At 41.1% G+C, this 144,179-nt stretch overlaps 1 protein-coding gene across 1 annotated transcript; it reads left to right on the forward strand.

Annotated features, from left to right (window-relative positions):
- Positions 1-15,942: 15,942 nt before the first annotated feature.
- On the forward strand, positions 15,943-84,573 carry LOC145394492 ((3R)-3-hydroxyacyl-CoA dehydrogenase-like). Its single transcript, XM_080268340.1, has 6 exons — positions 15,943-16,021; positions 28,054-28,170; positions 66,150-66,343; positions 66,488-66,672; positions 66,905-67,029; positions 84,482-84,573. Exons 1-6 carry the CDS (start codon positions 15,943-15,945, stop codon positions 84,571-84,573), a joined length of 792 nt encoding a protein of 263 aa, XP_080124466.1.
- The last annotated feature ends 59,606 nt before the right edge of the window (positions 84,574-144,179 follow it).

The following is a 144,179-nucleotide window of genomic DNA, read 5'->3' on the forward strand; positions in this document are numbered from 1 at the left end:
CCAACTTACGGCAGCCCACCACAGATCACCCTCAATTAAAAAATTAACTCTGAAAATTCCAGTAATAGACTAGGATAAAGAGAAAGACTAGAAACATTAAGGCTAAGCAAGACGAACGGACCCGCTTCTGGGAACCGGTTATGAGTTGCTTAGTCTGAATAATTATCACGAAGGGAAAAGCCTGGATAATTTCCTCGACCAGGTTGGAAACAAGGGAGGTCGGGGTAATGGGTAATGGAAGGAATAGGGAGTGGGTTGGAGTGGAACATGTATAAGGATAGACTCTGTAAAAAGATATCAGTCTTATGTAGGTGAGTACCAGTGTAAGTCCAACTATGGTCAATTCACAGTGCCTCCTAACCCAGTACTGAACCAGCCATTATCCAGTCATCCATCTTAATACAATGTATCGCAAATATTATTAACAACAAAATGAGATAAAACATCACCGAATTTCCAACCTGCGTCTAAGTGTGAAACAAAATAAGATTCAAAATAATTATTATAATGGCAATATGGGCAGAGTTGGCATCATCAAATCCGAACGATATTAATAAAGTAATTCAAATTCTTTATAATCAAAGAAACAGGCATGACTGATTCTTTTTGTTACAAAAAGAAAAACTAATTTTACATTACAATACCTCTCAGTATTTATCACGCAAACTACTAGTAACGTACGGGCAGAGAGACAGCCCACTGGTGGCGTTGTTTTTCTGCCTCTTGAGACATGACATACAGTTGTCTCGGAGCCTGACAGTCAGTGAGGAATATCAACTTTATACAAGTGTATTTACCAAGCATTCTCTCTCTCTCTCTCTCTCTTTCTCTCTCTCTCTCTCTCTCTCTCTCTCTCTCTCTCTCTCTCTCTCTCTCTCTCTCTCTCTCCTCAAGTACAGTATGATTCTCTCTTCCTAGCTCATGTACAGTATGACTGATTCTCTCTCTTCCTTGTTCATGTACAGTATAACTGATTCTCTTCTTTGCTCATGTACAGTACAGTATGACTGACTCTCTCTTTTCCTTGCTCATGTACAGTATGACTGATTCTCTCTTTTCCTTGCTCATGTACAGTATGACTGATTCTCTCTTTTCCTTGCTCATGTACAGTATGACTCTCTCTTCCTTGCTCATGTACAATATGACTGATTCTCTTTTTTCCTTCCTCATGCATTGTATGAGCGATTCTCTCTTTTCCTTGCTCATGTAAGGCATGACTGATTCTTTCTCTTTTCTGTGTTTATAAACACTATGATGAAGCCATAGTTTTACTTATTTACTTATTTATTTATTTATTTATTTTTGCCTGGCTCGTGGTGGAGGGGGACTCCTTCATGATGTGGCATCGACATAATCAGATGGCTTTGCTGCCGAGTTATAAACTCATTCCTAAACTCCCCCTCTCTTCACCATGAAAGGAGGGTGGTAGCATGCTGATGGGCAAAAACAATGATATTCTAATGACAAAGTCGATCAAAGGTCAGGGTTAAAGGGCAAGGCCAAGTTTCAGTCTATGTGCGTCTGTGAGTATGGAGAATCATTATGCAGTTCTGATTTAAACGTGGTGGATGGACTGAAGGTTAGTCAAGGGGTTGAGCTCCTGTAGTTTCGGAACAATAGGTCATAGTTCAAGGTCACATGGCAAGGTCAACTTAAACACCTTTGATCCAGTTTCGACCAAATATGATGGATGAGTTCGTACGGAAAACATGAAGCGATTATGAGGACAGCCATTCAAAGGTTAAGGTCACTAGGTTAGGTCAAAGTTCAAAGTCACCTATGAAGGCAACTTGAACAGTTTTGGTCAGACGTGGACAAAACTTGTTGGATGGGTAGAGGGACAAGCAAGATTTAAGTGGCTCCTTTTTAAGAATAATTAGCCTAAGGCCAAGATAACAAGCAAAGTCTTATATTTGCCATGAGACTGATCGTGTTGCACTCTGGGAGTAGTCCTTCTTGCCTTATCCTCTAACTCCAGAAATCCTTATTCGATGCAGTATACCAGTACATGTATGCTCATGTTGTGTGTGTGTGTGTGTGTGTGTGTGTGTGTGTGTGTGTGTGTGTGTGTGCAAAAAGGAAACTGAATGGAAAATACAAACAGAAGAATAGATACTAAATGAGCGTTGCAGAAATACGAATAATTAAAAAGTACTTGATTTATCTCTGCTTTGTAGATAATTAAGAGGTACTCGACTGTTCTCTACTTTGTGCACTGCGAGGGCCTGAGTGGGACGCGTGGCACACGTCAGAGTTCGTTTTTACTCCTCTCTCATCCCCTGGCTCCGGTAAGATCATCTATCACAGTTGTATAACATATCAAACTACAATATGTATTCTCTTTGTTGGAACACAAGTGGTGCTGAAGTGTGTATGTACGTCAGTAGCTCGATGAACAGCACTCACCTACAGCAGGTTTCGTTTACCGAGTCTTGTCTTGAGTGGGTTAGTGTCAGTCTGAACGGTAATAATGGTAAAATATATGTTGATTGTTTTTATCGCCCTTCCATTGGCAATATACAGGAGTTTTTGTCAAATATACATGATGTTTTCATTTATATTAAAGAAAATTATTTAAAAGATATATTTCATGGGTGATTGGAATTTAGAACTCTTAAAGAATAACATTCAAATGCCTACGACAGACTTCATGACACTAATGTACTCCCATTCATGTTTTCCCACAATAACCAAACCAACACGCGTTTATCAGAATTCTGCAACAATTTTAGATTATATTTGGACTAACCAGATTATGTATAATAAATCTAACTATATAATGCACTCTACTATCAGTGACCACTTTCCTGTTTTCTCGCAATTCAAGGTTTCAACTGGACGTACTCAACAAATGCATACAGGTACGGTCCACAAAATGATGATTTCTATGCGATATAAAGATAAATTTTTAAATTTAATTCCACAAAATGGGATGATGTTTCATCCCAGACCTGTCCTAATATTGCATACGATTGTTTCTATTAGAATTTAAAGACATATTTGATCTAACATTTCCAGAAACAACGTTTGCCCTAAAAATGAATCAGTTAGATAAGCTTTTCATTACGTCAGGAGTTACAGTCTCGATCCTCGAGAAGAATAGGTTGGCAAAGCTTGCTGGTAAATGACCTGTTACATTTGATGCTCATTTTAAAACATACAGCAATAAGTTAACTACAATTATCCGACAAGCAAGGAAGAAATTTTTTTTTATATAATAAACTTAACAACGAGCAAGGAAGTCCTAAGAGCACGTGGAAGGTTTTGAATTAAATTTTGTATAGGAAAAACAAATGCAATCACAATAGTTCTGACATGTATGTTGATAACATCTCGAACATTAGTAATGCATTCAATCAACACTGGGAGGTTAATATCACAAGATGTTCGTCAGGGAGGGAGAAGTTTCACCAAGTATCTACTTCCGCCACCAGACTTATCACTCTGGTTACCCCTGTAAATCTACAAGAAATGCAAGGTATTATTAGTAATTTGAAATACACTGCCTTGGGTTATGATGAAATTCCTGTTTCTTTAGTTAAATCTTGCTCATATAATTAGCCCTGTTATAGTGCATATCATTAATTTATCTTTTAAAACTGGTGTTTTCCCTGACTCTTTGAAAATTGCTCGTGTTACTCCAGTCTACAAAGTTGGTAAAAAGGAAGACTATAACAATTATAGACCTATATCAGTTCTGTCTGTAATAAGTAAGCTATTTGAGAGCTATATGTTCGTGACTTGTCTCTTTCCTTCTTGGTAATAATCGTATTAATTCTCAGCAGCATGGTTTTCCTCAGAACAAATCAACAGAAACGGCTTTAGTAATTTTTATGAATACAATTAATGAAACATTGGAAAGAAAAGAACATGTTGGGTTTTTTATAGATTTTGCCAAAGCTTTTGATTCGTTAGATCATGATATACTGCGTGATAAAATGAAATATAATGGTGTAATAGGTAGTCCCCTTAAATTGTTTTCTTCCTACGTAAGTAACAGGAAACAATATGCCGTTTATAATCAAGAATGTTCCAGTTGCTTAAATATCTCAACAGGATTTCCTCAAGGGTCAATCTTAGGCCCATTTGCTATTTTTAGTTTATATTAATGATCTTGTCAATGCTAATGACAAATTAAAATATATTATGTACGCTGATGATACGAATATTATAATGGCTCATGAAAATGTATACAGCTTGTTTAGTATATTAAATAATAAACTTGAAAAATTAAATAATTGGATTATTGGAAATAAATTAGTACTGAACATATCCAAGACTCACTCTATGCACTTTTATATTACGACTAAAGTTGAAACTTTACAACAGTTACTAACTGGAGGTCATAATTTAAGCAAACAGTTAACGACTAAATTCTTAAGTGTCACCATTGAATACAAATTAAAGAAGAAGGAACATATACTGAGAGTAAACAGTCAGATTGCCAAAAAATGTGGTATATTGTATAAAACACGTGAAATGCATACCTCCTCTGCACTTCGAAGTGCGTACCACTCCTTAGTATATCCCTATCTTATATGGTATTGTTTTATAGGGTGGTGAGAGTCAAGCCTGTATAAATCCATTGGCTGAAATGCAGAAACGGATAGTAAGAACTATTTCTTATTTTTAAAAATATGATTCAACTAGTAATGCATTTAATGAGCTGAATATTTTAAACATTGATCAAATATACAAATATTTTAGCATGCTTTTTACATTTAAGACTCTAAATGGGTTGAACTGCTGTAGCAATATGTTCCAATACGTAAGTCACAATCATGATATAGGAGGCCGTGAAATAAATTTCATTATCCCAGCAGTTACAACACTTACCAGCAAACGTCATATACTGTAGAGGATCAGTTATGTGGAACTGCCTATTTATTTTATCACCTTAAACCTAGTTATAATCTTAGCTTCTTGAAACAGACAATTAAACAAAATCATGAGTGGGTTCTTAAACATTAAGAAATACGTTGTACATATGTTTGTTTCATCAATTAATGAATTTGTATTGTCAGAGACAGATGAACCAAGTTGTTCTTAAAAACTTATTAGGTATGTAAAAGAGCCATCGGCTCAACAAGCAGGGCCAGTATAGTTTCTTCTATGTACAGTACAATATATGTCTGTATGTTACTCTAGCTAATAAAAGATTTACTTCACTTCACTTGACTTGAAGCTTAACAAAGGGCAGTAATGGTAATAATAGTGGAATAATTCCATAATGACTGCAGAAGCTGGAGGAGGGATGCAGAACCAAAAAAAGTACAAGAGAGATGCACTGAACATGGAGTGCATTACGATACCCTGGAGAAACCGTAATCATTGAGACAAAATATAGGCTATCTCCGCCTATAATGAATCTTAGTTTTTCATATTGCAATAGTTGGGGGGGACCTTGCGCTAGGGATACAAGTACATTAACAAGCATTAATTCGGAACCATGCTTGTTCATATTCATTTCCAACATTGCCTTAATTCTCATTGCCCATCGTAAATCAGGAGTACATGTCATTTTGGTGTCAAAACTGATTGACGGAACAACCATGTCTATCGCACTGCTACTTATATTTTTGTTGCATTGCTTTACCCCTCTCTAAAGTTACACCAACAACACTTTGTTGCTTTGTTTACGTTACTTATACGGCTCTTAAGTCGGATTGTTTACCTTATTTGCCACACAAGCTACTGACGGTAATGCTGATGATTATGAATTTTATAAAAACTGTTTTCCTGGAGTGTTTACAACAACGCTGAGGATATATATTTCCTCATATTGTAATGCATACAGTGGAAGGAAACTTACAAATAAAGATTAGCATTGTGCATTGTTAGCTTGACCAACTAGCAAAGATACTATAGTAGGATCTGGCCACTTTTTTTTTTGCTATAATAAAATAAATGACAGTACGGATCATCATTTGTTTAAGGTGACAATTGTAATACTGTAACACTCCTATTACTCATTCTCAGATAACTATAATCGTCAGCGTTTTACTGAAATGAAATACTGGTTATGTCCTGACCATGAGGTCAATATACTGTCATTTCACTATATTTTGGGCCATGTCATCCTTATTAGAATGTCTAGCTATTTATATTAATACAAAGGTTTCTCCAGTTATATGAAAACTTATAATTATGGTAAGCGCCATGAAACATAGGCAACGCGACACTGCTGCAACCCTCCATCTGACCAAGCACATACCTCCACCTCCCTGCACACCTAACCAAGCGCATAACAGCCCTTCCCCCTCTCCCCCCCGTATAACACAGAAACATTAAAATTAACAAAAATAGTGATATGGATTAGGGAAGTGTGACACGAAGTAAAAAACATCACCATCATCACTGCCACCACAATCATTTTCATCATCATCACAACAAGTGTGTCCAGGTATCTCGAAACGAACGGATCTTGAATTTGGTTCTCTTTTGTATGTTTTTTTCTTGGAAGGAACGGTTTGCGGGCTCCTGGCCTTTGGTTCCTTCTTCCTTGCATAAAAAAAAACACCATCTTCATCGCTACCACGACCATCATCACCACCACCATCAACACTATCACTACCATCATTAGCATCACCACCATCATCTTCATCATCACCATCACCACCATCATCATTAACACCACCACAAACATCATCAACGCTCCGCTGTTGCAACCCTCCATCTGACCGAGCACATACCCCCGTCACACCTAACCAAGCGCAAAATGGCCCTTGGTCCCCCTTCCCTCCCCTGTATAACAGAAAGACAGCAGGGCCACACTGAATTCTCTGAGATTTGTTTTTCTTTTTTACCTTTTCATTATCATCATCATTATCTTCACCTCCTTTACCACCCTAGGGCAGGGTGAGGAGTAACAATGTCCACAGACCCCAGATTTGCCCAATCCATTGGGCCAAGCTTCCATTCACTCATCATTCAAGCCCCCGGAAACCTGGTTGTCTCGGATACGCCAAAACATTCACACATACTGTACCTTCAAATAAACGTATCCGATAGAATCAATCCGGGCGCTGCCCCATTAAAAAGGGGTGCCAGATCCCTGATGATGTACTTCTCAGATTTATCAAGCCAGGTCAATCTCTTGTTAGTTCCCTAGCCTCACCGACTTCCATACCTCTCTTCCTCACACACTCATCCACCACATCTTTTCACCTTCTCCTTGGCCTACCTTGCCTTCTTCCTCTTTCAATTTCGCTCAGATATACCTTTTTCACCACTCTACTGTTATCCATTGTCTCTACATGACCATACCATCTCAGTACACTCGCTTCATTTCTGGTGTCCACAGACTTCCTCACTTCACATCTTTCACGAATCACATTATTTCGTATCCTATCCACTCTCTGTACTCCACATACATCCCTCAGCAGTCCCATCACCACTGCTCTTACTCTTGACTTTTCATTTTCATGGCTCACCATATTATCACACAGATATGTTAAAATTGGCACTAACACTGCTTCATGTAAGCCTCTTGCAGCTGCAACACTGTAGCCTCTGTTTCTTATCAAGGCCTTCATAACACCGGCCACTTTCCTTCCTTGTGTCACTCCACTTTCCTCTTCTTTTGTGCATTTTCCTCTCTTTTCTATCACTGTACCCAGGTATTTGAACTGTCTTACCAATTCCGTCTCTCCATTCACGGTAACATCACACTGGGATTCACCTTCTCTCTCAATAACCATCACTTTACTCTTTTCTACATTTACTGTCAAGGCACGACGCTCACAGACACTAGCAAAACTCTGCACTAGTCTACCAAGTTCTTATGCGGTATTTGCAAATAGTACTGCATCATCAGCATACAACAAATTTGAAATACTCCATCCATCACTGTTCATTACGAACGCCATCCCTCTCTCCATTACTAGGGTTTTTACTTCTCTCATCACTCCATCCATATATGTATTGAACAACCATGGGGGCATCACACATCCTTGTCGCACGCCCACACCAATCGTGAACCATTCACTTAGATGCCTATTTACCCTTTCACATGCTTTACTACTGTCATAAAAACTCTTGAGGCCACCTAGCAGCTTACCATCTACACAGCAAATGTGCAAAACTGTCCGCAATCCTTCTTTGTCTACTATGTCGTATGTTTTTTCCAGATCCATGAATGCCATAAACACCGTATGGTCCTTCTCACAAGCCTTGTCTATCGGTCCTACCGCAAATATTTGATCCACACATCCTCTTCTACACCTAAATCCACCCTGTTCATCACTCTCTAGGACTTCTGGTATCTCTCTTACGTCCTCTAAAATAATTCTTCCATATACCTTCCCTACTATACTCAATAAACTTATGTCACGATAATTCCTTACACTCACTTCGCTCACCTTCATTTCTCTACAGAGGTACAATCACAACCTTCTTCCACTCTGCTGGCACAGTTTCACTCATCCATGCCTTTTTCAATATAATCAACAAGCACTTCTTTCCGATCTCTCCACTAGCCTTAATCATCTCTGGATACACTTCATCAACCCCAGCTGCTTTCCCATTTTTCAGCCGCTTCACAGCATTCTTCACCTGTCCGAGTGTCACATTTCCTATCACTGCATTCCTTTTCTTCACACCCCCAAAACCAATCACGTTTACAGCCGCACTGCTCTCTCTATTCCCATTCTTCAGGCTCTCAGAATACACTTTCCATCTGGTCCTTACTTCATCCCCTCGGGTTAATAATCAACCACTTACATCCTTCACATTTCCACAGTTATACACGTGACATATTGTTGTCCTGCCGTGATAAGTCCAGAGATAATTTTGAAAAAAATGAAGGATACTGAATGATGAATGACATGGTTGTGTCTCGTTGAAAAGTCTGAAATCCTACAGAAAATTTTAAAGGGTTTAGAGATAACTGAATTGGGTTTCTGATGCAATAAAAACAATAATCCTTCTTTTATCCTAGCTAGTAATAATACACACGTTAGAAAGCAGGTGCACCTTAGCAACATCCCATGGCTGTTGAAGTGACTGCTGTGATGGACGCTGGAGACATGAGAAAGCTGGGCTCGGATTTGGAAACTTTTGATAATTTTCCTTTCGTAATCTCGATTATTTTTGAAGGATGATCAGGGAATCGAGACTGCATAATCATATGTGTCTTATTCTTTCTGCAAAAATATAAAACAGTTACGAGAAGAAATTAATTATAAGCCTGTCTGCTGATCTCACACAGAGTCATTGTAAGGCTTGGTCACTAAGAGCGACAAATTCCTGTTGGATGGCCTATGTAAAGCTGCAATACCTGGAACCTAGTTCAAACGCTTAGATGCACCACCAGGGAGCTGTGCTGTGGGGCAGGAAAGAGCCACTGCACTCCGTGGAATTGGTAATGATTGTTTTCTGGCGCGACCATAGCCTTGCCACAGAAATACATTCGATGTTTTGCTTCCGTGTGCGTGTTGTCAGCCATACTGTGCACTCGCGGCAGCAAGCGACTAACACGACCAAAAATGTTGTCACCTCGTCTTTAACCTTACCTGTAAGAAAAGAGTAACATAAGTGAAACTGTCTTTTCATCCTGAACGCTGAGATGTAACATGAGATTAGCACTAAGTAACAGCTATCCCGCTATCCGGAACTATAACTGTAGCGAGAGAGCAGAACGACTAAAATTGTTATCTCCCCATCGTGAACCTTTATTGTAGGAACAGATTAACATCATTAAAAATGTGATCCCTCCATCCTGGACTCTCAGGTGTGGCAAGAGAGTAGCGCGACTAATATTGTCATTTCCCCATCCTGAACTCAAGTTGTAGCAAGAGATTAGCACTGCTGAAACTGCTTCTCTTCATCCTGAACTTTAGCTGCAGGAAGAGATTAACAGGACTATAACTGCAATATCTCCATCCTGAACGCTCAGCTATAGAAAGGAGACTAGCGTGAGAATATGGGGACAGTCACAAAGTGTAATGGAATGCATCGGGAGGCGAAGTATTGCCTCATTGTGTCAACTGGGTACGGAATATAAGCCGAAATAAAATAAAAAAATCTTCGTAAAGTTGCACAAACATTATCATTCGTGATAGTTTGGCAAACATTCGTACCGCCAAGCATTTGGTGATAAAATTTTGTAGCACACTTCCCATTAAAAACACACAGCTAATGCATGATGCTCGAAAATCACCAACAATGAATGTGAGTTTCACCACAAACATATCAGAATCAGAGCTTGTAGTATAAAGAATAGAAATTACGAATATTTCATGGAGAATGGAATAAAGTATGGGCCGAGAAAGAGCATGACGATATAATCATTGAGATACCAATGAAAGACTGCCATAAACCGTGGATATACTAGATGTAAAATGACGTGTTAATAATACTGAAACACACAGTATTAATGTCAATGAGGAATTAAATTTTCAGACACTACTGTTATAGGTAAACACAAGCGCTCGTGGGCCCTTCGGGCCTCTCCCACTTGCTCCTGCAGAGGGCCCTCGCGTTGTTATAATATATTTCAGTTATAGCTCTGGGGAAAAAAATATACAGAGATCCTATGCCAGGTGTCGGGAGCGGCGTTTTTTTGTCAAAATATGATCGCTCATTAAATATAGTAAACGTTTTTCAACCGTGATGGGACCAAGTTTTTTCACATCAGCAAATTTTATGCGATGTTTGTGCCAATTCCGGTGGGATTTGAATGTGTAGTTTCGGCTGCCCAAAACACACACACACACACACACACACACACACACACACACACACACACACACACGGCTACTGCTATAGTATATTAGACAAGTGCTCATGGGCCCTTTGGGCCCCTCGCACTTGCTCCTGCGGCTCTCGCGTTTATGTGCTGTTCTAGTGTAACGTTGTCACTTGGATTTTTTGCAGCTAACCAATTCATCGTTTTATTTGCAGCTTCGGGAATAGAACCCAACTTGTCTGAACACAAGTCCGAAGTGCACACACAGACACACTGCTACTACTACAGTTTATTTTAGTTCTACCTCTGGGCAAAAACTTCTACGGAGATCCTATGCCGGGCTCCGGGAGCATCGTTTTTTGGGCCAAATGTGATCACTTAATAAGTATAGTAAAAGTTTTTCATTCGTGATGGGACCAAGTTTTTTTTTACATCAGCGATTTTTTTGCGATGGTGTGCCAATTCTGGTTCGATTTGAGTGTGTAGTTTCGGCTGGCCAAAACACACACACACACACACACACACACACACACACACACACACACACACACACACGCACACACACACACACACACACGCACACACGGCTACTGCTATAGTATATTAGATATGTTCATTTTGTAACCTGATTATGGGAAGCTATTCAGCAAGAGAAAACATGGTCTCTCCCTCTCAGGAAAGAATCTGAATTAATACAGGGAGTTCAGTGTGACAGTCGTATTACAAGAGAAAGCGGGCGATAGTACCGAGGTGGATGATAAGCTGGTGGCAGGGAGAACTGGAGCTTCCGTTTCACCAGCCTTCAAGACCTCTTCCTGACGATCTCCCTTTGCTGAACATTTTCAGTGTTTTCATTAACACAGAGAGTAGGCCAGCATACTCTCCTAAACCTCTACCTCCAGCTCACTACACCACACTACATGCACTTTAGATATCACACCTTTTTCCACCCTCCATTATTTTCATGAATGGAGGACACCTTCATTCTGGTGTATAAATATTTTTTTTTAATTTGTTTTTTCTTTCCTCTGTTCATCTTGTTGGAAAAATAAAGTGGACCACGGCCTACGGAAAGTCTTTATCCCATTTTGTTATCCACTGAACACTAAGAATTGGTATCCGAATGTCCACAAGCGTTTATTCGTCGTATTGTGGGAGTATGTTTGGTTGATTTCCCTGTCGGTAACTTTTATGTGTACATATATTATTCTATGTGTAAAATACTGTCCGACCATGGTGGGTTATGTGCCAACACTTATTCGTTCTAAAATTCGCATCCTCGTCTCCTTCTCTCCTCCGCACCCTCACTACCTGCACGCTTTATTTTTAAGGTCCTTTCCTTGTCAGTTAAACTGAGTGCAGGAAGATGCCGGGGGTGAGATCTGTTTAGTTGTTGACTTGGACAGGAAGCGGAGTTACTTTACACTAAACAAAATATTTTTAAGATGCATTATAAAATCTACACTATGGAAGAAAAGGTACTATTGGTTGGAGAGTATACTTTTTCTTCGTCTCTTTTATAGTTTATAAGCTTTATACAAAATTATCTGAACTGAGAGAGGTATATGTGAGCAGGAGAAGGGAGGTTAAGAGACTGGTGAAGGAGGGTAAGAAGAAAGTGGATGAAGAGTTTGGAAGGAATCTGAGTGTGAAATGGAGGGAGAGTAAGAAATTGTTTTGGAAGGAGGTAAAGAAAGTAAGGCAGTGTGAAAGGGGAAATAGTAGGGGAGTGAAAGATAGGAATAATAGATTGTTGGTGGAGAAGAGAGAGAAATTGAGGAGATGGAAGGAGCACTTTGAGGATTTGTTGAATGTAGAGAGTGAGAGCAGTGTGAGTATAAGTGGTTGGGGAATGGCTGGGAGAAGAAGAGATGAGAGGAGGGAGGAAGAGATCAGTAGGTCGGAAGTAGTGGAAGCGATGAAGAAGATAAAGCTGGGAAAGGCCCCAGGAATTGATGGAGTGTGTGGTGAAATGCTTAGGTATGGGGGTGAGATTGTTGTGGAGTGGATATGGAAGTTGTGTAGATCTGCTTGGGAAGAGGGAAGGGTTCTAGAGGACTGGAAATCAGGTATAATTGTTCCTCTGTACAAAGGAAAAGGGGAGAGAGAAGTATGTGGTAACCATAGGGGTATTTGCCTTCTTAGTGTGACTGGTAAAATATATGGTAGAATACTCATTGATAGGGTTAGGCATATGACAGAGGAGCTAGTTGGAGATGAACAAGGGGGATTTAGGAAGGGAAAAGGGTGTGTAGATCAGATATTTGTTCTAAGATGTTTAGTGGAGAAGTATCTAGAGAACGGAAGGAAAGTGTACGCTGCCTTCATGGACTTGGAGAAAGCTTATGACAGAATAGATAGGAAAGGTATGTGGAAGGTATTAAGAATATATGGAGTGGAGGGGAAATTGTTGAGTGCTGTGAAGAGTATGTACGAGGGAGCTAGGGCTAAGGTGCGAGTGGATGGTGAGCTGAGTGAGTTCTTTGATCTCAAGGTGGGACTGAAACAGGGGTGTGTAATGTCTCCATGGCTGTTTAATATATATATGGATGGGGTCGTAAAGGAGGTACAAGGTAGGGCAGTGGATGTAGGGGTGGCCCTAATGAATGAGGGTGAGATTTGGAAGCTTCCGGTGTTGCTGTTTGCTGATGATACAGTATTGTTGAGTGAAGATGAATGGGAGTTGCAAGGTTTGGTGAATGAATTTGGGACAGTGTGTAGGAGGAGGAAGCTGAAAGTTAATGTAAACAAAAGTAAAGTTATGGTGTTTGAGAGGAATGAAGTCACAGAGTGTGCAGTGAGGTTGGATGGTGAGGATATGGAGAATGTGAGTGCATTCAAGTACTTGGGTAGTGTGATGAGTAAGGATGGAACTTTGGGGGATGAAGTACGTGAAAGGGTACAGCAGGGAAGGAAGGTTGTTGGCACACTGAAAGCAGTGATGAGAAATAGGGAGGTGAGTATGGAAGTTAAGAAGTCTCTGCATGATGGTATTGTGATCCCTACCCTGACGTATGGAAGCGAGGCGTGGACCTTGCAAGAGGGGAACAAGTCAAGAGTGAGAGCAGTGGAAATGAGTTACTTGAGAGGAGCATGTGGAGTGACATGGAGGGACAGGTTGACGAATGAAGAAGTGAAGGAACGTTGTGGGGTAGATGTGGATGTGGTTGAAAAGATTAGGAGAAATACACTGAGGTGGTTTGGACATGTGGAGAGGATGGAGAGTGAAAGACTGACTAAGAGGGTGTATGTGGGTGAGGTGGAGGGAGGGAGAGGGAGGGGTAGACCGAGGATGAGGTGGAGGGATGGAGTTGAGAGGTATATGAGGGAGGGGGGGGTGAGTTGGGGGGAGGGGAGTCAAATGGTGGGTGACAGAGTGACTTGGAGGCGTTTTGTCTGCGGCCACCCTTTGCGGGATTAGGGCGTCGGGCTATAGATAGATAGATAGATAGATCTGAACTGCTAGAAACACACCCAAAATAAAAAAATAGGGCACAGCTGGGTTTGACGGCTGTATATCAACACACGACATTAAAGGCGTTACGATAGTAGCTGCAATAAAGCAGATGCTTTATAGGGAACATTTTTTCGGACTCTGATCATAACATTCGTGATAGTAACTATAGGCTGGATGTGAAGAAGACCAGGGGCTGATCCAGCATGGAGTAAAATGAGAGCAGGGATAAACAAAGAAAAGCAGCAAATGCAAACTTGAGTTTTTTAGATAGCTTTTCCGTGTTGTTTGTCTTAGCTCTCCGTTTTTTTTTTCCCTGGCATCCTGAATAGAGCATTACCAGAGCTCCAAATGAGGAAGTAAAAAACTGTCGACTCATCTGCCTGCGACACAGAAGACTTACGTATCGAGTCTGGTTGGGATTCTTTATAAAGGCACTGCAAGTGGAGCTATGACCAAAGACCAGTAGGCTAGGAAAAACCTCACTTCCGTCAATACAAATATCCATGTCACATCGGAACCTCTGACAACGTTAACACCTTCACTACCATAACGCCTTTTTCTTTATTCTGTCCTTGCTACCAAGAGACGGTTTTATCCCTCTAACGACTTTCGAATGTTTGTGGATTTATGTTGACAGGTAAATCGGTATATACATATACATATAGAGGGATATATATTGCGCATTGTTCCAGTCATTACCACGGAACTCCATAAGCTGAAGAAATCGTCTGGAAGCAGTAGCAATGAACTGAAAACAACGTCCTCGATATGAAGTGGTTGATGTTTTAGTCATCCTGGCAGAGTTCTCAGTGTAACTCGGCTGAGTAAGATGCCATGGCCAGGGGGAAAACAGCGGGGTTCGGCCATCGTTGTACTTTACTGTCCATTACTTAACATTGCACAGTGTTAACGTCATATTTTATGTAAAGTATTGGCAACCATATTACTAAAGGGGCCAACGTTTTAGTCCTTTATTTGTGTGTGTGTGTGTGTGTGTGTGTGTGTGTGTGTGTGTGTGTGTGTGTGTGTGTGTGTGTGTGTGTGTGTGTTAGTGTGTGTGTGTGTGTGTGTGTGTGTGTGTGTGTGTGTGTGTGTGTGTGTGTGTGTGTGTGTGTGTGTGTGTGTGTGTGTGTTTCTATCAATATGACACCAGTCCTCCACATCTGACGTCCTCTCCATTAGTTGACATCATTCAAAAACATCTTGAATTGGAACAACATTTTCTCTCCACGCCTAACACAATCCTCCTTCCAGTCCTGACAACTTTCCTTCAAACTCAGTCTCTCTTCCTCCATATCCTGACATCTATCAAAACTCTGATGTAGATCCTCGTTTTCTGACTTCATCTAAGAATCTTACCTCATTCCGCTGCATCCTAACATCATACCCGACATCACTTTCCCTCCGCTCCTGATCTCACCTACAAACCACATCTTCACCTCTATAACAATTGCAGGTGTTCTGAAAATGACTGTCAGAAATGATAGGGTTGCTTACACCTTTGCATACAGTTTTAATGATACGGGTCTTATAACTATCGCTGTTACACACACACACACACACACACACACACACACACACACACACACACACACACACACACACACACACACACACACACACACACACACCACTTAACATTATCGCCTAAAAGTTTCATGACGATAAGCATCGTTCCCTCAATGTCACGCACAAATACTTCTCTTTAACACACACACACACACACACACACACACACAGATTGGCCTTATGCCAGTGCAAGGCTGTCAGTGCAGTAGCGTGAGTGGGACCAGTCGTAATGGCAGCGTCAGCAGACACCACCACCATCACCACCACACCGTCATGTACACTCACAGGCAGAATCGCTCTCGTCACAGGTAACACTGAATGCACTCTATCATATACAGGAGCTTGACTTCTTCTGCTGAATGAAGGATTTGTTAATATATTTTTGCATTTTGTTCAATGTACTGGACAGGGATGCCTCCATGTAGTGGCACCGATATAACCTGTCTGCTAAACTGCTTGGTTACACAAACGTCCCTCAGGTATTTCCCTATCCCCCGAGAGTAGGATGATAGACTGTGTGAGAACGACAACTTCAGCCTTCAGTCCACCAGGTTCACGTTATAGATGAACCTGGGGCTACAAGAACTACTACTGTTACTGCTGCAACCTCAAGATGATTATTGTTAATATGGGAGAGCGTCCCTGTAGTGATGGAAAGTGGGGGTGATATCTAACTCCACCATCTTGAAAAGTCTCCTAAACTACATAGGAAGGTCTGTAAGCAGTGAGAATATATGGGAAAAATAGGTTATCGGTGTGGACAGAGTAATTCCTCTGGCTCAGACTAAGATTTAAGTAAGATTTTTTTTTTTTTTTTTTTTTTTTGCGAAATCTTACGGTAAGCTCTTCAGTGCGAGAAATCTTCCCCTGAGTGAATAAAATCATCCGTCAGCTGCGAGAAGTGTACAGAAAACGTCATATAACGGAACGGTTTTAATAACAGTGTATAAAAATTTGTTCATTTACAGTTATTTCTGCAAGCTATGTCAGACTACGACATATATAATATTAATCTCTTCACTGTGATGACGTATCAGTACATTTATTCATGCTAACTCTGGATAATTTCTATAACGCATTTAGGAAAGACCTTTTGAGATGAAGGGTTTAATGAAGGTTTATTTCATCCATGTTGTTCGAAAGACATCGCCTAAGAAATTCGTTTGGAAAGTACAATAATATACTGAAAAATTAGTAAAAAGTATGTTAAGGTGAAACACGTAAAATAAATTTGTAAGGCAGATGGCGCAGAGAATGGTGATGTCATATCCAAACCTACAAATGCCGTTAAACTTGCTCTTACATACAGCTGGAATGACACTAAATATTAAACAAGAAGCGGTGCCAAGGCACAGCAAACCCGTCCCCGGCAGTCATTTTAGAGCTGACGTATAAACACAACAGGATATCAAATCAAAGATGTCACCTATCAGATTTGGAGTGAATCGGGTGAAAATTGACGATTTTATGCCCATTTGAAATTTTAGGCACGACCCACCTGACAGTGACTCCTCTACTGCTAACTGACCCCCGTGACGTAATGAAGAATATTATAGGATGCAAATTTGAAAGATGCACCTTTATGTTTTGGTTTCCTGCCGATATGACGAATTTGAAAGGAGTTGTGGCATTTTTTTTTTTTATACTTTTTTTCGTTTTACATTTTTTGGGTCTGGAGCCTGAGCCTTGGCCCAATTTGGTCCAAAATTTAATGAGGACATCGGGGAATCGTAGTCCATCATTCCCGTAATTTTAATCAGTATCGCACCAGTTGTTTTCGCGAAAAGTTGTTGACCGACAAACAAACAAAAAATAAACAAGCAAACCGAGTGAAAACAACACCGTCCCTGAGCCCCTCCGGGGCGGGGACGAGTAATAAATCTAGATAATCGTTTGACAAGAGCTTAAAATCACTGGAATACCGCTAACATTTTGTGGAAGTGTTTTTTGATATGGCTGGATTTCGTTAACATCTCTAGATCTAGAATGAAAACACTAAACTGGCATCAGTATTAGGTATTCTTCGCAGCTGACGATAATCAAGCACTTATATACCTCTAACCAACTTGCCAGTCACCGTGATGTCATATTACCGCCGCTTGGCAATTGAGTCGACTGAGTGGCGTACCCTACGACAGACTACTCAAGGGCCCGTATTCTTGTCGATTAAGGAAGCTCCCGAGCACCTCGTCCTTTGTTTCTTTCATTTTACCTTCCTTTTCTATGTTATATACATCCTTCATCCTTCCAGGATCGCGTTACTCTCCTTGAATAACGTACAAACGGATATCAACCTTCCATATTCAAAAATTAATCGGAAAAGGAGGAGGTGTTTGGAAGCTTCTTTAGCTGACGAGAATACGAGCCAAGGTCAGTTGGTGTACAGATGATAACGCACAAGTCTCTTACTCTCCACTGCATGACAACAAGTTGTTTGTAGTCTATCCTTGCTGTTGTCATATGATTTCATTCCACCTAGGAGAGCGCCCTGACCCTGATAATGAAGGATATAGCAGACCCTCAGAATCGAAAACTCTCTCTGAAGCCAAGTACAATTTTGAGATAGTCACAGTATAACAAATTCTTTACTTGGATTGAAGGGACTGATGATGTCCGTTTGATATTTTATTCAAGCTATAGCCAGACGATTTAACACAGCTTAGGGTGATTGAAGGTGATGAATATTCAAACAATGTGTTGCAAGTCCTCTTAGTTTTCTTGTAGTTGTCATCATTTATTGTAAAAACTATTTAAGATAATTTCATGATGAAAATACCAGCACAAGAAATAAATAAACCCTGTGAGAAAGAACTTACCATTACTGTCTTCAGTTATTAGACCTCTGGCCGGTTTAAAGCGCTATAAGTCCTTAGAATGACTCGTAAATCCTTGAGTGTCTCTAAACACAGGTGAAATCCCAAGAGTCATTTATAAAAACACGCAAGCGCTGTGACTTCCCACATCTCGGGGCCCAGTTAAGAATGGTGGGCAGCTGTCACAAGGACTTAAGAGTTTCTCACAAGCAATGGAGGATGCGAGATGGTCGACCAACAACAATTCCGAATTCGTCGCCCACGACATTTTTGCCCTCGCAGAGACATTGTGATGTGTGAAATGATGGTACACACACACACACACACACACACACACACACACACACACACACACACACACACACACACACACACACACACACACACACACACACACACACACACACACACACACACTTGCTTTCCAGATGGTGTACTATCTTGAGGCAATGGTGTAAAATTCTTTGTGAAAATCTTGTATTTAGTTTCCATTACACCTCATCCAAAGGCAGCAGCTGGTTGGCGTCCACACAGCCAATGAAGTCAGCAGAGCTAATGGTGGGTGTACCTTATCTACTCTTTTGATCTCGGGTAAACCTCAATGTTGTCTGAACAACATAATTATAACTGAACAACTCAGGTTTTTCCGTCATAACTGACTAGCTACTGTATGGCACCTACAGATGGTATGTATTTCTTCAGAATCTGGTAACCATTTGTATTACTGGTTAGATTTTCTTATGAAAATTGTGATGATGCCAGTGTAATGCACTGATGGTTACTGGGCAGTAAATTAATATATGAGATAAAAAGGTTACGGCCGTAGTCTTAAACTGTGGGAAGGCGTTCACCTTGCCTTATCCGTATCTTTTGGCACTCTGAAGGCACGAAAGGGAGAGCGTTCCCCGGTGAACGGGAGAGGATTACCACAGGGTAGTACTTGAATCCGAGGGGAGTCTCATAGCACCCCTTCGCATGCCCCTTCGTCGTATTATAGGAGCCTGATGCAAAGAAAACTATGTAGAATTTGAAGGACCCTATGGTGTGTGTGATGGGAATTTTAATCTAATGATAAAAACATCGTGTAAAGAAAAAAATAAGCGTTTAATATGTTTATCGTTTTAAAAGACTTCACTTCTTCTCTGGAGCTGGTTAATTTACGACGAGACGAAAACCAAGTTGAGATACTGTATCCACTTCCATTTTGTTTCTCGATATTTCTACCAAGCTGTTTATCCGATATGGTGCATGATACTTTTATATTTCGTTTGATTAGTACGTGAAAAAATTCCTACGGTAAAGAATGGCCAAATACTACCTAAACAGACGACTGGTGCACAGTCAGTTTGTGTGAATTACGAAGTCTCATGTTTGCGTTCGGTGAATTATTGCAAGTCTGCACTATTTTGTTTTGGCCTGGCAATATATTTTTCTGGTGTATTTTGGTGTGATTTGAAGGAATTTGGCTTTTATTTTCGGTGTTCGTGGTTGGTTTTCAATTACCCCCCCCCCGTGTCTTGGGGGTTGAGATTTCGGGGTTCTGGATGGGAAGAATGGCAAAAACAAGCATTTGGGGCAGCAATATAGTCAAAATCGGTATGACCAGCCAAGGCGTATTCGTAGGGTTATTACTGACCGCATGAACCCCTTTGAAGCTATGTCTGACACCGAATTTTTCCTGCGGTACAGGTTCTCCAAATCCTGTATGCATACTCTTATACAGAATATTTGAGAACAAATGCCTGTCTTTAATAAGAGAAGAGGTAAGAATTGCAAACATTAATAGCTTATATTGTGTGTGAATCTTAGAAACTGTCATATGTATTGTTTTTATTTTAAGATTTTGAATTTTAAAATTAATCAGTGTCACCAGCTCTGTGCCGCGCCTACCCAAACGAAGGGGTGCGCTCTCTCGCTTTCAAGATTACCACATACGTTGAAGGTGTGAGCTTTCACCTCGAGCGGGGTGCGGGAAAGGTAACTTCTGCCCTCAGTTTCAAGACTACGGGCGTTAGTCATTGTGATGACGGCAAAAAAACATTTAGTCCAATGTAGTACAGTACTTATCGCATGGTGAAAACACTTTAGAGATAGCGATGATTACCTGGCTTCGACACAGCAGTCATGGATGCATGTTTTGTTCCAGGTGCTGAAGTAATAACACGAAGACCTAATTGTTAGACTAATTTTGAGGAATAATAATATATATGCACGAGTCCATCTTCAGCTGTTATGGAGATACTATTACCGAGTGCCATGGTATGTGAAAAGTTTGTATCATTATTTATCCACAGGATTTTAACTAACTCTAACTCCGTTACGGTTTAGAATTAGACACATGTTGACATAACATTTTCCTTTCCTCAAAATCATCCCAAGAATTTTCTGAAGTCGTTACCTAAGTCCTGAGACAATATGTATAAATGCATACATTCATACATACGTAAACATACAATCATTGATACTGTCTGCCTATGAATTCTCTCTCTCTCTCTGTATATCTCCCAGGGAATTTGTGTAACCAATGATTTCATAAAATACCTAGGGATTTCGTTAAATGAGTTTAAAGTAGCATGGCTTATTTAAGGTTGGGTTAATTTAGGCTGCAGTTTGGTTAGGCTGGGATAATTGAGGTTATATATATATATATATATATATATATATATATATATATATATATATATATATATATATATATATATATATATATATATATATATATATATATAAAGATAGATAGATAGATAGATAGATAGATATAGATATAGATATAGATATAGATAGATATATATAAATATATATACTCTCTCTCTCTCTCTCTCTCTCTCTCTCTCCCTATATATATATACAGTATGTATATCTATATATATCTATCTATATCTATATATATTATATGGACACACCAAAACATTCTCTGTCATATACATATTGATTATTTGAATGATCAATTAGCCTTAATAATGCTTTCGGAGCCAAACCCTCAAATTTTTATGTGACGACTCGTCACTTCGTTTCGTTAGACTTTCACCAACTGACAATGATTTTCTACTGGAGATATATTTGTAGCTTTCAAAATCATATTACTGGACTGAAGCCTTCTGTGTACCACTGCTCCAGCATGGTGACTATTATTTCTTGGCCGCCATCTCCATGTGGGTACTGTACAGTGCTGCCATCTGACAGACTTGCTAACTGTGAATAGCAATATTCTTTTAATCAAGTCCGATCAGTCTAGTCTCAGTTTTAGGTACGTTTTGTGCCTTGAATACCTACTTTTGGATTGCACTGCATACATACATAAATACATACATAATGGTGATTTCCTGTTTCTCTTCCCTTCAACATCACTGATATTCTAAACTACCTGCTTAATGTATGTATTCTCGTGAGACAGAGGCTTTGTAGCACCTCTCTTATCAGTATTTGTGGACAAAACGAATTTTTTTTCCGGTAAAGAATGTCTTTTATGGAGCAACTGTTTCCATCTAAAGAGTGATCAGGAATTCTTCCTCACATAATGGCACTCAGGGATCCGTGAGTGAAGTCACTATCTATCTATCTATTGCCAGACGCCTTAATCTTATAAGGGGTGGCCACAAAGAAATCGGCTCCATGTCGCCCTGTCCCCAGCCATTTCAATGCCCTGCTCGCAGCTCACACCTCCCTCTCTTATATACCTCTCCACTCCATCCCTCCATTTCATCCTTGGCCTCCCTATCCCTCTTCCCCTCTCCACCTCACTCACATACATTCTCCTCGACAGTCTCTCGCTCTCCATCTTCTCCACATGGCCAAACCACATCAGTGTGTTTCTCCTAACGCTTCCTATCACATCCACATCCACACCACAACGCTCCTTCACTGCCTCATTTGTCAGTCTGTCTCTTTATGTGACTCCACATGCCCTTCTCAAGTCACTCATTTCCATTGCTCTCACTCTTGACTTGTACCTCTCCAACACGGTCCATGCTTCACTTCCATATGTTAGAGTTGGTATCGCAATACTGTCATGCAGTGACTTTCACTTCCATGCTTACTTCCTAGTTTCTTATCATTTCTTTCATGGAACCAACAACCTTTCTTCCTTGTTTTACCCTTTCAAACACTTCACCTTCTAAACTTCCATCCTTACTCATCACACTACCCAAGTACTTAAACTCACTCACATTTCCCATTTCCTCCCCATCCAACCTCACTGTACATTCAGTGACTCCATTCCTTTCGAAGATCATACTTTACTCTTCCCATATTTAGATTCCGTTTTTTACACACTCTTCCATACTCATCCACCAAGCCTTGTAGCTCCCCTTCGTCTTTACTTAACAACACAGTATCATCTGCAAACGACAGTACAGGGAGTTTCAAAACATTGCCCTTTCTCATTAGGGCCGCTCCAACGTCCGCTGCCCTACCTTATATCTCTTAGCCTAGTCACACTTGCAGTTAATATCCGGACTCGGTAGTCTAGCTCCCAGTTGCCATTTAAATGGATTGAATTGGTCAATGGCTGGATAGAAAAAATAAATGTGCTGCGAATATGACTAGTATAGATAAAATACAAGTGAACATACACCTGGCATGTCGAAAAAACAAGCAAGGGGAAGCTTTAAAACAAAAGTTGGAGACTTCACCCGGAAGACTGTTGACTTTTTATCTGACGGCTGAGTAACCTCTAGAAATCTCTCAATGATGTGACCTTTCAGTGTAATAGGAAATAGAGTAATAAATGTTTCGGCAAGAGAGATGACGGATCTGATAACATCAGACTACCTGTTATAACGACGTAGCGAATAGTGTCCGAAGAGAACTCTCAGTTCGAAGTAAAATGGAATATATAAGCACATTCATGTTGCACCACAACCGCAGCGTTAGAACCTCATCTGCACCCCAACCGGGCAATTTTAGATGTCTTGGACCAGCACTTGCACCGCACCAACAAGACATTGTCTGCACCTGCACCACAGCCAGTACACATGGAACCACACCCGTACCACATCGGCAGAATAGAATCCCACAATTTGCTTTTCAGTCCTATATCCACATACTTGACTGCTGGACTTCATGTAATCAAGATCATTCATATGCAGTATACTTAAAACTGTATTACATGATTCTCAATTAGAGTATGATACAGAAAGGGAAAACTTAAATAGAAAGCGACAGCAAGGAGTTTATTGCAATATGGTTATATGGTATATTTTAGGCTTTCATTTAGCAATTTTGACTAGATTGTGGAAGTTCGTGACCCATGCTGATGTAGCTTTTCTTGCATACATTCTTACTTTTTTTTAATCTTTAGCATTTAAGTCTGAATTCATGAATAAACTAGAGGGCCCCCCCAGGGGGGAATCACAACAACCGTGAGCCGATACATATGTAGCGCGGTTCGGAATATGACCTTGACATTGGCATATTTTCACCAATTTCGAACTCATAGATTTTCATCCCTACTACACACTTGTAAAATTTTTTGATGATGTCTTGAGCGATAGTGAAGTTGTCATGGTAACAGACATACAGACCTTGACCAACTTTCACCAATTTCGAACTCTTAGATTTTCAACCCTACTACACACCTGTAAAATTTTGTGATGATATCTTAAGCGGTTGAGAAGGTATCGTGCTAACAGCCACATAAATACAAAGACAAACTGAAAACAATACTTGTAAAAGATTTCATCCTTACTACACACCTGTAAAATTTGGTGATGATATCTTACGCGGTTCCGAAGTCATTGTGGTAACAGACAGACAGACCTTGACCTAATTTCACCAGTTTCAAACTCGTGATCACTTTTTTTCCCCTATTACACACCTGTATTTTTGTTTATGATATCTTGAGCGGTTGTGAAGTTATCATGCTAAACCACACACACACACACACACACACACACACACACACACACACACACACACACACACATTGAAAACAATACCAGCTTCACTATCGTGGCAGGTAATTATCATCGACACAGGATAGATTGAGGCTTGTCATCCTAACTGACGCTACGAGTCCAGGTAGACTTAAATTTCTTTCACTAGGGGCACTGGTGGCCATGATACGTGCAGTCCCAGAAAGCGCCGAGGGTTAGAGCTCTTGTTCTCGAAAATGGGAATGGAACACGTCTGAGTATAAATTTTCTGATTTACTTCTGAATTGCTGACGTGTCCTCAGCGTCATCAGAGAAGTCACTGTATTCATCAACATCCATACAGATGTATTTAGAATGGGGTGAGAATTTTGGTGCATAATGTTGCTCAATATTCAGGGGGACTCAGACTGTTGGGAAAGGTGATGGGTTTGACAACTCACACAGTCAAGGACAACCTGCCTGTCTGTTGATAAGAGGACTCTCATATCTTTCTGTCTGGGGGAAAATTGCAGAACAACAGACCTTATGCAATATTTACCTTGTCATGCTGCAGTTCCCTAAATTCTCATACAATTAGAATGTTAAGGTACAATGATTTAAATCTATTCCATCATGTTTAAATGCGAAAATTATCTAGACCATCACTCACCTTGGCGTACCACAAACGAAGCTCTGCTGATTCTAACATTCAGGACAACATAAACACCCAGTACCGGAACTGTATTCTCGGAATTAGTGAAAAGTTACAAGCAATATGGTACGAAGGTAGGCATTGCTAAGAGAGGGGCGAGTACCAATGAACTTGTGTGTGACTGACTGTGATGTGAGCTGACCTAATGAAGGCCTCTGTGCTTATATTGGGCTTAATTGTCCAAAGGTATGTCCAGTCACCAGAATTAGGTGATGAGTTTAATCTGACTTAATCATTTTCTTACTTAGGATCTAATGTAAGGCTAACCCTTCCTAGCTGGCGAGTTAACCCGGCTTAACCTTTCATAATAAGAATCTAATGAACAGTTAACCCTGCCTGCTTCTGGGGAAGAAATCCCAGGAACACTGACAGGTGTGGCAAGGCTGCATGATGACTGCGACTGAATAGATGAATAGGTAAGGATTGAATGAATGCGTGCAGTGATTTACAACACCAGCACACAGTTGTTTACCGTTTTCTGTGGTGCGTGACTAAACACTCTTTTTCATTCATACTAACTACAAATTCGGCACATGTATCGCAGTAGAGAAAATACAACCGCACCCACACCGTACTCGCAGATGATGGAACTGCGTTCACATTGCATCTGCAAGGATTTCTCTGCGGTATCCCACCACCGCACACGGTGCGGGATACTGGAACATTGCACGGTGCCATTGTTGCTGCACAGAGCTCTGCTGCCTTTAGCAGCTGTTCAGCAAGGAAATATGAGCATTTACACTTAAAGTGTAACATTTGTCAAACAAGTAACTATGCATTAGCTAATAGATCTTCCACTATGTATTACTATCTATCTATCTATATACCTGGGCTGCTTCCCCCAAGGAAAGGGAGGTAGCCGAGACAGGACGACACACTCCCCATTTACTCATCCATTCAAACACATTCATTCGCATCTTAGCCCCAAAGGGGAGAACGGACAGATCCTCACCGCACCACACTGCACCAGTTCTATAAAAGGTGTCATCTCATTTGTGTGTGTGTGTGTGTGTGTGTGTGTGTGTGTGTGTGTGTGTGTGTGTGTGTGTGTGTGTGTGTGTGTGTGTGCTGGTGAACCTGGAATGAGTGAATGGGTTGGTTGCTGGATAGATGGGTTGAGTGGGTTTGTGGATGGATAGGTGAGTGAGTGTTGTGGGCAAGGTGGGAGGGACGGTTGAACTGTTGGGGGTGGATTGGTGGGTGGGTGGGCAATAGGCAGGGTGGATGGTAGATTCTACGGGTGGATGGTAGGATGGGTGGCAGGGTCCGGGTTTTGTTGTTGGTCATTATAATAATACATGGGACTCAAACACAATCACTGCACCTCCACCCTGGTCTTGTTACCAACCTTTTCCAGCATTACCTCCGCCACCTCTCGCTCCCACACTCTCCCAGCCCAGTTACTGTTGTTATAGTGTAACCCTAATCTCTCTCCACGGAGAGATCCACGAACCACAGGAAGGCAACTGCCCCGCCACGGAAAGGCGCGGGGAAGAATATAAAGTATTGGTTCTTGGATGGACTGCGCATATGCGTCTCTCCACCCAGTTAACAGGGGCATCATAATAGGATCTTCATCACTGTGTATGGTTTCCTGTGTTACAAGAAAACATTAAGCTTGTCATTCAGCGCAGAGCCAGCTGAAATGAAATGAAGAATAATAAAATGTGAGAGGAAGGTTGGGAACAATAAGAAAAGAGGAAGGCTAATACAGAAAAGGAATGATAAAGGTCATGGAAAAAGTAGACAGCATTGCAGCAAATAAATGAATGACGGTCGCCACCACCTACTTGACCGGTATATAAAGGTCACATTCGAAGTGGCTGGGGAGAATTCATAAGACGTCTTCCTTAGCAATTCATTCTGCACATTATATCTCGGTATCCTGTTGCTTGTTACTGATATATGTTGATATTACAACGTTATAATGAACACACAAGAGAAAGTAAATGGTCATTATGAAAAATAAATTGCTATGGCAGATATGCTACAAAACCTGCAACGTCATTTAGAATATGACGTTAAATCTGAGGGTACATGAACAGTTTTCGAAGACGACACCGCCTTTGTTGACTGTACGGCAGCCTAAGTCTATGGTAGCCAAGCAGTGTGTTGTAGTGTAAAGTTATGGTGATCAGTAAAATTTCTCAAACCCACATCGTCATACTGTTAGTCTCCCTGTTGTCATCAGATTGCAGGAGTGCTCATCGGTTTTATGTTATCACTAATCCCTTCAGTCCAATGGAGTATTGATAATTTTATATTTCCTACCTCCAGGCGATATCATTCAGCAGAGATGAATTGGTGAGGTTATATACCACACTGATTAATCCATTGATATAAAAGGTCTCCGCTAATTTGACTAAATTTGTATGAAGGTAGCAAGAGAAACAATGCATCATTAGACTGAATGGATGAAATTGTGTTCTTCTTGTGTCTGGTCCTGCAGTATCAGGTGGTCTCATGGAGCTTGTATACAGAGCAGTGATATATCGATGCTTGTACAACTGCAGGAATAAATATCGATAGAATTCATTATGATTAATACTGGGACTGTCAGCAATGACTTTCAAAACTCAGTGATGCGATCACTGGAACTCAACAGCCTTTTTACAATACTGTGTGAGTTTAATAATTGCTCATTTTAAAAAGCAGAGTTGTATGACTGTCCGCCATTGTACATAAAAACTATAGTATGAAAGGGAACACTATACTACTCAAGAAGGAGCACTGTGCAGCAAGCAGAGGGCACTGAGCACTGACTGACTGAGAGAGAGAGAGAGAGAGAGAGAGAGAGAGAGAGAGAGAGAGAGAGAGAGAGAGAGAGAGAGAGAGAGAGAGAGAAAGCACCGGGTGCTGACTGAGAAAATTGTTCAGTAAGATAGCAGTTCACACACTACAGGTAATGCTTTATATTTAAAGGCTAAAGTTTACTGTGAACTTATTACTGCCTGTCGCTTCAGGCGGCGGGAGCGGCATTGGGCGTGCATGCTGTCAGGTGCTGGCCAGGGAGGGCGCCCGACTGATGGTCACTGATATCAACCTTCAGGCGGCCAAACACACCCTCACCCTCCTTCCTGGTGAGTCACTCTCCTGCCTAGCAAGCCACTCTTCTGCCTGGTGAGTCACTATCCAGCCTAGTAAGTCACTCTTCTGCCTGGTGAGTCACTATCCAGCCTAGTAAGTCACTCTTCTGCCTGGTGAGTCACCCTTAACCTGGTGAGTCACTCTCCTGGCCTTTGCGTCACAGACCAGCCGGAGGCAAAGTTATGTTTGCATGGTGTGCCTTTGTGTTCAGTGCGGTGCGATGGAAAAAATGGTCAACGTAAGCAAAAGTCTGCTGACATTTTCTCTCTCTCTCTCTCTCTCTCTCTCTCTCTCCATCATAATGACAACATGAGGCCGGTCATTCTCTTTGTGCAAAGACTTCTATACAATATGAACACTTTTCATCGAATGTCGTGTTTTCATGGTTAATTGTCATTAATATTAGGGTTTATTAAAGTGACATTGACAAGAAGAAGTTAATTATTTGTCCAACCAAGGGGGATGAAACTAAAAACTTAGTTTCACATCAATAATGGGTCAAATGCAGTATGGTGACGGGCCTTACCTGGAGGAGTTCCCAGTCCAGTACCTTCAGGTATGCAGCAATATATATATATATATATATATATATATATATATATATATATATATATATATATATATATATATATATATATATATATATTTGGGGGGCTGGAGTTGCAAGGGATTCTAGAGCATTGTAGGAATGCAATTTTTAGTATGTATAAATAAGTGCAAAGGAAAATGTCTGAAAGGGGAACTGCTTGGGATAGCGGTGTGATGGGAGAAAAGCTGTCATTCCTGAGTAGTGAGAATATTTCATTCACTCATTCATTGCCAGACGCCATGAATCGAGATAATTTTGTTGAGGTCACCGTTTACAGGGTGTGGCATCAGGAAATAGGTGCAGGTTTGTTTAGCCCATTTCTGGTTGACACACAACTTTACCTCCTCCCCAGCTTGTCGGCTGTTGGTCAAGATGCAAATTTACATTCTCCCCTGGTTGACAAGTTTGTGTTCCCCCCAGTTTGTCCCAGGTTGGTTAAGATGTAAATTTACGTCCTCCCTGGTGCGTCCAGTGTTCGATAATATGTCAATTTACCGCAGTAAATATTTACAAATTCGTTTATAACATGCAGATGAAAGTACCATGTTTGAAATTCTTAGACATCAGGTCACCTTTTTGTGGCATTAATGCACCCAACCACACGTCTCTCTACTTCCCTGCCCAGTTCCCCACCTACGACTCTCTCTCTCTCTCTCCTCATCAAAACCTTAGCCTTATTTAACCCGTCACGTCCGGAGGTTTTCTGCACCTCCGAAATCCCCCAGTCCCGAGGTATTTTCGATTTTTTTTTTTTGGCTAAAACCTTTGCTTTTGGTGAGAAACATCGAAAATTCTTAGAGAAATCGCTCACCTGAGGTTTAAAGTGCCCAATCCAGGTAGGAGTTCCTCCTTATCTGAGTGGGTTTTCTAACATGCTGGCACCAAAGAAAACGAGTTCTATGGGAGGGTAACTATTTTATCCACTCATAAACGGTATTTATTTATTTACTTGGTGCGAATGTATATGTAGTATGTGAGTATATTGGTTTTCAAGCAGTAATAAAGGCATTATAAGCATTGTTTCACTCACTAACTAATCACCATACCTGACCTTTTTTTGCCACATTACCTGATCATTATTTCTGGCTGTTTCTTCTTCTAATGCTATGTAAACATTGTCCTCCATATTGTCATCGATTGGGGAATCACTCTGGCCCTGAATGTCTTTACTAGGCAGGTCACTGGTAACAGGTCCTTTGCCAAGACAATGGCATGAGGGGGGGGAGGGGGGAGGTTATGCAGTGTAAGGCATTGTCCCTGCTTGGCATCTTGTAGAGGAATAGAGGAAGGTGTCCCGTGTATACATACGAAAAATCACGTGCGAAAGTTGAAAATTGTGCAAATTAGGGACCTTGCAATTGCACGACGTACTGGTACGTCGCCGGGACTGGCAAATGCAAATCATTGCAACGTACCCATACGTCGACGGGATGGGGCGGGTTAAGCTAACCTAACAAACCTTCATAAAAACAAGGTTCTCCCCTCACAACGCCACTTCACTTTCTTTAACTAAGGGCACTCTGACAATAACATGGTTATAAATATCAGTTTACTTACCTTACTGCCTGTTGAAGTGGCATTGGACGGCAGATCAGCACCAGTAAAGTAGTCTGTTATTTTCATTGGCCATCTTTACATGTCCTCTATAGCTCCTTTACCTTAGCTCTTCCCAGATTTTCGACACTCTACAACATATTTTGTATAGGCCAGTGGCAGAAAAAGGCAGTGTTACGTCTCCATGTCCTTTCCATAGCAATACTTCGTGACTAGCAACATATTCCGGTGCTAATGATTCTACAGTATTTCTACAGCTTACAGTAGCATTCAAGAGGGACAGTGATTATATTAGGGCAATTTTGAGTAAAATGAGTATAGTTTCCCCTGCAATATATCTCTACCTAACTCATGGCTAGATATGTCAGCTACTAATTAAAACAGAAGCAATCTCAGATTACGAACCTCCACCAAGAGCGAAGTGCATTATGGGCTCTATTTAATGAGTTAGATGCAATTATGCAGAAAAAGCTGAACTGGTAAAGATCCTTAAAAAATAAATCCTGGATCCAGATGATCCCAGTCACCATTAAAATCTAATGGATTGTTCCTTGGGGCATACTCTACCTATCCAAAACTTTTCAGCAAAATTTTTTCATAGTTTTTCAGTACGCCTGCTAACAAACACAAAAATAAACAAATCAACGCCGTCAAAAACGTAACCTCGTTGGTGGAGGAAATGAAAGTTCATTAAATACTCACATTCACAGACATATGTGTTATTGTTCTTATTTTCTGATAATAAAGCTGTTACATACTATCTTAACACGCCGTGTGCCGGCTATTTTTAGCCCTTTGAGTCACCCCAGTGCCGGCCATTTTTCGACCTTTTTTTTTTTTTTGGCTAAAATTATAGGTTTCGAAGTGGAAACATGGAATTTCGCCATTAAAATGCTCACCGAGGGTCAGAAATGAGTTTTATTGAGTCCTGCATACTTGTGTACAGGTATAGTTGCTCTCTCACGCTCACCACTTACATGAGAGAAAGCCGTTTTCTATGTAAGGTATACTCAGGTATTTATGCTGGGAAGGTATAGCAATGTTCAGTACACTTTTCTGATTACTTATTACTTCAGCATCTATCACAATTTGCATGTCTTTCTCACTGTGAATGCATTAGCTTCCACTTACTTGAAGACAGGTACAACCTGACTTCTTTATGTACAGTCCTGGCACTTACAAGAAGGTATTTACAACTTGACTTCACTATATAGTCCTTACAGTTACAAGAAAATATTTACAACTTACGCTTACATGAAAATATAAAATGCCTTCACTATGTACAGCACTGGGTGAGGCACACAGGCAGAGTAAGGCAGAGTGAGTGTGAAGGGGGGGAACGAGTTAGTGTATGGCCTTGACGGCCTGGAGGATGGTAGAGGAAGTTACCATACATGTCTGCCAAATTTTTACCCGCGAATCTTGAAAAATGCGGTCACAGTGAATTTTTTTATTTTAAACTGTTTTAAAACGGCACTGGCACTGGCCGCGGAATTATGTCAGACCATTTTAAAACAGCACTGGCATGCGGCGGGTTAAACAATGTTAGCCTCACATCCTATATCAAGAACTGCTTCATGAATACTCATTGGTGCGGGTTGCCAAGTCATCAAGTTCATAAAATTAATGCCCTCTAACACCACAGACTAAAAATATATAAACTATAAATTAATCCTTCATCATCATCATCATCATCAGGACCTCCTTTCTCACCCTAGGGCAGGGTGAGGAGTAGTGATGTCCAGACAGCCCATATTTGTCCAATCCAATGGGCCACGCTTCCATTCACTCACCGTTCAAGCCCCCCAAATCCTGGCTCTATCAGATACCCCAAAAACATACACTACGTTTTGTAGCTTCACATAAATGTATCCGATAGAGTCAATCAGGACGCTGCCACGTTAAAAAGGGGTGCCAAATCCCTGATCATGCACTTCTTCTCACAACATTCATCCAGCAAGCTCGATCTCTTGTCAGCCCCCTAGCCTCACCGGCTTCCATACCTCTCTTCCTCACACACTCATCCAGCATAGCTCTCCTCACTTCTCCTTGGCTTACCTCGCCTCCACCCTCCTTCAAATTCGCTCAAGTATACCTTTTTCACCACTCTATTGTTATCCATTCTTTCCGCATGACCATATCATCTCAGAACATTCTTCGTTCTGTTGTCCACAGACTTCCTCAATAAACATCTTTCACGAATCACATTATTTCGTATCCTCTCCACCATCTGTACTCCACATACATTCCTCAGCAGTCCCATCTCCACTGCTCTTACTCTTGACTTTTCATTTTCATGTCACACCATAGTCTCACATCCATATGTTAAAGTTGGCACTAACATTCCCTCATATAAGCCTCGTGCAGTTGCAACACTCAAGCCTCTGTTTATTATCAAGGCTTTCATTGCACCGGCCACTTTTCTTCCTTGTGTCAGTCTACTTTCAACTTCTTTTGCACATTTTCCTCTCTTTTCTATCACTGTACGCAGGTATTTGAACTCTCTCACCAAATCCAGTCTCTCTCCACTCACTGCAACATCACACTGGGAGTCACTTTCTCTCTCAATAACCATCCCTTTACTCGTTTCTGCATTTACTCTCAAGGCACGACTCTCACAGACATCAGCAAAATTCTGCACTAGCCTACCAAGTTCTTGTCCGCTATTTGTAAGTAGTACTGCATCATCAGTATACAACAAATTTGAGATATTCCATCCATCACCATTCATTACCAACGCCATCCCTCTATCCATTGTTCGTGTTTTTACTTCTCTCATCATCCCATCCATATATATATTGAACAACCATGGGGGCATGCACAACTTTGTCGCACGCCCACACCGATCGTGAATCATTCACTTAGATGCCCATTAACCCTTACACATGCTTCACTACCATCATAAAAATTCTTGACGGCACCTAGCAGCTTACCATCTACACCGTACATGCGCAAAACTTTGCACAATCCTTCTCTGTCCACTTTGTCGTAGGCTTTTTCCAGATCCATGAATGCCATAAACACCTTATGTTCCTTCTCACAGGCCTTCTCCATCTGTCTCACTGCAAATATTGATTCACACATCCTCTGCCACTCCTAAAGCCACCCTGTTAATCACTCACTAGGACTTCTCATAGCTCTCTAACTTTATACTAATTCTTCCATATACCTTCCTTACCACACTGAATAAATTTATGCCACGATAATTCTTGCACTCACTTCTCTCACCTTTATTTTTGTACAGGGGTACAATCACAGTCTTTTTCCACTCTGCAGGCACAGTTTCACTCATCCTTGCCATTTTACATATCTCCAACAACCACTTCATTCCACTCTTTCCACTACACTTAGTCATCTCTGCATACACTTCATCAACCCCAGCTGCTTTCCCACACAGCACTCTTCACCTGTGAGAGACTCACGTTTCCTGGCATTGTATTCCTTTTCTACACCCCCCTCCCCAACCAGTCATGTTTACAGCCACTCTGCTCTCTGGAAAAGGGTGTATAGATCAGATATTTGTTCTAAGATGTTTAGTGGAGAAGTATATAGAGAAGGGAGAGAAAGTGTATGCTGCCTTCATGGACTTGGAGAAAGCTTATGACAGAATAGATAGGCAAGGTATGTGGAAGGTATTAAGAATATATGGAGTGGAGGGGAAATTGTTGAGTGCTGTGAAGAGTATCTACGAAGGAGCTAGGGCTACGGTGCGAGTGGATGGTGAGCTGAGTGAGTTATTTGATCTGTGGTACTGAAACAGGGATGTGTGATGTCTCCATGGCTGTTTAATATATACATGAATGGGGCTGTAAAGGAGGTGCAAGGTAGGGCAGTGGATGTAGGGGTGGCTCTAATGAATGAGGGTGAGATGTGGAAGATTCCGGTGTTGCTGTTTGCTGATGATACAGTATTGTTGAGTGAAGATGAATGGAAGTTGCAAGGTTTGGTGAATAAATTTGGGACAGTGTGTAGGAAGAAGAATTTGAGAGTTAATGTAAACAAGAGTAAACTTATAATGTTTGAGAGGAATGAAGGCACACACTGCACAGTGAGGTTGGGTGGTGAGGCAATGGAGAATGTGAGGGCATTCAAGTACTTGGGTAGTGTGATGAATAAGGATGGAACATTTGGGGATGAAGTGTTTGAAAGGGTACAGCAGGGAAGGAAGGTTGTTGGCTCATTGAAAGCAGTGATGAGAAACAGGGAGGTGAGTATGGAAGTTAAGAAGTCACTGCATGATAGTACTGTGATCCCTACCCTGACTTATGGAAGCGAGGCATGGACCTTGCTAGAGGGGAACAAATCAAGAGTGAAAGCAGTGGAAATGAGTTACTTGAGAGGGGCATGTGGAGTGACATGGAGGGACAGGTTGACGAATGAAGAAGTGAAGGAACATTGTGGGGTGGATGTGGATGTGGTTGAGAAAATTAGGAGAAATACACTGAGGTGCATTGGACACGTGGAGAAAATAGAGAATCAAAGACAGACTAAGAGGGTGTATGTAGGTGAGGTGGAGGGAGGGAGCGGGAGGAGAAGACCGAGGATGAGATGGAGGGATGGAGTTGAGAGGTATATGAGAAAGGGGGGAGTGAGTTGGGGGGAGAGCAGTCAAATGGTGGGTGACAGAGCGACTTGGAGGCTTTTTATCTGCGGCCACAATTTGCGGGATTAGGGCGTCGGGCTAGAGATAGATAGATGGATAGTGAACCGTGGTAATGAGGGAGGAGACTTGATGATGATTAGGCAGTTGGCGATACTAATGATGAATCTGATGCTTTACAAATATAAAGGTGAGTAATGTCAAAGGATATGATAATTTTGTTCACCAATAGCTAAATATCTCGTGAACCGCATGCATGGGAATCATACCCTGAGTTTATTAGAGTTAGACAAGTTTTAGGGTAAAGGGTTGCTAGTTTATGACACAATCACTTAAGTTTTGTCATTACACACCTTTCATCCGACACATGTTAGTAAAATTCATAACTTAGTGTTTATATTGTATCGTTTGGAGAATTATTGCTTTTACTTTCCACCAGGTACTCCTTGCTTATATCAGACTATTATTGTATTATTGCATGGGGATGTATCATTTTTATAGAAGACTCAAGCATGATTTCATCTGCTAGCTTTACACCTCACAATAACATTCTCTGTATTGTGGGAGACACAATGAGGTCTCCAACTATACCCTATTTGATTGACCTGTGCACCTGAGATGTTGGGGCGAGTAGGGTGTATTTGATTCGCGGCTGCTGATTGGCCGCCGATGATGTCATCGCAACAGACGGCAAATTATCGATAAGTGCTTGAAAGGGTACAACAGAGAAGAAAGGTTGCTACTTCCTTGAAAGCAGTGATAAGAAACAGGAAAGTGAGCATGGAATTGAAAAAGTTACTACATGACAATATTGTGATACGAACTCTAACGTATGGAAGTGAAGCTTGGACGTTGTTGGAAAGACACAAGTCAAGAGTGAGAGCAATTGTAATGAGTTATTTAAGAGGAGCCTGTGGAGTTATGTGGAGAGACAGGCTGGCAAATGAGGATATAAAGGAGCGTTGTGGTGTGGATATGCATATGATAGGAAGCGTTAGGAGGAACACTGAGGTGGTTTGGCCATGTGGAGAGGATGGAGGGTGAAAGACTGACGAGGAGGGTGTATGTGAGTGAGGTGGAGGGGCGGAGAGGGAGCAGGAGGCCGAGGATGAGATGGAGGGATGGAGTGGAGAGGTATATGAGAGAGGGGGGTGTGAGTTGGGAGCAGGGCAGTGAAATGGCGGGGGACAGGGCGACGTGGAGGCGATTTGTTTGTGGCCATCCCTTAGGGGATTAAGGCGTCTGGCAATAGATAGATACATAGATTTATTTTTAAATACTTCCCTCCTGTATTCCTGGTAATAAAACACTCAGCTGTTCATTAAAAACACGAAGAATATATTCTATCTGCTCGTTGATTAAACAAGATAACGGTCGGTATGCTTTAATAACTATAAATAAGCAAAGAGTATTTGCCGTGATGAATAAATGCTCACATCCATGTCGATGGCAACACTCTCGCCGAGGAGCCTTCAAAACATGTCTTTTTATATCTATCATTATATCACGAAGTTTTTCTTAGTTTGCTTTATTCGTGTATTAATGAAAGTATAAACTGCACGGACTGAGGTAACACCACACTGACATGTGGAGGGGGAAGAACGAAGGAGGACTGCTGGGCCATGGTAACGGACGGTGAAGCCTGTGGCCACAGTTGGACACATAAAATTAATAAATAAATAATCAGACCTAAGCGAAATGACTGGCTACTCCTTGTTCAAAAATGTATGTGCAACAGCGGAAATAGCTCAGTATGTTAGCTTGAAAAAAACAAAGGTAGTGTGCAGGATTTTGTTTTTCATACAGACAAACATAAACTATCTCTTCAGTTTATTGTATGAAAGGCAATAAAATTGTAGTGGATATTAGAGATTATAAGTACTGAATTCCAAGGAGACGAAACGGACAGCGTTGGCTACAGAGAAAAAGGTTATGGCAAGGGAACACCTTTTTGACGAGTTAATTGTGAAAATAAACAGTAGCGATGAAATAATGGAATTATAAGAGCTACAGCAGTGGAAAGACTGATAATACCCTCATGTATAAAGCCTGCTCCTAACTTCGTGATGATTTCAGCCAAGTATAAAAAAATAAAGTTTCTCTGTTATTTGACCTGATCTCCTTTATACGTACGTGACTTTCCCTTGTTATAGTGATAATCTCATTCCATTTGTTTGACACACCCTGGGGATGTTTCTTATTTTTTTTATTTCCTTAATCTTCTTGCAGTACCAACAAACGCTTCTTAGAGAGAGAGAGAGAAAGAGAGAGAGAGAGAGAGAGAGAGAGAGAGAGAGAGAGAGAGAGAGAGAGAGAGAGAGAGAGAGATTTTATTGTAATGGTATACAGCCCACGTTCAACAGAGAATGTGGTGGATCTTGCCATTTGCCCTCTTTAGCAAATACAGTTATACACAGTCAATGGTTATACTTCATGGGTGTAGCTAGACGCCCTTCAGCAAATATTATCGAGAGAGAGAGAGAGAGAGAGAGAGAGAGAGAGAGAGAGAGAGAGAGAGAGAGAGAGAGGACGTAAACATCTAGCGCGAGAGAACGAGTAGCCTGTGAACGTGCCATAAAAAGACAAAAAGAAAAGAATATTAAAAATAGCATAAATTAGGAGAGAGAGAGAGAGAGAGAGAGAGAGAGAGAGAGAGAGAGAGAGAGAGAGGAGAGTTGCCATTGAGATAAAGATGTGTTTTATTCGTCAATGCAAGCACTCTTTGCCTATTTATTGTAATAAAAGCGTGCAGACCGTTGTTTTATTTAACAGAAAAGCAGATTAAATATATTCTTCGTGTTTTTGATGAACAGCTGAGTGTTTTATTCCCAGGACACGAGAGGAAAGTATTCTATCTGTCTATTGCCAGACGCCATAATCTCCTAAGAGGTGGCCACAAACAAATCGCCTCCATGTCACCCTGTCCCCGCCATTTCACTGCCCTGCTCCCAACTCACACTCCCCTCTCTCATATACCTCTCCACCTCATCCCTCCATCTCAACCTTGGCCTCCTCCTCCTCCTGCCCCGTCCTCCACCTCACTTACATCCACTCTCCTCGTCAGTCTCGCTCTCCATCTTCTCCAGATGGCCAAACTACCTCAGTGTATTTCTCCAAACGCTTTCTGTCACATTCACATCCACACGACAACGCTCTTTCACTTCCTCATTTGTCAGTCTGTCTCTCCATGTGACTCCACATTTTGTTCTCAAAAAACTAATTTCCACTGCTCCAACTCTTGACTTGTGTCCCTCCAACAGGGTCCATGCTTCACGTCTATACTTTGGAGTTGTTATCACAATACTGTCATGCAGTGGCTTTTTACTTCCATGCTCACCTCCCTGTTTCTTATCACTGCTTTCAAAGAACCAGCAACCTTTCTTCCCTGTTGCACTCTTTCAAGCACTTCACCCTCTAAACTTCCATCCTTATTCATTACACTACCCAAGCATTTAACACACTCATATTTTCCATTTCCTCCTCATCCAGTCTCGCTGACCATTCAGTGACTTTATTTCTCCCGAAGACCATAACTTTACTCTTCCCTACATTCACCTTTCAATTCCGTTTCTTACACACTCTCCCAGACTTATTCACCAAGCCTTGCAGTTCATCTTCGTCTTAATAACACAGCATCAACAGTACAACAGTACAGGGAGTTCCCAAACACTGCCCTCTCTCATTAGGGCCGCGCCAACATCCACTACCCTACCTAGTATCTCTTTTATAACCCCATCATTTTTTTTTTTATGTGTCCGACTCTGGGCATAGGCTTTACAGGCTGCTCCCAAGGCCCAGTAGTCATCCTACATACCATACACCTCTACACGTCACCATTTCGGCGCTAACACCCAGCATCCATATTGAATACATGCTAGGGCTGTCTCAAACAGGACTGGTGTATTGGTGTTAGCGGGGGTATTTTTACGAGAAGGCGGGACTTCTGGTAGATCAGTAAAGTCTGCTTTAATGATATTTGTATCCTTAAACTGTTCCCTGCCCCAGCGGGGATTTGAACCTGGATCTTGTAGGATTGCAGACCTCCTCTCTACCGACTGAGCCACCGCCTGCCCCACCCCTCCAAAAAAAAAAAAAAAAATAGTCTGGACCGGCAAGCGTGGCGAAACCCAAGTCAGGCGTTTCAATGCCGCGAGAATAATGATTGGGCGAGAACACTCACCTTGACTGGTCACCGTGCCTCGACTGGCCACCGGCCTGCCGTGGGTGAAGGGGGTAATTCAGGACAGTAAACTGTTGTCACGTTTAATTTCAGTTACCTTCATTATATTGTGGCAACAGTTGCTTTAACAATAACAATTTATTAATATACATATTGTGAAGGTTATTTTCAGTAAGACCTCCAGAATTCCATCATCATCATCATCATCATCATCATCCGGACCTCCTTTCCCACCCAAGGGCAGGGTGGGGAGTACTAACGTCCAGACAGCACAAACTTGCCCAAATCAAATATGCCACACTTCCATTCACTCATCATTCAAGCCCCCGGAATCCTGGCTCTAACGGATAAGCCAAAAACATACACCACATTCTTCAGCTTCACACGAACGTATCCGATTGAGTCAATCCGGACGCCACCATGCTCGCAAGGGGTGCCAAAATCCCTGATCATGCACTTCTCCTCACAACATTCATCCAACCAGCTCGATCTCTTTTCAGTTCCCTTTTCTCACCGACTTCCAAACCTCTCTTCCTCAAACACTCTACCATATCTCTCCACCTTCTCCTTGGCCAACCTTGCCTCATCCCTCCTTCAAATTCGCTCAAGTATACCTTTTTCACCATTCTATTGTTATCCATTCTTTCCACATGACCATACAATCTCAGGACACTCTCTTCGATTCTGGTGTCCATCGACTTACTCACTCCACACCTTTCATGAATCACATTATTTCGTTTCCTATCCACCCTCTTTACTCCACATACATTCCACAGCAGTCCCATCTCCACTGCTCTTACTCTTGACTTTTTCATTTTCATGCCACACTATAGTCTCACACCCATATGTTAAAGTTGGCACCAACACTCCCTCATATAAGCCTCGTGCAGCTGCAACACTGAAGCCTCTGTTTCTTATCAAGGCCTTCATTGCACCAGCTAATTTTCTTCCTTGTGTCACTCTACTTTCAACTTCTTTTGCACATTTTCCTCACTTTTCGATCATGTACCTAAGCATTTGAACTCTCTCACCAATTCCAGTCTCTCTCCATTCACTGTGACATCACACTGGGATTCACCTTCTCTCTCAATAACCATCACTTTACTCTTCTCTACATTTACTCTCAAGGCACAACGCTCACAAACATCAGCAAAACTCTGCATCATCACCATACAATAAATTTGAGATATTCCATCTATCACCATTCATTACCAACGCCATCCCTCTCTCCATTACTCGTGCTTTTACTTCTTTCATCACCCCATCCATATATATATTGAACAACCATGGGGACATCACACAACCTTCTCGCACGCCCACACCAATCGTGAACCATTCAGTTAGATGCCCATTAACCCTTACACATGCTTCGCTACCATCATAAAAACTCATGAGGGCACCTAGCAACTTACCATCTACACCATACATGCGCAAAAGTTTCCACAGTCCCTCTCTGTCTACTTTGTTGTATGATCATTGCAGATCCATGATTGCCATAAACACCTTATGGTCCTTCTCACAAGCCTCCTTTGCTATCTGTTGCACTGCAAATACTTGATCGACAAATCCTCTGCCACTCCTAAAGCCACCCTGTTCATCACTCACTAGGACTTCTGATATCTCTTACTTTCTCTGTAATAATTCTTCCATATACCTTTCCTGCCACACTCAATAAACTTATGCCACAATAATTCTTGAACTCACTTCGCTCACCTATACTTTTGTACAGGGGTACAATCACAGCTTTTTTCCAGTCTGCAGGCATAGTTTCACTCATCCATGCCTTCTTACATATCTCCAACAAGCACTTCATTCCAGCCTCTCCACTACACTTAAGCATCTCTGCACACACTTCATCAACCACAGCTGCATTCCCATTTTTCAGCCGTTTCACAGCGTTCCTTACCTGTGCTAGTGTCACGTCTCCTGGCACTGCATTCCTTCTCTGCACACCCCCAAAACCAATCATGTTTACAGCCGCTCTGCTCTCTCGATTCCCATTGATCAGGCTTTCAAAATATTCTTTCCATCTGGTCCTTACTTCATCTCCATGGGTTAGTAACCTACCACCTGCATCCTTCACACCATCACATTTCTTCCCGCTTTTACTGCTACATTTCCGCACCTCTTTCCAGAATAACTTCCTATCTTACGAGTAGCTCGCATTAATTTTTCTTCCTAGATCATCATTTACCTCCTTCTTTTTCCTCTTCACTAGTCTCTTTACGTGCTTCTTGCTCTCGATATACTCAGTTCTTATTTCAACTGAACCCCTATCCTGTAACCACTTTAGCGACTTCATCCTCTTTTCCTCCACTGCTCTCTTAACTTCCTCATCCCACCATGCCGTACCCTTCTTTTTTGTTGATGCTCTTGCCACACCATACACCAGTTTAGCATTCCTAACTATGCAATCCCTATATGCATTCCACAGGCTGTCCAGCTCCAATTCATTCCAGTTCACTGATTCTAACTCGTCCTCTACTTTGGTCCTGTAATAATCTGCCATTTCTTTGATCCTCAGCTTCTCAACTTTCAGTCTTTCTCCCTGACTGCTCCTCTCTCTATTGATCCACCTCACTCCCCTCAGCTTGATCTTCCAAACCACAATCTTATGATCTGACAGACCTCCACATCGTCCTCTCACAGCCCTTGTATCAGCAACCATTCCCATCATCGACCTCTCTACGAGCATGTAAGCAATCAGGCTTCTTTCAACACGATCTCCGTTTCCTCTATGCCATGTATATTTATGTGCATCTTTGTGTTTGAAATAAGAATTTCAAATGCACAACCTCCTCTCCTAACACATATCCTTTAGTCGATTCCCATTACCATTGTTTCCTGGTTCCCCATAACAACCCATTATGTCATCCTCAGGACCAGTGCCTATTCTTCCGTTCATATCCCCCATTACAATCACTTTATAGCTTCTGGGCATTTCTCCCACTACTTCACCCAGCTCATCCCAAAACCTGTCTTTCTCTCTCTCACTCCTGTCCTCACACGGTGCATACGCAACAATTACTGCAACTTATACCTTTTCAAACTTGAACTTGACATACATTCACCTCGAGCTGACACATTTGTAGTCTCTCATTCCACTCTGCCACACCTCTTTCATCAACAAAGCAACTCCTTCCTTACATCTTCCTCTCCCATTCATCCCCGATCTTACACATTTCAAACCCTCCCACTCCTCTACTTCGCACCCTTTCATCTTCCAGAATTCCAATGTCCAAATATTATATTCATGCTGGCCTTACCGTATCGTGTAGTAAGCCTGGGAGTAAGGTATTGCCAGATCTGGTGTTTTCTTTCTAATAAAATTCTATCACACCTTTAATTAAAAAAAAAAAAGTTTGTGAGGAACACTAGTACAAATAATTATTTAACATTAATGTGCATACATTTTTATCAGCGATTATTCTTTTTCTCCATAATAACTACGCCATTCATAGAAATCTACAATTTACTACGGCAGGTTGCCAGGGATCGCCAACCAGCTTCGTGACTTGTAGCAGATTCACATGTCCGCAGGTGTACATACTCTTTCTGGAGTAGAAAGAGAGATTGAACTAGAACAAATAGGATTAGAGTGTTCGCCTTTTTGGCCAGGCAACGCCGGTTTTATATATATATATATATATATATATATATATATATATATATATATATATATATATATATATATATATATATATATATATGTAACCGGCTCCAGAGAGAGAGACAGAGAGAGAGAGAATCTCTGGCAGCAGGCGAAATCGCTACAGTAGTTGTACTGAAGAGTGGATGGGAAAACCAGATACAAAAAAAAAAAAAAAGTTAAACCAAAGTGCATTTGTTTCAATCTCCTTTTATAAATTATATACTGCACGTGTTGCTTGGCGCAGTGAACTGGCTGACAGTGTTTACTATCTGACTCGACGATTTGATTTTATCAGTGAGCGAATTTAAAACCCGGTAGGGTTGTTTCTATATGGGCTCAGGAGTGCTCAGATTAAGTGGATGATTCTCTCTCTCTCTCTCTCTCTCTCTCTCTCTCTCTCTCTCTCTCTCTCTCTCTCTCTCTCTCTCAGGACTGTGTCTCAGGCTGCTTTCTCGATACCTGAATCAGAATAATAAAATAGCATGTCAGGAGAGCCAGTCTCACAAGTGATGGAGCACGCTCATTTCTGCCTTCATTGATGTTGACATGCTCATGTTGCAGTTAAAACCCGAAATTAGTCAGAACTATTTTAGACTAGTCAAAACCAATGTGCTAGTGTACAAAGTATTACCTAGGCATAACTAGTTGCACCTAAGGATATTGGGGAAAACCCGAAATGTCAAAAAACCCTTAAAGGCATACGTTGTTGGACCTGTCTTGTATGACATACGTTGAGTGTAACCAACTCCTTTTTCGAAAAATCAAAACACATGGTTGTAATCAATTTTTATGGGGTTTCTGGCCATGAAAAGAAAGAACAACTCTTCTACTTTCCTGTGATATACTTACTTTAGTAATTATTGAAAAATAAAAATGTTTTATGGGTGACTAAAGGAACCTCACCAAAATTGCCTTTTTTTTGACGTTACTGAATAAAAAATTAATTACTCGGCCCGTATGAGGATTTAAGATCTGAGATTATATATGCTGCTTCTCAGGTCCCGTGGCCGTATCCTGTAAGTGGCTCACACTTCTGGCTCATGAGGGTCACTGTGGGAAGTCACCCTGAAAAGAGCTAAAAAAAAAAAAAAAAAAAAAGGAAATTTTCACTATATAAATTTTTTATGACGTTATGGTTCCCTGTATATACACCCTAATGACTTTGTAAATTTCGTTTGACACTAAACTATGATTTTAAGACCCAAATGATGAGGACTGATACTTTATATGACGATAATATGACGATAATATAAGACACAATGTTTAGTTTTCTTTTACTGACCTACATCCCCTCACAATCGGTACACAGGGTTTAGCTGTGGCTGAGACACACTGAGAGGTCACACTTGATGCACTGGTGTTCACAAGAGTCTCTAGTTCTATGTCTGACAGCAGTGTCTTTCCTTGACCTTTTCCTTTGTCCTTTGCCTTTGATATATTCTTTATATTCACTTTAGTCTTCACTTTAGTCTTTTGTTCCACTTTTATCTTAGTCTTTATATAATATTACTTATAATCAGCAAAAAAAATAAAAAAAATAGGAAAAACCCAATAAAATAATATAGTACATAAAGTATAATATAAAGTGTAATATATGTAGTATATATATAGTATTTCTATAATATATAATGTAAATAATATATATAATACATAATAACATAAGATACATAACAATAAAACAGTCATACACATATATTTCCAAAAAAATAATGGCACACTCCTATAGTAGTTATACTTGTAGAGCATACGTTAAGTCCTAAAATCGTGAGTCCTGCACAGCATACGATAGGTCTGATGGACTAAAAACGCAAATAAATCCCACAATGGGAAAACAAGAGGGAGCACACTTACTTCACACAATAGGCCTAGGCAAACACTTCACATACCTGGACGGCCTGGCCAGCATCTTCAAAGGAAGACAAGGTACCACATGTTTTACAAAAACAATATCCCAATATGGTGAAGATATGCCTTTAAGGGTTAAAAAGGTTAAACATGTTTTTAGCTGAACATTTTAGTCTAAAGTAATTTCATCAACAGCTTTGTATGACGAAACTAGACGTAGGCTAACAAATCACCACAGTGAATAGAGGTAAAAATAGACATTTATATTTTGCAAACCTTTAATAACATACGTAAAAATAATATACACTGCCAGGATTCTTTACTTTATTACAACCGATAAATACACCTTCACTATACTAATACCTTAAGTTCTACTCCGACTCATGCTAAGTAAAAATATTATGTAGTTAAAAATATTGAGAAAAAATAAAGAAACTGCATTATTTAATTTTGCATGGCATACTGTTGTGACATTTTGAATTACTTAACAATTTACGTTTCTTGCATTGGCATATGTTGGTTGCACAATGTTTTGTACAATGACGTCTAAAGAAACCTTGACCTGTTCCCACACTTGACAAAGCAGCAGTACTTCTTAATGATGTTTCTTTGTCTTCAGGGACGTCAGTCAAGGTCAAGAATGACTGCTTACAGGTATCAAATTCAGACCGACTTACAATTTCATGAGAACACCGTCTTTAGTTCCTATTTTATAAACTCCATCCTCACTTCTGCTCATAACAACTGCAATAATATTTCGAAGATTTCCTTTTCCCCTGTCAACTTCTGGAACTGGTACTGTTACATTTTGCCCAAAACTTTATGGAGGGTGAGAGGCGTCAGATACTTTTTTCATTCTTTTTGCCTGCTTCTCCAAACTACTGCCTGCTACTTGCCGAACATGAGATATTCGTGCTTCAGTATTACAGGTAGGACGCATAACTTCTGAACCGAAGCTCTCCTCGCCATTCTCGATTTCTATCCCACATATTACTTGAATATTAGACCCACATTTTGCACAAGAATGAGCTCCCCTTGTCTCTTTTTCACACACACAATACGAGATTACTTCAGATTTACTGTCAGATATTATGTTTATGTTAAATTCACCTGTACTCTGCAAGTCATCAATAGTTCCACTTGCGATTTCCTTATGCACGTTTGTAATGATCTTCTCTAGATCCTCCTCACTGTGTAAGTGTTTACTTAATACTAATGGAAGACATGTTGTCAGGCCAACCCTTGCTTCAACACCAAACATTGCTTTGTATGGGTTTTGATTTATACCAGAATGATTGGCTATGTTTTTCATAATTTTAACAAAACATAGACCTTCGGACCACCTTATTGTCTTTCATCCATCCACTCGACATTTTTTTTTCAATATCTTGATTTGCCCTTTCCACAGACGCTTGGCTCTGACTATGTCATGGTTTACCATGCAAAATTTTCTACTCTGGCCACAAAGAAGCTAAGGACGTTATGACAGTGTTCACAAATGTTCTCTCGTTATCACTGTGCAAAATACATGGTGCTCCAAACATTTTAAAAAAATCAACAAGGTGGTATGCAACTTCTTCGGCCCGCTTACACTGCAATGCACGAAGTACTAAAAATTTTGTTAAATGATCTTGGTATGCCATTATGAACTTATATTTTCCATCCGGTACCGTCTGCATGTCTATTAGGTCCACTTGACACCGACCATTTAGCTCGGAATATAAGATAGATTTGGAAACCAATCATTTTTTCTTTTTTGTTTTCTTGCTTTGGCACACTTTACACACAAGAAGAGCATATTCATATCAAATCAGCTGTAACATTTGCATATTTTCTAGCAATTTCACATTTCAGTCTGTCTCGACCACCATGACCGATAGCTAAATGAGATGTTTTAATTACCTCAAATATCTCAGGAGTAGGCAAGTAGTAACGAACTTCATCTTTGTTGCTTTTAGCAGTCAGTTTCTGAACACCACCAATTTCAATAACATCAAACCGCTTTAGTCTCCTGTACTGAACAGTAGTTTTCTTCTCAGCAGTTTTAGCGTCTTTCACCTCCCGGAGAAGTGAAGCATACTTGTCTTGAGTATATTGTAGTGTGATGCTTTGCGTTTGTCCCACTTCAGTATGGTTTATAAAAACTTCTCCTTCCATCCAGTTTCTGTTCCTGGTTCAGCAGGGGGGTCAGGTGAGCTGGAGGTTGTCATTTTGCTGAGTATCTCGGCACTGGAGTCAGAAGCAGAATGTTATCCTCCTGACAACTCACGATCAACTAACTGACGGCGAATAAGCCATCCCACACAACAACCACGGTGACTGAGTGACTGAGTCGGCCAACCATATGACCAAACCATATGAACCAAACATGACCCGACTGTTACTACTGTTAATGACAGCTACGCTGATCGTCAAGTACATTAATAGGCAAGACACTTCCTTCACACTGCACCGAAGTGGATTAAATATAAGATCAATATACCGCTACCCTCATCAAGTGGATAAGATAAACATAATTTATAGCACTGAGGTGTCTGGCAGGTAAATACCAGAACACCTAGTTCTCTCAGACAGAGCAGTTGTTGAAACTAGTTTTGACTGAAGTTGTCAGGACTCCATATTATAATTACAAATCAAAGTGTTTAGATAAAACTAAGTATAGAATCACTCCAGTCCTTCATCTCGTGTTTTACCCAGCCTCCTTTGGTGCAACTACTTCTACCTAGATAATATTAGTTCTTAAGTACAACAAATGTGACTTCCGGTTCTTACTAGCTTAAACCAGTTCTGACTAATTTGGGATTTTAATTGCGACATCCACATCTCACTTGTAAGGCAGGATGGTACAGGGTACAGTTACTGCTCGAAGGAGAAGGTTGACTTTTTCCCTCATGTATTTGACAGTAGGCAATCTATTAAAATTCCTATTGTGCCCCATTCTTGCAGTCCTGAGGCAAAACTTTCGAATTTTGCATTTAGGTCCGTTCAGGTGATATCCATTTAACTCTCAATTGGAGTCAAAGGTCTGTATTATGTTTCTCATAGCACAAATATATTTTCTAGCTAGACGTTCACAAACATTTCTTTTAATTGCTATTTGCCAGGGTTGGGTCCAAGTACAGGCTACTGTACTTAGGTCCAAGTACCCGGAATTTTTTCAAGTACAAGTACTAGCACAAGTAGAGCCTTTTTCCAATTTACATAAGTCCAACTCCAAGTACATGTCATTATACTTAAGTAAAAGTACTTTATGCCGTACAAAACTACTCCTGTTTCGAATAAGGTAATTAAATGATCGTCACATTAGGTTAAGTTATTAAGGTAGAAAGTAGCGTATTAGAATATAAGTATACTTTATTAATCAAACCATTTCTTCTACGACTGAATAGTAAGTCTGCCTAATAATACCTTTATAATGTCCAATAGAATATATAATTTTTTGTTAAATATAATGGACTTGAGTGTACTTGAAAGTACTTGATATTTTTTCAAGTACTTATGTAATGCTAACAGGTTAGGTTAAGAACTATTATAAGTGAAATATAAGTATGAGTCTAATTTGGTAAATAAGAACAATTTAGTATGTGTAAATAATTGTAATTTAGTATAAGTGTAATATAAGTATACTATATGTGTGATCTTTGTATTGTAGAGTTAAGGTAAGAGGCAAACATCTATGTATTATGCAATTCGCGTTAAGTATTGCATCAGCCGGTTACACCCCCTCCCCCCCTCCATGAGACACGTTGATAACAAAGATTTGGCGAACATTTATATTAGCCGAGACTTCATAGTCTTCCGATTGAGTAAATTCAGGGATCCTTCAGCCCTAATCCATTGCAATGATAAATCATTAATTGACGAGTATCAGAAAGGGAGAAGCGATCCACCATACCCAATCAGATGATAACCTTGAATTTGTGATCGTTGCGTACATACGCAAGCCGCGTTAACCGACATAATAACGTCCGAACCTCATAATGAAAACTTAGCATTAAGTGATGAGATCATTATGAATAGTTCACAAATTTTAATCATCGTCGCACAATATTTGTGAAATACTATAAACTCAAACAGGTCAATTACAGAGCAAACAACTCATGACATGGTTGCTAAGGAATAACTGAGTAATCGGGGAGTTGACACCCCCAGATGTAATCATACTTGTCCCCCTAGTCTATATAAGCCAGAATATGCATTGTGTGTGTGATTGTGTGACCATCTCTCGTCTTATTCACAGGTCGGTGCTTAAAGTCCTTGTATCCCCCCCCCATTTATTTCCACATTAAGTTTGTTATTTATATTGAACTTGATCATTCCCTTCATATTGTGTGTTGTGGAGAATAGAATGAGTAACAGTTGTAATCGTTAGCATAATTCTTGATTTGTGATTCCGTGACCATCTCTCGTCTCATTCACATGCCACAGCACCAACCAAAACCATAGTCTTGCCAGCCACAACGTCACACTTACACTAATTTACACCCACCCCCCTCTGTCTGGGCCAAATCTAGATTTAGTTTGGGATGCGTTTGGACAAAATATCGATTTTCTTTCCTTATTTCATTGAGGTATCGGAATGTAATTGTTAATATTGGGCTGAGAAGTTTATTATTATTCAAGGATGGGAAAAAGTAATCAGATCAATATATGTTAAAATATTTTCTTACTCCTTAGATTCGGGAATTTGTTAACACTAAGCCTGTTGTAATTTTTGAGTCTTCTTATCATCTGGACTGGCTGATTTATAGACATGTCTCATTCTTAGTAAGATAGTGGAGAATCACAGTGCTACCTATCGATCCTCCCCGAGTCCACCAATGACCAAGGAGGACGGCACTTGATATTAATCAGATCATTCAAGTAGACCACTGTGAGAGGAATCAGTAATCAGAATATTTCGAAATAGAATTTATTAATATTAGAGGTATCATTAAAAGAAATGTAACATCATAGCTCGGGTTTTCCAACTGTCTTCTCTAATCAGCATGGAGTGGGCGGCCTTAAGGTGTACTAGGGAGTAAATGGGCCCGTAAAGCCGAGCCGACCTAAAACTTACGCTGTCCCCCTTAAGTGGAAATTCGAGTCTAACCCCTTTTTTTTTTTTTTGTGTGACATGTCTCGACTAACTAGTTTGGACCTATCAGAGAATAGGAAAATATATCACTCCAGTTAGGCTTGGATTCCACACTCAAAGTTAAGCTCAGTACCCCTACTGGCAGCCACATTGGTAACTTAAAAACGTTATATCAAGGTCATTACACTGGTGACTAAATCCTCACCACTACACTGGTGGCTAAAGCGGTGGGATAAGATATTGTCGTGGGATCAGATATTGTCGTGGGATAATAAATATTCTTCGTAAACAAAGTACACTAGAGGCCCGCCTAACACTGTATGGGATACAGTCACAGGTATCATGCTTAAAGTATCCCTAGTAGGCCACAGCCAGATTCCCCAATCGTTGGAGATCTCAGATGTAGAACTGATAATATATCGAGCCCCTGAAGCAAGAGCAAAAACTTTTTTTTTTTTTTTTCAGATCACCGAATGAGCAGGGTGCTAGAATTGGAAGCATGATCTGTATATGCTCTGTTTAGGAAGCAACGATATCGACGAAAAATCGACTGCAGGTCAAGTAGTAAACGATATCAAGCAAGTTGTAAAAGCTATAGAGAGTAACTGTGAGGCCGTGGTATATAGTTGTCAGATAGGACCTAGATCTTACTCGTGAAATGTTCCAATTTCTACCACCAGTTACAGAACAGTCCAGAATGCTATCAATAATAAGATAAAGCGTACAATGAGGAACCAGGTAGTCCAGTTCAATACGGCATATTATGTGGGAGCTTTGGTAGACAGGGTACACTCATGGATGAGGGGAGAAGCAAGGTAGAGGATAAATTGTTGACAGTGATCAGGGGACACACGGCAAGGAAGGATGCAGAGACTGTAGGTGAGTGTGCATAAGCAGTAAGTGACAAAAATTCTTTCATACAACAAGGCGGGAGAAAGCACTGATTTTTCCCATTGATGAACTTAGTTCCCCCCTTCCTCATTCCATTCTGAGTAGACACGGTACTACCAGTTATAAACTTAAGTCTGAGGAAAGGAAGGATGTGCTATTGGTAAGGGATAGATTAGCGAGAGAACTATAAGAGATGGAGAGACCACTACCCCCTGCAAACCTTTTCAGATGTCACATTCAATCCCTCTCTTGTTCGCAAGGTTGAAAGAGAGCGGTCTCACCAAGCCCCAGGATATCCCAGTTCTGGAACTCCACCAGTTGCAAGGACTCGATGCAATGCCCAGGTTAGAAATGTTTTTCGAACTCTTGGAGCAATGTGACCCTAACAATTTCATCCGAATGCAAATAGCTAATAGTAGGGTCGGTCCGGAGTTAGCCATATTCATTCACAATCATCAAAGGAACCACCGAGCAGACTCCTGGCTAACACTCAAGCATCTCCTTAAGACAGAGTTTGCAGTAGAGGTTAGTGTCAATCGTGCGCAACAGGAGTTGGAGTCAATGAGCTATGATTGGGGAGAATCACCTCAGGCTTTCACCCAAAGATTCATTTGCCAACATGCAGTAATAGAGCCAAAACTCCCTAATGAGAAATTTCCCAATCAAGATAAACAAATAAAGAGAAAGCTGTGGTATGGCTTACCTTCCGCTTCACGAGAGAAATTGAAGGGATTTTTTAGATGATGAATACCCATTGCTCAAATTCCTTAATCATGTCGAACATGAACGACAATTGCTGGAAGAAAGGCAAACCCCTCAGATCCCCAGTGAAGGATAGTAATGACAGGGTAAAAGCCAGCAAACACTCTCTTCCTTCATTCCCCTAGACCCGGCCAGTAACATGAATATGGTGGAAACTAAGAATGATATGGAAGAACTGAGAGCCCAAGTGCAGGAAGTGAAAACAAGTCTAGAACGCATGAGTAAGGGACAAGTGAGTGATCAAGGGACCCCCCGCTGAAAATATTGTAGTCATTGCCAAGCATCATCCCACACTCTGCAAGAATGCTGGCAGCAACCGCCACCCAGTCACTGCTTTGATTGCTGCAAACCTGGATGCCATCGGGGAAACCGCGGGTGTCCCAGGCGTGAACGAGGGACCCCAACCTAGAATAATTCCAACACGGACGATTCCCAGAACCCTAATCTGAGAACATGACTAGCTGGTGGTCATACTTCTCTCACCACTAACAATGTTGTCAATGGGAGGGTTGAAGAGGCACTGGTTGATACAGGCAGTAGCTAGACACTAATAAAGGAATCGACTGCCAAGCGGGTAGGAGGAGAAATAAACTTGCAGCGGAACTCTCCTTGGCAACGAGTCACAGGTGCACCTTTGAGGATTTTGGGACTGCTGTGGACTGAAATTGGGGTCAACAAAGTCGAGAGAGTAAAGGTGAACCTAGTAGTGGTCACGAATCTGTCACAACTTTTCACTCAAATCAGTCTCCCTACGGTGGTAAGGCTTGGTCCCTATCAATCCAAATTCGTGTCCATCCATGTAAGAGAAGACCCAGGTACTAACTTGATTGTTCACCAGCAAGCCTTATTCATTCATAACAGTCACCTCTGTCTAGTCCAAGTAATTTCAGAAAACTCTGTCTACCTGCTGCTCACTAATGCCACTAAGCAGGAAAAGACATCTAAGAAGGGCACAATTGTTGGGTCTTACGAGAAAATCAACACCATCACCCAAGTCCATAACGACTTGTTGCCGCAAAATGATCAAGTGAGAGAGAGTGGGACACGTGTTCAAAGGCTGAAAGAACTTATCGGGAGACAAAAGTGGCAACATCTCACCAAGGCTCAACGAGAAGACCTGGCGACGATTAATACTCAGTCACGACCCCCTTTTCATCATTGACAAGAGTGAGTTACGATCTATCAGTGGCCCTCCTGCTCACATTAAGGTGGCCGATCCCCAGTCCAGTTGTGGACCAATGTATCGTTATCCTGAACAGGCCAAACAGATTATCTCTGATATGCTCAAAGATATGGAAGACCAGGAGCTTACAGAAAGATCAACAGCGGCCTGGTTGTTGCCTAAAGTGCTTGTGAATAAACCTGATGGTAGTAAGTGGATGTGCTTAGACTACCGGCATGTCAACAAACATCTCGCACCGATATTTATCCCCTACCTCGTTTGGAAGAATTAGTTGAAGAAGCGGCCAGCCATCAATACTATGCCACTCTTGATATGCAAGAAGCTTACTTCCAAATCATGCTAGATGAGAGTCGCGACCTCACCACTTTCAGCAATGGGGTTACCCCTTATAGGTTCAGACAACTCCCATTCGGACTTAACTGTTCCCTTGCGATCTTTTCCAGGCAGATGGCTTCAGTACTGGTGCCTCTCCTACAGAAAGGATAGGTCAGGAATTACTCAGATGACTTGATTCTTTGGGCTCCAGACTTCCCTACTTTACTAAACCGCCTGAGGCAGCTTTTACAGTTACTGAAAATGGGTTAAAACTGAATCTTAGTAAATGTTCATTTGGTGTTAAAGAGGTTACTTTCCTAGGTCACAAAATCTCAGCGGATGGAGGTAGGCGGTGGCTGAATCGGTAGAGAGGCGGCTTGCAGTCCTAATGGACCCAGGATCGAATCTCGACTGGGGCAGGGAACAGTTTAAGGATTTGAATTTCCTAAAAGCAGACTTTCCTGATCTACCAGATGACCCGCCGACATGTAAAAGTACCCCCGCTAACACCAATACACCAGTCCTGTATGAGACAGCCCTAGCATGTATTCAATATGGATGGTGGGTGTTAGCGCCGAAGTGGTGACATGTGGAGGTGTAGGAGGACTACTGGGCCTTGGGATAGGCAACTGCCCCCAAGAAATAGGCCCTGAGCCTTTGCCCAGTGTCGGACACATAATAAAAAAAAAAAAATAAAAAAAACCTAACCTGAAGAATGTAGAGGAAATCGCAGAGATGAAGACACCCACGACGGTGAAGGAAGTACATTGTTTCCTAGGCATGTGTGGGTTTTATAGGAAACATGTCCCCTCATTTGCTAAAATTGCTGTACCTCTCACCAACTTAACTAAATCTCGAGTTACCTTTGCATGGACGGATGAATGTCAGAAAGCTTTCAGACATCTGAAAACTTGCCTTAAGAATGCCCCCATCTTGGCTAGAGCTCAGGTAAATCAACCTTTCATCCTCACTATGGACACGAGCAATACTCACATCGATGGTGTCCTAAGTCAAATCCAGCCCGATGGTACGAACAGACCGATTGGTTACTTCTCTAAGAAATTTAACCTCTGTGAGGCCCGATACTTCACAACGGATAAGGAGGTGTTAGTATGGTCCTAACCTGTTGTAATTTTCATCACTGTCTCTGGGGCACCCATTTCACTGTGGTCACAGATCAGCCACCTCTTGCTAGTATTTTCAAACGAAAGACTAAGTCCCCCTGGACGAATCGATGGATCTTGGAAATGCGAGAATACAGTTATGAAGTACAACATCTGAAGGGCAAGCATAATTTTGTAGCTGATCATTTGTCATGTCCAGCTAGAGTAGCAGTGCATCCGCCTGAAACCACCTGGTTGGGTTAACTCAACAACAGATAAAAGCCAGGCAAAGAGAAGAACCTGCATGGGGAGAACTAGCGAGCTATCTCGAAGGTGCATTAGTTCCGACCAAAAGTCTGGCCAAAGCCACTTTAGACCACTTTGCTCTCATAAATGAGGTGTTATATTTTGTGAGAGAGAAGGCAGATGAAAACCTACATTACAGTCTCATAGTCCCTCGTGCTTTAGTTAAACACGCACTCCAGCACGCACGTGAATTGTCAGGTCATCTCAGGCAAAAGAAAATTATCAAGAAAGCAGAAGAGTCATACTATTGGCAGAATCTCAAAGTTGATGTATGTGAATATGTTAAGAAATGTGTGACTTGCCAAAGGTTTAAAGGGGACACTGGATTGCAGCAACAGTGGAAGGAATTGCCTCCAGTGAATAAGTCATTGGAGAGGATTGGGATAGATCTTACTGATATGGTTGCTGGAACCCATGAGTACCAATATGTCCTTCCAGTAGTAGACCACTACAGCCGTTTTGTTAGGTTCTTCCCCCTTAAGACCAAACACTCCACGCACATAACAGACAAACTGTGGCAATACGTGGCAGATTACGGGTCACCTCGCAGTATTGTCCTGGATAACGGAGGCGAGTTCACCAGTAGAGACTTCCAGAAGTTCTGCCAGCAACTTCAGATCACCCGTTACTACACGACCCCCTACCATCCACAAGACAACGGTGTCATCATACACTTAAATCCTTTCTCTCTGCCTTAGGCCAAGGACATCCCCGTCGATGGCCCCAACTGCTCCAACCATGTCAGATTGTGATGCATCAGGCTATCCACACCTCAACGGAACAGCAGCCATACTTTGCTTTCTTCTCCTGCCATCCTCCCAGCCTTGTGAATGCCCAACTTCCCTCAGTCAGCTGTGAAGAGAACGAGTTAGCCACTGCACACACTCTCATCGGGGAAACCCATCAGAAGATGACATGCTGTTATAGAGACGTAACAAATCGGAGAAGGAAGAACAAGACTGTCGGTGTGAGGAGTTTAGTGTGGGTCAAAAAGAAAACAGTGGTCAGGTATATGTCGAAAGTTAAATGTGAAATGGGGATGGTCCTTATTGTGTAGTGGAAATTGTGCTGGACGGAAGTGTATATTCAGTGGAAAATGTTTTTACTGGAAAACGATTACAGAGAGCTGCCAGGCAGGTGAACCTTAATATGGAAGTGAAGAGTGGCTGTTGGAACCCCTAGAAAGTGCTTCTGCACCTGACCTGGTGGATGAACAATTGTCACCCCATGAATGACGTCCTCCCCGCTGACTCATCGAGGAATGTTGACAAGTCTGTGAAGGCTAAAGAGTGTAACAGTTTATGGGATGGATTGGGAAGTGTTTGCAAGTCGGACTGATTGACAATTGACTGCAAAGAGTTAGAGTATCAAGAAATAATTCGTGCTTCTAAGATCTGAGCTATAGTTTCAAGGAGGGAGAGAGAGTTTGAGAATAGGTTCGTCTTATTGGGCTCAGCCCAGTTCAGTGGGAATATTACGAGAACTCTACTTCTGGGGAAGGCGGTGGCTGAATCGGTAGAGAGGCGGCCTGCAGTCCTGATGGACCCAGGTTCGAATCCCGGCTGGGGCAGGGAACAGTTTAAGGATTTGAATTTCATTAAAAGCAGACTTTCCTGATCTACCAGATGACCCGCCGACATGTCGTAAAAATACCCCCGCTAATACCAATACACCAGTCCTGTATGAGACAGCCCTAGCATGTATTCAATATGGACGGTGGGTGTTAGCGCCGAAGTGGTGACATGTGGAGGTGTTGGAGGACTACTGGGCCTTGGGATAGGCTACTGCTCCCAAGATATAGGCCCTGAAGCCTTTGCCCAGAGTCGGACACATAAAAAAAAAAAAAAAAAAAAAAAAAATTACAGTTGACACGGGCTAGGGTGTGGTCGCGACTTCAGGACCTGTCAAGCGCTCGTCAGTCACTAGGTGGAGGGCTGGGACCAAAAGTACTGAATGGGAGAAGCGTGAGTGAGACTGAGTGACAGTTAGTGTGTATAGGAAGCGCCCCTGGGACGATCTTGGCAACAAGAGTACGAGTCCACCCAGTTGGGTGACTATGCCATTACTCAGGCAGGAGGTTAACTAGGGTATCTCTTCTCCACTGAATTTTTTTTTTTAATAGAAAATTCATTAGCGACGTGAAGCAACCCCCTAGGGTGCGCGAGGTATTATGTGGGAAAACAGGTGCCACTTATTGTGGGGAGAGTGTCAAAGGAAGGTGTGTTCTAAAGGGGACTCACAGTCAAGTCGATAAGTCTGTCTTGTCTGCACACACATCCTTGGAACGTTTATTGGTGCGTGTGATAAGAGGACTCCGATGGTTAAAATTTGTTTCCCGGAGGAAGGACCCGTGTAGTGCCAGCAGGTTAGGTTAAGTTTTAGTGTAAGTGAAATATATGTATAATATGAGTGTAATTTGGTAATTAAACATAATTTAGTATAAGTGTAAGTAATTGTAATTTAGTATAGATGTAATATAAGTATACTACAAGTGTGATTTTCGTATTGCAGAGTTAAGGTAGGAGGTAAACATCTATGTATTATGCAGTTCGCTTTAAGTATTGCATACGGTTACACCCCCTCCCCCCCTCCATGAGACACGCTGGTAACAAAGATTTGGCAAACATTTAAATTAGCTGAGACTTCATAGTCTTCCGATTGAGTAAATTCAGGGATCCTTCAGCCCTAATCCATTTAAATGATAAATCATTAATTGACGAGTATCAGAAAGGGAGAAGCGATCCACCATACCCAATCAGATGATAACCTTGAATTTATGATCGTTGCGTACATACGCAAGCCGCGTTAACCGACATAATAACGTCCGAACCCCATAATGAAAACTTAGCATTATGTTGAGATCATTATGAATAGTTCTCAAATTTAAATCATCGTCGCACAATATTTGTGAAATACTATAAACTCAAACAGGTCAATTACAGAGCAAACAACTCATGACATGGTTGCTAAGGAATAACTGAGTAATCGGGGAGTTGACACCCCCAGATGTAATCAGACTTGTCCCCCTAGTCTATATAAGCCAGAGCATGCATTGTGTGTGTGATTGTGTGACCATCTCTCGTCTTATTCACAGGTCGGTGCTTAAAGTTCTTGTATCCCCCCCCCCCCATTTATTTCCACATTAAGTTTGTTATTTATATTGAACTTGATCATTCCCTTCATATTATGTTTTGTGGAGAATAGAATGAGTAACAGTTGTAATCGTTAGCATAATTCTTGATTTGTGATTCCGTGACCATCTCTCGTCTCATTCACATGCCACAACACCAACCGAAATCATAGTCTTGCCAGCCACATCGTCACACTTACACTAATTCACATCCCCTCCTCTCTGTTTGGGCCAAATCTAGATTTAGTTTGGGCTGTGATTGGACAAAATATCGATTTTCTTTCCTTATTTCATTGAGGTATCGGAGTGTGATTGTCTGTTGATACAGGGCTGAGAAGTTTCTTTATTATTATTCAAGGGTGGGAAAAAGTAATCAGATCAATTTACGGTATATGTTATAATTATTTCTTGTTCCTTAGATTCGGGAATTTGTAAACACTAAGCCTGTTGTAATTTTTGAGTCTTCTTGTCATCTAGACTGGCAGATTTATAGACATGTCTCATTTTTAGTAAGATAGTGTAGATTCAAAGTGCTAAGTATCGATCCTCCCCGAGTCCACCAATGACCAAGGAGGACGGCACTTGATATTATTAATCAGATCTTCCAAGTAGGCCACTGTTAGAGGAATCAGTAAGCAGAATATTTCGAAATAGAATTTATTAATATTAGAGGTATCATTAAAAGAAATGTAACATCATAGCTCGGGTTTTCCAACTGCCTTCTCTAATCAGCATGGAGTGGGCGGCCTTAAGGTGTACTAGGGAGTAAATGGGCCCGTAAAACCGAGCCAACCTAAAACTCACGCTACCCCTCTTAAGTGCAAATTCGAGTCTAACTTTTTTTTTTTTTTTTTTTGACACGTCTCGACTAACTAGTTTGGACCTATCAGAGAATAGAGAAATATATCACTCCAATTAGGTTTGGATTCCACACTCAAAGGTAAGCTCAGTACCCCTAGTGGCAGCCACGTTGGTAACTTATAAGCGGTATATCAAGGTCATTACACTGGTGACTAAATCCTCACCACTACACTTAGGGTCTAAGTAGAAGTACAAATACAACCAAAATTTAAAACTCCAAGTACAAGTACATGAAAAACTATACTAAAGTCCAAGTACCAAGTACAAGTACTGTATTGTACTTGAACCCAACCCTGTTATTTGTACCTGAGAATTTTCTGGTAAGCAGGATTTTGGTGTTATTTACAAAACATTTTGCAATATATAATACGTATTATTTATGAGTCTCACGAATCAGTTGTTTTGCTTTAGCACTGCCTGTTAGGGAGTTAAACAGGTGGGGGCGGGGTCATGTTTTTTGGAAGCAGAACGGCCGGTGGCGGTAGTAGAAGCAGACAGAGGTTAGCTGGAGTGAGGGTGGTGAGAGAGTGAGTCAGTGGAGAGCAGGCCATCGTGCTAGTTAGACTGCAGGGACTCTGAGCCTACACTGTATTCTGTGTTACTCCAGTTTGTTTTCTCTGCCGTCAATTAAAGGGAATAGAGCAACGCTTCATTGTATTACTGCCACAAGCTATCTAGGCAGTTATGGAAGGAAAGGTTCCTGAGGGTTACTTCGACCTGAAGTTGATTCTGGAGTATGACGGCAGCGGTACACAGTCTGTGGTGGAGTGGCTGGAAAAACTGGAACTCGTGTGTAAACTACGAGATGTCATGGATGTGGCAAGCGTGATCCCTCTCCGCCTTACTGGGGGTGCCTTTGCCGTGTACCTGCAGCTGTCAGAGACAGACAAGAAGACAACCAAGAAGGTGAAGAAGGTGTTAGTGTCTGCATTTGCCATGGATCAATACGAGGCTTATGAACAGTTCATCAGCAGGATGTTACAGAATGGTGAGTCGCCAGATGTGTTCTTGGCAGAACTGCTGCGCCTGGCATCCCTGTTTGGCGGTTTGACTGATGAGGCCCTCACCTGTGCTTTCGTGGCTGGGCTGCCAGAGAACATTCGTCAGTTGCTGAGGGTGGGGTCGCGTATGGAAGATCTCAACCTGGACCAGATTCTTGCGAGGGCAAGGGCGGTCATCAGGGATGACAGCCCACTTGAAACGTCAGAAATGTGCCCCGGCGCATCAGCGAGGACTGCTGATGAGTCTTGTGCGGCTACTACCAGTAGAAGATGTTGTATGTGCAACAGTACAAATCATCTCACTAAGGACTGTTTAGCTCGCCATCAAGGTAACACAGGGAGTGGAGCGGCAATGATGGGTGTTGGAGATCGCTCTTGGCAGCGTGTGCGATGCTACCAGTGTGATGGTTTCGGCCACATCGCTTCCAAGTGTCCGGGAAACGACCGTGGAGAGGGGGCGTCAGCGCCAGCCTCCTCTCAAAAAGGCCAGTGAGTGAGGTGCTGCCAAGTGCTGTATTAAGAGTGGATGGAGTTCAGCATTGTGTGCTGGTGGACACTGGTTGTTCATGGAGCATTGCCCACGTCTCGTGTTGCAAGGCATGGAGGAAGGGAGCTGTCAATTTGGTCACTGTGAGTGGGGAGGAGTGGCAGTGTAAAGGAACAGGCATCATTCATCTCCAGCTTAGCAGTGGAACTTCAACCGACATCAGTGTGAATGTGACTACTTTACTGTCCCTTGGTTTCATGTTTATTCTTAGAATGGACGGTATCAGAGAGCTTGGAGGGGTTACAGTTGATGCAAAAGGTGGTGTGAGCATTGGGTTGGAAGAGTCATCAGTCTGCACAGCTGCCAACATTGTGGTGGGAGTCAATGAGCATGATTTCAGCGCAACTTAATACCCTGAGACTAACTCTTGGACAGCAGCTTGGAAGTGGACGGGGGGCAAGGAGCCAGGCGCTCTACAGAATCAGGTGGAGGCATACTCAGTGCCACGTGAAGTGAGAGGTTTGTATGAAGACGAGTTAACACAATAGTTCAGAGATGGCTGGCTGCTTCCATATGATGAAGAAAAATATGGACCTCCCAAGGGACTGATTCCATTGATGGCAGTGATGCAGCAGAATAAAAGGAAAGTACGGCCTGTAATGGACTTTAGAGAACTAAACTCACACATCGATGCATTCACAACAAACTCAGACGTATGTGCGGACAGACTGCGGGAGTGGCGCAGACAAGGGATAAATGTGTCAGTGCTAGACTTGACAAAGGCATACTTGCAAGTCTGGATCCACGAATCTCTATGGCCATACCAGACAGTGATTACTGAGGGTTGGAGGTATTGCTTGACTCGTTTAGGTTTTGGCTTAAACATTGCACCACTGGTAATGAAAGCATTTTTTAACTGTGTACTTTCGCGAGATCCAAATGTGAAAAGGGGGAAGTCAGCTTACATTGACGATATCTTTGTGAATGAGGATGTTGTCAAGGCCAGTCATGTGGAAGAACATCTAAAGAACTCCGGGCTGTTGAGTAAGCCACACGAACGAGTTGCTGATGGAGCAAGGGTGTTGGGCCTGAAAGTCTGGGGGGAACGGGGACATCTTGTTTGGACAAGGGATAACGAGGTGGGCGGTGTGCCGAGTGTGCTGACACGGCGGTCAGTATTCTCTTATTGTGGGAAGCTGGTGGGCTACTACCCTGTGTGCCGATGGCTGCGAGTAGCAATGTCCTTCATTAAGAGGAGAACGAATCACGCTACAGAGAGCTGGGATGAAGATATCACTGGTGGAGAGATAAAAGTTTTATTGGAAGAAATTGTGAAGGAAGTCAGAAGGAATGACCCTGTGCGAGGACGATGAGACGTCAAAGGTGATGAGGCCAGGGTTTGGATAGACGCAAGCTCTTTGGCTCTCGGTGTTGCAAATGAGATTGATGGATGCATTATTGAGGACGCCAGCTGGCTGTGCAAGGATGTTGGGTGTCACATCAACATGGCTGAACTGGATGCCATCGTAAAAGGTCTGAACCTTGCTTTGGCTCGGAAGATCAGGAAAATGGAGCTGTTGACTGATTCCTCAACAGTTCATCGCTGGATTTCAGATAGTCTATCGGGAAGAAGCAGGCTCAAGACTAAGGCAGTCTGTGAGATGTTAATCCGGAGGAGAGTAGGGATAGTGCTATCGTTGATAGAGGAGTGCAGTCTCCAGCTGACAGTCACTCTTGTTCCTTCCACTAGCAATAAAGCTGATATCCTGACACATGTGTCGCAGCAGTGGCTGAAGGTTTCTGCTGCCTGTCCTGCAGCTGTACGACCTGTGTGTCCAGCTGGCATTGGCGTAATGGTGATGAGATTGCAAAGATACATCATTCTGCAGGTCACCCAGGAGTGAGATGAACACTTATTTTGTAGAGCGAGCCAACCCAGCAGTCACCAGGTGGCAGGTACAAACTGTTGTCACCAACTGTGAAGTATGCCAGTCCATTGACCCAGCACCTGTGAAGTGGAAAAAGGGAAGCCTGGGCATTGAGAGAATTTGGCAGAGAGTTGGCATGGATATTACTCACTACGGTGGCCGGTCGTACCTGACTCTTATTGACTGTGGACCATCATGGTTTGCTATTTGGCGTCGGCTAAGGCTTCAGACCAGTGCAAGCATAATTGAGCAGTTGGAGGAAGTGTTCTGTGAGCATGGGGCACCAGAAGAACTGTTAACAGACAATGATACAGCCTTTTGAAGCCTCGGAGTCCCCAGGGGGGGGGACCATAAATGCCCCCGCCATCTGCCCCTCTCCCGGTGACGACTCGAGGTGCCTGGAACCACTGTCTGACTCTCTTCTTCTTCATTTCTGCAACATTCGCGGCCTTTCATCTAACTTTCGCTCTGTTGAGCATCACCTCTCCTCCTCTAAACCTCACCTTCTTTTTCTGACGGAGACTCAGCTGTCTGAGGCAACCGACAGCAAACCCTTTTCTGTATCCTCCTACTTTCTCTATACTCATTTCAAAGCCAAAGGTGGCTGTTGTGTATACATACGCAATGACTTATCTTGCTCTCGTGTTCCTGAACTTGATTCTTCTGAATTCTCCACACTCTGGCTTCGGCTTTCCTGTCATTCTCTGACTAAATATATCTGTGCTGTTTACTTATCCCCTAATTCTACTGACTATCAAAAATTCTTCGACTATCTTACTTCTACGATGGAACACATTCTGTCCATTTCTCCTTTCTCTGAAATCTCCATTCTTGGAGATTTCAATGTTCACCACCACCTTTGGCTCTCCTCTCCTTTCACGGATCCACCTGGTGAACAAGCCTACATCTTTTCTATCCTTAATGACCTAGAGCAGCTTGTACAGCACCCTACCCGAATCCCTGACCGCCTTGGAGAGAGCTCCAACATACTTGACCTCTTCCTCACAACTAATCCTTCTGCTTACTCTGTTAATCTTTTCTCTCCGTTGGGCTCCTCCGATCACAACCTCATTACCTTAACCTGTCCTATCACTCCAGTACGGCCTGTGGACCCTCCAGGGAAACGTCGTCTGTGGCATTTTGGAGCCACGAACTGGGAGGCCCTCAGGCAGTACTTCTTTGATTTTCCCTGGAATGATTATTGCTTCCATGGCCGGGAGCCATCTGAGTGTGCCTCGCGCATTACGGAGGTTATTCTCTCGGGCATGGAAGCATACATTCCTTTCTCATATCCTTTGACTAACGCAAGAAAGCCTTGGTTTAATCACGCTTGTTCTAATGCTGTCCGCAACAAGGAGAGGGCCTACAAAAGGTACCGGAGCCAACCCACCCCTGAATCACATCATCTTTACGTTTCTGCCCGGAATCGTGCTAAGTCTGTTCTTCGCTCTACTAAAAATAATTTCATCCATACTAAATGCTCTCAACACTCCAACTCGAATTCTTCCAGCTCCTTCTGGCACCTTGCCAAAAATCTTTCTAACAACTTTACCTCATCATCCTTCCCTCCTCTTTTCTACTCTGATGGTTCTGTAGCTATTTCTTCTACTGATAAAGCAGATCTCTTCGCACAGACTTTCTCCTCCAATTCCACCTTAGACGATTCCGGTGCTGTTCCTCCATCACTTCTCCCCTCTGACTTCCTCATGGCTGACATTAAAATTTCTTCAGTTGATGTATTTTCTGCCATCACTGGCCTCAGTACTAACAAGGCATATGGGCCTGATGGGGTCCCTCCTGTTGTTCTCAAGAACTGTGCTTCTGTGCTTACACCCTGCCTAGGCAAACTCTTTCGCCTTTGTCTGTCAACTTGTACCTTTCCTTCTTGCTGGAAGTTTGCTCTCATTCAGCCAGTCCCAAAGAAGGGTGACCACTCCCAACCCTCCAACTATCGTCCAATTGCTTTAACGTCCTGTATTTCAAAAGATTTCGAGTCAATTCTTAATAGAAAAATTTTAAGGCATCTATACTAAAACAACATACTTTCATAACGTCAGTATGTGTACCGACAGGGACGCTCCACTGGCGATCTTCTCACCCTACCTTTCAGACTCCTGGTCATCCTCCTTTCGGGACTTTGGCGAAAGCTTTGCCATTGCACTTGACATCTCAAAGGCTTTCGATCGAGTCTGGCATAAATCTTTAATTTCCAAACTGCCCTCCCACGGTTTCTATCCTTCTATCTGTGCCTTCATCGCTACCTTCCTTTCTGGTCGTTCTATAGCCGCTGTTGTAGACGGCCATCGTTCTTCTCCTAGATCTATCAACAGTGGTGTTCCTCAGGGCTCTGTCCTATCACCAACTCTCTTCCTTTTATTCATCAATGATCTTCTAAGCTGTACATCTAACCCTATCCACTCATACGCTGATGACTCCACCCTTCACCTTTCCATTCGGTTTCCGCAACGCCCATCTCAACAGTTACTTCAAGAAACAAGGGATGAGGCTATGGCACACCTAATGTCTGACTTGGCTCGTATCGCTGACTGGGGTAAAAATAATATGGTTGTCTTTAATGCATCTAAGACTCAGTTCTTACACCTATCAACCCGACAAAATCTTCCACAGGTATACCCATTAATGTTTAATAATATTCAGCTGAATCCTGCATCATCCTTGAACATGCTTGGGGTTTCATTTACTCAGGACTTATCTTGGAAAGATCATATTACATCTCTTGTAAAATCTGCTTCCAAGAGATTGGGTGTGCTAAGCCGACTCCGCTCTTTCTTTACCCCTGCACAATTGTTGACTCTATACAGAGGTTTTATCCGCCCCTGTGTGGAGTACAACTCTCATGTGTGGGGAGGCTCCCCACATACAGCTCTTCTCAATAGGGTGGAGTCAAAGTCTTTTCGTCTCATTAACTCTCCTCCTCTTACTGACTCCCTTCAACCTCTGTCTCTTCGCCGCACTGTTGCATCTTTATCTCTTTTCTATCGCTACTTTAATGGTTACTGCTCCTCTGAACTGTCTGCTTGTATTCCTCCACCTCTACGATGGGCGCGTAGCACCCGTCTGGCAGCAAACTCTCATCCCTTTTCTGTCCAACTCTCTAATGCAAGAGTTAACCGTTACTCCCAGTCTTTCATTTATGCAACAGGTCAGCTCTGGAACTGTCTCCCTCTGTCTGTATTTCCTGCTGCCTATGATCTCCAGTCTTTCAAACGCAGTGTGTCCAGGCATCTCAAAATGATCGGATCTTGAATTTGGCTCTCTATTGTATTTTGTTTTTCTCTTGGAAGGAACTGTTACTGCGGGCCATGGCCTTTGGTTCCTTCTTCCTCGCATAAAAAAAAAAAAAAAAAAAAAAAAAGGTTGTTTGTGGACTTCGCAGTGTGGTGGTGTGTGCGCCTGCGCTTTAGATGTGCATATGTTCCTTCTGGAAATGGTATAGTCGAAAGGTGCCATCGTACTATAAAGGTCATTGTTGCAAGGAAGAGCTGTTCCATAGCAGAAGCAGTGTACTTGTACAATGTGATGCTTCAGGATGACTGCAAATCGTCGACTGCTCCGGCCAACATGCTATACAGGTACTCAGAGTTCGCGAAGTGGACCTCCACGGGGAGGATGAACCAGAAGTGGACGGCCTCTACCAGTTTGGTGAAGAAGTCTGGGTAAAGCCGCCTAATGCTCGGTGTGAGGAAAGACACAAAAGGGGTACAGTTATGAGAGTAGTGTCTGACCAAGCTGTCGAAGTAGATGGGGTACCTCGCCACTTCAGAGATCTCCATCGCTGCAGCTCACAGGGGACTCGAGCCGACTCTTCTGCAGAGGACACTGACGACAAGGCACTTCTCATTCAGCTTCCTGCCAGATTTGATGAAGTGGTGGAAGCTGATCGTGGTGAAACTGTTAATGAGCCTGAACGTGAGCTGCTGAGGCGTTCTTCGAGGATTAGAAGACCACGATTATATGACCTGTGTGGTTAGGAGGCTTTAGGGAAATGTAATGTATAATGTGTAATGTATGTGATTAGTTTATCAGGTAATGTATATACCATAATGTATTATGTATAATATTCAATGTGTGATTTGAAAATCAGGGGGGAATATAATGTGTACTGAACAATATATAATTTATGATTTATGAGTAACATATAATACGTATTATTTGAGTCTCACGAGTCAGTAGTTTGGCCTTAGCACTGCCTGTTAGGGAGTTAAACAGGTGGGGGCGGGGTCATGGTTTTTGGAAGCAGAACGGCAGGTGGCGGTAGTAGAGGCAGACAAAGGTTAGCTGGCGTGAGGGTGGTGAGAGAGTGAGTCAGTGGAGAGAAGGCCACCGAGCTAGTTAGACTGCAGGGACTCTGAGCCTACACTATATTCTGTGATACTCCAGTTTGTTTTCTTTGCCGTCAATTAAAGGAAAAAGAGCAACGCTTCATTTAATTACTGCCACAGTATCCTAATAAAGAACATAATGCATTATTCCTCTGCCTCCGGCAGGTGGGCAGCAGCACGTGGCTCTGGCCATGGACGTGAGAGACAGGAGGAGTGTGGATGACGTCATGAAGTCAGCCCATGACCAGTGTGGTGCCCCGCCCTCACTGCTAGTCAACTGTGCCGGTGTGTTCATCACCAGTCCCATCTTAAAGATTGATGATGACAGCTGGCAGAAAAATATTGATGTCAACCTGATGGTCAGTTCCAAGTGTATTAACCATTTTCTTGGATAATAGTATATGATGTAAAAAATAACAGAATATGGTAAAGCTATAATGAAATTAATACTAATACACATGGAACGATGAATCTAATATATTTTACTATCTTGAACTCTGCAGGGACTTTTCTTGGTAACCCAGGCATTCGCAAGATCACTGCTGGAAAGTGGGATAGATTCCAAGGGTGCAATAGTGAATATTGCAAGTATTATGGGGAAAACTGGCCTTACCGAATTCAGTGGCTATTCTGCAAGCAAAGGTGGAGTTATTTCACTCACCAAGACTTGTGCTGCGGAACTGGCGAGGTAGCTCAACCATATAGGAATGCATACAATGGACTGATCATAGCTTCCATGTACAATATTTAATGTTTGTAGTTATTTCACTCATATATATATATATATATATATATATATATATATATATATATATATATATATATATATATATATATATATATATATATATATATATATATATTGTAATATAATTTATCGATACTGAAGTATAAGTTTCAAAAACTCCTTACCATTTCAGCAAAGCCATACGTGTAAACTGCGTGCTACCTGGAGTGATTGACACACCAATGTCAGCAAACGCAAGTGAGATGCGTGAGAACTTCAAGCGGCTAATACCATTGGATAGATTTGGCCGCCCTGAAGGTTAGTGGAGGCAATGAGTTGGTTGGTACGTATGGCGACGTCGTGAAATGACTGGTGGCTGGATTTATGGGGTGATAATACTTAATTTGCCGGGTGCAGATGTCTTGTCCCAGGAGGAAGGGTGGTTGGCAGGGCGAGATGTCATTTTAGCTCCAGGCTTCACCAGGATATATGGACATATTCTTTTCTCCGTAGCTCTGTTGTTACACTGACTATATGATTTCATGTCATACAAATGGACACAAAAATAGCTGGAGAACAGAAATGAATTTTCAAATATTTTGTCTAACCAAAACTAATTGATATAATGCGAAGAAAGTCGAATGACTCTGAAATTCTTGTGCAACTGTTTCTTTTACATTTGATATGAACGATGAATCAGATTATAAAGGCAGGAAGTCCATGTAGAGAATTCACGTGAATGCAAGAGTATTACTAGATTTACAGTAAAATTTAATATAAATGAAATGTGGTAGACTACCTCTTATTTTTTCTACCAAGATCAAGGAGCCTGATGCCACCAAGTCGGTTGTGAGGAATCCAATAAGTGTTTCCTGTACGTGACCGATATTTCCTCTGTAAACCTTCTGCGTTTTATAGTAATAAATGCAGTGATTGCCATGCATGATAACACTGTCAATAAAGAAAAAAAAGTAGTACTTATAAACAAGAAAGTACTGCTACGAGAGTAATTAACAATATAAATTTTCATTGTGTGTGTTCTGCTGTACATTTACATTTATCGCAATCGGTATGGCATCTCGTCTCTCTCTGCTCTACAATCTGGTTATTAGACCTGTGATGTCCTATGCCTCCCCGACATGGGCCCCCATCCTATTTAACACCCACTACAGCACCTTGCAGACCATACAGAACAAGGTCCCAGGCATCAATACTGGTTGCACTAAAATCATTGCCCCAGGACACTTACTCTAAAAGTAAATTTTTTCACGTTAGAAAATATTTTGATATGAGATGCACACAGCAGCCTACGCTAACACATAGTATCCATATCATTATATAACAAGGCCACACAACGCAGCCAGGCATATGAAACCATTATCCAGACATTACCAGCCCCTCATCAACAACATGCTACCGTCAGACATTACATTACCATCAATGAAGACACACCTGCGTGATTAATTCCCGAGCAGGACGATACAACACCTCAGTAAGAACACTGTGTTACAAGCCCCTCCTCTCAGAATTCACCAAAAAGAGAGGTATTCTAAATTAGACCTGATCAAGTACAACTAGTTAGATTTAGGACATCACCTAATCATCTTCAATTACCAGCTTCGATTCAGGTTGGGTGGAAATAATGACTATACATGCTCCGCTTCTGGAATGGACCCACACAATATAATACACATATTGGAACACTGTACATCACATGCCATACTAAGACGCAGACACAGCATTAACAGGGTAGAAAATCTGTGTGACGAACCCAGTGGGGTAGTTGCTTAACTGTGGTCGACGAGTCTGCTTGGCCAGACAGCCTTTTATTTTTATGCAAGGAAGAAAGAACCAAAGGCCAAGAGCCCGCAAACCGTTCCCTCCAAGAAAAAAAAATACAAAAGAGAGCCAAATTCAAGACTGGGGATATGCAGCAACAATAAAAACAACAAAGCATGAAATCTTATGTGCTTAGTCTTCCTGCAAAAGATTATGTTATGAGATTTAGTGTAATGTACTGTACATATCTGAATGTTTTGTATGTATTTCGGCCTTCTTAATTAGGTTCGACAGTTGACATGTCTGGAACAGTTCCTAACTCATCTGGCTCTGTTTCGTATATTGATGTCCCCTATACTGATACGTGTGCCTTGCCTGACAGTCAGTAAGTTGTAAGTGCATGTATGTAATGTAAACAGGCATTACACATTTGCAGTCGATGGTGTTCTGTTAGTCTAGATATTTTAACTATGAATGTAAACAGTGAATATGTAGTTTGGTTTACATATTTGTGTCTTTAGGCGTCAGTGTAGAGCAGGGCTATTCAACTACTGTAGAAGTAGGGCTGAATGAATAAACTCTGATTAACAAAAGGGCGAAGCAGTATTTTACCTTTATTTTTCCCCCCTCTAATTACTTGTACACAGAAAGAAGTGAGAAATTCATATATTATTTGCGTTTACATTTTCCGCTACATACATACATAAAAGAAAAATGCAAAACTTTCTGTTTTATGCTCGTTTACGTGTTTATTTTCATTCTTCTGAGTGGGGCAAAGGTCCATACAAAATCGACTCGGGGATCAGATTTTGCCTATGGGCCCATAGCTGTACAAGCCCTGGTGTAGAATAGAGATTTTCTTTTTCTTAAGTTTAGCAGTTAGGATGCTTTTTTTCTGGTTTTGAAGTTAGTATTAAAATATTCAAGAAAATCTTAATTATAAAAATTCAGAAATTAAAAGTAAAAAAAAAAAAATGAAATGAATAATAAAATCGCTTAAAAAGTAGGGTATTTGGCATGATGGTCGATAGGAAAAAATGATGTTCAAACTATCTGAAGATGGGTTCTGTGTAACTCAAAACATTAGAGAAAATAAGGGATCCAAGCTGTAACCTGTGTTTCTCTTCCACTGAACATAATCCGAAATATCAAATACGGGCCAGTGAGGAAAGTTGAGCCAAGAGTATTATTTAGGAGCTCGTGCACCCCAGGCTTCCTGTAGGTAGTCATTGATCCATTTCACAATAGCTAAGTCTGAGATTTCTTTTTTGATGGCAATATCAATTGCACCAGTGTTTCACTCTGAGAAATCTGAAGTAAGACTCATTAAGCTTCACCCAGTTGTAGGTAAATACGCTGTATTTCTACTGTGGTACCCTCTCACCTGTGTCATTTCAGAGCCAGATGATTGCCCTGACGCTGGTAGACTCAGCGCATTAACCCCTTAACATCGGGGCATCACTTTCATGATGCTTGGGAGCAAGGGATCATACCGCGGGGCATCACTTTTGTGATTCTGTGTTATTTTGAATTTGCCCGGGCTTTCAAGTGGTGGCTTGTATCATTTATCAGTACTGCCAATGTCCAACACTAGTCAGCACTCCTAATCTCATCTATACTCCCATCCATTGTTGACAATGTAGCCATTTCTCCCCATTCTTGACTCTCCTCCCTACCTCCCCTCCATTACCCTCTCCTCTCGCCTGCCCTGCCGTGCTGCACTGAGTAAATCTTCCCCGGAATTTTCCATTGATTACATGCATTGAAATAAGCCCTATGCCCTATTCTTATACAAAATAATATATACAAAAAAGAAATAAGGTAAGTGATAGTGCCATACACATGGAATTGGCTAATTATCACCTGACACACCTCATGTGCACTCGTTCGCTAATTTTCCCTGTTTATTTCCCCTTGATATATGCCATATAATCTATTCTCGTAATAAAAATATGTACAAGAAAGGAAGGGAGAAGCCTAAGTGATATTTACATTCACCTGGAACTACTTATTTTTTTTTATGTATTGTCGAGATTTCCTAGCAATCATTTTTAGCATGTACTGCTAATGTCCAACAATAGTCAGCACTCCTTATCTCATCTGTACTCCCATCCATTGTTGACAATTTAGCCATTTCTCCTCGTTCTTGACTCCCCTCCCTACCTCCCCCCCATTACCCTCTCTCCCCTCCCTACCTCACCTCCATTACCATCTCCTCTTGCCTGCCCGGCCACACTGCGCTACGTAAATCTTCCCCAGAATTTTCCACTGATTTCATCCATTGAAATAAGCCCTATGCCATATTCTTATACAAAATAATATATATAAAAAAGAAAAAAGTAAGTGATAGTGCCATACACCTGGAATTGGCTAATTATCACCTGACAACACCTTACGTGCACTCGTTCGCTAATTTCCCACGGTAATTTCCCCTTTGAAATATGCTGTATAATCTATTCTCGTAATAAAAATATATATAAGAAAGGAAGGGAGAAGCCTAAGTGATATTTACATTCACCTGGAACTACCTAATTTATTATGTATTGTCTAGATTTCTTGCCAATCATTTCATAGTGTATATATTAGCAGCTGTCACCATGCTGACATTGGCAGCCTTTCACTGCCCCTAGGCCATCACGCATTCAGTTTACTGTCGTCTTTCAAGTTGAAACTACGTCGGATTCGCGCCTGTCTAATTCTGCCGCTTTTTAGCCCCATGCAAAGGGCCCTGTGACCTCAACCTTTACTAAACCTCGTGTGGAAAGGGGTAAAGGGCTAAGTGACTGCTGTGGAACGTGAACTGGCTAATTTTTCAATGAAAATGATTGACAGTGACTACGATCTTTCTGGTGACTAAAACAGTGCAAGTGGGAATGTAAATAATGTGTAAACAGCAAGTGAAAGCAATGAATGTCAATATAAGTGAAGAGTGGAAAACAGTTTTATAAGTTACTGCAAGTGACAGAGCATAACACAGTGTAAATAAAATAGAAATGTAAATAATGTATATAAAATAGAGAATGTAAAAAGAAATGTATATGAGTATTAATATAACAATACGAGTATATATACTAGGAGTAATGAAAGTGAAAGTTTCACTCTAGCATGTATGAATACTATGAGTCATGAAAGTGAAAGTGACAGATTCGCTCTCAGCGTTAGTACTCGTATACAGGATGAGAAAGTGAATGCTACGTATTTTACTGAATTGAAATTGAATGCCTAAGGTGACAATAAGTTATTACTGAAGGAAACTTATGGATAAAGACTGCAGATATATACAAGTGTTATATAGTAATAGAAATATAAAGTGTGAGTGTTTTTATGAATAATAAATGACAGAATACCGGCGGCGAACGAGCACAAGCGGGAAGCTGGTACTTGCTAGTAATTTTCATTGCTTTCAGTGTTTTTTTTTTCTTTAGTATGGATTCCAAACTATTTGATAATCATAGAATAGTCTATCTAGTGATAATATCAGGCTGTGGTAATTCATATTACGGGGTGTCGGGAAGTGTAAAGTGGAGACTTCGTTACCCAACTTCAGAAGTCTCCACGAGTCCTACGGTACTCGACGAAGGCTCAACAAACATCCCAGGAGAAAGCTAAAGGTATGTGCCATAAGCGTATTTAATTATAATATCCTAGGACTAATAACTGATTTTTGGCAAATATATTTACAAAGTCTGTCGGAGCACGAATAACCCCCGGGCGCCAAAACAACCCTGCGGTTTAGGGGTTAATTACTTCTGCACAACCGGACCCTGGATTACATAAAACTGTTTGTCTTGTCACTTTCGTTATTCATGTGCAAGTTGCATTACACTCAGTAAGTAAATGGCGGGCATCCCACCTTGTTCTAAGAATTCTTTTTGAATAATCTCTGAATGAATATTACTGAACTGAAAATCCAAATATAAGTATACAGCAAAAATATCACCTACCGGCATCTACAAATACTGGACATGTGGTTCATCAGGGATAGCTCAATCATTATTGTAAATATAGTCAGGAAAATCAGATTGTTGTGCTAATCCTGCAGAGTCCTCCTTGGTATTTTGTCTCTTGCTCTGCCATTCCACACCATACAGTACAGCATGTTCACTATGAGAAGGTAAATGCCAGGTCATATACCACCCTCGTCATGCAATATTTGATTTAAAAAAACATGACTGTGACCATATATTATTTTATTCAAGTGTATACAAAGGCATGCTATGATTAGGTCTTTCCTGGAATATTTTGCCCCCAACTCACTCAGCTACTGTCTTTTATCACCCATTACTGAATCAGTAGGTGCTGTAGTCCTTTTACCTTAACTTGGCCTAGATTTTCGTCCTTTTGCTACTTACTTCACGTAGGTCAGTGTAAGAATTATACGATACTATGGCTCTGCATCCTGTATATGGCACTTGTTCGTGACTAGCATCATGTCCTATTGTTAATCCATTGTTACTCACCATTCAAGATGGACAGATGGAAGTGTTGGGACAAGTCAGAGTAAAAAGGGTGTGGGTGTAGTGACTTTAGGTTTAGGTGGAAGTGAGTTTAAATGTGTGTGTGTGTGTGTGTGTGTGTGTGTGTGTGTGTGTGTGTGTGTGTGTGCTGGTGGTGTTTGTGACTGGATGTGTGTGTGTGTGTGAGAGAGAGAGAGAGAGAGAGAGAGAGAGAGAGAGAGAGAGAGAGAGAGAGAGAGATTGTGGATGTGGATGTGGGTGTGGGTGCAAGTGTCGTGAGTGTGGGTGTAGGTAAGTGTGGGTTTAGATGGAAGTGAATTTAAATTGGTGTGAGTGTGATGCTTTGGTGGTTGTGATTGTTTATGTGGATGTGGGTGTGGGTGGAGGCAGGTGTGGGTGAAGGTAGGTATAAAGGTAACTGTCAGTGAGGAGGAGAAAGTAGGAATGGGTTAGAGGTGTCAGTAAGTGTGAGTGGTTTGAGTATGTGAAATGATGGATAACAGTGTAAGTAATGTGACTGAAGGGGTGTAAGTGACAGGTATGAGTGCAAGGGGAAAAAGGAGTTGGCTTGAATGGCTAAATAGAGAAGAGTTATTGGAAAATTACTTGTGGTCAGCTGAGAGATTTGAGTAGTTCATCCTCTGTCTTTGGTTAGGATAAAGAATTTAGGATGCTGTTGCTAATGAATCGATGATGATTTTTTTCTTTCTTCTCTTGAATTGTTTTGTGATTAACCCTTTAACCGCGGGTATTGTTTTGGTCTGACTGTCCTCTCCCGCGGGGGTTTCAGCCAAATGTGAACAAACCTTTAAACCTTAATAACTCTGCACAGAATAAAGCTAGAGAAAAAAATAAGGTACCATTAGAAAGTACTAACCTTCAGCTTTCCATTGATGTAGGTTTCAAGACTTTGTTGACTTTCACAGGACGGGGAGAGCCGTTAGAAGTGAGGGGTGTGAAATAACTATTTTGCGCCCCACACACCAGTACCAAATGCCAACCACTCTCTCATAATAGTAATATAAACATATATGAACACTGTACATACGATAAACACCCACTCTGTGTTCACTGAGGTAGGTAAAAGGCACTTCCCTGCGGCTGCACCCGCTCTTCACTGTGGCTGCGCCTCACTTCACTGTGGCGGCACCCGCTCACTGACGTTTCATGCGATCTTTTCATTCTTTCTAACTTCTAATATTATTTTACTTATAATATGGGCAATATATATTATATTTACAATGCACTTATTATTATACTGGCCAATATTTAAATTTTTTTTCTAGGCAAAATATCCCTTATTACTACATTATCCATTATACAATTATTGGCAAAGCACGTCACTGTCGCATCACTATATATCACTGTCACTTTCAGTATTTACTCAGAGAGTGGTACTCGGCAAAGCACGGAGTTACACATAGAGCGACTTGGCATTCAAGGCACTGGTGTGTGCTCATTTTTCTCGTCCTAGGCCTCCGTGTGGTGGTAGAACATACTCTGCAGCGGCCCTGTGACAACCTGCCGCCTGCTGTAGGAGGCAATTTCACAAGCTGGTGCTGGCTCATGTAATTGCGGCACTCAAGACGGTCAGGTTGTGTGTCAGAGTGTCGCCTCGGGATCAATGCCGTCACCTGACCAAATCGTGCAAGTAGCTGCTGCACGACAGTCTTGGAAAACTGTCTCAGTGATGGTTGCCTTATGCCCCCAACTTGTGTCTTGTAGAGAATGAAGGCGTTGAGCATGCACATATCGAGCATGTGCAGGCAAGCCTTCCTGTACCATCGGGTGTTTCTCCTGAGATAGTCGATTTCGCCAATCATCATATCAGACTTATCAACAAGTCTCATATTTACATTATAATCAATGACGGCATCAGGCTTCATGATTGGCTCTCCCGTCCTGTACCTGACCTTCCCAGTTCTCTTCAATTCCCCCTTGTGGATGGTGCTGATCATATTCACGACCTTCTTGTCATGCCACCTGATCGCAAGAAGCTTGTCTGACTTCTTCAGGTGAACATCTCCCCTGGATGATGATGATGCTTCGGGGAAACTAGGCCACTCTTTCCTATAGCTCCGTACAGTGCCAACAGTGCCAATGCCGTGTTCAGCAAGGTATTTCGAGAGTTTCGGTGCTGTGTAATAATTGTCTGTGTACAGCACATGATTACCACCAAAATACCTCTCCAGCAGCAGTTTTACAACGGAGCCAGAGAAGCTAAGGGGGTCTTTCCTGTTCACATCCATTGTGCTAGCCGAGTAAATGACAAAATCCAGGATATACCCCGTCTCACAGTCACACAGCACAAAGAACTTTATCCCAAAGCGGTGGCGTTTGCTGGGGATGTACTGCATGAATTTGAGACGTCCTCTGAACAATACCAGGGATTCGTCTATGACGACTTTCTGCATAGGCCTGAAAAATCGCATAAATCGATCCCTAATCCTGTTGAGAAAATCCCTCACTTTCCACAAAGGGTCAGTTTGGGACGGGTTGTCATTGTCAGCGAAGTGCAGGTATCCAAGCAGCTGTCGGAACCGATCCCGTGACATATACTTCCCGAATATTGGGATAGTAGTTATGTCATCCACGAGCCAGTACTCCTCCAACTCATGTCTCTTTATATGGGGCATCAAAAACATTAGTGCAAAAAACACATACAGCTCTCTGATCCCGACAGGCAACCACGACACTTCCTTTGGTGAGCCAATAGGTCCCAGCCCTTCTGCTGCACACTGAGCTGCATACCTATTGGTCTCATCGCTGACATGCTGCACAATTTCATCATCCATGAATGCCAGGAAGTAATCAACAAAGTCATCACCTGCGTTGCATGGGAAGGCAGGCTGTATTCCAGCATTTGTCATATCAAACTGTGGATTGTGTGGCTGGAAATCTCCACCGTCAGACCAAACAAATGCATCCACTTGCCCTGTGCGTGGTTCAGTGACAGGGGCAGGTTGCATTCCACTCGTTTCCCCGTGAGAAGGAGCTGAGGTGGAGGCAATGGGTGAGGCAGGAGGTGAGGCAGGAGGCAAGCGGGAGGTGGGTGAGGCAGGAGGCAACGGGGAGGGGGGTGAGTGCGGGGGCGGTGAGTGGGGGGGTGGCGCGGGTGAGGGAACTGAGCGGGGGGCAGGCGGGGGGGTTTCTGACCTGGTGCGTGGTGAAACTTGACCCTTTCTACCCCACTTATCACCTCGCTTATCGCCTCGCTTATCGCCCAGCTTTGCCCTACAACTGTCACGCATCCCCTTTGTTCTAGGCCTGTCTGCACGGCCTGCACGGCCTGCCTTCCCTCGCTTTGCAGGCTTTGGTAATTCGTACTCCTCAGATGATGTAGACTGAGGAGAGGGCACGACAAATGATGATGATGATGATGTGAGGGCAATAGGGCTAGGGGAACGGGAAATTGATGGGAAATGTGTACTAGGGCCTGGTGTGGGAGACGTGAGCCTGCGCTTCACTCCCTTCCCACGTGCAATACCAGATTTGCCCATAGGAGCCTTTCCTTTCCCAGAGTAAGTTGGGGGTGGTGGGGGGGAATCAACACGATCACTTTCATCACTGTCACTATCAATGGAAAATGGTTCACCACCAATCACTGCCAAATCATCACTGCTTGCTGTGAGTGTGTCACTTTCACTGCCACAATCAAGAGTAGTACTTACAGTTTTGTCCAGCTCAGTTCTAATTTTAGGAGTGCTCAACCCCTTCTGCCTCGCCATCGGCAGTTCCTTTACGGGTGTAGAGGTAGAGGGAACACTAGCACTAATCATTGTAGAGGAGGAAGCGAGCTACGATGAGTCGGGACGGAGCGCCATTATCACGCACAGAGCTGGACAGATACTGACTGACGCGGGTCAGGGCAGGGGTGGGGGGGACCCCCTCGGGGTTGGAGGAGGGAGGTGTGGGATGGCTGGCGTGAAAGAACTCGACAGCTACTCTTGCGTGAGACTATTTGCGCGCCGGGAAAATGCGCGGTGTTCAAAATATTCACGATCATTCCAGAATGACACCCACGGTTTGGTCCAGTTTTGTCACTGTCATTCTGGAATGACACCCGCGGTTAAAGGGTTAATGAAGGTGTAGATGAGGGGTGTGCAGGTATGGGTGTCGACTTCAGTGTGAAGTGTTTTGTAAGTTTTTGTACTTGAGTAATTATGGTGGTAAATGTGGGACAGAGCTTGGATGGTGTGTGTGTGTGTGTGTGTGTGTGTGTGTGTGTGTGTGTGTGTGTGAGAGAGAGAGAGAGAGAGAGAGAGAGAGAGAGAGAAAGAGAAAGAGAGAAAGAGAGAGAGAGAGAGCGCAATATGAGTACTGTAAACCCTGTCATGGACGGATCCTCTGTAATATTTATTCCAGATAGAAGGAGTAGACTGTAGCACCAGCCGAACAGGGCAGTACTCCCGAGGTTGATGGCAAGCTGGTGATAGGGAGAGCTGGAGCTCCCGTTACACCAGCCCTCAGGACTTGATCCTGATCATCTCCCTTTGCTGAACATTTTGAGTGCATTCATTTACACAGAGAATAGGCCAGCATGCTCTCCTAAGACCTCTACCTTCAACTGTCTACACCACACTACATGCGCATAACATATCACACCTTCTATTCACGTCTTTAGTATTGGCCGCTCCAATCTTACTATCAAATGAGGTGGTACATCGGATTGCCACCACCGGCAGGGTAGGGCTGGCGGCACAGGGTCCTCCTGGTCGCCATCAAGCGACTGTGCCGGCAGCGACTGTTGCTATTTCCGGGAATGCTCGTCAGCGAAGAAGTGACAGTGTGGCCTTATTCTTTACCAACATCCGCGGCCTTACCACAAATTTAAACTCGGTTCATTTTTTCCTTCAGTCCATATCCCCTTTGGCCCTTTTCCTCACAGAACCACAAATCTCACCCTCTACCGATATATCTCCATTTTGTTTTCCCAGTTACCATCTTCTTACAAACTTTCGTAACAAGGGCGGCACCTGTTGTTATATCAAATCCCAATATGCAGTTGACACTATTTTAAACGTCACTTCATCAGTTTTGATTACTCATTATATAAACTAAATTGTCAAAACATTACCAAATATATTTGGGTAGTTTATTGTTCCCCCAATGCTTCTTCGGAACCCAGTGTATTTGATTCCATATCCACTCAGTTGAGTAACCTTAACCTTGCTCTTGGCACCGAAATTATCATTTTGGGTGATTTTAACATACATAATGTTGAATGGTTATTGCATTCTGCCCAGACTGACGACGTTGGTCTAGAGTGCGAGCTGTTTGCGGAATCTTTTTATCTCACCCAGTTGGTAAAGCAACCAACCTGAATACCTGATAATCCCCACCAGATCAAAACAGGATAGAGGTACTGTCACCACTTGGATCCTCTGACCACAATCTCATCAAAGCCTCATTAGTTAACCCTCCAACACCTCCCGGTTCTGAACCTGTCAGGGTGACCCGATGACACTTTGATAGGGCAGACTGGGTTGGATTTATAAATTATCTTGCAGACATTCCATGGCAGTCTTTCTTCTCTAGTGATCCCAATTCTACCCAGTCCCACATTTGCAACTTAATATTATCTGGTATGGATTTATTCATAACAAGTCAACAGTTCACTAAAAGATCGAACTCTCCAAAATGGTTTGATGGCAACTGTGCCAGAGCAACAGCCCAAAAGTCATTAGCATATAACTCTTACTTAAAATAAAAAAACATCTGAATCACTCTCCTAATTTAAAATTTCTAGAAATCATGCAAAAGCTGTATTAAATCTATCTATATCAAACATTCTTCAAAACCAAGCATTAAAACAACTAAACAACCCTAATGACAATAGAATATTCTGGTCAACTCTTAATTCTTTCTATAATAACTTTAACAAGTCATCTTCCATTCCTCCACTAAAATCTTCAGATGGCAACATTACAAATGACCCGCGTGGGAAAGCAGATATCTTTGCCAGTACCTTTGCCAGAAACTCTACCATAGACGATACCAGCCAGAATGTCCCAGTACTGGAACTTGATTCTCCCGAAATTGCCCCACTTAAAATACAGACAAGATACGTAAAATCCATCCTAGACAATTTACCAACCAACAAAGCTCCAGGTCCAGATGGAATTCCGCCAATTGTTTTGAAAAAGTGTTCCCCTGAAATTGCCTCTGTCCTAGCTAAATTATTCGGACTATGCATACGTACTTCTTTATTCCGAAATTCATGGAAAGAAGCCAATAACCACCCAACTCCGAGGAAAGGAAGTTCGTCTGACCCCTCTGATTACAGACCAATAGCTGTCACATCTTTTCTTGGTAAGGTATTTGAAAACTTTAATTAATAAGCACATTGTTAAACATCTTGAATCCAACAACTTAATTAGTGACAGACAATATGGTTTTTGCCACGAAAGATCCACCATTGACATACTCAATCTCTTAACTCATACCATCCATCAATCAACTGATCTTTTTGGAGAAACTTATGCAGTAGCTCTTGATATCTATAAAGCTTTCGACAGAGTATGGCACCGTTCCCTGTTATCCAAACTCCCTTGCTATGGACTAACGTCGTTTGTTCCTTTGATTTCTTCATATCTTAGTGACAGAAAAATAAAAGTAAAAGTAGATGATGTATATTCCAATTTTCACTCAATTAACGCTGGCGTGCCGCAGCGATCAGTTCTGGCGCCAACCCTATTTCTGGTTCATATTAATGATCTCTTATCTGTCACCCATAATCCCATTCACTCGTATGCAGATGACTCAACACTACATAGTTCATTCACACTCAGACACCCATTTACAAAGTCTAATATCTCTACCTCTCAACTTAATATAGCCATCTCCATAAATCAAGATCTATGTACGATCAGTGAATGGGGAAAAAACAACCTTGTCTCTTTTAATCCTAGTAAAACTAAATATATACAGTTTACTAATAGACAGATATTGCCGGATTCGTACATTACCTTCAGTGCTACTAATATTCCCATCTCCAAAAGTATTGAAATTCTTGACGTCTCACTTAACAGTGCCCTCAGCTGGACCTCTCATGTCAGATCACTTGCTAAAACCGCCTCAAAGAAACTTGGATTATTGTACAGAGTCCGTAACTTCTTCGCCGATAAGCAGTTAGCTATAATTTATAAGAGTCGTGTGCGCTCTCAGCTTTAATATTGCTCACCCCATGTGGAATGGTTGTGAAGAGGTTGCATTAAGACAACTAGACAAAATTCAGAACAAAGGTGTTAGAATCATTAACAACCCTGCCATTACATATAAACTACCTCCCCTGCAAGTAAGAAAGAATGTTGCCTCCCTTGCGTTATTTTACAGATATTTTTTTTGGCAAATGCTCAGACGAAGTTTCGTCCATGGTGCCACCTCTCCATGCCTTCCCTTGTGCTACACTGGCATCTGGTAGCGCTGATGACTGGAATGTTATTCAGCCATATTGCAGAACTTCTGCCTACCAGAATTCTTTCATTCTCCAAACTGCATCTCTCTGGAACTCACTTCCCCAGAGTTGTTTCCCTCCAGATTTCAACCCACGGCTGTTCAAGTCTAACTGTTACAGATATTTTATGAACAGAGGACACCAGTAATCTGGTGTATGGATTATTTTTTTTTTACTCATTTGTTTTTCCTTCCTCCGTTGTTATTTAAAAAAAAAAAAAAAAGGTAACAACATAAGCCACATTTTCGTTCTGCCATTTTGATCAGGGAAATTTCTACACAAATCACGTTATGGGAAGCCTCATGTTGCGAACGGTTATGACCTCTCAAATGGCCATACATAAATACCACTATAGTATGAATAGTTACTGTTTACCCTATCATGGAAAAGGACATCTCTTATTTTCGCGCCAGCTTCAAGGGTTCAGTGGAAATGAAGCATGATAATTAACCCGGTCAGGGATGGTTCGAATAATCGGCATCAGCTTCTGCAAAACTATCCTTCTACTCCCGTTGTCATCAAGAACTGTGCTTCTGGGCTTACACCCTGCCTAGGTAAACTCTTTCACCTTTGTCTATCAACTTGTACCTTTCCTTCTTGCTGGAAGTTTGCTCTCATTCAGCCAGTCCCAAAGAAGGGTGACCATTCCCAACCCTCTAACCATCGTCCAATTGCTTTAACATCCTGTATTTCAAAAGTTTTTGAGTCAATTCTTAATAGCAAAATTTTAAAGCATCATTCCTATCACAACCTTCTTTCTGATCATCAGTATAGGTTCCGTCACGCTCCACTGGCAATTCTCTCACCTAATTTTCAGACTCTTGGTCATCCTCCTTTCGGGACTTTGGCGAAAGGTTTGCCATTGCACTTGACATCTCAAAGGCCTTGGATCGAGTCTGGCATAAATCTTTTATTTCCAAACTTCCCTCTTACAATTTCTATCCTTCTATCTGTGCCTTCATCTATAGCTTCCTTTCTGGTGGTTCTATAGTCTCCATTGTAGACAGCTATTGTTCTTCTCCTAGATCTATCAACAGTGGTGTTCCTCATGGCTCTGTCCTATCACCAACTCTCTTCCTTTTATTCATCACTGCCCTTCTAAGTTGTACATCTAATCCTATCCACTCATACGCTGATGACTCCACACTTCACCTTTCCATTCGGTTCCCGCAACGTCCATCTCAGCAGTCATATCAACAAGCAAGGGATCAGGCTATGGCACACCTAATCTCTGACTTGGGTCGTATCTCTGACTGGGGTAAAAATAATCTTGTTGTTTTTAATGCATCAAAGCCTCTGTTCTTACACCTATCAGCCCAACAAAATCTTCCACAGGTGTACCCACTAATGTTTAATAATATTCAGCTTAATTATACATCATCCTTGAACATGCTTTGGGGTTTCATTCACTCGGGACTTATCTTGGATAGATCATATTACATCTCTTGTAAAATCTGCTTCCAAGAGATTAGGTGTGCTAAGCTGACTCCATTCCTTCTTTACCCTTGCACAATTGTTGACTCTATACACGGGTTTTATCCGCCCCTGTGTGGAGTACAACTCTCATGTGTGGGCAGGCTTCCCACATACAGCTATTCTCAATGGGGTGGAGTCAAAGGTTTTTCATCTGATTAACTCTCCTCCTCTTACTGGCTCCCTTCAAAGTCTGTCTCTTCGCCACACTGTTGCATCTTTACCTCTTTTCTATCGATACTTCAATGGTTACTGCTCCTCTGAACTGTCTGCTTGCATCCCTCCACCTGTAGTAGCTAACTCTCATCCCTTTTCTGTCCAGCTCTCTAATGCAAGAGTTAACCTTTACTCCCAGTCCTTCATTTATGCAATAGGTCAACTCTGGAACTGTCTCTCTCTGTCTGTATTTCCTGCTAGCTATGATCTCCAGTCTTTCAGACGCAGTGTTTCCAGGCATCTTGAAATGATCGGATCTTGAATTTGGCTCTCTTTTGTATTTTGTTTTTCTCTTGGAAGGAACAGTTATTGCGGGCTTCTGGCCTTTGGTTCCTTCTTCCTAGCAAAAAAAAAATTACATTTTATGCATATTAATAAAAATATTTCAATGGAAGGGGTTAGATGCAGTCATCATTAATTTCTTTCATAGTGAGAGACATTTACTTAGCTGCAGAGAATCATCTGACAATGATTAAAGACGGAGCAGCAGGCTTCAGGGGTTCACAGCATTCGAAGCAGAATGTTGAACTCAACAAAGGAGGGTTCGGACAACTGTACCATGTTTTTACTCTCTCCATGGGACGTACTGAACTGTGAGAGGTAGATAATCGTATAGGCTTCACCAACCCCTAAATAAGAGAGGACTCTCCTAAGTTAGAATTCAACAATGAAAGGGTAGAACTGTCGAAATTTGTTTCTTCACAGCCATTACGTTTTCTTTTAGTATATTCTTGCATTACCCAGATATTTTATAAATAGATCATGAGAGACGTTTCGAACTGGAGGGGTTAGACTATATAACCTTCCTTAACACATCCAACAGATGTGGTTTTTCTTGAGCTATATTCAGTCGTATGGAAGTCGACTGGATAGAGAAGTCGTCTGCAGATCGACATTTGCCTGGCGAATGTGACTTAGTGGCAAAAAGTGCAAGTAGGCAGCCATGTATGAATAAGTCTAATCCCTCATTAAATTGTACAGTATTCCACACGAAGGCTGTGTGAATGTCAGGCTTATAGTAATGAGGACAATTAGACAAAACACATCAGAGAATGAAAGCTTCGCTTATATTGTAAGTTTATTTTTCTGTGTATTAATTTAATGGTTCTGTCATACGTGGCACCTTTTCATGGCTATGCTGGTCCACAACAAATTATGATTACGGAAGAAAGTGTAGTCATCAATGGACGTCGAAAGCAATGACTGAATTTGTAATCAATATCTTGGTGCCAACAGGCGCCTTCATCTTAGGAGACCTTTCAAAACTTCACTCACCCAGACCGTACCCAGCACCCCGACAGACCCCAACACATATTTAGTCTTTGGACAAACCCCTCAGATACACTCCAGACACACCCAAAACGCAAAACACCCGAACCACAGATACACGCCAGACACCATTAATACTCCCACCTTTCAACACTACCCATTTGTGAAACTCAGAGAAGTCTGTGCTTGTAACTTTCCAGAGTTCTCCTTAAAAAAGGTTCAGTGACTCAGTACATGAGTGACATAGTTAGGGACACTCAGTGAATTCGGGTTCCCGTGTGTGTGTGTGTGTGTGTGTGTGTGTGTGTGTGTGTGTGTGTACGCGCGGGGAGGAGAAAGGTCGCGTCGACCTTATTTTAACTTGTAATAAGTCTAATATATAATACGTACGGTTCTAAGCTGGCCTTTGACTTGTTACGAATGTCTCTCATAAGGTAATAGATTGAATTCTGAATAATGCAATTCCGTACTACAACCTTTCTATTGTTTATTTCTGCAAACTGCAGTTAAGTTTTCTGTACAATAGCAGGGCAACATAAAGCAAGAGTGAGGTTAGAAATGGTATTACCGGTAGGTAAAAGATGGAAGGTTTAGGATGAGGGCTGAATGTATAAAGAGAAGCATTTGGAGTGCTGGTCTAAGAAAAAAAAGTAAGCAAAAGGATTCAGACTACAGGACTTATAAATCATAGGATCAGTCACAAAGCTCCATTGTTATCATTCATTTCTCTTTGTCTAAATTTTCAGGGCAGCCCTCTAACGATATAGCCTGTGTGATGGAAAGGAAAGAACCAGATGTTGGTGGATACCCACCAAGTCTGTAGAAAGGAGGGGGACAGGGGAAGAATTAGTTGGTAAGGAAGTGAATTTCAGTGGAAGGAACAAGTGCCGGGACTCAACAGAAAATGTGCCGGCAGTATTTAGTGGCAAATGACAATCACAATTACATACCAGCGTGACTGAGAAGGAAAGCATCCAAACATTCCCCAGTAATACCACAAGCAACCGTCGAATTACTTTCAGCTGTAGATAACGGACAAACTTAACGAACTTACTAAACTTGATTGGTTTTGAAAATATTTATATTATTTTGTTTTATACGTTTTTCTCGCCAAATACAGAAGTGGCTGAAGTGGTGGCTTTTCTGCTAAGCGAGCGGAGCAGCTACATGGTGGGAGCCTGTGTTGAGGTGACGGGAGGATACGCCATGTGATCACCATACACATCTTTCTATTCCTTGAGGAAAGATTAGAGATGACCTGATCTATATGAACTGAATGAATGATGTCAATTTGTTGTTGTTATGCCAGGATTTTACTCTACCTTCTGTTCGCTTAAACTATGATGAGTTCTATTTGCCTTTTGAGAGAGCATGTTCAGGTTCTATCTGTCTATCTATTGCTAGACGCCTCAATCCCGTTCGGGGTGGCCACAAACAAATCGCCTCCACGTCGCCCTGTCCCCCACCATTGCACTGCCCTGCTCCCAACTCAAACCCCCCTCCCTCATATACCTCTCCACCCCATCCCTCCATCTCATCCTCGGCCTCCTCCTCCATTTCCCCCCCTCCACCTCACTCACATACACTCTCTTCGTCAGTCTTTCACTCTCCATCCTCTCCACCTCAGTGTATTCCTCCTAACGCTTCCTATCACATCCATATCCACACCACAACGCTCCTTTATATCCTTATTTGTCAACCTGTCTCTCCATGTGACTCCACAGGTTCCTCTTAAATAACTCATTTCCACTGCTCTCACTCTTGACTTGTCCTTCCAACAACGTCCAAGCTTCACTTCCATACGTTAGTGTTGGTATCACAATACTGTCATGTAGTAACTTTTTCACTTCCATGCTCACTTCCGTTTCTTATCACTGCTTTCAAGGAAGCAGCAACCTTTCTTCCCTGCTGTACCCTTTCAAGCACTTCACCCTCCAAACCTCCATCCTTACTCATCACACTACCCAAGTACTTAAACGTACTCACATTTTCCAATTCCTCACCATCCAACCTCGTTGTACATTCACTGACTTCACCTCCCTCAAAGACCATCACTTTACTCTTCCCTACATTCATCTTCGATTCCGTTTCTTACACACTCTCCCAAACTCATCCACCAAGCCTTGCAGCTCCCTTTCATCTTCACTCAACAACACAGTATCATCTGCAAACATCAGTACAGGGAGTTTCCAAACACTACCCTTTCTCACCAGGGCCACTCCAACATCCACTACCCTACCTTGTACCTCCTTTTATTACCCCATCCATGTACAGATTGACCAACCATGGAGACATGACACATCCCTGTTTCAACCCAACCGTCAAAGAGAAAAATTCACGCAGTTCACCATCCACACGCACTGCAGCCCTAGCACCATCATACATACGCTTCACAGCATTCAACAACTTCCCATCTACTCCATATATTCTTAATACTTTCCACAATCCTTGTCTATCCACCATGTCATATGCTTTCTCCATATCCATGAAAGCCGCATACAACTTCTTTCCCTTCTCTAGAAACTTTTCCACTAAAGATCTAAGAATGAATATCTGATCTACACAACCTCTTCCCTTCCTAAATCCTCTCTGTTCTTCTTCAACTAATTCCTCTGTTCTTTCTCTAACTCTGTCAATAAGTATCCTACCATACACTTTTCCTATTATACTAAGATGACAAATGCCCCTATGATTACCACACACTTCTTTTTCCCTTTCTCTTTTATACAAGGGAATAATTATTCCTGACTTCCAATCCTCCGGGACTCTACCTTCCTCCCAGGCCAACCTGCACATCTTCCACATCCATTCTACTACTATCTCTCCCCCATGCTTCAGCATTTCACTACACTCTCCATCAATTCCTGGGGCTTTCCCCAGTTTAACTTTCTTAATTGCTTCGACAACTTCTATCCTACTGATATCTTCCTGTCTTCTCACCTCCCTCCTTCTCCCAGCCATTCCCCAGCCACTTATACTCGCATTACTTCCATCCTCTATGTTCAACAATTCCTTAAAGTGTTCTCTCCATCTGCTCACTTTTTTCCCTTCTCCGCAAGTAATCTACCATTTTTATCTTTCACTCTCCTGCTAACCTCACTTCCACCCTGTCTTACTCGCTTCACCTCTTTCTAGAAAATTTTCTTACAGTCCCTCCAATTTACACTCAAATTCCTTCCAAATAACTCATCCACTCTCTTCTTACTCTCTCTTACTAATCTTTTCGCCTCTCTCTTTCATTCTACATATAACTCTCTCTTCCGCCTCTCAACTTCTTCCATGCCCCTATTTCTTGTCCATTCATTGTATGCTTTCATCTTTTGTGTCACAACCTGTCTCACCTCTTCATTCCACCACGCTGTTCCTTGCACCCCCCTCCGTCTTCTCTTCATCCCACACACCACATCACATGCTGCACATATTTCTTCTGTGAATATCCTGCACACATCTTCCACGTCCCCCATCTGCTCCAATTCATATTTGCTCAATCGTTCCTCCACTTCTCTCTTATATTCTGCCTTTTTCTCATCCTCTTGTAACCTTTCCACTCTCCTTGCAAATACTCCTTCTTCCCGTCCTTCCCTTCTTCTATTTCTCCATCTTATTTAGATCTTGATTCTGGCCACCACTAAGTAGTGGTCAGAAAGTCCACTCCCCCAACCTCTATAAGCTCTTGCATCCATTACACATTTTCGCATCCTTTCATCCACACACACATAATCAATCATTGCCTTCCTTTCATTCAGTTCACCACCCACCCTTCTCATCACTCGCCATGTATACCTGTGGATCATTTTATGCCTGAAGAGGGTATTGGCTGTCACCAACCCCCTCCCAGCACAAATGTCCACTAACACACTGCCGTTCTCATCTATCTCAGCAGGCACGCCCCACTCACCAACTATTCCATGCACCTTCACATTCCCTACTTTACCATTCATATCACCGATCTAAAACACTCTTCTCATTCCTTCATAACTTTTCCATGCACGCTTCCACATTTGTGCAGAACTCTTCTCTCACTCTGCTTGCATGATCTTGCATTGGCGCATACACGCACACAATCGCCCACATTTGTATTCCAACTTTCAATCTTAACCACACAATCCTTGACCCAACTGATCTATACTCTCTTATGTTCTTTTTCCATGTTCAGGTTGAAAGAAGTATATCATCTACATGGAAGACTGGACTTTGTGGCATAATGTATCTGCTTTAGATAAAATCCTATTAAACGGTATTATAATTATGTGAAAGAATAGGACGATTGCGGATATCGTAAGATTTTGATATCACTCAAAAATTATGGCATAAATATTACTTGTCCCAATACAGGAAGAGGGTTAATTATCTTGAACAAGGATGATTATGAATTTAATCTTAATCATATTCTCAGTTACACTTCTAAATTTAAGGTAATTAATTCTGATATTCTTCTACCATCCTTAACCTTGAAGATAAACAGTTTACTACAAAGTATTAGAAGATGAAGTTGGTAACAGTACGACTATTATTCGGAGTAACTATAATGTGTGGTCTACAGAGACATATACACTATGGCGTGATGTCTACTGAGACATTGTAGAATAGGATACAATAGATTAGGTAAGGTTAGATTAATTTAGATTAGATTAGTTTAGGTTAGATTAGATTAGGTTATGTTAGATTAGGATAGGTTAGGATTGGATAGGATAGGTTAGATTAGTTTAGGTTAGGGCAGGACAGGATAGAATAGTTCAGGTTAGGTTAGGATACGAGAGGTTAGGTTAGGTTAAAATGATTTAGGTTAGGCCAGGACAAGATAGAATAGTTTAGGTTAGATTAGACCGCGACAAGATAGGATAGTTTAGGTTACGTTAGAACAGGACAAAGCCTAAGCTAACTTAGCACAACCTATTCTATTCTATCCTGTCCTGTCCTATCCTAGCCTAACCTAACTAACCTAACCTATCCTAACCTGAACGCATGCTATGGTGTAAATGTCTCGGTAGCCCGAACACAATAGTAGCACCTATTAATCTGTATGTTTCTGGTTCTATTTCTGGTTATCTTTAAGGTTTACCCAATGTTCATAAGCCTAACATAACTTTAAGATCCATCATTTCATCTGTAGGTAATTTCAGTTATTACAGGGCAAAATTTCTGGTTCCCCTGATCAGTTTCCTAAGCAGAAATAAATATACAGTTCAGAATTTCTGCATCATTTGTCAAGGAGGTAATTTCTCTGAAACATGAGCACCCAGTGATCCTGACTACCTCTGATGAAGAATCCATATTCACGAATGCTCCCCTGCAAGAAAGGACTCGGCTCAGCACAGATAACACCAGTACCTCTACTTTCATGTCAATTGGCTTGAACAGAAAATCATTGCACAGCTTGTTGGAGATAATTACCAAACCAACCACTGTTTACATTAATGAAAAACATTTTACTCAAACAGGTGGATTGGCGATGGGGTTACCACTAGGTCCTTAATATGCGAATGTTTTTCTTTGCCACATTGAACAAACCTGACTTGATAACTCTCCCCAGTAATTTTGTAACCCATTTTTATAAATTTATTTACCGAAGGTATATGGACAACATTTTTCTCAAATTTAACAACCTTGTTCACATTAAAAAATTTTTGAAATATGTTAACTTCCAACATCCCAACATATTATTTCATCTATGAACTTGAAAAGATGAAAGCCTTACATTCCCCTACATTGTGGTTACCAAATATTCCACTTACTTATCCATATGTGTTTTCCGCAAACCTACTCACTGGCCTAAGCACAAACTTCCTCAGGTACATCTTGCAGAGTTTTAATATTAACAGAATAACTAACTTGTTCAAAATGACGTACAATATGTGCTCCATATGGCTCACTTTCCACTCCAAAACTGGTTTCTTAGAGCCTATTCTGGAAATAATTAGTAATCTGTCCATTTTTTTGAGAAACTACTGAGCAGGTTTCAGAATTCAAAGCATTCCCCACACAAGCCAGTTCACACTGTCGATAAGGAGCGTATATAAACACAGTTCCCATACTTGGATTCTTGAACCTACGAAATTATGAAAACACAAAAAATTCTCCGTGATTGCTATCCTCATATTACTTTTAAGCTGATCTTCACCAACAAGATCACCAATGCCTGCTTTCTCAAACGTCCCTTTTGCCTTCTCACTAACTTTCTGCCCAATGTGGTTTACTATCATGATCTAGATGTCCTATCAAAAACTTGGGAGTCGACCTTACGTTGGCTACTCCACCGAATTCTTGAGTACCAAGTTAGATCCACTCGGACTGGAAGACTCCTTTTTAAACCCTCTTATTCTTCTGTCAGTGAACATTAACACCTATATGATCATCACTTTTGCCCCGCCGATATACAGATACGGTGCTAACCTCATGTCAGTCCTAATCTGACCTCACAACTGCCGATTCTATCTTCATTCATAGATTTCGACCCAGTATTAATAGTTCGACTACCGCCACCCCACTATTCACGCAATAACTACTTTAACAGGTCATCTACTTTGTCTTAGTATTTCTAATTTCTACCCTAATTAGCTTTTGTAAATTATTCTGATTTTGTGAAGAGAAAGCATGCTGCTTTTATACTCTACCTGTTCTATATAACTTCACTCTGTGGCTTCATATATTACCTTATGTAATTTATCATAGAATAAAGGATTTAATAATTTTCCTGACAATGATTCTTACCTTTTCAACTTTCAAATCTGCTGGTAATGAAGACTGTGTTTCCGAAACGCATGGTGTAATAAAAATGCTGTTCATCACAACTTTGGTATTACTTTTCCTAGCAAGACTAAGGCTCCCAAGAGGAGGATTCATTGTGAATATATATATATATATATATATATATATATATATATATATATATATATATATATATATATATATATATATATATATTTATGTATATGTATATATATTTATGTATATATATATATATATGTATATATATGTATATATATATATGTATATATATATATATATATATATATATATATATATATATATATATATATATATATATGTACATATAAATATATATATATATATATATATATATATATATATATATATATATATATAATATGTGTGTGTGTGTGTGTGTGTGTGTGTGTGTGTGTGTGTGTGTGTGTGTAATTATGGACTGCTGGTATGTCCAGCATGTACTGCCAAATTCGATGAATAATTAGTGTAAGTGCATGTACTGTACGTGTATATTCTGGTTACCAGAATACGTTAACGCCAACTCTAGATATATCGGGAGAGTGCATCCTTGTTCGTCTGGGGTTTAATACTGTCTTCTTATGAACACTTCATTACACTCTTTAATTTGTAATTTTTTTTTTAAATAATTTGCGTTTACAGCATTCCAATTATGAAATAGGTTCCCATAAACAGCTCTGTTCTCTCCCTCCTCTGCATTTCATCATTTCAGTGCCTATCTCGTTAACTCTGCGACTTTCACATTCTTCAAGCTTTTCAAGAAAGAGTTCGTTGCACTCATATAACTTTTGAATTTACACTCACTTTTCTCTCTCTGCTGGTTGGAGTGGATTCATAGACTGAAATTCAATTTTTTCTCGGATTTCTTTTTCAATTTTGAATCCCATGACGCATTTTTCAATACCAGCCGCAATATCGAAGCTTGTATTGTTTTCAAACTCTGTGTGTGTGTGTGTGTGTGTGTGTGTGTGTGTGTGTGTGTGTGTGTGTTAGCACGATAATTTCGCACCCGCTCAAGATATCATCACCAAATTTTACAGTGTGTAATGGGGATGAAAATCTTCTTCGAATTTAAATTTGGTGGAGATAGGTCAAGGTCTGTGTGTCAGTTACCACGATAACTTCGCACCCGCTCAAGATATAATCGCAGTATATTACAGGTGTGTAGTAGGGATGAAAATGTTCTCCGAGTATTCTTTTCACTTTGTCTGTCTGTCGTGTCTGTGTGTCTATTAGCACGATAGCTTTGCAACCGCTCAAGATATAAAATTTTAGAGGTGTGTAGTCGGGATGGAAGAGTCCTTCGAGTATCGTTTTTAGTTTGTCTGTGATGTCTGGTGGCACGATAACTTCTCAACCGCTCAAGGTATCATCACAAAGTTTTACAGGTGTGTGATAGGGATGAAAATCTACGAGTTCGAAATTGGTGACAGTAGATCAAGGTCTGTGTTTGTTACCAAGATAACTTGGCAACCGCTCAAGATATCATCACAAAATTTTACGGGTGTGTTGTAGGGATGAAAGTCTACTAAGACTTCGAAATTTTAGAAAGTAGGTCAAGGTCAAGGTCATTTTCGGCGCTGCACTAGATATGTATCGGTCTGCAGCTCGTGTGATTCCCCCTTGGGAGGCCTCTGGTTAATTCTTGTTTCAACTTTAACAATTTTCAGTGAACTTTGGGAGGACCTCTTGCTTTGATGGGGTTCATGGAGGCTATATCTAACCCATTATGTTAGAAAAGCCTCTTTTACTAAGTTGAATTAAATCACCTGAATCTGGTAACATTAAAATTACAAATATGTCATGGGGAGTAAAGTGGCTTCAAGTTGAAGTTTGATGCCTTATGTCGTCTTCCAAATGTCTTAGAGGTTTCATATCGCCTTTTTGATGGCTCATTCTGCAAGTTAAACCTTGACTTTTGATTGTAAGTTATTTATATCTTATAAATAGCGATAATGTTTGTGTGAGTAAAATACAAAAGGATAGTGGTAAGTAATGACAGGGAGAGCTGGAGCTCCCGTTTCATCAGCCCTCGGAACTAGTTCCTGACCATCCCCCTTTGCTGAACTTTTTCATTGTTTCAGTAACAGAGAGTAGGCCAGCATGCCCTCTAATACAAGTTTCTATAACTGTCAGCACCAAACTACATGCACATTACACACTATAATTCCTTTTCAAAAAAAAAAAAAAAAGGAAAAATGGCTTCTACTGTAATCACCAAGCCTCGGAGCGGGAGGGGGGACCATAATTGCCCCCACGATCCACCTTTCTCCCGGAGACGACTCAACGAGCTGTCTGGCTCCCTTCTTCATCATTTCTGCAACATTTGTGGCCTTTCCTCTAACTTTCTCTCTGTTGAACACCACCTCTCCTCCCCTAAACCTCACCTTCTCTTCTTAATTGAGACCCAGCTGTCTGAGGCAACTGATGGCAATCCATTTTCTCTATCCTCCTTCTTTCTCTATACTCATTTCAAAGCCAAAAGTGGTTGTTGTGTATATGTACGTAACGACTTACCTTGCTCTCATGTTCCTGAACTTGATTCTTCTGAATTCTCTACCCTCTGGCTTCGGTTTTCCTGTCATTCTCTGACTAAATATATCGGTGCTGTTTACAATACTTACCCCCTAATTCTACTGTATCAAAAATTCATCGACTATCTTACTTCTACGATGGAACACATCCTATCCATTTCCCCTTTCTTTGAAATCTCCATTCTAGAAGATTTCAATGTTCATCACCACTTCTGGCTCTCCTCTTCTTTCACTGATCCACCTGGTGAACAATTCTACAACTTTTCTTTCCTTAATGACCTAACACAGCTTGTACAGCACCCTACCTGTATCCCTGACCGCCTTGGAGAGAGCTCCAACATACATGACCTCTTCCTTTCAACTAATCCATCTCCTTACTCTGTTAATCTTTCCTCTCTGTTGGGCTCCTCTGATCACAACCTTATTACCTTAACCTGTCCTGTTGCTCCAATATGGCCTGGGGACCTTCCAAAGAAACGTTGGTTGTGGCACTATAGATCTGCTTACTGGGAAACCCTCAGGCAGTACTTCTTTGATTTTCCCTGATATGATTATTGCTTTCATGGCCGGGAGCCATCTGAGTGTGCCTTGCGCATTACGGAGGTTGTTCTCTTGGGCATGGGAGCATGCATTCCCTTCTCATATCCTTTGAGTAATGCAAGAATGCTTTGGTTTAATCATGCATGTTCTAATGCTGTCCACAACAAGGAGAGGGCCTATAAAAGATATTGGAGCCAACCCACCCCTGAATCACATATTTTTTATGTTTCTGCCCGGAATCACGGAAAGTCTGTTTTTTGCACGGCTAAAAATAATTTCATCTGTACTAAATGCTCTCAACTCTTCAACTCAGATTCTTCCCACTCATTCTGGCACCTTGCCAAAAACCTTTCTAACAACTTTAACTCATTATCCCTCCCTCCTGTTTTTTACTCTGATGGCTCTGTAGCTATTTCTTCTACTGATAAAGCAGATCTCTTCACTCAGACTTTCTCCTCCAGTTCCACCTTAGATGACTCCGGTGCTGTCCCTCCATCATTTCTCCCCTCTGACTTCCTCATGGCTGACATTAAACTTACTTCAGCTGATGTATTTTCTGCCATCAGTGGTTCAATACTAACAAGGCAATTGAGCCTGATGGAGTCCCTCATGTTGTCCTCAAGAATTGTGCTTCTTTGCTTACACCCTGTCTAAGTAGACTCTTTTGCTTTTGTCTATCAAGTTGTACCTTTCCTTCTTGCTGGTAGTTTGCTCTCATTCAGCCAGTCTCAAAAAAGGATGACCATTCCCAATCTTCTACCTATCGCCCAATTGCTTTAACATCCTGTGTCTCAAAAATTTTTGAGTCTATTCTTAACAGAAAAATTTAAAGCATCTTTTCTATCATAACCTTCTCTCTGATCATCAGTCTGGGTTCCTTCAGGGACGCTCCACTGGTGATCTTTTCACCTAACTTTCAGACTTCTGGTCATCCTCCTTTCAGGACCTTGGCAAAAGCTTTGCCATTGCACTTGGCATCTCAAAGGCTTTCGATCGAGTCTGACATAAATCTTTAATTTCCAAACTGCCCTCTTATGGTTTCTATCCTTCTATCAGTGCCTTCATCTATAGCTTCCTTTCTGGTAGTTCTATAGCTGCTGTTGTAGATGGCCATCATTATTCTCCTAGATTTGTCAACAGTGTTTTCCTCAGGGCTCTGTCCTATCAGCAACTCTGTTTCTTTTATTCATCAATGACCTAAAATGTACATCTTTTCCTATCCATTCATACACTGATCATCCGCCCTTCACCTTTCCATTCTGTTCTCACGATGTCCATCTCAGCAGTTACTTGAACAAATATGGGATGAGGCTATGGCACACTTAATGGATGACTTGGCTAGTATCTCTGACTCAGGTAATTATAATTTTTTTGTTACTATGCATCAAAGACTCAGTTCTTAAACCTATGAACTTTAAAAAATGTTCCACAGGAGTACTCACTAATGATTAATAGTATCTGACTTAATTCTGGATCATCTTTAACCCCCCCATGGCCACCGGCGTCGAATGACATTTAGCCAAGAAATGGCCACCGGCGTCGTTTTAGCGCGGCCCGTAAAAAATGGTGAAAATTTTTGGGAAAAGAACGAACATTTTGAATGTCTTCAGACTGACCTACCCTAGACTCCCATACACCCCACACGTCAGTACACTGTGCACTTCCATGATTAGTGGAAAAGCGAGTTTCCCCGTGGGGAGGAAAAACGATGAAGGCCGAATTGGGTCTGACCTGGAGGTGGGAAGTATGGTGGGGAGTAGTGAGGAGACTGATTGTGAATGGTATCACTCTCCCACTTCTGAGGAGGACAACAGTGACATCTCGGAGTGCGATGAGAAGCCACCACCACCTTGCCATACAGCTACACCACCAACGAAGAGGAGACAGACGGTAGTGAAGCAGCACTTCACTGAGGGAGAGGAGGGGGAGGAAGGGAAGCCTGGAGTGCAGGCGCACTCAGCCTGCATCGCCTCACCACATCACACCATCACATTCACAACCTCACCACCCCACACAACCCCTCAGTCCACCTAATCACTTCCTACCACTTCACGAGCCACTTCACCACCACCCCACCACTGACCGTGCTACTCGTCCACCCACCACCACCTTCAGGGCTATCTCACCATCCACCACTTCTATATCTTACAACGTAAGATATAGAAGTGTAAGATAGCGGTTCTGTGTAAAGTAGATTATGTTTTGTAAAAGACTTTTGTACAAAGAGTGTGTTCCCCAGACAATGACTTATCTCCATTGACTTTCGCCCTGCTAGGGAAGGGCAGAGATGGGTTAAACTTCACCTGAACTGACTCCTTTCGTCCCATCATGCACCTGAGGCGAGTAGTTATTCTGCTCTGTATTTATTTCTCAGATGCCAGCTCCATCTATTTATTATATGCTTAATACAGTGTTTTTGCCCGAGAAAGAGTGGTAATCATTGCAGGTTCTGTTTGAAATATAAATGAACAGGCATAGGGTATGGAAAGTGCTGTCTTACAAGGCAACCGTGTGATATGCCGATTTTATCGTGTTTTGACTTCGTGATGTTAGCCCCAGCAAACATCTAGCCTGTTCCACCCTACCCTGCCAGCCTTGCCAGCATTAATGTATGTTCCTGTATTGTTATCCACATATTTTTTTTTCCTGTTAATGACTCTGAACTTCTCGCAATCATTGCAGAATCATGCAAAAAGCAGTATTATTGTCCATAGGATGTGAGTATGATATCACACACAGTTACTGTGCAATACTCCAAGTTTATCATATTCTGACCATGTAAAATGTTGGTAAACACGCAGCTTTACTCTTTTTCCTTACCCAGGAAGATAACATCATACTTTCCCACACTCACAACAGACGGACAGCAACATATATTGCGAAACTAAAGTAAAATCATGGAGAAAGGTGGACGTGTTATTACGGGAAAAATACGTTTTCCCTCGTGTGTAAACTTATTTATTTCTGTTTTGTCTCTCTATTCGTAATAATTAGACTTATTCGTAGTTTTGAAACTGCATTACGATTCTGTTTATAGCTATACACGTGGTGTGGGAGCGGCAAACCGCGACTCCACTCCCCTATTCCTAATCCAATCTGACCAGGTACTAATCCACCCGACCCTCCATATTCATCCCCCTTACATAAGAACATAAGAAGAGAGGATAACTGCAGTAGGCCGGTTGGCCCATGCTAGGCAGCTCCTAGAAGAGTAACTGAACTACTAGAATGAGATAAGGATAGCAAAGAAGAAGGCTCTCCCCCGCCCTCCAAACCCTCCAGCTGAAGCCGGCAGGAAAAAGTCAGAAAGAACACCACGCCGTATAGAAAAACTGGCGTGGACATTTTACAGGAAAGTGTGAAAGGAGAATAGAGACTATCATAGTGTAACCTGAAAAGAAAATTTATTTTTGAATTAGTATTGGTTATAATATTTTCTTTATTCTATATCCACCCCTTATTTGTCATATGCTTATCTAGCCTATGCTTGAAACTCTCAATGGAAGAGGCAGCAACTACTTTACTAGGTAGCTTATTCCATTCGTCTACTACTCTATTACCAAACCAATTTCTACCGATTTCCTTTCTGAAACGGATTTTTTCTAGTTTGAAACCATTATTTCTAGTTCTATCCTGTATGCTCACTTTAAGTACCTTGCTAATATCTCCCTTATTTATACCATTCATCCACTTAAAAACCTCAATTAAGTCTCCCCTTACTCTACGCCTCTCTAGCGAATGCAGACTTAGTCTTTTCAGTCTGTCTTCATATGACAAGTTCCGGACGTCATGTATCATTTTAGTCATTCTTCTCTGTACATTTTCTAACGAATTAATATCCATTCTATAGTAAGGACACCAAAATTGTACTGCGTAGTCTAAATGTGGCCTTACTAATGCTAGATAAAGTTTCAGTATTACTTTAGATGATCTATTTCGCACGCTTCTCGAAATAAATCCTAGGACCCTATTTGCTTTATTTCTCGCATTAATGCACTGTTGCCTAGGTTTAAGGTCGTTATTAATCATAACTCCTAGATCTCTCTCGCATTCCGATTTGCTAATTTCTTTGTTATCTAAGCTGTATTTAGTATCTCCAATGGTCTTGCCTCTGGGGACAGGCAATTTTCTCATTTAGGACTGAAAATTCAACCCTTTCACTCCCTTTTCCAAGCATGGGCACAATGATAACGTAAAAAGTAACTCGACATTACCGTAAACATATTTTATATCAAAAAGGTTAAAAAAATACTCATAATTTTTTTTTTTTAGCCAGTCCTAACATATTATGTACTGAAAGCATTTGATATCATCATATCTATTATATGCAAAACATTTCGGCACCATTCACACTGTTTTGAGGGGTAAAAAAAATTCTAAAAACACATGCGATGTTGCAGCGTGGCAGCACCTCATGGCAGCGGTTATCAGTTGCCGATATTTCTACAACTTTCGCGTTCCATTTCAAGCAACACAATTGGTCTAGGAAGCTGGGATTTGGACTATTAGGTGCATCTGAACTTCTTCAATATGCCAAAAAAAAAAAAAAAATCAATTTTCGAAACTTCAGAAAATGGACACGGCTTACGTGAGGGGCGCACGTAAAATTCTGAACCCATGGCCATACTTGGGGTTTCATTTTCTTGGGACTTTTTCATTGTTTCAGTAACATATTACATATCATATAAAATCTACATCCAAGCAAAGTGCTAAGCCCACTCTGTACCTTCTTTTCCTTTACACAGTTGTTGACTTTATACACGCGTTTTATTCGTCCCTGTGTAGAATACAACTCTCATGTATGGGTAGTCTCCCCACAAACAGGTCTTCTCAATAGGGTGAAGTCAAAGTCTTTTTGCCTCATTAAATCTCCTTCTCCTACTGGCTCCCTTCAATCCCTGTCTCTTATTTGCACTATTGCATCTTTATCTCTTTTCTATTGCTACTTCAATGATCACTGTTCCTCTGAACTGTCTGCTTGCATCCCTCCTCCTCTATGAAGGGCGTGTAGCACCCGTCTAGCAACAAACTCTAATCCCTTTTCTGTCCAGCTGTCTAATACAAGAGTTAACCGTTTCACCCAGTCCTTCATTTATGTAACAGGTCAACTCTGGAACTGTCTCCCTCTGTCTGTATTTCGTACCTCCTATGATCTCTAGTCTTTCAAACGCAGTGTGTCCAGGCAACTCGAAAGGAACAGATCTTGAATTTGGCCCTCTTTTGTATTGTTTCTGTTTTTTTTCTTGGAAGGAATGGTTTGCAGGCACATGGCCTCTGGATCCTTCTTCTCACAAATATATGCAGAGTAAATCACTATGGAAGATGTATTACGAAACTCCAAATCCACTTACAATACGAAATTTTGTTAGACGACACGAGGAATAGTCCCCAACGGCACTGATGCTCGTGAACTTGGAAGTGTTCTAAACTACCAATAATAGATGTTGGTCCAATGTGAAACTTTGGCTACGACTTGCATCCGTCCTGGGTTGAGATTAGAAGACGTTAGCCAGGGGTCCAGCCCCTCAAAAAAAAAAAAAAAAAAAAAAAAGTGTCCCTGACATAAACTTTTGCAGCTTATGTTTTTTTTTTTAATGTGTTGCATTCCAGGAGCACAGGAAAGTAAGACACTAATAAAGATCTCATTGCAAAATCCTTGAAATGAAGCATAGTTTAGAAGTGACTCTTCGTGTCAAAAGTGTTGAAGTAAGAAACACGTTATCTGCAACACAGTAGTACCATAACCCTATCGTATTAATTTGGCAGCTTGAATGCAGTAAATATCCCTTCATTAAACCCACTGCAACATGGTAGTTTTGTAAAACAAATATATTTTCAAATTTTATTGAAAAAATACATACAGAAATATGAGATTTACTGAACAAAATATACATGTTTCTTACTAGTGTGTCTAAAATAACAACCAGATACGTTGTATCACTTCTTTCATCAAAAAGTTGTCAAACTACTGATGTGCTTTGAAGAGAGAAATACATTAGTAATTATATCTATGGCAACACAAACTCATGTAGTGAATCAACTAACTATTGTCAGTTGATTCACTTTACACCGGCAGACAGCTGGAGTATTTGAAATGTTTGGCAGACAGTTTGAATATTTGAAATGTTTGGAAGAGACTTCAAATGGGATCATGGACTGCACCTCTGTTAAATGATCACTCCATGAGCCTGACCTCTCAGCTATAATGTATCTCTGCAATATACACCATCTCCACAAATATGGACTAGAAATTGGATGTTGGGCCAAGCCTATCTTCAGATGTTAACCAGAGTGGATGAAGAAGGACGAGAGCCAGTTTAACCAGATGCATTTTGGTTTGTATATCTTCCTTCATAGAAGATTCCATAGCCTGGGACAGCTCATTAACTTATATATCAAGCTCTAGTAAAACATCAGATTGACTGACAGAGTCCAACCACTGCTGAAATGCATTCCATTTGAGATGCATCATAGACTCACACACAAGAGAGTAATACGGATGCACTTTGTAGTAGTTTTTCCCACTGATGGTTTTATTAGCTGTGCCTAGCAAATAGATTTCACTCTTAACAAGGATATCCTAAATACTATTTCCTTGCATGAAAAATCCAAATGATGAAAAAACTTCTCAATGATGTGAAATCCTCCCTTGCGAACAACAAGGCATGCATATTTTTCAGGATACTTTGTGACAAGTCCTTTGACAGTATCATAAATAGCTTGGTCACATGTAACTATTGTTTTTCCTTGACTAAGTTTTCCAGTTACCATAACAAAGTAATCAAATGATTCTTGCACAACAATAGGTTTAGCTGAGGATTCAGGGAAGGTTGGGCCATAGGCAATGACAGTCTGGCTTTGGGTCACAAATAATTTCATAGAATTTATTCCGTGGAACTGTTTTTTTTTTCTTCTTGTTCTTCATGAATCTGAGTCAGTGACCAAACAAAACTGTCATCATCTAAAATATTTTCCCTGAGCTCTGACTCAGAACCATAAATGACTAGTAGTATGTTTGGTGATACAGCATTTGATTGTCTTCTGTCTTGCAATGACAAATTACTCTCTGAAGCTGAGAATCATAGGGTACTTGGATTGTCTGTTTTCGTTCATTTTAAAGGATTTTCACATGCTAAGTCATCATCTGTATCTTGGTATTGGTGCAATATGTGTGTGGTTGCATGAAGTGTTCTGCCATCCCGTGTGTTTTCTGAAACTCTACATTATCTAATGCACATTGCAGAAAATGACCGTGGTTCAGACTAGTTGGGATGAATACCTTATCAACTTCAATTTTGTCATTCACAAGGTCAGGCATTGAAGTTACTGTAATATAGCGCTTTTCATTATCATAGCTGATACTATGTCCAAACCTGTTAAGAATTCTTACAAGATCCTTGCTTCTTGTTTGCCTCAGAATATGGAGAGCTAGGCTGATTTGTTTGGGCATAGGGACTCTAGATACACTAAAAATCAGATCTTGGGCTATGTTCAGAACCTTTTCATGCTCTTTCACTGGTGAGTTACTCTCTCTGTATCTTCTTATAAGGTAAACTCTGTTTTTGTCATCATCCATGCAACAAAGTTGTACAATACATTTGGGATAAACTGTTCTGCAGTTCTGTATGATACTTCTATCGTTTCCCCTTGAATATTAAAAACTTCTGCACTTTATTCTTTTGCTTTGGTTTTCATTTCCATTAGGATCTGCTTTGCTACCATAAATGTTTGCTGATGAGGCTTTTAACTCACATCTTCTTCATCACTGCAATCTGATTCTGTAAGCAGCTGTGATTCATCTAATACACTGTTTAATTTTCTTATTAAACTGCACATTTAATTAACTGTATTATTGGAAAAGCATATGATACTGGTGTGTTTCCTTTGTGGAATTATTTGTACTGTATATTAGCTTCATAAAACTCTTTCAGTTTGTATTTAAGTCCACCGGATTTGTACTGATGTGCATTTGGGACACCTTTGTCAGCTAAAATATTACGGTGTTTGTCTAGAAGTTGTATCAAAGAAAAAGGAAAGTGATGGACTAGCAGGGGATCTGAAATCTCAGTACAAGGCTGTTCAAATGCAGAGTCATATTGGCTATTACCTATTGAAGATGATTCCCCTTCCTTTTTCCGATGTAGAAAGTGTGTCATACAGAATCTATGATTCCTAAAATCTTTAACAGTCATGTCAAGTGTTGGAGTCACCGTGCCCTTCTACGTTCATCAAAATGGATTCATCACCCAATTCATTTGTTTTTTGGTGAATTCAATGTTGCATATCAAAAGAACTTACTAAGAGAAGTATATGCATACCTTTAGGATCGCGACTCTTTTCATAAGGAAAACAGTAAGTTTAGCGTGAATGTTGGTAAGGTTGCTCGACTCGTTACACAACCAGTTGTATCCATTGGCAACGTGCCACTCGATTCTCCTGCTTCTTGTTCCTCTTTGCTTCTAAGAGCTTCAATCTTGTTTTTTTTTTTTTTTCTGTATTTACACTTTAACATTCTTTGTGACAGGATCATTCTTGAGGAAGCCTTCTTCATCATCAATATATTGGGATAATTTGTGGCACACATCATCACGCCAGTTGAGCAAAGTAGACCTAAAATTTGGAAATCCTCTTGCTGTTAATTTTCTAAGAGGTTTTGAAGATGTTCTCAGGCATATCAAAAATTTCTTATGTGTGAAATCAATGTGTTTTTGAGCTGGTTTCTGCTTTCCAAACAGGATCCATTTTCACTGCAGTCAATTCCGATGTAGCTGTTTATTCTGAAATAAGAGTTTTTTTTTTTATAGTTGCCCCTACAACATGTCATATATATATATATATATATATATATATATATATATATATATATATATATATATATATATATATATATATTGTATATATATATATATATATATATATATATATATATATATATATATATATATATATATATATATATATATATATATATATATATATACTGTATATATATATATATATATATATATATATATATATATATATATATATATATATATATATACCGTATATATTTACTATCTACTCACAGATCTGAAGTATATGAAAAATATAAAACAATAATCTATCTATTGAGGTACAATTAGGCGAGAAAAATTATGAAATGCCATAGTTTTTCCATATTTCAGTCGCTCTCGTGAGGTCAGTCGCTCTAGTGAGGTCAGTCTGCTCAGACGTGCTAGAGACCTGTGGTAGTGTTGTGCTAGTGTATTTTAGTGATCTGTGGTAGTGTTGTGCTAGTGTATTTTAGTGATCTGTGGTAGTGTTGTGCTAGTGTATTTTAGTGATCTGTGGTAGTGTTGTGCTAGTGTATTTTAGTGATCTGTGGTAGTGTTGTGCTAGTGTATTTTAGTGATCTGTGTTAGTGTGTTGTAGTGATCAGCGCTAGTGCTTTGCTAGTGATCCGTGAGAGTGTGTGTTGTGGTGACCCGTAGTGACCCGTGATAGTGTGTGCTTCCTTGTGTGAATTTGTGCGTAATGGCTTCCTCGGCAGAAAGCTGTGTCCCCACTGCAGGTATTGAAAAGGATTACCTTGAATTAAAGGAGGAACTTCTCGAACTGAAGCGGGAGGTACAAATTCTCAGGCAGGAGAAGTCACAGATGGGGAATTGTTGGAGGAGATGTTGGAGGAGAAAGAGAAAAAGGCTGAAGGTTGGACACTAGTTAACAAGGGTGCAACGAAGTTCACTCTTAAAAAGCAAACGGAAGTTAAGACCACTAATGCCTTCGACGCACTACGGGACGAATGTGAAGGGAAGGCAGAGAGGGAAGTAGAGGAGAAGGACGGTGAGAGAACTTCCTGTACAGGTAAGTATAATCAGAACAAGAAAGGTAAGAAAAATGTTGTTGTTGTTGGAGACTCCCAGGTGAGATATCTTAACAGAGCCATGTATACTCCACTCGCTAAACATGTGTGTCTTCCAGGGGCCAGGGTGGCTAATGTGGTAGAAAAAATTTCAAATATCGTAAAGGAAAGTAGTGACAAACCCACTGTGTGCCTCAGTGTAGGAGGCAATGATATTAGTAGCCGTAAGAGTGAGGTACTGTGGAAAAGGTACAAGTTGATGTTAGAAAAGGTTAGGGAGAGGGGAGGAACCCCTGTAGTGCTTGGTGTTTTACCAAGGTGGCAGGTTGGAAGGGAATGGTTGAGCAGGGCAATAGGATTTAATTGCCGTCTTGAAAGGTATTGCAAAGATAATGCAATACCTTTCATAGACAGCTGGGACCGGTTTTATGGACGGAGTGCCTTGTATAGTTGGGATGGGACTCATCTTAGCAGGCAGGGAGTTACTGTTTTAGCTGGAATGATAGATAGGGAGTTGGAGGGATTTTTTCGAGATTGAGAAGTAGGTGTACAGGAAGATGCAGCAACTACACTCAGAAATCATTATTACCATGTTTGGATAGATGCATCAAGACTTGCAAAATTAAGAACAAAAGTTCAACCAATAGTGTAGATACATCCGCTCAGGCACTTCAAATTGAGCAGGCGATGATAGATGATAGAACAAGCGATGATAGAAGGGTGATAAGCGATAATACAAAAAATTGTTATATTAGTAAAGTCAAGAATTTCCCAGTTAGTATTAAAATTAATAACAGTAAATGCCAAGGTAGAGGCATAACTACTAGTAATAATCTAAAAGTGTACTACACAAACAGCCGGAGTTTACGTAATAAAATGGATGAACTGAGGGCTTTAATTTGTACAGAGAAAATAGACATTGCCGTTATTAGTGAAACTTGGATGAATACAGACACTCGAGAATTTTTAGCAGAATATCAGATAAAAGGCTATAATATTTTTGTGTCAAACCGTCAGGGAGGAAAGGGGGGAGGGGTAGCTATTTATGTAAAGGATTCATTAAACTGTTACAATAAAGCAGACATAAAAGTAAATAGGGACACAGAAAGTGTTTGGGTTGAAATTAGTAACAATAGGGAGAAATTAGTCTTAGGAGCAATTTACAAATCTCCTAAATTAAGTAGAGTTGATAGTAAATACCTTTGGGAGGAAATTAGGAAAGCATCACAGTCCAGCTTAGTAATAATTGTAGGGGACCTTAATCTGCCAAGGATAGATTGGAGAAATCAGACAGGAGATGCAGAGTCAGAGGAATTTCTAGAGGTAGTACAGGATAATTTCCTTTATCAGTATATCAAGGAGCCCAACAGAGGTAATAATATATTAGATTTGGTTTTAGCTAATAAAGAAAATATCATTAGTGATATAGAGGTTGGTGGATGACTTGGTAATAGCGATCATGAAGAAATTAAGTTCAAATTTATTTGGGATGTCTGTTCCACTGAAAATACCTCCACCGTTCCTAATTTTCGTCTAGGAGATTTCGATGGCTTTAAGAGCTTATTTTCGAACGATATTCCACAGGGAGATTAGCGATTTGAGGGAATGCCAGGTCAGTAGGGAACCCCAGGTCATAGGTCTGGCGCAGGAAATACGTGAGAATGTCCGTCAGGTGTCTGTGAGGGGGGAGGTGGTAGATAGGAATGTAGTCCAGTTGACGGGAATTAACTCAGCTCCAGTACCAATCAGACTTTCGACCAGTGAGAAATATAACGAGTTAATAAATATAATACACGGAGGCCAAGATAGATATATCCCTTCAAAACCGTTTACAACGAATAATTCAGAACCAAGATGGTTAAACAACAGATTAAAATCTCTCATCGGCCAAAGGAAAGTAATATATAGAAAAATAAAACGTGAAGAGGAACGCTTACGTAACCGATACACGATTTTAAATAGAGAAGTAAAGAGGGAGATAAGAAAAGCAAAGAGAAGTTATGAAATTAAGGTTGCAAGTGAATCAAAAGAAAACCCCAAGGGTTTTTATCAAATGTACTGAACGAAAAATAAAGATAGGATAGGACCACTCAGAACAGAATCAGGTGACATTACCAGTGAAGATAAAGAAATGTGCTCCATCCTAAATAATTATTTCATATCAGTATTCACCAAGGAAAATCTAGACCTGGTCCCTCAAGCAGCAAATATTTATGATGAGAATACGGAAAATATTCTTAGTAAAATAACCATTAGTAAGGAGGACGTATTGAAAGAAATTAATAAGTTAAAACCTCAAAAATCGCCAGGTCCGGACGATATATATGCAAAAATTATAAAAGAAACCAAAGAAGAATTATGTCAGCCACTTTTAACATTATTTAATGACTCTTTAAGTTCAGGAGAAGTTCCAGAGGCGTGGAAGACCGCAAACGTAGTGCCCATCTTTAAAAAGGGTGATAAATCAGCCGCGTCGAATTATCGTCCGATAAGTCTCAATAGTAGGAAAAATGTTAGAGTCAGTTTTGGCAAAGAAGATTAGAGAACACTTAGAAAGATTTAATCTTTTAAACGAAAGTCAGCACGGATTCAGACAAGGACGATCCTCCCTCACAAACTTGTTGTCATTCTACTCGGAGGTCTATGAGGCAGTAGATAGCGATAAAGCTTACAATGTTATTTGTCTGGACTTTAGTAAAGCTTTTGATAGGGTCCCACACGAAAGGTTAGTTAGAAAGGTTCGAGCACACGGTATAGACGGCGATATCTTAAAATGGATAGAATCCTTGCTGAAAGGACGAAAGCAGAGAGTATTAATAAATGGAATTAAGTCGGACTGGGGATTAGTAACTAGCGGTGTACCACAGGGTTCAGTACTCGGTCCCTTATTATTTATTATATATATAAATGATGTAGACTTAGGAGTCAATAGCAGCATCAGCAAATTTGCCGACGATACAAAAATAGGGCGTATCATTAACTCGACTGACGGTTGCCATAACTTACAAAAAGACCTCGATACATTGTCCAAATGGTCTAAAACTTGGCAAATGGAATTTAACGTTGAAAAATGTAAAGTACTTAACGTAGGCAAGACCATTGGAGATACTAAATATAGCTTAGATAACAAAGAAATTGGCAAATCGGAATGCGAGAGAGATCTAGGAGTTATGATTAGTAACGACCTTAAACCAAGACAACAGTGTATTAACGCGAGAAATAAAGCAAATAGGGTCCTAGGATTTATTTCGAGAAGCGTGAGCAATAGATCATCTAAAGTAATACTGAAACTTTATCTAGCATTAGTAAGGCCACATTTAGACTACGCAGTACTATTTTGGTGTCCTTACTATAGAATGGATATTAATTCGTTAGAAAATGTACAGAGAAGAATGACAAAAATGATACATGACGTCCGGAACCTGTCACATGAAGACAGACTGAAAAGACTAAGTCTGCATTCGCTAGAGAGGCGTAGAGTAAGGGGAGACTTAATTGAGGTGTTTAAGTGGATGAAGGGTATAAATAAGGGAGATATTAGCAAGGTACTTAAAGTGAGCATACAGGATAGAACTAGAAATAATGGTTTCAAACTAAAAAAATTCCGTTTCAGTAAGGAAATAGGTAGAAATTGATTTGGTAATAGAGTACTAGACGAATGGAATAAGCTACCTAGTAAAGTAGTTGCTGCCTCTTCCATTGAGAGTTTCAAGCATAGGCTAGATAAGCATATGACAAATAAGGGGTGGATATAGAAAAAAGAAAATCTTATAACCAATACTAATTCATAATTTTTCCTTTTCAGGTTACACTATGATAGTCTCTATTCTCCTTTCACACTTTCCTGTAAAATGTCCACGCCAGTTTTTCTATACTGCGTGGTGTTCTTTCTGACTTTTTCCTGCCGGCTTCGGCTGGAGGGTTTGGAGGGCGAGGGAGAGCCTTCTTCTTTACTATCCTTATCTCATTCTAGTAGTTCAGTTACTCTTCTAGGAGCTGCCTAGCATGGGCCAACCGGCCTACTGCAGTTATCCTCTCTTCTTATGTTCTTATGTTCTCCCTTAACAATAGTAATTTTTTGGCATAACTTGTGTTGTAATTCATACATCCTTTTGCAATTTTATATGTCGTATCTACAGCCCAATCGGCGGTAGTGGACCAAATTTGGGCTTAATCAGATGAATCAAATTTAGTTTTTTTAGCAATTTTGTAAATCGACACTTTAGCATTAAATATTTTTTAAAATAATTTCACAAAGCGATTTTGAACAGTATCTTACTTTCTGATACATCTTAGATATCCTTCTTAACGGCTAAGGCACTGCAAAAAGTTTACCTGTCGGGTCCAACAACCCCCTCCCCCCCCTTTTTTTTTTTTTGCACGATAGCCTCAAGTGGCTTCCTGACTATGTGTTGTAGAGCTGACTCACAACTGTTAATATCTGCAATGTGTACTGGAAGGCATTAAAAATTACCTTGGTAAAGGATCTGCCTTTAACACCCCAAGCAGAGAGAGAGAGAGAGAGAGAGAGAGAGAGACTGAGGAGTATAGTTTATTGGTTCGAATAATTTTTTGCAGCCGTTGTGTGAAGCTCAAGTCAGTACAAAGGAAAATATTGAAAACTTCACAAAGCCTGTCAACGAAGCATTACTGGTAGCAGGAGAAACGTAAAATACAAATATGATAATACAAAAAACTTCCAGTAAAAAGCTTAAATATGCTCATAAAGACAAGCAGAGTACATAGGAGCGGTGGAAATAAAGAAAATCATTATGAAAAATGAAAAATGGAGATTTTTTATTCTAAGTTAGCAGAACTGAAGAAAACTGGGAATAGAAGAGTACTGGAATGATTTAAACGGGAGCTTGGTATTGGAAGAAATGAAGCGTTTGTTCTGCGACACCAATGAAGAAACAAACGTAAAGGTGATCAGAGTAGCAGAATAATTTCATACAAAGCTTTACAGTAATGCAAGTATCTCCATCAATCTGTTGGTTCTGGGTAAAGAAATGATGGACACAGTGCATCCCAGCATTATGTCCGAACTAAAGAAAGTGTTGAGAGGAATGCACACGGGTTAGGCAGATAGTAATGACAGTATCATCACTGACATTAATTTCTTGATTATAATGACGCATTTTATAGCTTATTGTTACAATCCCCAACCGATTTCATTCATCTTAGGAGAGGAATTGGATACTGATGTGTTAACTAGATATACCTTCATTAACCTTTTCCCTACTTGACGTCTTCCTTAAACTCGAGAAAATTGTCTCGAAGCAACAAGAAAGAAATACGATATTATGTCATCAGATGAAAAGAAGGAAAACTACCTATGAAATGGTTTGAAGTCATCGTGGTACAGAAATTATGGAAAAACACGCCTTTTCGACCAGTACACACACACACACACACACACACACACACACCCACACACACGCACGCACGCACGCACACACACACACACACACACACACACACACACACACACACACACACACACACACACACACACACACACACAGGCAATGTAAAAGCCAAACAACTCTCGGTCACTAAGTCCTTTTCTACTTTCATACAAACTTTTAAAATTTTTACAGACATGGAACTGATCTTTCACTGGAGACACAGCTGGTATTTGTACGGGTTATTGATTTTCCATGGAATGATTATTGCTTCCATGATTGGGAACCATCCCAGTGTGCCTTGCGCATTACGGAGGTTATTCTCTCGGGCATGGAAGCATACATTCCTTTCTCATATCCTTTGACTAATGCAAGAAAGCCTTAGTTTAATCACACTTGTTCTAATGCTGTCCGCAACAAGGAGAGGGCTTACAAAAGGTACCAGAGCCAACCCACCCCTGAATCACATGTTGTTTATGTTTCTGACCGAATGGTGCTAAGTCTGTTCTTCGCCCTGCTAAATATAATTTCATCCGTACAAAGTGCTCTCAACTCTCCGACTCGAATTCTTCCCGCTTCTCCTGGCACCTTGTCAAAAACCTTTCTAACAACTTTACTCCATCATCTTTCCCTCCTCTTTTCTATTCTGATGGCTCTGTAGCTCTTTCTTCTACTGATAAAACAGATCTCTTTGCTCAGACTTTCTCCTCCATTTCCACCTTAGACGATTCCAGTGCTGTTCCTCCATCACTTCCCCCGTCAGACTTCCTCATTGCTGACATTAAAATTTCCTCAGTTGTTGTATTTTCTGCCATCACTGGCCTCAATACTAACAATGCATATGGGCCTCATGGAATCCCTCTTGCTGTCCTCAAGAACTATGATTCAGTGCTTACACCCTGCCTAGGTAAACTCTTTTGCCTTTATCTGTCAACTTGTACCATTCCTTCTTGCTGGAAGTTTGCGCTCATTCACCCAATCCCAAAGAATGGTGACCGTTCCCAACCACCTAACTATTGTCTAATTGCTTTAACATCCAGCGTCTCAAAAATTTTCGAGTCTATTCTTAACAGAAAAATTTTAAAGCATCTTTCGTATCAACCTTCTCTCTGATCCTCAGTATGGGTTCCGTCAGGGACGCTCCACTGGCGATCTTTTCAACTACCTTTCAGACTCCTGGTCATCCTCATTTCGGGACTTTGGCGAAGGCCTTGCCATTGCACTTGACATCTCAAAGGCTTTCGATCTAGTCTGGCATAAATCTTTAATTTCCAAATTGCCCTCTTACGGTTTCTATCTTTCAATCTGTGCCTTCATCTATAGCTTCCTTTCTGGTCGTTCTATATCTGCTGTTGTAGATGGCCATCGTTCTTTTCCTAGATCTATGAACAGTTGTGTTCCTCAGGGCTCTGTCCTATCACCTGCTGTGTTCCTTTTATTCATCAATGAGCTTCTAAGCTGTACATCTAAGCCTATCCACTCGTATGCTGATGATTCCCCCGTTTACCTTTCCATTCGGTTCCTGCAGCGTCTATCTCAGCAATTACTTCAACAAACAAGGGATGAGGCTATGGCACACCTAATGTCTGACTTGGCTTGTAGGCTTGTATCTCTGCCTGAGGTAAAAATAATCTTGTTGTTTTTAATGCATCAAAAACTCAGTTTTTACACCTATCAACACGACACGGTCTTCCACAGGAGTACCCTCTGATGTTTAATAATATCCAGCTCAATCCTGCATCATCCTTGAACATGCTTGGGATTTCATTCACTCGGGACTTATCTTGGAAAAATCATATTGCATCTCTTGTAAAATCTGCTTCCAAGAGATTAGGTGTGTTAAGCCGACTCCGCACCTTCTTTACCCCTGCACAGCTGTGGACTTTATACACGTGTTTTATTCGTCCCTGTTTAGAGTACAACTCTCATGTGTGGGAAGGCTCCCCACATACAGCTTTTCTCAATAGGGTGGAGTCAAACGCCTTTCGTCTCATCAACTCTCCTCCTCTTACTGGCTCCCATCATCCTCTGTCTCTTCGCCGCACTGTTGCCTCTTTATCTCTTTTTTTATCGCTGCTTCTCTGAACTGTCTGCTTGCATTCCCCCACCACTACAACGGGTGTGTAGCACCTGACAACAAACTCTCATCCCTTTTCTGTCCAGCTCTCCAATGCAAAATTAACCGCTACTTCCAGGCCTTCATTTATGTAACAGGTCAGCTCTCGAAATGTCTCCCTCTGTCTGCATTTCCTGCTAGCTATGATCTCGTCTTTCACACGCAGTGTGTCAGGGCATCTCGAAAAAAACGGATCTTGATTTTAGCTCTCTTTTCTATTGATTTTTTTTTTTCTTGGAAGGAACGGTTTGCGGGCTCCTGGCCTTTGGTTCCTTCTTTCTTGCAAAAAAAAAAAAAAGACGGTAATCAAGTTACAATTAACTGAAGTAAGTTCAGAAAGTAAGAGACTGTGCACGGGATAATGTTATGATGATTACCAGTATGAGAAAGCATTAGCTTCAGATGCAACAACGGCAATCATGAGATACTTATGTTACCGTACTAGGAATTATTCATATAGTACTTATAAACAAAGCCGAAAAAAAAAAAAAAAAAAACTGAGAGAGGTGTTGGAGAGACACAGTTGCACTAGACGTATTCAGTGCAGGTTAGAGAACGGTTTTGTATATTATCTTGAGCGATGGACAGTTTAATAACCTTTTCGGTGATTTTATATATATATATATATATATATATATATATATATATATATATATATATATATATATATATATATATATATATATATATATATATATATATATATATTCACAGGAGTAGACTGTAGCACCAGTCGAGCAGGGCAGTACTCCCGAGGTGGATGGAAAGCTGATGACAGGGAGTGCTGGAGCTCCCGTTTCATCAGCCCTCAGGACTAGTTCCTGACCATCCCCCTTTGCTGAACTTTTTCAGTGTCTCAGTTACACAGAGAGTAGGCCAGCATGCTCTCCAGTACAAATTTCTCTAACTATCTACACCAAACTACATGCACAGTACACACTGCACTTCCTATTCAAAATTTAACAAATGGCGTCTCTTTACCAAGCCTCGGAGTCCCCAGGGGGGGGCACCATAAATGCCCCCACCATCCGCCCCTCTCCCGGTGATGACTCGGATGCCTGGAACCACTGTCTGACTCTCTACTTCTTCATTTCTGCAACATTCGCGGCCTTTCCTCTAACTTTCGCTCTGTTGAGCACCACCTCTCCTCCTCTAAACCTCACCTTCTATTTCTAACGGAGATTCACTTATCTGAGGCAACTGACAGCAAACCCTTTTCTGTATCCTCCTACTTTCTCTATACTCATTTCAAAGCCAGAGGTGGCTGTTGTGTATACAGTATATACGCAACGACTTATCTTGCTCTCGTGTTCCTGAACTCGATTCTTCTGAATTCTCTACACTCTGGCTTCGGCTTTCCTGTCATTCTCTGACTAAATATATCTGTGCTGTTTACTTATCCCCTAATTCTACTGACTATCAAAAATTCTTCGACTATCTTACTTCTATGATGGAACACATTCTATCCATTTCTCCTTTCTCTGAAATCTCCATTCTAGGAGATTTGAATGTTCACCACCACCTTTGGCTCTCCTCTCCTTTCACGGATCCACCTGGTGAACAAGCCTACATCTTTTCTATCCTTAATGACCTAGAGCAGCTTGTACAGCACCCTACCCGTATCCCTGACCGCCTTGGAGAGAGCTCCAACATACTTGACCTCTTCCTCACAACTAATCCTTCTGCTTACTCTGTTAATCTTTTCTCTCCGTTGGGCTCCTCCGATCACAACCTTATTACCTTAACCTGTCCTATCACTCCGGTACGGCCTGTGGAACCCTCCAGGGAAACGTCGTCTGTGGCATTTTGGAGCCGCGGACTGGGAGGCCCTCAGGCAGTACTTCTTTGATTTTCCCTGGAATGATTATTGCTTCCATGGCCGGGAGCCATCTGGGTGTGCCTTGCGTATTACGGAGGTTATTCTCTCGGGCATGGAAACATACATTCCTTTCCCATATCCTTTGACTAACGCAAGAAAGCCTTGGTTTAATCATGCTTGTTCTAATGCTGTCCGAAACAAGGAGAGGGCCTACAAAAGGTACCGGAGCCAAGCCATCCCTAAATCACATCATCTTTACGTTTCTGCCCGGAATCATGCTAAGTCTGTTTTTCGCTCTACTAAAAATAATTTCATCCATACTAAATGCTCTCAACTCTCCAACTCAAATTCTTCCCGCTCCTTCTGGCACCTTGCCAAAAATCTTTCTAACAACTTTACCTCATCATCCTTCCCTCCTCTTTTCTACTCTGATGGTTCTGTAGCTATTTCTTCTACTGGTAAAGCAGATCTCCTCGCACAGAGTTTCTCCTCCAATTCCACCTTAGATGATTACGGTGCTGTTCCTCCTTCACTTCCCCCCTCTGACTTCCTCATGGCTGACATTAAAATTTCTTCAGTTGATGTATTTTCTGCTATCACTGGCCTCAGTACTGACAAGGCATATGGGCCTGATGGGGTCCCTCCTGTTGTTCTCAAGAACTGTGCTTCTGTGCTTACACCCTGCCTAGGCAAACTCTTTCGCCTTTGTCTGTCAACTTGTACCTTTCCTTCTTGCTGGAAGTTTGCTCTCATTCAGCCAGTCCCAAAGAAGGGTGACCACTCCCAACCCACTAACTATCGTCCAATTGCTTTAACGTCCTGTATTTCAAAAGTTTTCGAGTCAATTCTCAATAGAAAAATTTTAAGGCATCTTTCCTATCACAACCTTCTTTGCGATTGTCAGTACGGGTTCCGTCAGGGACGTTCCACTGGCGATCTTCTCACCTACCTTTCAGACTCCTGGTCATCCTCCTTTCGGGACTTTGGCGAAAGCTTTGCCACTGCACTTGACATCTCAAAGGCTTTCGATCGAGTCTGGCATAAATCTTTAATTTCCAAACTGCCCTCCTACGGTTTCTATCCTTCTATCTGTGCCTTCATCGCTAGCTTCCTTTCTGGTCATTCTATAGCCGCTGTTGTAGACGGCCATCATTCTTCTCCTAGATCTATCAACAGTGGTGTTCCTCAGGGCTCTGTCCTATCACCAACTCTTCCTTTTATTCATCAATGATCTTCTAAGCTGTACATCTAACCCTATCCACTCATACGCTGATGACTCCACCCTTCACCTTTCCATTCGGTTCCCGCAACGCCCATCTCAACAGTTACTTCAACAAAGAAGGCATGAGGCTATGGCACACCTAATGTTTGACTTGGCTCGTATCTGTGACTGGGGTAAAAATAATATGGTTGTTTTTAATGCATCTAAGACACAGTTCTTACACCTATCAACCCGACAAAATCTTCCACAGGTATACCCATTAATGTTTAATAATATTCAGCTTAATCCTGCATCATCCTTGAACATGCTTTGGGTTTCATTCAGCCAGTCCCAAAGAAGGGTGACCACTCCCAACCCACTAACTATCGTCCAATTGCTTTAACGTCCTGTATTTCAAAAGTTTTCGAGTCAATTCTCAATAGAAAAATTTTAAGGCATCTTTCCTATCACAACCTTCTTTGCGATCGTCAGTACGGGTTTCGTCAGGGACGCTCCACTGGCGATCTTCTCACCTACTGGTCATCCTTCTTTCGGGACTTTGGCGAAAGCTTTGCCATTGCACTTGACAATCTCAAAGGCTTTCGATCGAGTCTGGCATAAATCTTTAATTTCCAAACTGCCCTCCTACAGTTTCTATCCTTCTATCTGTGCCTTCATCGCTAGTTCCTTTCTGGTCATTCTATAGCCGCTGTTGTAGATGGCCATCATTCTTCTCCTAGATCTATCAACAGTGGTGTTCCTCAGGGCTCTGTCCTATCACCAACTCTTCCTTTTATTCATCAATGATCTTCTAAGCTGTACATCTAACCCTATCCACTCATACGCTGATGACTCCACCCTTCACCTTTCCATTCGGTTCCCGCAACGCCCATCTCAACAGTTACTTCAACAAAGAAGGCATGAGGCTATGGCACACCTAATGTTTGACTTGGCTCGTATCTGTGACTGGGGTAAAAATAATATGGTTGTTTTTAATGCATCTAAGACACAGTTCTTACACCTATCAACCCGACAAAATCTTCCACAGGTATACCCATTAATGTTTAATAATATTCAGCTTAATCCTGCATCATCCTTGAACATGCTTTGGGTTTCATTCAGCCAGTCCCAAAGAAGGGTGACCACTCCCAACCCACTAACTATCGTCCAATTGCTTTAACGTCCTGTATTTCAAAAGTTTTCGAGTCAATTCTCAATAGAAAAATTTTAAGGCATCTTTCCTATCACAACCTTCTTTGCGATCGTCAGTACGGGTTTCGTCAGGGACGCTCCACTGGCGATCTTCTCACCTACTGGTCATCCTTCTTTCGGGACTTTGGCGAAAGCTTTGCCATTGCACTTGACAATCTCAAAGGCTTTCGATCGAGTCTGGCATAAATCTTTAATTTCCAAACTGCCCTCCTACAGTTTCTATCCTTCTATCTGTGCCTTCATCGCTAGTTCCTTTCTGGTCATTCTATAGCCGCTGTTGTAGATGGCCATCATTCTTCTCCTAGATCTATCAACAGTGGTGTTCCTCAGGGCTCTGTCCTATCACCAACTCTTCCTTTTATTCATCAATGATCTTCTAAGCTGTACATCTAACCCTATCCACTCATACGCTGATGACTCCACCCTTCACCTTTCCATTCGGTTCCCGCAACGCCCATCTCAACAGTTACTTCAACAAAGAAGGCATGAGGCTATGGCACACCTAATGTTTGACTTGGCTCGTATCTGTGACTGGGGTAAAAATAATATGGTTGTTTTTAATGCATCTAAGACACAGTTCTTACACCTATCAACCCGACAAAATCTTCCACAGGTATACCCATTAATGTTTAATAATATTCAGCTTAATCCTGCATCATCCTTGAACATGCTTTGGGTTTCATTTACTCGGGACTTATCTTGGAAAGATCATATTACATCTATTGTAAAATCTGCTTCCAAGAGATTGGGTGTGCTAAGCCGATTCCGCTCTTTCTTTACCCCTGCACAATTGTTGACTCTATACAGGGGTTTTATCCGCCCCTGTGTGGAGTACAACTCTCATGTGTGGGGAGGCTCCCCACATACAGCTCTTCTCAATAGGGTAGAGTCAAAGGCTTTTCGTCTCATTAACTCTCCTCCTCTTACTGACTCCCTTCAACCTCTGTCTCTTCGCCGCACTGTTGCATCTTTATCTCTTTTCTATAGCTACTTTAATGGTCACTGCTCCTCTGAACTGTCAGCTTGCATTCCTCCACCTCTACCACGGGCGCGTAGCACCTGTCTGGCAGCAAACTCTCATCCCTTTTCTGTCCAACTCTCTAATGCAAGAGATAACCGTTACTCTCAGTCTTTCATTTATGCAACAGGTCAGCTCTGGAACTGTCACCCTCTGTCTGTATTTCCTGCTGCCTATGATCTCCAGTCTTTGAAACGCAGTGTGTCCAGGCATCTCAAACTGATCGGATCTTGAATTTGGCTCTCTATTGTATTGTGTTTTTCTCTTGGAGGGAACTGTTACTGCGGGCTCATGACCTTTGGTTCCTTCTTCCTCGCATAAATAAATAAAAAAATAAATATATATATATATATATATATATATATATATATATATATATATATATATATGTATATATATATATATATATATATATATATATATATATATATATATATATATATATATATATATATATATACATAGATAGATAGATAGATAGATAGATATATATAGATAGATAGATAGATAGATATATATAGATAGATAGATAGATAGATAGTTATATAGTTATATAGTTATAATGTAGTTGGGGGCGCTCACCATCCAATCACTGGATGTAGTGCTGCTCCCGGGTGTTTGCCCTTCCCTCTCCTTCATTCTTCTTTCCTTCCATCCTCTTCTGTCTTTATTCCTTCATTATTTCTTCGTCTTTCTGCCTACGGGTGACTTTACATTCCCTCTTCCATCTTTCTTTCCTTCATTCTTTCCTAGTCCTTCTGCTTGTGGGTGACTCTACACTGAGTGACAAGCCAAATGGTTTCCTGTACACCAGGAAATCATTTACTACGATGGGTGGTAACCATATAACCAAGTTTTGGCGCCTGGTGGTTTAGTGGGTAATTACGGCACTCCAATCGGATTGAGCAGGTGAAGGTTTATATGCATGGGATGGTTGGTGATTATTGTGCACATAATGCAACTCAGGAATGAGTGAGGCTGGTCACTCATCTTAAATGTCAGGATGAACTTGCATGGCCCCGGGCTCCTATGCTCCTCATGGGACAATGTAGGATTGGATAATGAATGAAATGAATGAAATATGGGGAGAGAGAGAGAAAGAGAGAGAGAGAGAGAGAGAGAGAGAGAGAGGGAGGGAGATATATATATATATATATATATATATATATATATATATATATATATATATATATATATATATATAGAGAGAGAGAGAGAGAGAGAGAGAGAGAGAGAGAGAGAGAGAGAGAGAGATGGGAGGGGGGGGGAATCAGAGAAGGAATTACGGATTATGAAACGCGGGTATAAGCAGAGGGAGTCTAAATTTTCTTTGAAAATTATTAAAAACAAAATAACTCCTAGGTTTTAAAGATAAATTCATCCCTTACCAATGAAAGGAGAAGTAGAACTAAAACATATTCACAACTATACCTAAGGCAGGAAGTGTTGAAAGATCCAGCTCATAACAAAGTCAAATGAACAGAAATGGGATATTATTATTTTGATGAAAGAAGTATCATCATGATAGATATGAAATTACCCATGTCAAAAGTCAATGGCATATAAAGAGTGTAATCTTCCTGTTCTAACTTAATGTATCAGAAACTTGATCAAAGGCACATTTTCTATCCTCCTTCTAATCAAAGACCCGAGCGTAACCCAATGGTCATCGTTGGTTTATTTATGGTCTTTCAAATATTCGCCATCTTCATTACCGAACCTATCAAAGGAAAAAATTGGGCAGGCTGAAAACTATAATTTATTGAAAGTTGATGAAATAATGTTTGCAAGCAGGTGGAAAGTACTAGATATAAGTGGAAAAGGTTTCGTGAGGTTTTAACATTCCAAGGGTAATTTTAGCAACATCAGGGAAAGGGTAACTTCTCCCACGTTCCGACAATGGCGGACACTAGATTTCTTTATTAAAAAGAAAATATATTGTTGGCCATATCTGCCTTCCTTCTGTACTTATGGAATGATGAATGACGCATCATTCAGTGATTTTGTTTTGTCTTGTAGAGTAACTGCCCGACCCCATTCCCTCACTTCTTTTCTTCTGGCAGTTGTACAGGGTAAGATAATTTATTTCTTCACCAGTCTCGTCTCAAAGGGCCACACAAAACCTAAGTCTGACCAGTTACTGTCCTGCTCTGCTCAGCAGCTGCACGCTAATTTTATGTTCATTTTCCTTTCAAACTATTCGATATGTGCAGTTCTGAGTATATTGCCAAAGTGTAACCTTGACTGACCTGTAATTTGACCCTCTCATCTGTCAACTACGCCTCTTGCCCAGAGCACTATGGCCGCAAGAGACGAGTGGTGGCTTCATGATCAACGATCCATGCCGCCTCCTTCACTTAAACATTACGATATGTGATACAAGTAATTACACATTCCATTTTGATAAAGTCGTAATATCACAACACCGTATAACTCCCCCATATATATACAGATAGATAGATAGATTATATATATATATATATATATATATATATATATATATATATATATATATATATATATATATATATATATATATATATATAGATAGATAGATAGGTAGATATAGATATATAGATAGATACATACATAGATGATAGATAGATAGATAGATATAATATATATATATATGTACGTATGTATATGTATAAACGTGTGTGTATGTTTTTTCATAATCAAAACAGACCTTGTCAAAAAACCTTTCTAACAACTTTACCTCATTATCCTTCCATCCTCTTTTCTACTCTGATGGCTCTGTAGCTATTTCTTCTACTGATAACACAGATCTCTTCCCTCAGACTTTCTCCTCGAATTCCACCTTAGACAATTCTCGTGCTGTACCTTCATCACTTCCCCCCTCTGACTTCCTCATGGCTGACATAAAAATGTCCTCAGTTGATATATTTTCTGCCATCACTGGCCTCAGTCTAACAAGGCATATGGGCCACATGGGATCCCTTCTGTTGTCCTCAAAAACTGTGCTTCTGTGCAAACACCCTGCCTAGGTAAACTCTTTCGCCTTCGTCTGTCAATTCATACCTTTCCTTCTTGCTGGAAGTTTGCTCTCATTCAGCCAGTCGCAAAGAATGGTGACCATTTCCAACCCTCTAACTATCGTCCAATTGTTTTAACATCCTGTGTCTCAAAAGTTTTCGAGTCCAGTCTTAATATAAAGCGCTCGAATTTAGCTGCTGGCATCATCACGTTAGTGGGATTAATCAAGATGTTTTGTCCTGTCAGTACCATGCCGATGGCGGGATTGTACGGGTTAAACAACTAACTTCTGTACTCTGGATAATCACTCTGTTTCACATGATATTCAAGATTAGATGGAATGTCGGTGGACTGAGCAACTGAGCACACATCTGCAACAGAGAGTGGAAAGTCTTGGGACACATGTATGGCCACTGGGTATACCAAGAAATCACCAATCTGTGTCCCCTTTCACAGCGTAAGTAGGGCATTAGTAGTGTTGGCTAAGTACAAGTAGCATAAGGTATTCTCCAACACGGTACACAATTCAGACTCATAAGTTAAGCCATTCACACAAATCGTCTCAGGTAGGGTTATCACATCAACTCCTGCTTTTGCACCCAAAACACGAACAGAGACTTTGGTAAAATTTATGCAGTAATAGAATTGTGCACTGATTTGTTACTGCACGCATAATGTAAAACATCATTCAAACTATGTGAGGCAGTTAAATGAGACGTGTCTGAGTCGGCAAATGTGCAACTGTTAGAGGGGTTGACATGATCCACTAAGCTCTCTCAGAGGGTGTATCCACTGGTGAACGCTTAGAGGGTGTAGCACTAGATGTTAGTGAATTTGGCTGTTCGTGTAGTGGTGTATCTACCTCTTTACTCTCCGGTAATGGTGGGGTCATGTGAGGTTGAGTAACTGAGTTTATTTGGAAGAGTACAGGACGTGGATATTGCATGCTAGATACTGGGAATCCGTTAATGTCTATGCTACAATAAGCACATAATAGGGCAATTGCTTGTTAAGCCATTGTCGGAAAGCCAATAAAAGTATCTGCTAGATATTTAGGATTGTTGTTGACATGGAATTCTGCGGCAAAAGGTGTTAAGGCTTTATCAAGTTGTATCTCTAAAGTGCCTTTTCCACTGACTTGAAATTCTGAGCCATCTACGCCGCATAGGCGAATGTCAGGTGGTTCAAGGAGCCCGACCTTTTTAGTTGTTCCCCTAATGCTGTTTGGAGAGGTATTAGAGATCAAATTTACCATAGATCTGGTGTCCATTAAGAAAGAACTTTATATATTCCTTCGCTCCATCCTAGAATAACTATGCCTAAAGAAGTTATAGGTCCTACCTGGTGAATGGGGAGTTGGTCTTCTGTTACCTTACTTTCTGGTACGGGTGAATCTTTTGCCATTATGTTACATTCTTCCAATGCGAGCGCTCCTCTTCTCCCAACTGACGGCTCTTTAGGTGACGACTCGTCAGTGAGTGAGTTGTACTATTCTTGTGATATTCGCATGAAACGCGAAGGTATGCACGCCGCCCATGTGAGCAATATCGTCTGTGTTTGCAGGGACAACTGGACTCTCAATGACTGACATTACCGCAATGCCAGCATACAACCGAGGATTGTTTGCTCCGTCACACATTAGATTGGTCATTACCCCTCGCTGGTGATCGGGACTGTGAGTGAGAACGATTACTAGGTTTCCCTTTCGTAGTTTGCCACGATCGTGAGTAATCCAATGAAGTGATGGATGTGTACAATACTCTCACAGTACTACCTGCGGAGTGAGAGGCTGAGATGTGAGTACTGACCTGGCGAGTGACGTTTGATCCCTGTCTTTCTACTATGGCCTTTGAGATGTGAACAATTTTGTCACCGGAATTAAAGGCAATCTGTAGGGCTACAGGTATTTCCCGTTGGTGATCCGTGAGCCAGTTCATAAATCTTAGATAACCCCACAAATCTCCAAAATTGTCTAGTGTAACCATAATCTGGCCATTAACTGTGGTTCCCCATTGAGTACCATGCATCAATTGGCGCATCTCAGAACTCGTTGCCTTCATTGCAGCGGCCGCTTCAATTACCCTTGCATGTTGTAAAGGTATTTTCGTATCCTCTTCCATCTGTTTGAGATTAGTCACACCAATGAGAGATGCTGCACTGGAATGTTGACAACAAAGTTGAATTGATTGTTGGTGGCATGCATCGAATGTCTGACAATCTTCAAAGTGCCCTGTACGGACTGCAGCTCCTATTAGTGATCTGCCTTGGTGTAGTTGACCCATAAGATAAGAGACTTTCAGGGCTTCAGTTGAGATTTGTCGATTACGAATGTCTCTCTCGACCTTTCTGAGGAAGTTGTAGATTGAGACTGTGCTATCCTTTCCTGTAAATTTGGGGCGGAGAGCATCATCAAAATATATAGTTTAGGGAGGTGGGAGGTCGTGATTCGCCATCGAAGGAAGAGTGTGAGGTTGTGAAAGTGTGGATTTAGTCACTGTGGTAAGTTGGGACGGTGCGTGAGAAGGGACTGTTGTAACGGTGGTGGTGTGTCGGGATTGGTATGTGTAGTAGAAGGTAAGGGCAGAGGCTTTGGTGAAGACTGTGGGACTTCTAGAGAATGGCTTGAAGAAGATGGTTGAGTATCTGGTGTCGATATATCTGGATTAGGAGCAGCAGAGGTAGGGTTGGTATAGGTGGTAGTAGGTGTGTTAGGAGTAGTAAAGTGTACTCGTAGTAGTAGTTAGAGGAGTTGTGGTATCTTGTTACAGTATATGATGTGCCACTACAAAGATACGTTACACCATCATCACATACATGATCATCAGTTTCACTGTCAGCTGCATCTGAGGAGAGATCTACCGTTTAAAGAAACTCATTATTAGAAGAGGAAGCAAGTGAATTAATAAATAAATAAAAGAATAAATGAATGAAGGAATGAAGGAATGAAAATACTTATAGGATATGAAGAAATATGATTTATGTACAATGAATATGAGTGAGAATAAATGTGCTATGTACAATGAAATGTGAAGGTAACTGGGACAAAATGGGACGAATAAGGAGTAGGTGAACGAGAAATTCTGAGTGAACGAAAAATAAGAGTCGAAGAATGCAATGAATGAACAGGAGTAAATGAATAAAGTAATCACAGTCTCCAGAGATAGCACACCATCTCTGTAGAAAGGAATTGAGTAATTTGATAAGATAATGCATGAAGATGCACACACACACAAAAATAATATTCACAGTATACTTGAGGTAAGAATGTGTTTCACTCGCGGGCAGGAGGTAGAGTGAAGGCAAGTCCTTGGTGTGAGGAGGCTCTGTGGCAACTCCCTCCTCGCACCGAAGGCGTTGACTGGACAGAGGAGACCGTGACGTAACTGGTGGCACTCAGGCACTGGGTGAGGCGAGAAGCTGATAGGTGCGTAAGGGAATGACATTGTTATCCCTGAGTGACATCAGGGCTGGCTGATAGGGGGAAACGATGACGCCACGGCATTAGGCGGCGGTTGGGGGCTACTTCCTGTGTATCACATTATTATATTATCACGCCCGTACAGCTTGGTAATGTAATAATGGGTTACACAGGACTGGCAATTTAGGCAGGTAGTGAGGTTAGTGGTGGAGACTCACTGTGGATGTGGCGGTGTGGTGGTAGGAGGGGGTTGGTGTAGGTAGTTTCGTAACAGAACCACACCAGAACTGCAAGGATGTTCTCGTAACAGAACTACGGGAGAACTATACCAAGACTGCAAAAAGGGCTGGAGGCTGGAGCAGAGACAGGCTGTCGTCGTGGGAGGTACAGCACTATGAGTAAAGTGGGCAATAGCGCCAAGATTGCCTGCAGAAGACGTGAAATGACGTTTATCCCACTCACTATCCACCAAGTTTTAATCCCTCCCTCGTCAGTTGAAGGTGAATTCAAAGTTCGGGAGTGGTTTTCTGATAATGTATTAAGCACTCATATATGCCTCCACCTTCCATCGCCTCAGTCCTGTTACTGAGTAGGAGCCGGTGTGCTCCTCTGAGATGAGTCTATTAGCAAATTTTGAATCAGGCCAGACCTTACGTAAGGGATTTGGGTCACGTCGCCCTGCTTAGAACACTTGTAGCCTACTGTTAGAACACACAACATATTTACATAGTACTGTATTACTAATGGTTACAATTCTTTCTCCTTCTTTTTCTTGTTTTCTTTCTTCTTCTTCTTCTTCATCTTCTTTATTCTTCTCTTATCTGTTTTTCTTATTTTCTATTCTTGTACTTTTCTTTTTCTTCTTCTTCCTCTTCCTCTCTTTAATTATTCTTTGTCTTCTTTTCTTCTTATCTTTTTTCTTCTTCATTTCTTCTTGTTTATTAATCCCTACTTTTTTCTGCTTCTTTTTGTCTTCTTTTCTTCTCCTTCTTCGTGTTCTTTATTCTTACCTTCTTTTTTCTTCTTCTCTTCTTCTTCTTCCTCTTCTTCTTCTTTTCTTTTTCTTTTCTTTTCCTTTTTTTCTTCTTTTCTTTTTCTTTTTTTTCTCCTTTTCTTTTCTTCTACTTATCTTTTTATTTACTTTTTCTTCTTCATCTTTGTCTTTCTCTACTTCTCCTTCTTTTCTTTTTCTATTCTTCTTCTTCTTCTTCTTTATTCTTCTTCTTGTCTTTTTTCTAATCTTCTATTCCTTTTCTTTTCTTTTTCCTCTTTTTCTTCTTCTACTTCTTCTTCTTTTATTCTCTACATTTTTTCTTCTTCTTTTTATCTTCCTTTCTTCTTTTCTTCTTCTTCTTCCTCATCATCTTCTTCTTCTTCCTTTTCCTGTTCTTTATTCTTCTTCTCTTCTCTTCTTTCTTCTTCTCTTCTCTTCTTTCTTCTTCTTCTTCTTCTTTATTTTTCTTCTTTACTTTTCTTCTTCTTCTTTACTTTTCTTCTTCTTCTTCTTCCTGTTTTTTCTTCTTCTTCTTTCCTTCTACTGCTTCTCTTCTTCTTCTCCTTCTTCTTCTTCTCCTTCTTCTTCTTTTATTTTTTTCTTCCTCTTCTGTTTTTTTGTCCTCTTTCTTTTTTTTTTTCTTCTTCTTCTACTGCTTTTCTTCATCATCTTCTCCTTCTTATCTTCTTGTTTACTATTTCTTCCTCTTCTTCTTCATCTTCTTTTCTTCTTCCTCTTCTTTCCATCTCCTGCTTTGCTCCTTCTCCTTTTCTTCTTCTTCTTATCTTCTCTTCATCTCCTACTTCTCATTCTCTCTTCTTTTCTACTAATGTTTTCTTCTTCTTCTTCTTCTTCCTCTTTATTTCTTTCTAACTTCTTTTCATCTTTGTCTTTTTTTTGTCTTCTTCTTTTCTTCACATTCTTCTTTTCTTCTTCTCCTTCTCATTTTCTTTATTTCAATTCTCCATCTTTTCTTCTTCCTAGTGTTTCTTCTTTTCTTTTTTTTCTTTTTCTTCTTCTTTTTCTTCTTCTTCTCATCTTTTTCTTTACTTTCTTCTTCTTCTTCTTCTCCTCATCTTTGTTTTCTTCTTCTTCCTCCTCCTCCTCCTCTTCTTCTTTTCTTCTTCTCCTTCTTCTTCTTCTCTTGTCTTTCTTTTCTTCTTTTCATCTTTTTCTTCTCATCTTCTTTTTCTTTCATATTTTTCTTAGTTTTCTTATTTCCTTTTGATTTTTTTCCTCTTCTTTTTCTTCTTCATGTTCTTTTTTCTTTTCTTCTTCTTTTTCTTCTCTTTTTCTACTCTTCTTCTTTTCTTCTTCTTTGTTCTTTTCTTTTTCATCTTCTTTTCTTCCTCTTCTCCTCTTCTTCTATTTTTCTTTTTCTCTTCTTGTCTTTCCTTGTTTTTCTTCTTTTTCTTCTTCTTCTTCTTTCCATCTCCTGCTTCCCTTCTTCTTCTTCTTTTTCTTCCTCACCTTCGTTTCTTTTTTCTTCTCCTTTCTTCTACTTCTTTGTCTTCTTTTTTCTTGTTCTTGCCCTTCTTCTTCTTCTTCTTCTTTTCTTTTTCTGTTTGCTCTTCATCTCCTATTTCTCATTCTTTCTTCTTTTCTTCTAATTTCTTTTTCTTCTTCTTCTTCTTCTTCTTTCTCTCATTCCATCTTCTTTTCGTATTTGTCTTCTTTTCTTCTCCCTTTCTTCTTCTCCTTGTTATTATTTTCTTTTCTTAAATTCTCCTTCTTTTTCCTCTTTTCTTCTTCTTAGTGTTTTCTCCTTTTTCTTTTTTGTTCTTTTCTTATACTTCTTTTCTTCTTCTCCTTCTTCTTCTTCTTTCTTCTTTTTTCATCACCATCTTCTTCTTCTTCTTCTTCCTCTCCCTGTTCTTTATTCTTGTTTCTCCTCTTCTCTTCTTTTATCTTCTTCTTCTTCTTCTTCTTCCTCTTCTTCTTCTTTATTTTTTTTTTCTTCTTCTTTATTTTGTTTCTTTTTTTTTTTCTTTCTTCTTTCCTTCTACTTTCATTCTACTGCTTTTCTTCTTCTTCTTCCTCTTCTTCTTCTCCTTGTTCTTATTCTCTTTGTTCTTCTTCTTCTTCTCTCCTCTTCTTCCTCTTCCGTTTTTTCATATTTTTTTTCATTTTCGTTCTCTTTCTCCTTTTCTCTCTTCTTCTTCTTCTTCTTCTTCTTCTCCTGCTTTTCTTCATCTTCTTCTCCTTCTTACCTTCTTATTTACTATTTCTTCTTCTTCTTCTTCATCTTTTCTTCTTCCTCTTCTTTCCACTTCCTGCTTTACTTCTTCTTCTGTTTCTTCTTTTCTGTTTTCTTTTCCTTGTTCTTTTTTCTTCTTCATATCTTCTCTTCATCTCCTACTTCTCATTCTCTCTTCTTTTCTACTAATTTTTTTTTTCTTCTTCTTCTTCCTCTTTATTTCTTTCCAACTTCTTTTCATCTTTGTCTTCATTTTGTCTTCTACTTTTTTTTTCACATTCTTCTTCTTCTCATTATTTTCTTTATTTCAATTCTCCGTCTTTTCCTCTTCTTCTTCCTAGTGTTTTCTTTTCTTGTTTTTTTTTTTCTTCTTCTTCGTCTTCTTTTCTCCTTTCAAATTTTTCTTCATTTTTCTTCTTTTCTCTTTCTATTCTTCTTTCTTTTTCTTTTCTTCTTCTTCTTCTTTACTTTTCTTTCTATTCTACTAGTTTGACTTCTTTCTTCCTACTCCTCCTCCTCCTCTTCCTCTTCTTCTTCTTCTTCTTCTTCTCCTTCCTCCTCCTCCTCCTCCTCCTCCTCCTCCTCTTCTTCTTCTTCTTCTTCTTCTTCTTCCTCCTCCTCCTCCCCCTGCTCCTCCTCTTCCTCTTCTTCTTCTTCTCCTCCTTCCTCCTCATCCTCTTTCTTCTTCTTCTTCTTCTTCTTCTTCTTATTATTATTATTATTATTATTGTTCTTCCTCCTTCTCCTCTTCTTCTTGTTCTTGTTCTTACTCTTGTTCTTCTTCTTCTTCTTCTTCTTCTCATCATCATTGTTTTCTTCCCCTTCTTCCTCCTCCTCCTCCTTCTCCTCTTCTTCTTTTCTTCTTCTCCTTCTTCTTCTTCTCTTGTCTTTCTTCTCTTCTTTTCATCTTTTTCTTCTCATCATCTTTTTATTTCACATTCTTCTTCTTAGTTTTCTTATTTCCTTCTGCTTTTTTATTCTTCTTCATGTTCTTTTTTCTTTTCTTCTTCTTTTCTTCTTTTTCTTCTCTTTTCCTACTCTTCTTTTCTTCTTAATTGTTCTTTTCTTCTTCATCTTCTTTTCTTCTTCTTCTCCTCTTGTTCTATTTTTTTTCTCTTCTTGTCTTTGTTTTTCTTCTTCTTCTTCTCCTTCTTCTTTCCATCTCCTGCTTCCATTCTTCTTCTTCTTCTTCTTCCTCTTTTTTTCTTCTCTTTTCGTCTTCTTTTTCTTATTCTTCTTATTCTTCTTTCTCTTCTTTTTTCTTGTTCTTGCCCTTCTTCTCCTTCTTCTTGCTCTTCATCTCCTACTTCTCATTCTTTCTTCTTTTCTTCTAATTTCTTCTTCTTCTTCTTCTTCTTTCTCTCTTTCCATCTTTTATTCATATTTGTCTTCTTTTTGTCTTCTTCTTTGCTTCTTATCCTTGTTATTATTTTCTTTTTCTTAAATTCTCCTTCTTTTTCCTCTTTTCTTCTTCCTATTTTTTCTTCTTTTTCTTTTTCTTCTTTTCTTCTTATTCTGTTCATCATCTTCTTCTTTTTCTTCTTCTTTTCTTCATCTTTCTTCTTCTTTTCTTTTCCATTTCTGTTTTCTCCTTTTCTTCTTCTTCTTCTTCATCTTTACTTTTTTTCTTATTATTATTATTCTATTGTTTTTTCTTCTTTCTTCTTCTTTAATTTCTACTGCTTTTTCTTCTTCTTCATCTTCTTCTTCTTCTTCCTCTCCTTTTTCTTTCCTTCTACTGCCTTTCTTCTTCTTCATCATCATTATCATCATCATCATCATCACCATCATCATCATCTTCTTTTTCTTCTCTTTCTTCCTCTTTTATTCATTTCTTCCTCCTCTGTTCTTTTAATCTTATTTCTTCTTCTTCCTCTTCTTCTTCTACTACTGCTTTTCTTCTTCATCTACTGCTTTTCTTCTTGTTCTTCTTCTTCTCCTCCATCTTCTTCTTCTTCTCATCTTCTTTACTTTTTTTCTTCTTCTTCTTCCTCTTCTTCTTCTGCTTCTTCTTCTTTCCTTCTACTTCTTTTTTTTCTTCTTCTTCTTTTCTTTGTTTTCTTCTTCTTCTCCTTCTTTTCTTCTCTTTCTTTTCTTTTTCTTTTTTTTCATCATTTTTTTCTTCTTCTCGCATTCTTATTTTATATTCTTTTTCTTCTTTTTCTTATTTCCTTCTGCTTTTCTTCTTCTTCTTCTTCTTCTTCCTATTCTTTAGTCTTCTTCTCTTCTTCTTCTGTACTAAACGCATGTCGGCCTGCTTCCATCTAGCTAATTTTTTGCTAAGGTATTGCTTAATGTATAAGCAACACTGTGCCCAAGCATCTGCAGCACTGAGTTTGTTCTGTATGGGTGGGTAACATCAGTTTGCCACTGTCCATCACAGCATCAGAATGTCGCGATTGATTGATTGATTGACTGAAAACAACTAAATTCTGGCGGCGCAACTGCCCGGGTCATACGCCACCGAACGACAAAGTACAAGACACAGCAAAATAAAAAAAATGCATATTCAAAATAAAATTAATATCTGTTAGTAGGAATAAAACACTGAAAATAATAAAAAAAATAATATATAAAATATCAATTACTTATAAAAGTGGAAGGAGGCTCGCCTCCTGAAGAAAACTAAAATCATCAGTAAAATTGCTTGAGACTTCACCAAGCATCAAGGACAAACGGTAGGAACCATCTGCCCCCTTATGCCTATAGAGGAATCTCTGACGTATGTCCCCCAGACTCGGACACTAGACTAGCAAGTGACGGACAGTAAGGGAAACAAGGCAGTCATCACAGTACAGTTGAGTCTCACTGCTAATGAGGAACCCATGTGTGAGCTGAGAATGCCCAATGTGAAGCCTAGCAAGAGCCACCTCCAATTGCCGAGACATATAGGGAAGAACCCTTAGCACAACCACTCTCTGAAAGATTTCTTTTAGTTTATTGTGAGAAACACCATCCCAGTGTCTCTGCCAAAACGTACGAATTGCATACCACAAGTAAGGTGTTACATCAGAAGCAAGAAGTGAGTAGTCGGTTTGGGGCTGTTGAGAAGATGCATCTTTAGCTAAAGTATTTGCCCTCTCTTTGCCAACCACACTAACATGTGCAGGATCCCAACAGAAGTCTACACGGCAGCCACGACGGCCAAGAAGAAAAAGCCACTCTAAAATTGATAAAACCAATGGATGGGATGCATTAAAACACTCCAGTGCAGACAAAACACTACGTGAGTCACTAAAAATCACAAAAACGGATTGGGGGAGAGTAAAAATGATTTTAAGAGCATATAAAATTGCAGTCAGTTCCGCCGATACACTGAATTAATGCCAGGAACGCTACTGTGCTTACTAAAGGAAAGGAAGACAACACCAAATCCTACTCCAGTGTCAGTCTTAGACCCGTCAGTATAGACGGGGACAGAACCCTCATGAATGAAGGCATGTTCTAAAAAGGGAGAGAAAGACACCTGAGAGGGAAGTGAGCCCTTCTTTTTAACAATGGACCTACAGAATGTCGTGCAGGGGAGTAGCCAAGAACCCACCCTTGGGATCCGATGTGGACAAATTGCCAGTCTGAGAACAGAGAGGGCTAACTTAACAGACCGGACCCTGTAACAAAATGGCTTTGGGAAATTAAGACGGATGTCAAAAACAGAAGATCGGGAATCCTGGGAGACGATGACACAAGTAACTGAGTCTGGAATGCGATGAAGACGATACTAACACCTCTTCATCAGCAACTTGTGTCACAAATCCAAGGGGAGGACACCAGCATGCACCAAAAAACTTTGAATCGGGGATGATCTGAATGCCCCGGTTGCCAGACATACACCAGCATGATGCACAGAATATAACAACCGGGGACGGGCATCTGTTGCAAAGGAGTAGACCTCACACCCATATTCAAATTTAGGAAGAATAAGAGACCTATGCAAAAGGAGGAGGGTCTGATGGTCAGCACCCCAAGAGGTTTGAGCTAAAACCCTCAAAAGACTCAAAGCTTTAAGATAAGCTGCCTCAACAGAACGAATATGAGGAACCCAGGCTAGTCGTCTATCAAACAAAAGACCCAGAAACCGTGTCTCTTCCACACAGGATATTCTCCTACCATAGAGATACAAATCAGGGTCTGGGTGAACCCCTCGAAGACGACAGAAATGCATAGCCACTGTCTTTGTTGAAGAAAAATGGAAACCGCGAGTTTCTGCCCATTCAGAAATTCAATTTAGAGCCTGCTGCAACTTCCTCTCTATCAGAAACATTCTAGAGGCAGTGAAGGAAATCGAGACATCATTAACATATTGTGTTCCTCGCACACCATCAGGAAGTACACTGATGACGCTGTTAATGGCTACAGCAAATAGAGTAACACTAAGGATACTCCCCTGGGGTACTCCATCTTCTAGTGCTTGGGCATTAAAAAGCACTCCTTCCAATCGTACCCTTAAAATTCGGTTACGTAAAAACTGTTGAATAAAAAGAGGCAAGCATCTACGAAGACCAAATTCATGAAGAAAGAGTAAAATACAATGACGTCAGACAGTGTCATATGCCTTCTCCAGATCGAAGAAAACAGTGACCTGGTGTTGGTTAGTGCAGAAAGCCTCACAGACAGCAGATTCCAAGGACAGTAGTGCATCAGAGGTAGATTGGATTTTTTGAAAACCATACTGGGCAGGGGATAAGAAGTCACCTCTCTCTAAAAACCACACAAGCTTAACATTGACCAACTTTTCCAAAACTTTACACATACAAGACGTCAAAGAAATAGGCCAATAATTCGTCGTCTGTAGGTGGTCCTTACCTGGTTTGGGGATGGGATACTTACAGCAACACCCCAACAAGCCGGAAACTCCCAGAACACCAGATCTTATTAAACAGTGAAAGCAAAAACAAAAGGGACTCATCAGACAGGTGGCATAAATAGGCATAAGGAACATCATCATAACCAGGAGAGGAATCATGGCACTGCAACAAAGCCGCCTGGAGTTCAATTGAAAATGGAACATTGTCAGGCTCTCCCCCAGCAGAGGCAAAACTGAGATCACGAGATCTAGGAGCCAACAGTGGCAAGCTGAAGGCGTATCTGCATCCTTCTTTGACACACTGACAAAATGATCAGCATGCAACTCTGCAACAGCAAATGGATCAGCCACAGTTCCACCTGCTGCAAATAAAACAGGAGGGGAGGGAACAGTAAATTTTCCTGAAATTTTCCTTACCTGGTTCCACACCTGGGTGATGGAAGTCCTTGAATTGATGGAGGAAATATAACCCTTCCAGGATGAATGCCTGGCCTCCTTTAAAACCCACCCCATATGAGCTCATGCCCTCTGATACATCAACAAATACTGAGGATCCCTACGGTGACGACAAAGTCGAGAGAAGGTGACTCGTTTGGCTCTCACTGCGGAACTGCTCTCAGAGTTCCACCAAGAAACCGGACATTTAAGAAACTGAGCCTTCATTTTAGGAATAGATAATTGGGCTGCTGAGTCCAACACAGTGTTGAAATATGACACAGCCTCGGTAAGACAGCCAAAGTTGTTGACAGAAAGGGAAATGGAACTTAATTCCCTGAAACGTGGCCAGTCAGCCTTATCCAGAAGCCAGCAAGAAAGACGTGGCTGAGGTCCACCTGCACTAGCAGTTAAGAGTAACGAAAAATGGTCACTGCCATACAGGTCTGGCAACACATCCCAGTTTAAATCTAAAACATCATCAACTGAACATAAGGACAAGTCAATGGCAGTAAAAGTTCCAGTCTGGCTATGGAAATAAGTCATTATATTGGAGTTTAAGATGCCTAACTCCTCATTTTCCACTAAATAGGCTAGCATAACATCCCGAGGGTTGGCCTCACTGTTTCCTCATAGCGGATGGTGACCATTCATATCTCCCAGTAACAGAAAGGGAGAAGGAAGGACATGAATAAGGTGTTCCAGATCTGCCCTTTCAACAGTAGCACTGGGAGGTAGATAAAGACTGCAAAGTGTATACTGCCGATGTAAACACATTCGGACAGTGACAGCCTGCAGGGGAGAAGAGATGTCCAGATGACTGTACGGGATATCCTGGTGAAGGAAGATAGCAGAACCTGCACGATGTGCTTGGCCTGGCACAGGATCAGAATAACATGCATGGTAGCCAGAAGGATCGGAAGGAACAGCATCACCTACCATGGTCTCCTGGAGTAATTTGAGAAACAAGATGACAATTCCTCATACTTACCACGTAAACCCCAACAATTCCACTGGATGACAGAACCCATAATGGAGGGATGATGGTTGAGTGTGGGACTGTACTCCCGACAAGCAAGAGGGTTTGGACTGATTCTTATGAAGAAGCTTCATAGGAGCCTGCCCAGCACCAGAAACCCGCACCCTCTATCTAACATCCAAAGGCAAACGTGAGGATGAGGAAGCAAATTTTACAACACTCCTTCTTGAAGTGGGCATACCAATTTGGAAAGTGGCTTGGGGGCCACCTTTAGAGATGTAGGATGGCCAGTTCCCTCACCAGAAGCCCTAGAAGTGGAAGTAGGGTCCACAGGTCTAGAGTCATTTGAGGAGGCCATTCTGTTCTTCACATCTGAAGCACCAACGAGCGGTCCAACATCCCCAGGTGGGGACTGGACCAGAGCTGAACCATCAGATTCAGGTGTCTCCTGGCTAGATCTCTCAGCCTGCTGGACAGAGGGAACAGGAAAGGTGTAAACAACAGTGACCTTAGGTGGATGGTCTTCATGTTCAGAGGACTCTGATGAACAACGGTGACATTTACCAGGTACAGATGGAGCCTCAGGCATACTGGCTTTGACGGGAGAAGGGATCCGGTCAACATGGACGTCTGCCACCACCACAGAAGTGTGCAAAGTGTCAGCCACTGAAGCGGGGGCAGAAACGGTCGAAGTAGCTGTCGGGCAAACATCATTCTCACCAACAGTACTAACCATGGGGACAGCATTCTGTTTATCATGAGCTGAAGGAGTGGATACTGGAGTGGGTTGAGGCTGCCTCTGAGATACAGGGTGACGCATTGGTGTTCTAGAAAGGACAGAAGCATAAGTAACCCCCGGCTGAAAGAAGAGTGTCTGGGCTATTCTTTTTGCTTCAGAAAACGAAATCCTCTCACGTGAACGAATGGATAAGATCTCCTTTTCAAGGCAGCATCTTGGACAGTTTTTAGAAGAGACAGCATGAGAACCTCCACAGTGATAGCATTTAAGGGGTTCTGTACAGTCACTGGTATGGCTTGGTCCACCACAGGAGACACAGACACCAGGAAGGCCAGCCTGTGCCCGATGGCAAAATCGGCTAATGTGACCATACCCTTTATACTGGAAACATCACTTTGGGGTCGGCGTGAACAGCTTAACAGGAAGGGATAGCCAAGCTAGTTTAACTGATGTAGGCAATGTTAGCCTGTCAAAAGTCAGGAATAAGGTGGGAGTCGAGGTCAGGACACCATCAATTTTCTTCTGCATTCTCTCAACATTTACCACACCAGAAGATCTTAATTTCTCCAATAACCGTGCCTCTGGGTATCGAAGGAGGTCACGGGAAAAAATCACACCTTTGCATTTGTTAAAGGCAGCGTTAGGAACACAGGTAACTTCCACACCAGAGACAGAAGTTAGAGCCTGTAATCGAGAGCTCTCTTCTCGCGAGCAAACCTCACTGAGGAGGTTTCCATCTCCCTGTGAGAAGATCTTAGATTCTTTCCCACATGCAGACACAATGGCACGATATAAATCAAAGATATCGATATCTAGCACTGACCTACCCAGAGGGGTTTTTAGCACTCGATATTTGGCATAAGATGTCGTCACAGTCTCTACCAGGCCTAAACTCAGAGCCCCACCAGCCCGATGTGACCGCCTCCCAGTCCCAGCTGAATGCTGGGGCATAGGAGGACAGTCCCCAGGGGTCTGGAATGGCTCCAGAGTGGCGATCATGGAAGAGTCTGAAGAGTGTCCATGAACAGGTGCAGTGTCGTCAACAGAATTCTTATTTTTTTCCTTCATTTATTATCAAACACAACTTCATTCCCCCATCCCTCCATCTACTATGGAGCCCAACAAGGGGAGGTCTTATGCCAGGGACAAACCACTGGCAACCCCAGAGGTAGCAGGAGAGTATAGGTGTGTAACCACCAGGGGACCTGGGCAAGGGTGACTCCAGGACGATAGGAGCCACCAGGCCCCCCAGTGCCCACTTGACCCTAGCCAATGCATGACCAGCCGATTGACCTGGTCGAGTCCAACCAGGCCGCCCGTCTAGCCAGAATAAGGGACCAAAGAGGTTTATTGCTAGCTGCACAGTGCATTGTGCAGCATCGCTCAACTCCCAGGACTTCCATATCCCAGCATTACAGGACGCCACGCACGGCAAACATGTGGGGAGGTGACAGTCCCTCCCTAGACGGCAAGTGGGCAGGGACTAACATCACCAGTAAGCCTCCCCTACCAGTGATGTAAGGGGTGCTTGGTCCATGGGGCTGACAAATACCGAACCTTACAGGGGTAAGCATGGCTCTCGAGTATGTGGCACAGCCGACCATGCTTCAAGCCCCGCCACCACGTCAAGGTGGCTGGAGGAGGCTGTTGAAATGGTCATATGGACCCTTTTGTCCTTTCATTTAGTGATTCTATAGAAGAGGAAAACCTGGATGGCTCTTTTGGGGAGGATAATGAGCCAATGGAGGAGGATATCGAGAGCGGGGAATCCCCCTGTCTCCTCCCCCGTTCTCTCTCATCCCTCCCAGCTGGTGGAAAAACGTCACTTGTTGCTTGGGAAACTGGGCTAAAAACACGATGGATGGCCATCCTGCTCTTATTTCTCCTATAAGGAGTACTTTTTTGCTTTTCCTTGATTTATATGTCCTTTTGGATTGTTTAATATAATAACAAAAAAATTCCATTTTTGGTCCGGGATTGGGTGGGTATATAATTGCAAAAATGCCTGGGATTATTGGGCTTAATCTATTACAAGAATATCATCAAGTAGTAGCCCTACCCAGTGAGAACATGGGCAAAACTAGCTTAATTCAGTACAACATTACATTATGGCCTGGAGCTCAGCCAGTATATATCCCTGCCTACCATTTACCACATAGCCAACGCCAACAGGCTGATTGTCTTACTCAGGACATGTTGGACTCCGACGTCACTGAACACTCTGACAGTCCATGGAACAGTCCACTATTTCTCATTCCAAAGAAAGGTGGTGAGTTACGACCAGTGATAGATTACAGATGCGTAAATGTGCTGACTGTCCCGGACAGATTTCCAGTTCCTGTACTCACTAATTTGTTGGAATCCTTGGGTGAAAATAATTGCGTTTTCTCCTCCCTAGATCTTTTAGGTGGCTACTGGCAAGTAGAAATGGAGGAAACATCTCGTCCAATCACTGCTTTTCTTGTATAAACTTCGTAGCTTCTTGTAGTGTGTTTTGTAGATCATTTATACATATATTAGACTCGTGGACAAGCTGTTGTTATATGTGAGTAGTTTTGTAAGTAGATAATCTTTGTTCCCTTTGTCATACAATGACAGGAGAGGTAAATATTAGTATGAGACTATTTTTATTTATCTTGGAAATATTAACAGTCTCTCACACACAAGTGAAGTATTGAGTCCCGCTATCACCTCCCCACTGTCTCACTCTGTCTCTCTCTGCCACCCTTTCGCCCCTGTTGCTAGCCTCCTTCTCTCTTCTCCTCCTGTTTCTTTCCATATATAAGAACTTCCATCACATGGGCTTCACTGTTGTCCAAATGTTCTAGAAGCCTGTGTGTGGGTGTATGTGTGTGTATGGTCACGAGGCGCTGTTTGTAGGCTATTGTGCTGGTGTGAAACATTCTGGAGAGATGCTAACGTCACTTCCTCTGGCCCATAGGTTTGACATTGACCTAACCTCTAGACTATTTTATGTATGTTGCTAGTTTTTATGTAGTATGATATTTTACAGTCCTGACATCGCTCGGTCACGCCAGCTGGTGGTCTTCGGACTGCTATGCTAATCTATTAATACATAACATTGATTATAATATTGCATAGACATAATATTCATGATAATATTGTACTGGCCTAATAATATTCTAGAAACATAATACATTTTAAACAAATTGTATGCATAATTGAACAAATGCACTATAGTTAAATTGATTATATAATATTATATAACATATTGTAAGATGTGTATGCATACCAAACATACACACATAATTGTGCAATGGTAATACTGCTAGGTCATTACATTACATATGGAGTTATCCCTCTAGTAATGTCTAATATTTCACCTAACTTGTATGATGATTCTGGTAATACAGAGTTGTAGCAACATTGTATGAATTGTTACATACCTGTATTTTTATCATACATAATTGTATTATAATTGTTACATATCGTTTGTAGTTACATAACTGTAGCAACTGTAAAATAATTGTTTTAACACTGTAGTAATATTGTAGTAACATCGTAGTAATACAGAATTATACTAACATTGTATAAATTGTTACTCATTAACTGTATTGTACATAACTGTATTGTAATTGTTACATATCATTTGTAGTTACATAACTGTAGCAAGTGTAACATACTTCTAGTAACACTGTAGTAATATTGTAGTAACACTGTAGTAATACATAACTGCAACATTTTATGAATTGTTACATAATTGTATTGTTACATAACCGTATTGTACACAACTGTATTGTTACATAATAACCGTATTGTACATAATTGTATTGTAATTGTTATATATCGTTTGTAGTTACATAATTCTAACAACTGTAACATAATGCAATCGTTTGTCGTTACATAATTGTAGTAATTGCAGTAATACTGTAGTAACTGCAGTCCTGACATCGCTAATCCAGTCGTGCTGCGGTCGATGGTAGTGATGATGTGCCTTGCCACTGGCTCATGGAGAACAATAATTTGTTTTTTGTTTCACATATAGAAGGAGTTTATGTGGTATTTTGGCATTTGTAGTAACACACATATTTTCATTTGTTTGTTATGTGATCTTACTGTATTATTATTATTTGTTTTTTTGTAATTGATTTTCTATAGTTTGTTTTTCTTCGTTTGTATACGCTTTTTCGATGTTGTTCGAGGTTGCATAATTGCTGGCTAATTCCCTTGGGACCATTTTTTAAGACTTAGTTTATATTGCAAAGATATTATTGAAAATGATATTATATAGCCCCATATTTTGTTATTTAAAAAAAAATATATATATATACACTATATACAGTATTAACTATATACACTGACTTGTTGTTTACTTGTACCTATCGTGGGCAATGTGTCAGCACTGTGTGGAAATCTTTGTCTTCATGATTGTGTGGAAGATGTTGTTCATTCTTACTAATGTCATTTGTGTTGGCCATTTTTTTTTTTTTCTGGTTTTCCTTGTAACTTAATTTGTCTGTTTCCACTTAGTAGCTTTAATTAATAAATGTTTAATACAGTTCTTTTAATCGCTCATTGAGTAACAGTGATAGTATATTTTCTTTATTACTTTGTAGATGTAATAATGTATAGTTGTATGTATGAAACACGTATTTTATGTAGGTATAAATGGTAACACTCGTTGTAGTAAATAAATGCTATAGTAAATGAATGGAAATGTACAGTGTAGAATACTTATTGTTGCCGCAAGTATATAGTGACTGAATTATGCAGATAACTGAAATAGGTATATGTACGTAAGCTGTAACTATACAGCACGTTTTATATGTTTGTGCAGAAGTTTTTTGTCTACCATTGTGTATTGCATAAATGAAGAAACTATGTAACTCACTAGTTTTTACCGTGGTGGGAATGGTGTGAGTGGTGGTGAGTGGTGGTGTCACACACAAGTTGATTGATGTGGCGTTCTCTCAGCAAACATGCATGGTGATGTTGACTTCCCACACTGGTAGCTGTGGTGAGTAAATGAGTAGCGATGAGTAACTTGATTGAAGATGAGTGATTAAGATGAGTTGTGAACATGGGCTTGGTATTTGCTGTCGTCGTTTTGACCTTCTCGCACTCCAGCGTCAACGGTGGAGGTTGGTGGATGAGCGGGGTTGATGAAGAGAAGGGCAGTGGTCTGGTGGTTGTTGCTGTGTTCTTGCTTTTCGTTTGCTTGTTTTGTTTTTCTTTCTCAATTAATTCTCGATCCTTTTTTCTTGTGATTTACCCGTTGTGGGATGAAGAATTTCGCTACTTGTACGTGCATGTAGAAGAGTATAGAGACGACTCGTAGACTTGTTACTTGTAGTTGATCATAGATGGTTGTAGTTCATGGGTTCATTATAGAAATTGGAAGATTATATCAATATTTTTTGAACTACTGGCAAGGCGTTGTGTGACCTCTTCACCTATACGTCAGTGTGATGATCGGGAAGACGGAGGGGGGTTGAAGAGAATACTGTCAGAAGCTGGTTGTGAATTGCTGGATGTAAGAAGTATTGTTTCCTTTCTGCCTTGATAATGTAGACTCAACTGTACATTCGTAGACTCATACGCTCCTAGGCTTGTAGACTCGTAAGCTTGTAGATTGTATTTTGTAGGAATTCACTGTAGACGAGGTCCGTACTACTGCTGCCACCAAATCTTGTGGAAACTTCATAGGTTTTTGTAGTGTGTTTAGTAGATCAGTTATACATACATTAGACTTGTGGACGGGCGGTTGTTGTACGTGAGTAGTTCTGTAAGTAGATAATCTTCGTTCCCTTTGTCATGCAATGACAGGAGAGGTAAAGATTAGTATGTGACTATTTATATTTGTCTTGGAAATATTAACAAAGTCTTTAACACACAAGTGAAATACAGAGTCCCGCTATTACCTCCCCACTGTCTCACTCTGTCTCTCTCTGCCACCCTCTTGCCCCCATTGCTAGCCTCCTTCTCTTTTCTCCTCCTCTTTCTTTCCGTATATAAGAACTTCCATCAAGTGGGCTACACTGTCGTCCAAGTGTTCTAGAAGCCTGTGTGTGTGTATGTGTGTGTGTATGATCACAAAGTGCTGTTTGTGGGCTATCGTGCTGGTGTGAGACATTCTGGAGAGATGCTAACGCCCCTAGGTTTGACATTGACCTGACCTCTAGACTTATTTTTTTTTATGCTAGGAAGAAGGAACTAAAGGCCACGAGCCCAAAATTATTGTTCCTTCCAAGAGAAAAACAAAATACAAGAGAGAGCCAAATTCAAGATCCGATCATTTCGAGATGCCTCGACACACTGCGTTTGAAAAACTGGGGATCATAGGACGCAGGAAATACAGACAGAGGGAGACAGTTCCAGAGTTGACCTGTTGCATAAATGAAGGACTGGGAGTAACGGTTATCTCTTGCATTAGAAAGCAGGACAGAAAAGGGATGAGAGTTTGCTGCTAGACGGGTGCTACGCGCCCGTTGTAGAGTTGGAGGAATGCATGCAGACAGTTCAGAGGAGCAGTGACCATTGAAGTAGCGTGAAGTAGCGATAGAAAAGAGATAAAGATGCAACAGTGCGACGAAGAGACAGAGGTTGAAGAGAGTCAGTAAGAGGGGGAGAGTTAATGAGACGAAAAGCCATTGACTCCGCCCTATTGAGAAGAACTGTATGTGGGGAGCGTCCCCACACATGAGAGTTGTACTCCACGTCGGGGCGGATAAAATCCCTGTATAGAGTTAACAGTTGTGCAGGAGTAACAAAGGAACAGAGTTGGCTTAGCACACCTAATCTCTTGGAAGCAGATTTTACGAGAGATGTAATATGATCTTTCCAAGACAAGTCCCGAGTAAATGAAACCCCAATCATGTTCAAGGATGATGCAGGATTAAGCTGAATATTATTAAACATTAGTGGGTATACCTGTGGAAGATTCTGTTGTGTTGATAGGTGTAAGAACTGAGTCTTTGATGCATTAAAAACAACCAGATTATTCTTACCCCAGTCAAAGATACGAGCCAAGTCAGACATTAGGTGTGCCATAGCCTCATCCCTTGTTTGTTGAAGTAACTGCTGAGATGGACGTTGCTGGAACCGAATGGAAAGGTGAAGGGTGGAGTCATCAGCATATGAGTGGATAAGGTTAGATGTACAGCTTAGTGAATGAGAAGAGTTGGTGATAGGACAGAGCCCTGAGGAACACCACCGTTAATAGATCTAAGAGAAGTACAATGGTCGTCTACAACAGCAGTTATAGAACGACCAGAAAGGAAGCTAGAGATGATGGCACAGATAGAAGGATAGAAACCGTAAGAGGGCAGTATGGAAATTAAAGACTTATGCCAGACTCGATCGAAAGCTTTTGAGATGTCAAGTGCAGTGGCAAAGCTTTTGCCAAAGTCCCAAAAGGAGGATGACCAGGAGTCTGAGAGATAGGTGAGAAGATCGCCAGTGTAGCATCCCTGACGGAACCCATACTGATGATCAGAAAGAAGGTTGTGATAGGAAAGATGCTTTAAATATTTTCCATTAAGAACTGAGTCGAAAACTTTTGAGATTCAGGATGTTATAGCAATTGAACGATAGTTAGAGGGTTGGGAATGGTCACCCTTCTTTGGGACTGGCTAAATGAGAGAAAACTTCCAGCAAGAAGGAATGGTACAAGTTGACAAAGGCAACAGAGTTTGCCTAGGCAGGGTGTAAGCACAGAAGCACAGTTCTTGAGAACAACAGGAGGGACTCCATCAAGCCCATATGCCTTATTAGTATTGAGGCCTGTGATGGCATAAAATACATCAACTGAAGAAATTTTTAATGTCAGCCCTGAGGAAGTCAGAGGGGGGGAAGTGATGGAGAAACAGCACTGGAGTTGCCTAAGGTGGAATTGGAGGAGAAAGTCTGAGTGAAGAGATCTGCTTTATCAGTAGAAGAAATAGCTACTGAGCCATCAGAGTAGAAATGGGGAGGGATGAATGATGAGGTAAAGTTGTTAGAAAGGTTTTTGGGAAGGTGAAAGAAGGAGCGGGAAGAAGTCAAGTTAGAGAGTTATTATGTAGTAAGATATTATACATTTCTGACACTTTTAGCATCCCATCCGGGCCTTACCACTTCCGTAGATTCCCATTCGGCTTGAGAAATGCACCATCGGCGTTCATGCGGCTAATTCATTCAGTTTTCGTCGGCATGATAGGTAACTCAGTCTTTGCTTATATAGATGATGTCATAATCACTAGTCACTCTGTTGAAGAACACTTAGAAAAATTGGCTGAGCCATTCACAAGGCTCAAACAAGCTGGACTTAAAATCAAACTGTCAAAGTTTCATTTCTTACGTAACGAGCTACAATTCCTAGGACATGTCGTCAATGCTCATGGAATTCATATATCAGATAACCCGGTCGGAACCATAACAAACTTTCATACTCCAACCAACACTGATGCAGTACCTCGGCATTAGTGGCTACTATCATCGTTTCATCAAAGAGTACTCCCAAATAGCTGCACCTTTAACAAAACTGTTAAAGAAGGCCGCACCTTTTATGTGGTCTGATGAACAAGCGATCTCATTTACAACCCTGAAAAATGCCCTTGCACAAGCCCCGGTTTTGGCATTCCCTGATTATTCAGAACCATTTCTACTCTGTAATGATGCTTCCTGAATGGGCCTCGATGCCATTCTCAGGCAAAATGACTCCGAAGGAAAGAAACATGTCATTGCTTATTCCAGCTGTGTGTTAAACTCCGGAAATCAGAATTACAGTATAACTCATTGTGAAGCACTAGCCATGGTCTGGTCCCTAAAACATTTCCGCGATATCATCTACAGCTACCCTGTTCACATCCAAACAGACCATCTTCCCCTGTGTGACATGTTTCAGGGACGCAATCTTACCTGTCGACTTGCACGTTGGGCAGTCACTGTTAATGGCCATAATCCAACATTTAAATACGTTCCTGGGAAGTCAAATGTCATAGCCATTGCCCTCAAGCTACAGTCTTGACTGGTTGTGATGTAAATTTGGTGTTCAGTTATAACACACTCATTGGGTTCCAGTGTGTTGATCCTATATGGTCACAGGTCATATACATTCTATAGTCTAGTGATGATTCTTCCTCGCCCAATTTACCAGTCTGATTTCTTCCTCAACAGTGAATTGCTTTATACACACTTGGTACTCAAAGGAAATAATGTACCTCATCGCGAAGTTAAGCAACTAGTCATTCCAACAGACTTGATTCCTGCTGCTCTTCATTTAGTGCACTACACCTCTCATGCGTCACACCCTGGCAAAGACAGAAGCTTAAGGCACGTATGTCTTCCGTATTATTGGCCCACTATGAGAAAGGATATAGAAATGCACTGCGATCCCTTTTTATTGTGTGTCTATCATAAGGGAACAACCGGTCAACCTGCTCCTATATTGCAGTACCCAGTGTACAGGTTGGAAATTAATGACAGTAATATTTTTACACTTTGCACTATAATATCCCATGTTTTTATACATTTTTACGCTAATGTTGTGTATTATCTACATCGATTCAGTATTAATTTTTTTCCAATTGAACGATGACACTTGAGGCTAATATTTTACCAGTGAGTTCCTATATATTTTTTTTATATTTATCCACACTTCTAAGAGATAATGTCATAGGCAGTTTAAAAGTTCATTTATTGTAAGGATACCTAAAGGGAGAAGGGAAAACGAGATGCCAGGCCCGGGATTCACAAACAGCTGCTGGGCGACAGCGCCGCACGACGTCGTACGAGAGTCAACGATCATCCCTCAAGGGCGATTCACAAACGCTGTATTTGGCTCCCTTCCAAGTCTCTTCCATAGTGAGCATGGATTTTTCTAGGAAAAATTTACTCGACCAATCAGCAGCCACCGATCTATCACGTGACTGAATTTAAACAGACCACACCCTCCCCCTTTCTCCTGCCTCCCTCCTCCTTCTTTCCCTTACTCTCCCCCCCAAACAAGTACATACTGTACACAAATACGTACATATGCATTTTTGCACGTAATCGTGTACGTACTTTAGGACAAATGTATCCCAAGGTGGACTAAGGTATTTACCTACGTATGAATATAGGTATTCACCTACATACATACGTACGTGAATAGTTACATAAGTATGTACTTATGTATGTACGTCAACTCATGTAAGTACGTACACGAATACGTAGGGAAGTACGTACATGAATGCTTACACAAGTACGTACGTGTGTACATACTTCCGTAAGCACGTACGTGAATGCTTATACAAGTACGTTCGTATGTACATACTTCCGTAAGCACTTACATGCGTGCATACGTGAGTACGTACATGAATGCGTTAGTACGTACATAGGTCCGTACGTAAATACGTGCATAGTTGTGTACATAAGTACGTATACATGTACGTACTGATTTACGTACATGGCTGCATATGTAGGAGTGTACACACGTTCATACCTAAATACATGCGTAAGTACTTACGTACGTGAATACATACGCAAGGACGTACGTATGTACGTACTTCCGTAAGCACATACATACGGGCGTACGTGTATATGTACATAGGTAAGTACATAAATGCGTTAGTACGTACATAGGTGCGCATGTAAATACGTGCATGGGGCGTGTACGTAGGTACATATACGGGTGCATAGGTAGGCACGTACATTCACACATAAATACATGCGTACGTAATTACGTACGTGGATGTGTTCGTAAGTATGTACATAGATTCAGACGTATGTACACAGGAGCGTATTTAAGTACGTACATAGGTATGTGTACATTCCCTTCATGTCGCACATCTCACAGTTGTTTTGGTCGGGGGTCACATAACCGATACAATGTGCCTCTATTTCCGGATGACGATCCTATAAGGGTGGTCTGGAGGACTCTTAGCAAAAGGGAGACGCTACGACAAAAAATGGCGGCCGACACAGTTCGTGCATGCCGGTGTAACGCCGAAAGGGAGCGGCGCAACCGGTAAGGGAGGCGCCAAGAGCGTGCGACTGTTTGTGAATCCGGGCCCAGCTCTATGTTTTGTTTTGTGAGGGGCAGCACTGCAGTCTCTTGCCTGGATCTTTTTTTTCATCTAGCCCCTAGTATGCGTTAGGGCACCGTCTTCTGTTACCCTAAAAGATATTTGAATTGCATTTTGCCTGTGGTAGTAATGTTTTGTAAGTGAAATATTCTCTAGAAACTGTTAGATATGACAAGAATACAGAGCAGCTCTCTCTGTGTGGGAGAGGAGAGACAGAAATCAGCTTGTGTCAGCATTTTGACGCCCTGGGGTAAGGCTAAGTAGACACGTACGCCACCGTGATACTAAAATGTGTGTTATAATTATAGAATAAGGTGACGAATCCTTATCCTATGCAGTATCATCCTAGCACCTAGAGGTTAGGATGGTCAAAGGGCGGCTTCATTTTCTAATTTCTTGGAATATTCCTATGAAAAGTTTTATTCTTTCACAAAAGTATAATACTTTTATCTTATTATTTTGCTTGAAACCACCTGAAAGTTCTAACACTTACAGGGGAACAAGTTTTGGAATGAGTCTTGAAGCAGTCTTGGAGCGAGTTATGGAAACAAGTCTGGGAGTGGACTTTATTCAAGTTCTGGCAGAGTAATTTACTTTTGACACCGGGTCCAGTATTGCCATTGTTTGTTTTCTTATGCAGTATCCAAATATTGCCCAGGCCTGTAACAAGTCCAATCTCCCTCTTATCATCGAGTATGTATGGAGAAGCAGCATGTAAATAAAGGACAAATCTCTACAGCCAGGGAGTTTCGTCATCCTCCTGCACCACCCTAGTCTCCTTCCAGAAAACCTGAAGGGTCAACGCTACCAAGTATA

Source organism: Coenobita brevimanus, chromosome 27 (genome assembly GCF_032717465.1).
Source record: "Coenobita brevimanus isolate Jiangsu-jjx chromosome 27, ASM3271746v2, whole genome shotgun sequence".
NCBI lineage: Eukaryota > Metazoa > Arthropoda > Malacostraca > Decapoda > Coenobitidae > Coenobita > Coenobita brevimanus.

Excerpts from the sequence above, each read along its gene's own strand:
- LOC145394492 (XM_080268340.1), top strand. The coding sequence starts at position 15,943 with ATGGCAGCGTCAGCAGACACCACCACCATCACCACCACACCGTCATGT. Across the intron at positions 66,344-66,487 it reads ATATTGATGTCAACCTGATG|GGACTTTTCTTGGTAACCCA; the intron begins GTCAGTTCCAAG and ends TGAACTCTGCAG. Across the intron at positions 66,673-66,904 it reads TGTGCTGCGGAACTGGCGAG|CAAAGCCATACGTGTAAACT; the intron begins GTAGCTCAACCA and ends TTACCATTTCAG.